A 144,179-nucleotide genomic window follows, 5' to 3' on the forward strand; every position below is an offset into this window, starting at 1 on the left:
ACAAACGTCCTCCAGACAGCCTCCGTCTCACCACAAAACCCTCACTCCGTCCCAATTAATGCTGCAATAGTAACAAGCACAGAAAGGGAGCCCCGAGCACCCCAAACCACAGCTGCCAATCAACCCCCTCCGAGCGCGTGGAGGTCCTTTGTAGGCCCGGAGCCCACTGCAGCTGCCTGCTGCGTGTAAGGGGGAGCACGGCTATGCCGGGGAGGAGAGTGGCTAGAAAAACAAGGGTCACATCTTACCTTCCACCCAGAGCTCCTCCACGTTGGTCTCCAGGTTGGCGGCCCGTAATCCGACGGCGAAAGCGCCAAAGATGAGAAGACCCACTGCCAGGAATTTGCCGCAGTTCCTCTGAATGTAGCAGCTTCCCTGGAACTTTGCTCGCAGCCATAGGGCGCTTTCCGGCCCGAAGCTTTGCCCTGGAGAGGGGGGAGGACACGGACGGCGGGAGGAGGGCACGGACGGCGGGAGGAGGGCGGGAGAAGACACGGACGGCGGGAGGGGGCGGGAGAGGACACGGAGGGCGGGAGGGGGCGGGAGAAGACACGGACGGCGGGAGGAGGGCGGGAGAAGACACGGACGGCGGGAGGGGGCGGGAGAGGACACGGACAGCGGGAGGGGGCGGGAGGGAGGCGGGAAACGTGCACAGGACAGCGAGGGGGGGCGGAAAGGCACACAGAGGGGGTGGGAATGGACAGCGCATCTGAAATCACTTTCAGTGAAAGGGGAGGGAACGGAAAAAACGTAACTCCGCCCAGGGAAAAAATCTCGGGAACGCCCCCGAATCTGGTCCGGCCTTGACGGACAGATCCGGCACTCAATGGCTAGCCTCCATTTATGGAGCTAGCCAATGAGAGCCGGGGGACGTTCCCGAAGTGCTTATTGTCGACATAGGATTTCACCTGCGCCGAAAAGCTGCGCAGAGCGCAGCCTTCGGCAGGCGAAACCCAAAAAGGACATAACCCCATATACAAGACAATATATTGAGACCTGCAGATGGAATTATGATTTAGAAGAAACATAGATTATGGCATCAAGGGGTGACCAAAACAAAGGCAAAGACTGAGAAATAAAGAGGCAGCTGTCATGTAACATCCCGCTTATTGCAAACCAAACCCAGTACTGTAAACCCAAAAATGTAGAGAAACAGGAGATTTAGTGCTTGAGTAAACCTTTATTGCACCCATCAGCAGGGGAATGAAAAAAAGGAAATTTACAAAATATCTGGACAGAGGAGAAAGTAGATACCTACCTCACTTTGCAGATTCCAAACTAGGGCAACCTACAATAAGGCCAGTAACAACCAGGCAGTGCCCAAAAAAGAAACAGAAAGATTGAGAGGAACTGTGTTGAAATCCAACCAACTCCTAAACCACCTTTCCATCTTATCATACTGCACTTTTGAGAGACATCCACACATATTATATAGAAGGTCACCACCCACTGATGTGGTTTATATGAATTTTCTCTTAATATATCAAAAACATAATTTGCCCCTCACTCTAGGCTTCCTTTTCCCACCGTACTTCGGCACCACCCCAGAATCACATGTTCAGGTTTTCTAATGCTCTCCATCCACATTAGATAAGCATGTATCACCCACTGACATGGCTTTTGTCATGATAAATTCGAACCATGATTCCAACCTTTTCCCCTCATAGGGTGCCCCGGCCATTCTTTTAAACTGGAGGGGCACCTTGTATACTCAAACCTGACCCTTCCACTCCTGCACTTTCTTAAAAACATCCAGACCAACTGGGTGCCTCACTGGAGTAAATTCTCCCTTTACTTGGAACAGCCTCTTTATTTGCCCTATTATACACTGTCCTCAGTAAGTAACTTCGATAAGTCACATTCCTATTTATGAGTGCACAACCCATCACATTTAATAGAAGCTATGTGGGTTGTGTCTTGTATTGGCTCACCAAAACGCCCATCTACTCCCCAGCCAAACCTAAATTTATAAACACTGCCTGAAAAAGCTCCTAAATCCTCGATGTGCAATGTGGATTCAAGTATGTTGTGAAGTTATGCGCACTGGGGCACGACAAAGCGATCACTCAAATACTAAGTCAAACAGATAGGGAGAAGCGGCTGGGCAGATCCCAAGCTGTCGACTTTACATATAAGCGCAAATGGAACACGCAAAGGCCTTGTTACCCTGTCTGGCTCATACACCTCAGAAATAATGAACACTAGTAATTAAACATTATAACAAGTAGTTCACCCGCTGGCAACCCACGGGAAGGAGATGTATCATCATGTGAAAGGACATGCACAGTTGGGTGATACCGTTTATGCAACAACCATACTATGTATTAGATAATGATCAACCCTGAGACACGACTGTGTTTCCGCGGTTCGGTGACACACAAAACAACACCAATGCACAGGTACTATCATGCAATGTGTTTTTTCATAAGAAAAATACTTGGCAAAAAAAGAATATTGTGAAGTTCATGGATCTAGTGACATGCCTATGCATAAATGTTGGTGGGGCAATGACGCAAGCAGCGTGGGTAAGATTTCAGTTCAATTTGTTGTGCCATGAACGTTTACAGAATACATCCAGTATTGTGTAGTACTGCGCATTCGACAAGCATTAGCAAAACTAAGTGGTACTGTGTTGTTTGTTAGCCTATTAAATGTTTATGCAAATATTTTTTTTAACCATTTTAAATAAACCACCCGAGTGTTCGTAATGCAGCTGTCTATGAATTTTCAGTAGCAATGTTTTATAGAAATGTTTAATTATAGGTGCCCGGCAGTGTGTTTGCTCAAACTACTGCAGACATATGTGGCCATCTTTTAAAAATATAATAATTCCATTCAAAGATGGCCTCCTGGTTGCACCCATGTACATGCCTGTGTCCAAGAGGACATCCATCTTTGAATGGATAGAAAGCCTATAACAAAAGACAACACACGCAGTGTGCATGCTTCTTGTGGCATACTGTAAATAACTGCAAGGGCACAGTAATAGGTAATAGGGCCTGGAGAACAGCTAGAACCTTAAATGATAAAACATTATTTTTTTATTGTAAAAAAATAAAAGGACAATGCTAGGCAATGAAGGCTACTGTTCTTTGAATAGAAGTGCGCTATGTGCTGAAACAGGATGGAATGGGATGTTGTCACTCACAGGAAAGGGTACCAGTGTCTTAAGTGTGCTGCCCCATTGCCCCATGTTAAATGCCGTGGTGGCTGGAAGCAAATTATGAATGGCACATAAAGGAACCAATGGATGAGGAGAGTTGGTTGGAAGCTTCTAACAGCAAGTAACTGGTCAGTGACCCACATAGAATTTTAACTTTATTCTTTACTTTTGATATTCTCGACGTTGCGATTTTTGTAATATTATGTTCTTCTCCATTACTAATGATGGATTGCACAACATACAAAGGGAAGACCTTGAATCAGATTCATGTTTGAGTGTACATTCTCCACTTAGATTCATGAAAAGGTTGTGATATCGCCCACTCACAATAAGTTGCAAGCCCACTAGACGACAACATGTGTGTAATTTATAGCTGGAACAATGTGTCAGTTTGGTAATAAACTGGTGGGATTCACTTGAGGTACATACTGCGAAGCCCACTAAAGGTCAGGATGTGGGTAGTTTATAGCCATGACCCACGTGACTCATAATAACATCTGGTGACAATCATGTGAAGCTATACAGCGATTGGGTCTAGAGAAGCATGGCTTAACTTGAACTGTTAATAACAAAATGTAAAGGGTATATTCCACAGTTGAGAAAATGTCTCCAGGTTGGGTTTTGTACATGTATGTTTAAGAGGATTTTCCTGTAAAAATGCTAAAATCACATAGTGGAATTATGTCAGTGTATTTGGGAGACATGAATTAACACTAGTAGAAATTGTTAATTTATGAGGAATATGAATTTGATTACAATATTAACTTGAGTGAATATCTTATGTATTCTCAGGATGAACTACAATGACCAGAAAAGCTTGCAACAACTATAATGAAGAAAATACAATTTAAATTGGTAATAATGCCATAAATACAGTCGAAATGCGTGACTTTGTTTTGCTGCTGTTACAAGAGAGACTTTTGCAATTGAATTCCCAGAGTGCTGCTATGCCTTGTTAAAAAGATAAGGATTTTTAGCCATTGATTCAGTTTGGCTGCCAAAAACGTGCACGCATTGCATTGGCTTCAATGGCAACGCGTGCACGTTTGGCGATTCCCTTGCGGGAGCGAGCTTTGGCATATGGTTCCTGCTCGCGCCCGCAAGGGAATCTGGTGCAGGACCCCTCCTCTCTTCCCCGAGAACCGTTTCTTCACGTCACAGTTTTCAGTAAGTGAGGAGCAAGATAGAAAGAGAGGGAATAAAAGGAAGAGAGGGGTGGGGGCAGCTGCCAGCACAGAAAAAAAGGGGACATTGTCCGAGAGACGCCAACCTGCAGCTCCCATTATGAGACAAGATCTTATTAATTGTTATTGTTATTGTTATTGTTAACTGGGTTTTATATCGCGCCAAATCACCGTCAGGTCTCAAGGCGCTACTAACCGATACAACAACAGAAGAAATTTAGCAGGGAATTGTTGGCCTACCTCATAGGGGTCCAAAAGCATCTCTGAAGAGAAGCGTCTTCAAAGATTTCCTGAAAAGAAGGAGGTTGGTTTCTTTGCGAAGGACCTCGGGTAGCCTATTCCACATTTGAGGAGCTTGAATTGAGAAGGATCTCCCTCCTTTGGTTGCAAATTTAAAGAGTGGACATGTCAACAGTTGGGAGTTGGAAGATCTTAAGGCTCGCTTGGGATTGTAAACTTCGAGCCTCTCTTTTATATAGGCAGGTGCCTGTCCGTAGATTGCCTTGTGGTTGATACATAGGCTTTTAAATTCCACCCTTTGCTTTATTGGAAGCCAATGTAGCCTGTGCAATAATGGGGAGGCATGGGACTGTCTCGATGCTCTAAATATTAGTCGTGCTGCATCATTCAAAGTGACCTGCAGGCGGTTGATTAAATTCTTTGGCAGACCTAAGTATACTGCATTCCCATAATCAATCCTGGAAACTATTGTTGCCGAGACAATGGTGCGGAGCATATTTGCAGAAAGTAGAGGGACCAACTTTCGCAACTGCCTAATCAGGTTAGTACAAGTTTCAACAACAGAGGATACTTGACTGACCATTGAGAGCTCCTGGTCCATCTTGATACCGAGGCTCTTTACACTGGGACATGGTTTTGGGGTCGGTCCAAGTTCTTGAGGCCAGAACAGGTCATTCCAAGGTGAGGTGGCTGTTGATACTACCAGGACCTCCGTTTTATCGGGATTGATTTTTAGTAGATTCCTCGTCATCCAGCCCACCGTGAACCGAAGTATATTCTGGGCCGTGGACTGAGCCGATGTTGTGTTATCGATACTCAGCAATAGCTGAGTATCATCGGCATAATTAAACACCTTACAGCCCATGTTCACCAGAGAATCTATCAGTGGCTGCAAATAGAGATTAAACAAGAGTGGCGAGAGTGCGGACCCTTGCGGGACTCCGCACTATAGAACACCCACCTCAGAGACACAATCTGCTAGTTGGATCCTCTGAGTCCTCTCTAGCAAAAAAGATCTTAACCATTTGAGGGCCTGATCTTTTATCCCAGCCACAACCAGTCTGTCCATCAGCACGGCATGGCTGACAGTATCAAACGCCGCTGAAAGATCTAAAAGTATCAGGGCGCTAGGTTTTTTACTGTCAGCCATGCATCTAAGTTCATCCAGCACCGAGAGCATTACTAACTCGGTGCTATGATGGGCACGAAACCCCGCTTGCCGCTCCTGGAGTAGATGATATGACACCAGGAAAGGTGACAATGACTTTAATACATGCTGTTCTAGGATCTTGGACTAAAAAGGCAGCTGGGATATTGGCCTATAGTTTTTCAAACAGGTCGGGTCAGCCCCTGGTTTTTTTATCAGAGGTCTGACACTTGCTTCTTTAAAGCTAGTTGGTAATATGCCTGTATCTAGAGAGTTATTTAAAAGGTCTAAAATCTGGTCCTCCAGAACGGGAAGCGCCATCCGAAAGATTCCAGGAGGGCAAGGATCTGCGGGGGAACCAGATTTGGTTGAAATGGCGATCTGTCTAAGAGTTGTGGAGTCTATACTGGGGAATTTAGAGATAGTGAAGGTCGGAGGAGTTTGGGGGACCGGTGAAATAATAGGCATATTAGGGATATCCTTCTTAATATCTGCCAGAATGTTTGCTACCTTATCAAGAAAATAGTTTTGGAAAGTATCACAATCAATCACTGTATCTGCCTTTTCCTCCTTCTTACTTAATTCTTTTAAGATTTTGAAAGTTTCTTTTTGGACGTTTACTGCGTTTTTTATACAGATTTTGTAATAGTCCTTTTTAGCTGATATGATCAGTTTTTTATACAACTTCAACGATGTTCTATAGAGATCGCAGTCTGTATCATCTTTAGATTTCCTCCAGCATCTCTCAAGGTGGCGGAGCTTTCTTTTATGATCCCTCAGGCTCTGGGTAAACCAGGGAGCTCCTTTTTCTGCGCTCTTTGTTTTCTGGGTCTTTTCTGGGGCTATCTGGTCGATGGATTGTCTAAGACTCATCACTATGGTGGTAATTTTGGTCTAAATCTAGGGTATCATGTGGGCTTGTTGACTGTTTTATGTATTTGGGAAGGACATCAGTGAGAGTTGCTGAATCGACTTTTTTCCACTGACGCACTTTTTTAGTTTTTAATGGGGGTTTGACCTGAGGACTGTCCAGAGGGACATCACACAGGAGTAGATGGTGGTCGGACCAGATACATGGTACAATACTCGTGAGGGCCACCTCCGGAATAGAGGTCCAGATTAAATCAAGGGTATGGCCCTTTATATGGGTTGGGGCTTCCACTAATTGTTCAAAGCCTAATGTGGTCATGGAGGTCTGTAGCTGACGTGTCGGTAGATCTTTATCTGCTCTATCCCAATGAACGTTAAAATCACCTGTCACTAGGATTTTCTTGTATCGGGTGCATATGTCCGATACTATGGGGAAGAAAAGGTCATTAAATACCAACGTACTTCGTGGTGGGCAATAAACGGTGAGAACGATAAAACAGAAGTTATTCAATGTGATTTTTACTCCAAGTAAATCTACATTGTTTATGGTTTCAGCTAGAACCTTGGCTACTGTTAGCTGTTTTTTAAAAATAATTGCTACACCTTCACCTCAAGCGTTATCCGGACGATTATGCCAGATCATATCATATCCACTTGGGAGAGCAGCTATGATGTCTGGGGAGGAATTTTCACCCAACCATGTTTCGGTAAGGGTCAGTATGTCGATAGTCTCATCCTGTAAAAGAGTAAATATTTCCAGGTGATGTTTCTGGAGTGACCTGGTGTTTAAGGTGGCAAACTTTAAAGGAGGTGGTTGGCAATTATTTCTCCGACTAGGAGGACGTAGGATGTTACATTCCTTTAAGGTGGACAACGTTATAGAGTTTATAATGTGCCCATCTGAATCCAGTGAGAGAAGGTTGTTTGCAGAATAAGACAAACGCCTGCCAGAGTACCTAATCCCTGAGCCCGATCGAGCGCGGACGGGCGCAGACGGGCAGGACTCTGGCACGACTCCGGCGCAGGTCCGGCACGTCCGCAGTACGCGTCCGCTGCGCGGAGTCATGGCCGTTCTTTTTATAGCGCTGCTAGAGCGCGAGATCCGCCTGGCCCACACCCAATATGGCCGCCAAGCTCGAGATCCCAGCCCTCGGCGTCAATGCTCGGCCAAGGGCGGTCTAGAGGTAGGGGAGGGGGGAGGGAGCACGAAGCGCTGTGAGCGCTAAGGGGGTCTCTAAACTCTAGTGCTTCGTAATCAAGCGCAGTCAGACACACAAAATAAAATTGCAGGGGAAATAGTAAGAACGCTTCTTAATCAGGCGCAATTACAAACACGATTAAAATTGCAAGAAATGTTTCTAAAGTGCCAAAGTAAAGGAAGAGACCTCCCGGCTTCCGCCTCAGGAGGGAAAGTTGCTTCTGCTAGTTGCTCTGCTAGTAATCCAACGCATTGCATTGGCTTCAATGGCAACGCATGCACGTTTGGCGAGCTTTGGCATATGGTTCCTGCTCGCGCCCGCAAGGGAATCTGGTGCAGGACCCCTCCTCTCTTCCCCGTGAACCGTTTCTTCAAGTCACAGTTTTCAGTAAGTGAGGAGCAAGATAGAAAGAGAGGGAATAAAAGGAAGAGAGGGGTGGGGGCAGCTGCCAGCACAGAAAAAAAGGGGACATTGTCCGAGAGACGCCAACCTGCAGCTCCCATTATGAGACAAGATCTTATTAATATTTACCTGTAGGGAACTGCTAAATGAAGACTCCGAGCTTTCTGCCCCAAAACCTAAAAAGAAATGAAAAACAAACCTGACAACAAATGCTGTGCGAATTAAACCAGACATTGGTGTAGACAAAGGCATCTTTATCCTGGCCCTTCTTCAAACAACAAAATATTTCAAGCTGAGATTTTTTGAGTCATGGGAAAAGCATTTTTTCATTTTCCAGTACCACAAGGAGGGGGGTATTCAGGCATCAGAGGGATAGGATATTTCAGGTCACTCAGTGGTTAGCAGGCTTGCATCTGTCTGGCGTCCAGGCCCCCGGCTTCAGCCTCAAGACAGGAGTAGGGAGTCAAAGCACTAAAGCCTTCTGGATGCGGCCATCTGAATGTGCAAGAGCATGACCGCAGACTCAAAGAAGCCTGTATTAGATGCCTCCATGGTTAACGGCAGCACTGCGAGTGCATATTTTCCTCTTTTGAAGGCTCTTTTTGATACATTATGTCCAGTTGTGGAGGTTTTTGTCTTCTCAATTTATGTCCCCTTCTGGAAGCCACATCTTAAATACCCTGTCCATTTTTAGAGCACAGAATGGCATATTGCGTCCACTATTGGGTTTTTGGTGGCCTCACATTTTGTTCTTTGCCCAGCTCTGGAGGCCTTATTCAGTGCATTTTCTCTGGTTCTGGATGCTTTATCAGCTCTACTGTATCCAGGTCTCCAGGCATCATGTAGCATATTTCCTCATTTGCTAATAGCCTTGTATGGAGTGTTTTCTAAAATATTAAATAATGGGTTGTGTCCAGTTCTAGAAGCTTCAGCTTGCTAGTTGCATCAAGTTGAGAGGTTACGTCTGGAGAGCAGTTTCCGTCTTAAAGGCTACATTGAAATATTATGTCCAGTTGTAGGTGTAAAGGCCTCGTCTGGTGTTTGTGACCAGTTTGGGATGCATCATCTGGAACATTGTGCCCAGTTCTGGGAATTCTATCTGGTTTACCATCTCCCAATCTGGAAGCCACATCTAGTATGTTGTGTCCACTTTGGTTATTGTGCCCAGTAGTGGAGGTCTCATCTCGTTTGCTGTGCTCATTTCTGAATAGCTTTTCAGGAGTGTTGTATCCAGTTCCAGAAGCCTGGTCTATTGAACTGCGTCAATTTTGAAAGGTTACTTCTGTAGTACTGTGCCCCACTCTGGAGGTTAATTTGAAGTATTGAAACCAGATGTTGTGAAGACACTATTTGATGTATCCTATATGCTTACGTTCTGGAGGTTTCATCGGGTATATTTGGTTCAGTTCTGAAATTCTTATCTGAGGCCTTGTGTCTAGTTTAAGAGACCTCCACTGTGTACAGTTCTGGAGGGGTTAAGCAGTATGTGATCTGGGAAGTCCTAAAAACCATTTCTGGAGCTTCCTTTGGTGTCTCGTGCTCAGTTGTGGATTACATGTCTGCACTATCAGACCCAGTTTGAAGGCTTCATCTGGGGCATTAGTTCTGGTGTTTGATACTTTTTGATTTATTGTTGTGTGCCACCTGCTACACACTTCTGGTCATGGTCTGTGACACATACTGTCAGATGTTTTGTCCATAAGGCGTTTACTTGTATATTATGTGAGCTGTTCATGTGAATCGAGCACACATTAGCTGTTTTCCTTAAACGCTATATTTTATTTTATACAACCATTTTTGTGTATGAAATGCATAGTTGAATCACTACAGACCATATAACACAAGGACCAAAAATATAAGCAAAAGCTATCAATAAGTGTGTAATTGATTTGGCTTGAGGAAGAGCCTTTCCCTTTTATTTAAAAATACATTTTTATTAATTTTTGAAGAGCAAATAAAGCAATAAATACCAAAAGCAAAGGGACACGATAAAATACTTATCCAGCAAATAATTGTGGGGATGTAATGTTCTATGATGTACTGCTTCTTTAAGTGCACAGGTTTCTCCACGAGCATGTCCTGTATTCTAATGCCTGGAACTCCCGGACGGCAGTTGCTGCCGGGAGAGCTGTTGACTGGATCTCAATAAAGGACTGTGCCTTTGCTACCACATCGCACCTCCTTCTTTTCACTGGCGACGATGGTCCAGCACTCCACCTCTCCCAAAAGTTGCTTGTAGCTTAATTCGGAAAACAAGGCAACCGCGAAGATTAAAGCCCGCTTCCAGGAAGAAAGACGGAAAGCGGAAAGACTGAAAGACGGAAAGCTAAACGACACCGATTTAGCAAGACATCGGGACGTGAGTTTGTTGACTTTTGTGTGTGCCTTCACCTTCAAAAAGGGTGTTAATTAAGCGCATTATAGCCAATTAAAACGCTCAGCGCGAGCGCTGCCCCTAAACGCTCAGCGCGAGTGCTGCTTCTGAACACTTAGCGCGAGCGCCGCTTCCAAACATCAAGCGCGAGTCTATTACACGTCAGCATTCTTGCGCTACCATGGCAACCCAAAGCGCATTGTGACGCGTATCAACCTTGCCGGCCTGAAATACCTTCTGTGATGTACAAAGTAAAGCAAAGCAGATTGCAGCCTGCATTGTGATGTCACTTTAACAAAGGAAACATTGAGCAACAAGCATTTTCACAGAAGATTAACCACTAAATACCTAAAACTACACAAAGTTATTAATTGATTTAGGGGAGAAAACAATTCTTGTGTTCTTAACAAAAGAAACATTGCGCAACAAGCATTTTCACAAAAAAAAAAAAAAAAAAACATTGAAAACTAAATCCCTTAAGCTACACGAAGTTATTGTTTGGTTTTGCGGCAGCAGCTCCCCACGCAAATGGAAAAGGTAGCCTCGCCACCTCCTTTTTTGCAGTCTCCAGGTCCTCCTCTCATGCCCTGGAAACAATGGAAAGCTACATTTGAAGCATATATTGAAGCCATCAATGGTGATACTTTCACATCAAAAAAGAAGAAAGCGCTATTAGTCTATAATTTAGGACCTGAAGGAAGGTCCATTCTGGAAACATTACCACTCGAAGAAGTGAGAATATCCATTTCAAGTGATGATGGCGATGTGCAAATATTAGACGAATATGCTTCTTTCGTCAAAACACTAGACAAAAGATTTAGTCCTAAACGGAACACTGTATTGGAGCGTCACAAGTTTTTGCAACGTGCACAATTACCCGGAGAGTCCATAGATGATTTCGTTGCAGCCTTGAGGATCCTAGCAGTCAACTGCAACTACAGAGAATTTAGAGATGAAATCATTAGGGATCAGCTCATTGAACGCACTCATGATAGGAAAGTGTGTGAGAAACTCTTATCGTCTGGAGACCCTGATTTAGAAACTGCTTTGACTCTGGCCAAATCTGTTGAACATTCCCAACTTTGTTTAAAAGAAATGAGTACTCCTGCATCAACACATTCAACTTCAACGGAGTCTTCTGACATCAATGCCATCACCACTAAAGCAGCAATCAGAACTTCGGAACGGAGAACACCAAATCCGAATCGTTCTCAAGTTCCTTCGTTTTCCAGTTCCAACAAGCCTAGGAATGATGCGCAAGGATTATCTTGTTATCGATGTGGGAGTAGATCTCATCTAGGAAATTTCAAATTTTGCTTTGCAATTAATCAAACTTGTTTTAAATGTGGCAAGAAGGGCCATTTAGCACGAATGTGTAAGGCAACCGGAATGCAAAAAGGTTCACAAATAGTGAAAAATATTGATGAACGCTTATACGTGGATGATGAGGACGAGCATTATGAGTTATTAATGTTATCTTCCTCTCCCATGAATGCAGATGGTGTTGTTGAGATAGCAACTATGAATGAATCTCAAAGACGAAAATCCCCTGTATGTTCCATTAGTGTAAATGGCGTGCCGATCAAATTTCTAGCGGATTCGGGTTCTCCTTTTTCCATAGTTAATGTTAAAAATTTAGATATGCTAGAAAATGTTCTTCTATCAAAATCCTTTATTAAAATGTTTGCATACGGGGGTAAAAGAGTAGAAGTATTAGGAAAGTTCAGAGGAGAGATAGAGTTTAAAGGAGATTCTACATACTCCATCATTTATGTTGTAAAAGATGGTACCAATCTGTTGGGTTGGCATGAACAGGGTGAGCTTGGCATGATCCTTGATCCCAATCATCAAGATATGGTTTTATCAAGACGTGAAGCCAAACAATATTATGCCTCCTTGCCTGATATAGAACCTGTACATTCCCTAAGTGCTTCTAAAGAAAGTGAATGGGTGCATGAGTTTCCAGAGGTTTTCTGCGACAAATTGGGCAAACTTAAAGGTTTTCAGCACCAGATTATTTTGAAAGAGGGAGTTAAGGCAGTTGCACACAAAGTTCGCAAAGTACCTCTAAGCATGCGAAATGAGTTAAAGGCTGAACTAGAGAGATTATGTCTCCTAGGTGTAATTGAACCTATAGAGGCATCAGAATGGTTATCTCCTATAGTTTTGGCGCGCAAGGCTGATAAATCCCTTAGGATGTGTGTGGATTTGCGCGACTTGAATGCCTGCATTTGGATTGATCGGCAACCATTACCGAATATTAATGAGATGCTATCCACATTGGAGGGTGCCAGCTATTTCACTACACTAGATATTTTTTCGGCGTACCACCAAGTCATATTAAGCAAGGATTCAAGACACCTTACGTCTTTTGTAACTCCAGAGGGTGCTTTCCGCTATTTGAGGATGCCGTTCGGACTGGCGTCGGCTTCCGCAGTTTTTCAACGCCTTATGGGCAATCTTTTCAAAAATACTGCGGGAGTCGTCTTCTTTCAGGATGACATTCTCATTTATGGCAAGTCAGTGGGTGAACATAATAGCAGAGTAAGAACGGCTTTGGGAATTTTAAAGGATTTTGGATTAACATTAAGAAAAGATAAATGCAAATTTCTCATGGATAGTGTGGATTATTTGGGTCATCACATCTCAGCCAAAGGGGTGGAACCCAAAATGAAATTGTTAGATGCCATTCAGAATGCACCAGAACCATCCAACAAGGATCAACTACGTTCTTTTTTAGGACTGATTGAGTATTACGCCAAATTTGTTAGGAATTTTTCCGATAAGACTGTGTCTCTAAGAAATTTATTGAAAAAGAATGTTAAGTATGTTTGGACACAAGAATGTGCAAATGATTTTACCTTACTGAAAAATGCTATTGTACAAGCATGTCCCCTCAAGCTTTTTAATATTAATGATCAGAATATTGTGATTACTGATGCCAGCAATGTGGGACTTGGGGCAGTTCTTTCGCAGAAAAGGATGGATGGTAAGGTAGAAGTAATTGCCTTTGCTTCTAGAACCTTACGTGGAGCTGAAAGCACGTATTCTACCATCGAGAAAGAGGCATTAGCTTTATGGTGGGGCGTACAGCATTTCAGAAATTTTCTTTGGGGTAATCACGTAACACTCAAAACCGACCACAAGCCTCTTGTTGATCTCTTTACTACGAAAGGTGGTGGGACGGCTTCTCCTCGCATTGCTAAATGGCAATACAGGCTTAGTGAATTTGACTACCACCTGGAATATGTTCCTGGAATTAGAAACAATGTAGCAGATTGTTTGTCTAGATTGCCCCTTCCTCACGATAAGTTGGAGCAGTGTGATGAAGATTTGGAGATGGTGTGTGCAGTGAGTTCTGTTTCAGAAGTTGGCATCACGTTGTCGGAAACTGAGTGGAAATTGGCGGTGACTGAGGATAAAAAATTGTCTTGTGTAATGGATTACCTGATAAATGGTTGGCCTAATGACAAGTCTCTCTCTTCAGATTTAGTGCCCTTCAGGAGAATTCGTGATGAATTGTCTTTGATTGATGGTGTTTTACGTAGGGCTGGTTTATTAGTTGTTCCAGAAGCTCTTTGTGGAAAGGTTTTGGAGTTAGCTCACGTTGGTCATTTGGGCATTCGGGCTATGAAAAGGAGGGTGCGTGAAGATTTTTGGTGGCCTGGAGTAGACAAAGCGATTGAGCATTGTGTGCGTGATTGTGGTGCTTGTGTCCTTAGTGACAAGTCACAAGTTACTAGTCCTTCTCCTGTGACTCCTATACAAGTTAAGGAGCTGCCTGGCACAAATTGGCGTTTGATGTTGCGGGTCCATTTTACAATCTAGGAGTAACTCCTAAGTATGCATTAGTTTTAATTGATTACATGTCAAAGTGGCCGGAAGTTAAATTTGTTGAGTGCATAAATTCTACTACTGTTATTGAATTCTTCAAAAATGTGTTCTTGCGGGAGGGTGTACCAGAAGAATTAGTATCTGACAATGGCACTCAATTGGTGTCGAGTGAGATGCAAAATTTCTTAAAATCTCTTGGGATCAAGCACATTCTCACTTCTTTATATCACCCTTCGAGAAATGGATTAGTTGAAAGGTTGAACCGTGTAATTAAGGATCAGTTGCAATTAGCCAACGTCAATAGTTTGAATTGGAAGAAAGTCATTTCTGACATGTTGTGGGCATTGAGGGTTACTCCCCATTCTAGCACAGGTGTTTCCCCTTTTACTTTACTCAGAGGAAGAGTAGCTGGTTCAGAATTAAATAAGGATTGGATGGCGAGGAAAAACATTGACGGTCTCAAACTCGCTGGGGTGGCTGATGTTAGGGCCTGTACCCAAGCCAAATATGCTCAAGGCAGATGTAGATCGTCTCCTGTGTGCTCGGGGATTGGGTTAGGATCAAAAAACCTGTACTTTTGCGTAAAGGATTGGCTCGATTTTCTCCTCCTGTCTTGGTCAAGGAAGTGAAGGATCATGTAGTTGTTCTGGAGAATGGTAAAATATGGAACAAGTCTCGTATTTCCATTGTTCCTAAGCACAAGGTTGAGTTTGTGAAAAGCAAATTTGGTTTGAAATCTAATGTTGTACCCACCTCTGACTCAGGTTTACTGCCTGCTAGTACTGTTCCTCCAGTTCTGCCCGCTCATGACCCCAGTTCTGTCTCAAACGATATGTTGACTAGACGATCTTCCACCAGATGTAGAATTGTTCCTGGAAAGTTTCGTGATTTCGTAACTTATTGAATCAATGCTTTTATTTTTATTTGGGGGAAGGGGTGGGTTATGGGTCAGTAGTTATTATTTGTTGTATGATTAATTTTGTTATTGTTATTAATTGAGGGAAGGGGGATGTGTGGGGATGTAATGTTCTATGATGTACTGCTTCTTTAAGTGCACAGGTTTCTCCACGAGCATGTCCTGTATTCTAATGCCTGGAACTCCCGGACGGCAGTTGCTGCCGGGAGAGCTGTTGACTGGATCTCAATAAAGGACTGTGCCTTTGCTACCACATCGCACCTCCTTCTTTTCAATAATGTAGGGGCAAAATCAGCGGCAGAGATGAACCAACAACATTGGTCGTAAGGAGACAAATCAGCCACAAATAGAATAAATAGCCGTGCATAGGTGGAGGAGAGCACCGTGGAGGAGGAATGAAAAGATAAACTAGGCAGACGAGTCCTGTGAGACAGCCACATCTATCAATCCAACATGAACGGAGTCCTAGATCCGGCCCAGCTTTCTCCTCCGAGGATCATTCCTAATTAGCACCATCTCCAACCTACTGATGCTCAAGAATTCCTGCCACCAGATCCATGGATTTGGAGTTTACTATCAAGTCAGAAATGTGCAGTCTACTCAATGAGATAGAAAATAAATATATGCCAGACAGGTAGTTGGGACTAACTGGTGAATGTCCCAGCATAATCAGCTTCGAATCAGCTACGACCACAAGGTTAGAGATGCCATACAACTTGCCGGAAAAAAATCCTAATACAAATGCACTATAGAACATGATGCAAAGACATGAACTCATTGTCTCCCACAAGCTCAGAGCAGAAACAGCGGTCCCCTGACCGTAGCTTAATGATGAAGAGACAGTGCAGGGTATAGTACCAGTCGTTGATACATTTGAGATGATGTACCTTAGTAAGTGACACATTCAAAGCTAAGTGAGACAACACATTGCTGTGCCGGAGGTCATCAATCGTTACTTATATATTGAGTAGATCGCTCCACTTATTTGCCCTCAGCTGGAACAGATTCTCCAGATGATCCTGAGAAGACCGATATATGAACTTTTAGACCAGCCCAATGTTTCTCTTTATTGGGGCTTTCCTTCTAAGGTCCAAGCCGGTGTTATCAGAGCAACTCAAATCTTCTTCCTTAAGTCCTAACATAAAGTGTCACAGCTGAAGATATCTCTAAAAGATTGTGTAAGGAAGAGAGAACTGTATATTCCCAAATGAAGATAGAACATCTCCATCAAATAGTTAACCTAAATTCTAGAGGCTAACCCTATACCAGGTCTCCCTGAAACCATCATGAATTCAATAAGGAAGATTAGGATTAGAGCCCAAATATGTGAGCTGATTAAACGGGGTGATACAAGAAAATATTTGCTTAAAGAAATCTCTGATGAGGTGACAAACTTTTAGCATCTTAAAACAAGATCGCTTTAACCAAAATGTGGCCGCGATACTCACACCGGGCACTATTGATTTGCCAAGTGAAAGGAACTCCATACACATACGCCCCTGTGGCCTCTCACCCCCAACCCAAAACCAACTGAAGTGGTGAAAAAATGGCGCCAAATAATAAAACCTCAGAACTGGAAGTGAGACCCCACCATCTTCATTAGGCAGTTGTATAAACTGAATCTTACAGCGAGGCTTCTAGTAACACCAAATAAACTTCTGCCATAATACCTCTAATGTAGTGGAAAAGGCCACTGGTAGGAAAAGTGGGATACAACAAAACGGTAAAGATACCAAGGGAGGATAATCATCTTAATAAGATTGCATCAACCCGTTAGGCCCAAATGAAAACGATTCCTTTTAGAAACAAGTATTGGCATAGCCAAAAGGTCTAGCCATTGGGACCTTATACATGTTTAGCCTTGCAACAGTTGATGTTATTGCACCAAGGATATTGTGCTGGATAACTAAATACTTATAAGGTCCCAAAGGTGAGACCTATTGGCTATGCCAATGCTTGTTTATGTTTGCTAACAACTATGGCACTTCAAATCTTCATGAATCCTTCCTAAAATGTTTTATCTACCTTAGCTCCTTCCTGTAAAGTATTTGGGTGTTCTATTCAGTGGGGTGCAAGAAAATATGTAGAGTTCCAAAATTTCCCTGCAATTTCAATAGAGGTGATTGAGCCGTGCTACAGCTAAAACGGCTCAACAGAATTACACCACATTTAAAAGAAAGGCCAGAAAGTGTGTCTTCAGTTTTTGAGAAATGAAGGTTCAAAATGTGCAGATATGTGGCTGGATGGGTTTGCTGGACTCATCCAATAGACCTGAGGCATGCAACTTAAAAAAAATTAAGTGAACCTATTGGACGAGAAGGCTTTTTTTCCTGCCAGCCTCTTCTCTTTGGCAGGAGGGAGAGGCTTCTGCAAGTCTTGTGGTCTGATTAGATGGCCACAGCCTAAACAGCAATGTAGAGGCAGCCCTTACGGGAATTGGGGACTTGGTAACTGTATTCACAACACTCATTGGGGTTGGAATAATGTGTATAGTAGAAGAAAAGGAAAAATTGTTCTTTTTCCTAGTGTCCCCTCACTCATCAGGGTTGCCCCACGGTGACATGCTTCATCATGGGGGCCATCCCAGTCCTCTACGGGCTGGGGCGTGCTACGACTTGCGAACTACGTAGGAGAATCAATTCTTCTACGTAGAAAATCAATTCAATGCTACAGCATTGAATTGATTTATTTTCCATGCCGTAGCATTGAATTGATTTATTTTCTATTTTTTCATTATTAGCTCATTTGGGCATTATTAGGAGTGGCGAACACAGGGCTGGTCCCTGTGTAGACGTGAGGAAGAGCTTGGGGGACGCTCGAAACATGTTGACAGATAGGAACTAATAGGTACACCTAAACACATTGTTCTTTAGGCACCCTATTTATTCTACCCCGTTTTTAATTCTATCACCTAGGAGCAAGAATAAATCATTTATAGCTTACTAGGCAGGTATTTTAAATCACTTACACATATCCCACTCCATCACATCACAGTTCTCGCACCACACATAGTCTAATTTAAGTGCTCCTACATAGTTCGCAAGTCGTAGCACGCCACAGCCCGTAGAGGACTGGGATGGCCCCCATGATGAAGCATGTCACCGTGGGGCAACCCTGGTGAGTGGGGGGACACTAAGAAAAAGAACAATTTTCCTTTTCTTCTACTATTCACATTATTCCAACCCCGATGAGTGCTGTGAATATGATTATAATAACATAGCTAGGCTCTTGATCTCTGGTTCAGAGGTTTTCATGACTTGTACAAACTGTGGAGGGTGAGCCTAAGCATTTTCCCTCTATCTCCCTTTGTTTTCTCTTGACTTGGTAACTGTGTCATGAAAATAGTAAGAAAAAGATATAAGGAGACAGGGCAGGGGTACTCTGATCCACTGGACCTTGTGAGGGAGTGACAGCATGGCCCATTGGATTCCCACAGCATAAAAGTTTGTTTAAAAAAGGGGGGTGTTGTCTTCTTGGGGTTGACCTGTCGTAGTTGGCTGGGCAGAGGCCAGGCCCTGTGTCCTACTGCCCACTGCACACAGCCAAAGTCTGTGCATGATGGGGGATTGGCATAGTTATATATGGTAATAAAATCTTACTTAATGGTAAAACAAAAAAGAAGTTTGATGGAAAAAAAACACTTAAAGTTAAGTTATAGTTAGGTATGGTAATTGCATCCTACTTATGTTGAAAAATACTCCCTAGAAATTCACTGAAAAAAACAAAGTTTAAAGTGACATTATAGTTAGATGAAAATGTCAGTTAAAACATAACATTTTAAACTGAAAAAAACACTGAAATTCACCAGTAATTGCTAACACGAATAATTATAACTTGCGCCTGCCCTCTCCCCTGAAATCCCACAACACCTTCTGAAGTGCAATCAGGGTATTTTACAGGGTGTTGCCCACAACAGTGAACCATCTAGAAAATAAACTTTGGTGCAGCCAGACCACTCAAAACATGATTCATCAACCTTTGGTAACCTGCCCAGAGTGATCTTTTTCCCAAAAGAATTTACAATTGTAAAACAGACCTACCGGGGTGGAAAATGCACTTCATTATTATGCTTTGGAACAGGGGTTACGGCAAGATGGCCGCTGACCGGCCGTATGGAGTAGTCGCAATCCTCTCCCCTCCCTAGTCACAATGAAGCTGTAGCATGCTGAGTGTTTCCATCTGGCTGTGGCGTTTAATTAACCAGCCATCAGTGCTTCAGAGCCAACAGGACAAGTTTTCTTAGCGAGTAATCTTTTCTGTGACAAAGGCAAAGGCATTGAAGGCTCACTTTCACCAGAAGTTACGGAACCTAGTGATCGGAATGGCGCCGAGAGGGCCCAAGCCCCAGAAGGAATCCTCGACCCTGCAGGAGCCGCCAAAAGAAGCAGCAGCATCGACTTCTGCACCAGCCCCTAATCTGTGCGGTGCAGAGCAGGCACGAAGGCTGGCCGCTAAGAATGTAGAGGCTTCTGAGCCCACAGGCGGTTATACGACTGGAGAAAAAGAGAATGCCGCTGCTGCCAGGAAAGGCGCAAAGAATCAGCAAAACGGAGGTACTAGAGCCAAAGAAAAGGTACTTCGACAGCCTACCTTGTATGAGTCCTTCCCCGTGGTATCGCCGGATGCCCCGGGGAGCCTCGAAGTGAGCGGTGATGGATACACTGTATCCCTGGATGATACACAGATTCAGCGCGCTCCAGGGCCGGCAGCAGGAAGACAAAGCAAGTCAAGCGATGAGCAGACGGATGACAGGTGGGAGGAGCAGCTTCCACAGGCATCCGAAGAGGATCAAGCACGAGAGATGATGGGTAGCTGTGCGGACAATCAGCACGAGAGGACTGTTCACCCTGAGTCTGAGACAGAGATTGAGACTGACTTGGGATTGCAGGTATCTGAGGTGTCATGCAAATCGGGGCTGGAGGCGCAGACACGAGCAGAAGCTGCTGGTGGCTCTGGCACTTACAGTAGGGGGGCTCCTATTCAGGACACGGATATTGGATCTGAATTAGATATTCCGGGCATCAGTACAGATAGAAATATTAATACTACTGTTGGCATTGGGGGCAAGCCTATTTCTGTAGGGTCACAATGAATTCCACCATTGTCTGCATCTGCAGGGCTGGCTACCACTAAACAGCTTCATAAAGTGGCTCTCCCTGCCCCAGCTTCTGTTTCTCCCAATGACGATTGTTTCTTTTCTTTTAACGATGACACAGGGTTATCGTTATCAAGCAGGGAAAGTTACATGGGGGACTCAGACTCGGAGCTCTCTGCAGTGGAAGGTATTTCAGTTCAGAGGGCATCAGCCACTCAGAGGGCAACGTTTCAGAAAGATAGACCCCGGCCAAAACCAAAGTCGGCAGGGAGTCCATCACGGGCAGAGGTTGTGAAAAAAAACTTGACTGGGACTATTCCACCACATCTCAGCTGTATCAAGATCAAGATGAGGGGGTGCGAATTCACAACAGCATTCTTCTAGCCCACCACAGATTCCTACTATGGATTTGCTCTTTACTACTCTGAAGCAAATGCAGGGGGAGGCCAGGTCGGATAGTCGGAAGGCCAAACAGGCAACTAAAAAAATACAAGGGTCATTAAGGAAATTGAATAAATTATATGTGGACATTGCAGGTAGAGTTAGTCAGGTGGAGGAAAGGAAGGGGAGACTTGAGGATGATGTCAGTAAATGGCAGGCTTTCTAGGAGGCCCAAGAGAAAGTCATGGAGGATGTACAGTGCAAACTCGAAGATTTCGAGAATCGCCAAAGGCGGAATAATATCAGACTGCTGGGAGTGGCGGAAGGGGCAGAAGGGCAGGATGTCCGGGTATTTGTCATTGCCTTGCTGAGGGGGCTTTCCCGGAAATGTCATTATGGAACTGGGAGAGCGAGGTGCAGTGGGCTCACCGGTTCCCGCTGACTCAGAGGAAAGGGCATGTGGCATCCCAGACCGACAGACCCAGAGCTATTCTTGTCCATGTGGGGAACTACCTTCTCAGACAGGAGGTTATGGACAAGGCAAAACCCGAGGCCAGGCGCTCATTTGAGGGTACGACATTCTTTTCCCATCCAGGCTTTTGTCACACTACTGTGGAGAGGAGATGGCAGTTAAGACAACTGCTTTCTGCCTTTCAGAAACTAGGCTGCGAGGCTTTCTTGTTGTTTCCAGCCCGTCTTAAAGTGCTGGTGAATGGTCAAGTCAGAATGTTCTTCTCTGAAATAAAGGCCCAAGCATATCTGACAGAACTAAAAGAAAAGAAGGACCAAAGGGACACCAGTGCTGCATTGCGATGATGTATATAACTAAGTTGGTTGTCATAGTGACGCAGCACTAGATTTAGTATTGAAAATATTAGGGAGAGCACAGCAACAGCACAAGTACACTAGGGTAGGTTGCAGAGGGAGGGGGGTTCACTACTCCCTATGGGCTTATAGCTGTCACGCATAGGTCATGACTGACCTATTTGCCTGTAAGGGGGGCGGGAGGGTCCTGAAAGAGGGGGTTTGGGGGGTCTAGGGTGGGTCTGGGCACAGGGCACAGCACAGTATGGCACTTGATGGGTTATAAGGATTGGACATATTGGAATACACAAAAAAATGATTGAGGAGTTCGATACTGGAGGATTAGAAGATAAGAATAAAAGTTCTTCTACTGTTTTGTTGGATAACTGGACAGGCACCAGATGTGTTTTAATGTCTACACGAATAGTTACAGTTAATGTGTGTGGCTTGAACAATCATCTTAAGAGACAACGAGTAGCAGCAGTGTTGAGAGCAATGCAAGCAGATTTTGTATGTTTGCAGGAGACACTTATTGAGGGGACCAAGGGGTTTTTGCTAGAACAGCTGGGGTTTCATTTGCTTGCTCACTCAAAACAGGGGGCTAAAACTAGAGGGGTGGCTATATTGTCTAGATTAAAAGATGTGGTGGTTAGGAAAAAGCTTGAGGTCCAGTGGGGTAGATGGGCTTTAGTAGAATGCATGATTAATGGCGACTGGATCACTTTGGGGTCAATATATGGATCAACAGAGGATGATCCGGAGATATTTGCCTTTTTAGATTTAGAGCTAGCTACATGGGCTCCACATGTGATACTCTATGGGGACTTCAATATTAACGGGGTAGGAGGATTGGGTTTGGATCCTACTGAGAGATATCAGGGTAGGAAGAAGAAAGTGTGTCGTGCAATTCTAAGCCTAGCAAGGAATAATCCATTAGTAGATGTATGGACAAAGTTAAAGCCCACCGACTCTGGTACTACTTACTACTCTGCCCCCACAAGGTTTGTGTCAGATTAGATTACTTCTTTGTTTTGGTTTGTTGTCAAATTCTCAGATTGAAAAATTGCCACGGATTATTTCGGACAACAATCCTTTAGTTTTTTCCCTAGACACTACAAGGAAAGTCACGCAAGAACGGCTTTGGACCTTTGAGCGGGGATTATTAAAGGATGATAATTACGTTCAACATATGAAAGATTGGATTACGGGTTACTGGGAAATCAATTGGGGTAGCACTGCTCCAGGAATTTCTTGGGATGCTTTTAAGGCAGGTATTCGGGGTGAGACGCTAAGCTTTAGTTTGTTTAGACAAAGGCAGGAGCGGTTAAGGGTTACAGAATTGACTAGGACTCTTGTAGACGCTGAGGAGGATTTGGCTTTGCTCACGGTAGTAGGTGCACCTCTGGACCAGGCACTTAATAAAGTCACAAGGGCAAAAGCAGAGGTCAAGGAGAATATATCCTGTAAGGTGGCTGCCACATATTTAGCAAAAAAAAGAGTAGTGCTACGAATTTAGCGAACATGTGGGTCATACTCTGGCAGTCAGTGCAAGGCAAAAAGCAGCTCTAGGTGAATTTAAAGCGATTACAGATGGTTCTGGGGGATTGCTCACGGACTCGGATTGAATCCGCAAGGTTTTCAGACAGTTTTACGCAACATTATACGATAAGGATCAACAAAAAGATCCCTTGGAAATCCAATCATATCTGAGTGATATCTCTGCCTCTTATCTTTCGCAGGAGAACAGAGAAGCCCTAGGCGCGCCCCTTGAGGCGGAAGAGATTATTGCCGCATTGGTGAGCCTACCGTCCGGTAAGGCAGCAGGGCCCGTTCAGATCCCGATTGACTTTTACAAAACCTTTCAGGATGTAATCTCCTTGGACCTGATTGCTACGATGCAACAGGCTCAGCTAGGCATATCTGGTCCAAGTACTTGGGCAGGAGCAGATATTGTAATCATTTTAAAAAAAGGGAAGCCATCTATAGAACCAGGGTCTTACAGGCCAATAACGCTGATGAATGCTGATGCAAAATTTTTTCCAAGGCTTTGGCAGTTAGGCTATCAAGAGTTATAGACACACTGATTAGCACAACTCAACACGTATTTGTCCCAGGAAGAGGCAAAATGCAGCATATTCATAGAGTCATTACCTTAATTGATGCCATGGAGGTTCCAGGAGACCCAATGGCAGTTCCGTTATTGGATGCTGAAAAAGCATTTGATCGGGTCTCCTGGGACTATCTCTAGTTAACTCTAAGATGGTCCGGCTTTGGAGACAGCTTCATCAAAGCTATTCAGGCATTATATGTAGCTCCTACAGCTCGAGTTTGTGTGAACGCTGGATATGCGATGCCCCTACAGATTAAATGGGTCACGACACAGGGCTGCCCATGTTCACCACTCCTCTTTGCGCTGTATATAGACCCTTTACTCCACAAATTAGAGGCAAATGTTAGTATTCCCCCTGTACAGACACAAGGTGGTGAGTGTAAAATTCTGGTGTATGCTGATGATGTGGCAATTATCACCCCAGCACCCACAGAAGCCATAAGGGAGGTTGAGCCGGAAGCCTCAGGTTTTGGCCGAGTTTCTGGATACACTCTGAACAGACCCAAGACGCAGATAATTAAGAACGAGAAAGCAGTATGTTCGGATTCTCGGGTAGTGAAGTCCGGAGTTTATTTGGGGGTTAATATCTCTGCGGATCTGGATAAAGTGGTAGATAGGAACATGGAACCTGTAATCAATAAAGCAAAAAAAGATTTGGACAGACTCCATAATCTTCACCTTTCTATAGTAGGGCGTGCTAATATTATTGAAATAATCCTCTTGCCAAAGTTTCTTTATCTCTTATTCAAATAAGACATGTACGACATGTAGGGATCAAACTGTTTCAGGAGCTTGAGGATATGGCACACAGATATTTTGCACAGAAGTCTAGGAGTAGTTGGCTGTCTGCAAAGAATAATGAGCATGGTTTTAAAGCCTGTTACATAATTCAGTACTCACTCATGAGAATATATTACTTTTGTTAATGTTCATGATCCTCCTTTTGATTATCTTTAAGGGTTGGGTTCTTTTTTTGCTTCTTATGGAAGGCCTTGTGCTAGCTTTAGGCTTCTTTTAAAGGAGTTTTAGGCTTTCTTAGCATTTCAGTCCTGGCAACACAGAAGCAGCTAACAAGCAGCAGAAACAGAGAATGAAAATAGATAGGTTGTATCTGGGCCCCAGATGGTGATCCGAGTAAAATAGGCAATTGGAGCTTGGGGGCACAGTGCATTGGGACACTTGCAAAAGGTACATTGAGTGAGGCACAGTGAAGGGGCTTCTATGTAATGTGGCAATGATAGCAGGAGACAGGTAAGTAATGCATCTGGGTAATTCACAGCAGTAGCAGTTCACTTTGATGCCTGCGCCTAAACACCCTTTTCACACTATTCACCCGGCAAAGTTGGTTTCAGGGATAGATGATTACTGGTCCCATGTCATAAGTTACACACATTTTAGTCAATCAATCAATCAGAACATTTGCAAAGCGTTCAACTTACCTGTGAGGGTCTCAAGGCACTGAGAGGAAGGGGAAATGCTACTACTGCTCGAATAGCGAGGTTTTGAGGAGTCTTCTGAAGGTCAGCAGGTCCTGGGTTTGCCGTAGAGGGATGGGGAATGTGTTCCAGGTCTTGGCGGAGATCTGCCGCTGGAGGTTGCCCTTCGGATGCGGGGGACTGTGGCGAGTACGAGGTCGGCGGAGCAGAGCGGTGGTTAGGGGTGTAGAAGCTGAGTCGTCTGTTGAGGTACGCTGGTCCGGTGTTGTGGAGTGCCTTGTGTGCATAGGTGAGGAGCTTGAAGATGATCCTCTTGTTGACGGGAGCCAGTGCAGGTTTCTTAGGTGGGGTGTGATGTGGCTGCGACGAGGGATGTCGAGGATCAGGCGTGAAGAGGCGTTCTGGATGCATTAAAGACATTTCAGGAGTTTGGTCGAGGCTCCTGCGTAGAGGGCGTTTCTGTAGTCCAACCTGCTGCTGACAAGGGCCTGAGTGACCGTTCTTGTTACGGTGGGGATCCACCTGTAGATCTTTCGGAGCATGCGGAGGGTGTTGAAGCAAGACGAGACAGCGTTGACCTGCTTAGTCATGGAGAGGGTAGAGTTGAGTAAGGAACCCTAGGTTGCGTGCGTGTTCGGTGGGTGTTGGAGCTGTTCCCAGTGCGGTTGGCCACCAGGAGTCGTCCCAGGCCAAGCGGGTGGGTCCGAGGATGAGGACTTCGGTCTTGTCCGAGTTTAGCCTTAGTCGGCTGTTCTCCATCCACTCGGCGATAGCTTTCATTCCTTCGTCTAGGTTGGTTTTGGCGATGTGGGGTCCTTGGTGAGGGAGAGGCTCAGCTGGGTGTTGTCCACGTAGGAGATGATGTTGAGGTCATAAAGTCGGGCGAGTGGTGCCATGTAGATGTTGAACAGTGTTGGGCTGAGGAATGGACCCTGGGGTACACCGCAGATGATCTCGGTGGCTTTGGAGCGGAAAGGGGGGAGGCAGACGCTCTGGGTTCTGCCGGAGAGGAAGGAGGTGGTCCAGTCTAGGGCCTTCTCTTGGATCCCAGTGTCGTGGAGGCGTGTGCTTAGGGTGTGGTGGCAGACCGTGTTGAAGGCGGCTGACAGGTCCAGGAGGATGAGGGCCGTGATGTCATCCGTGGCGGCGATGAGGGCAGTTTCGGTACTGTGGTTGTATCGGAACCCAGACTGGGACAGGTCCAGGATGCTGTTTTCCTCGAGGTAGAGACTCAGTTGTCTGTTGATGGTCTTCTCGATGACCTTCGCTGGGAAAGGGAGCTGGGAGATCGGCCGGAAGTTCTTTAGATCCTTGGGGTCGGCCTTGGGGTTTTTGAGTAAGGTGTTGATTTTGGCGTGCTTCCAGCTCTCTGGGAAGGTTGCTGTCCCGAAGGAGATGTTGATGGCTTTCCGGAGATGGGGTGCGAAGATGGCACTGGCTTTGTTGAAGATGTGGTGTGGGCATGGATCAGACGGAGATCCGGAGTGGATGGTGTTCATGATTTGTATGGTGTCGTCGTCTATGTTGGTCCAGAAGAACAGGGAGTCGGTGCGGATAGTGACCATGGGGGCGGGGGTCTCAGTGGTTGTCGGGGTGGTCATGGCATTGAAGCTGTCATGGATGTCTGCGATCTTGCAATGGAAGAAGGTGGCGAGGGCGTTGTACAGGTCTTGCGAGGGTGGGATGTCGTTGGTGTTGGAGCTGAGGCTGGAGAGTTCCTTCACAATGTAGAGAGTCACTTCCACAATGTATCATGGGTATGGTAGTTTCAATCCTTAACATGCTAAGCAGTGTTTTAAGTGGGCAAGATCCTGTCTCTAATGAACCCTTATTTCAGTCCTTGATAGTGGTGCCTCATCAAAAGAAATCTGGAAGAACAATAAATAAATCTGAGTAACAGGCTCGGAGGCTATCCCTGACTATGGTCATTGCGGATGGGTAATGGGAAAGGAATGAGTAGTACCAGTAGGAGGAGGTGGATGACATGTATGAGAATAAGGACTGGTAGGTGGACCACTAGGAGGGTGAGGAGAACCAGAGCCATGTGGACAGGAAGAAAAAACAAGCCCAGAGAGACATATTCTACAAGGGCAAGGTTACTAATACCTGGGGGGTAGGCAGGAACAAATAGATGAAGAGGAATAAGAGAAGGAAAAATGGGACTAGGGGTACTGGGACCAGATCTGGACCTAGTGGACAAGGGCACAAAGAATAGGAAAGCCCTAGACCCTAATGATGAAGAGGGCCAGAGCACCCCAACCAGGACCAAAGCGATGACGTTGGCCAGGGCCAGGAGTAGCAGGCCCAGGTAGAAAGACCAAAGAGGGTCAATACTAGATGATCAATGGTCAGAAGGAACTGTTTGAGGAGGGCCAGGACCACATGGATCAGATAAAGGAGGATCAAGGGGTCAGAAATAAATGGACCAGGACTGGAAAGATCACAACCATAAAGGATCAGAGCTAGCAAGATCTGGAGACCCTAGATTGGAATGACCAGGAGGGATATAAAAGACCAGGAAGTCTAGGCTCTGTGGGACCAGGATTGGAAGGCCCATGAAGGTAAGTCTCAGGAGGGATACCGACTGCATGAACCAGGGTAACATGGGAACTTGGAGGACCAGTACCTGAGGGATGAGGAATACCAGACCCAGGAGTAAAATTACTATGAGAAACATGATTAAATGCTCAAAACATGGCTTTAACCTCACTAGTGAGGTTATAGCTCCATATGTTTAAGGGTATATACTTGACTCACCTAGCACTGAGAAGACTCCAGGTAATTACATGCTTTATAAATCCGCACCGGATGAGATAAGCTGGAGGGGACCAGAGTCAGATGGACAAGAACAATGTGGAACAGGCAAATTATTATTATTATATTTGGTTCAGTTCTGAAATTCTTATCTGAGGCCTTGTGTCTAGTTTAAGAGACCTCCACTGTGTACAGTTCTGGAGGGGTTAAGCAGTATGTGATCTGGGAAGTCCTAAAAACCATTTCTGGAGCTTCCTTTGGTGTCTCGTGCTCAGTTGTGGATTACATGTCTGCACTATCAGACCCAGTTTGAAGGCTTCATCTGGGGCATTAGTTCTGGTGTTTGATACTTTTTGATTTATTGTTGTGTGCCACCTGCTACACACTTCTGGTCATGGTCTGTGACACATACTGTCAGATGTTTTGTCCATAAGGCGTTTACTTGTATATTATGTGAGCTGTTCATGTGAATCGTGCACACATTAGCTGTTTTCCTTAAACGCTATATTTTATTTTATACAACCATTTTTGTGTATGAAATGCATAGTTGAATCACTACAGACCATATAACACAAGGACCAAAAATATAAGCAAAAGCTATCAATAAGTGTGTAATTGATTTGGCTTGAGGAAGAGCCTTTCCCTTTTATTTAAAAATACATTTTTATTAATTTTTGAAGAGCAAATAAAGCAATAAATACCAAAAGCAAAGGGACACGATAAAATACTTATCCAGCAAATAATGTAAGGGCAAAATCAGCGGCAGAGATGAACCAACAACATTGGTCGTAAGGAGACAAATCAGCCACAAATAGAATAAATAGCCGTGCATAGGTGGAGGAGAGCACCGTGGAGGAGGAATGAAAAGAGAAACTAGGCAGACGAGTCCTGTGAGACAGCCGCATCTATCAATCCAACATGAACGGAGTCCTAGATCCGGCCCAGCTTTCTCCTCCGAGGATCATTCCTAATTAGCACCATCTCCAACCTACTGATGCTCAAGAATTCCTGCCACCAGATCCATGGATTTGGAGTTTACTATCAAGTCAGAAATGTGCAGTCTACTCAATGAGATAGAAAATAAATATATGCCAGACAGGTAGTTGGGACTAACTGGTGAATGTCCCAGCATAATCAGCTTCGAATCAGCTACGACCACAAGGTTAGAGATGCCATACAACTTGCCGGAAAAAAATCCTAATACAAATGCACTATAGAACATGATGCAAAGACATGAACTCATTGTCTCCCACAAGCTCAGAGCAGAAACAGCGGTCCCCTGACCGTAGCTTAATGATGAAGAGACAGTGCAGGGTATAGTACCAGTCGTTGATACATTTGAGATGATGTACCTTAGTAAGTGACACATTCAAAGCTAAGTGAGACAACACATTGCTGTGCCGGAGGTCATCAATCGTTACTTATATATTGAGTAGATCGCTCCACTTATTTGCCCTCAGCTGGAACAGATTCTCCAGATGATCCTGAGAAGACCGATATATGAACTTTTAGACCAGCCCAATGTTTCTCTTTATTGGGGCTTTCCTTCTAAGGTCCAAGCCGGTGTTATCAGAGCAACTCAAATCTTCTTCCTTAAGTCCTAACATAAAGTGTCACAGCTGAAGATATCTCTAAAAGATTGTGTAAGGAAGAGAGAACTGTATATTCCCAAATGAAGATAGAACATCTCCATCAAATAGTTAACCTAAATTCTAGAGGCTAACCCTATACCAGGTCTCCCTGAAACCATCATGAATTCAATAAGGAAGATTAGGATTAGAGCCCAAATATGTGAGCTGATTAAACGGGGTGATACAAGAAAATATTTGCTTAAAGAAATCTCTGATGAGGTGACAAACTTTTAGCATCTTAAAACAAGATCGCTTTAACCAAAATGTGGCCGCGATACTCACACCGGGCACTATTGATTTGCCAAGTGAAAGGAACTCCATAAAAATACGCCCCTGTGGCCTCTCACCCCCAACCCAAAACCAACTGAAGTGGTGAAAAAATGGCGCCAAATAATAAAACCTCAGAACTGGAAGTGAGACCCCACCATCTTCATTAGGCAGTTGTATAAACTGAATCTTACAGCGAGGCTTCTAGTAACACCAAATAAACTTCTGCCATAATACATCTAATGTAGTGGAAAAGGCCACTGGTAGGAAAAGTGGGATACAACAAAACGGTAAAGATACCAAGGAAGGATAATCATCTTAATAAGATTGCATCAACCCGTTAGGCCCAAATGAAAACGATTCCTTTTAGAAACAAGTATTGGCATAGCCAAAAGGTCTAGCCAGTGGGACCTTATACATGTTTAGCCTTGCAACAGTTGATGTTGTTGCACCAAGGATATTGTGCTGGATAACTAAATACTTATAAGGTCCCAAAGGTGAGACCTATTGGCTATGCCAATGCTTGTTTATGTTTGCTAACAACTATGGCACTTCAAATCTTCATGAATCCTTCCTAAAATGTTTTATCTACCTTAGCTCCTTCCTGTAAAGTATTTGGGTGTTCTATTCAGTGGGGTGCAAGAAAATATGTAGAGTTCCAAAATTTCCCTGCAATTTCAATAGAGGTGATTGAGCCGTGCTACAGCTAAAACGGCTCAACAGAATTACACCACATTTAAAAGAAAGGCCAGAAAGTGTGTCTTCAGTTTTTGAGAAATGAAGGTTCAAAATGTGCAGATATGTGGCTGGATGGGTTTGCTGGACTCATCCAGTAGACCTGTGGCATGCAACTTAAAAAAAATTAAGTGAACCTATTGGACGAGAAGGCTTTTTTTCCTGCCAGCCTCTTCTCTTTGGCAGGAGGGAGAGGCTTCTGCAAGTCTTGTGGTCTGATTAGATGGCCACAGCCTAAACAGCAATGTAGAGGCAGCCCTTACGGGAATTGGGGACTTGGTAACTGTATTCACAACACTCATTGGGGTTGGAATAATGTGTATAGTAGAAGAAAAGGAAAAATTGTTCTTTTTCTTAGTGTCCCCTCACTCATCAGGGTTGCCCCACGGTGACATGCTTCATCATGGGGGCCATCCCAGTCCTCTACGGGCTGGGGCGTGCTACGACTTGCGAACTACGTAGGAGAATCAATTCTTCTACGTAGAAAATCAATTCAATACTACAGTTTTGAATTGATTTATTATCTATGCCGTAGCATTGAATTGATTTATTTTCTATTTTTTCATTATTAGCTCATTTGGGCATTATTAGGAGTGGCGAACACAGGGCTGGTCCCTGTGTAGACGTGAGGAAGAGCTTGGGGGACGCTCGAAACATGTTGACAGATAGGAACTAATAGGTACACCTAAACACATTGTTCTTTAGGCACCCTATTTATTCTACCCCGTTTTTAATTCTATCACCTAGGAGCAAGAATAAATCATTTATAGCTTACTAGGCAGGTATTTTAAATCACTTACACATATCCCACTCCATCACATCACAGTTCTCGCACCACACATAGTCTAATTTAAGTGCTCCTACATAGTTCGCAAGTCGTAGCACGCCACAGCCCGTAGAGGACTGGGATGGCCCCCATGATGAAGCATGTCACCGTGGGGCCACCCTGGTGAGTGGGGGGACACTAAGAAAAAGAACAATTTTCCTTTTCTTCTACTATTCACATTATTCCAACCCCAATGAGTGTTGTGAATATGATTATAATAACATAGCTAGGCTCTTGATCTCTGGTTCAGAGGTTTTCATGACTTGTACAAACTGTGGAGGGTGAGCCTAAGCATTTTCCCTCTATCTCCCTTTGTTTTCTCTTGACTTGGTAACTGTGTCATGAAAATAGTAAGAAAAAGATATAAGGAGACATGGCAGGGGTACTCTGATCCACTGGACCTTGTGAGGGAGTGACAGCATGGCCCATTGGATTCCCACAGCATAAAAGTTTGTTTAAAAAAAGGGGGGTGTTGTCTTCTTGGGGTTGACCTGTCGTAGTTGGGTGGGCAGAGGCCAGGCCCTGTGTCCTACTGCCCAAAGCACACAGCCAAAGTCTGTGCATGATGGGGGATTGGCATAGTTATATATGGTAATAAAATCTTACTTAATGGTAAAACAAAAAAGAAGTTTGATGGAAAAAAAACACTTAAAGTTAAGTTATAGTTAGGTATGGTAATTGCATCCTACTTATGTTGAAAAATACTCCCTAGAAATTCACTGAAAAAAACAAAGTTTAAAGTGACATTATAGTTAGATGAAAATGTCAGTTAAAACATAACATTTTAAACTGAAAAAAACACTGAAATTCACCAGTAATTGCTAACACGAATAATTATAACTTGCGCCTGCCCTGTCCCTTAAATCCCACAACACCTTCTGAAGTGCAATCAGGGGATTTTACAGGGTGTTGCCCACAACAGTGAACCATCTAGAAAATAAACTTTGGTGCAGCCAGACCACTCAAAACATGATTCATCAACCTTTGGAAACCTGCCCAGAGTGATCTTTTTCCCAAAAGAATTTACAATTGTAAAACAGACCTACCGGGGTGGAAAATGCACTTCATTATTATGCTTTGGAACAGGGGTTACGGCAAGATGGCCGCTGACGGGCCGTATGGAGTAGTCGCAATCCTCTCCCCTCCCTAGTCACAATGAAGCTGTAGCATGCTGAGTGTTTCCATCTGGCTGTGGCGTTTAATTAACCAGCCATCAGTGCTTCAGAGCCAACAGGACAAGTTTTCTTAGCGAGTAATCTTTTCTGTGACAAAGGCAAAGGCATTGAAGGCTCACTTTCACCAGAAGTTACGGAACCTAGTGATCGGAATGGCGCCGAGAGGGCCCAAGCCCCAGAAGGAATCCTCGACCCTGCAGGAGCTGCCAAAAGAAGCAGCAGCATCGACTTCTGCACCAGCCCCTAATCTGTGCGGTGCAGCGCAGGCACAAAGGCTGGCCGCTAAGAATGTAGAGGCTTCGGAGCCCACAGGCGGTTATACGACTGGAGAAAAAGAGAATGCTGCTGCTGCCAGGAAAGGCGCAAAGAATCAGCAAAACGGAGGTACTAGAGCCAAAGAAAAGGTACTTCGACAGCCTACCTTGTATGAGTCCTTCCCCGTGGTATCGCCGGATGCCCCGGGGAGCCTCGAAGTGAGCGGTGATGGATACACTGTATCCCTGGATGATACGCAGATTCAGCGTGCTCCAGGGCCGGCAGCAGGAAGACAAAGCAAGTCAAGCGATGAGCAGACGGATGACAGGTGGGAGGAGCAGCTTCCACAGGCATCCGAAGAGGATCAAGCACGAGAGATGATGGGTAGCTGTGCGGACAATCAGCACGAGAGGACTGTTCACCCTGAGTCTGAGACATAGATTGAGACTGACTTGGGATTGCAGGTATCTGAGGTGTCATGCAAATCGGGGCTGGAGGCGCAGACACGAGCAGAAGCTGCTGGTGGCTCTGGCACTTACAGTAGGGGGGCTCCTATTCAGGACACGGATATTGGATCTGAATTAGATATTCCGGGCATCAGTACAGATAGAAATATTAAAACTATTGTTGGCATTGGGGGCAAGCCTATTTCTGTAGGGTCACAATGAATTCCACCATTGTCTGCATCTGCAGGGCTGGCTACCACTAAACAGCTTCATAAAGTGGCTCTCCCTGCCCCAGCTTCTGTTTCTCCCAATGACGATTGTTTCTTTTCTCTTAACGATGACACAGGGTTATCGTTATCAAGCAGGGAAAGTTACATGGGGGACTCAGACTCGGAGCTCTCTGCAGTGGAAGGTATTTCAGTTCAGAGGGCATCAGCCACTCAGAGGGCAACGTTTCAGAAAGATAGACCCCGGCCAAAACCAAAGTCGGCAGGGAGTCCATCACGGGCAGAGGTTGTGAAAAAAACTTGACTGGGACTATTCCACCACATCTCAGCTGTATCAAGATCAAGATGAGGGGGTGCGAATTCACAACAGCATTCTTCTAGCCCACCACAGATTCCTACTATGGATTTGCTCTTTACTACTCTGAAGCAAATGCAGGGGGAGGCCAGGTCGGATAGTCGGAAGGCCAAACAGGCAACTAAAAAAATACAAGGGTCATTAAGGAAAATGAATAAATTATATGTGGACATTGCAGGTAGAGTTAGTCAGGTGGAGGAAAGGAAGGGGAGACTTGAGGATGATGTCAGTAAATGGCAGGCTTTCTAGGAGGCCCAAGAGAAAGTCATGGAGTATGTACAGTGGAAACTCGAAGATTTCGAGAATCGCCAAAGGCGGAATAATATCAGACTGCTGGGAGTGGCGGAAGGGGCAGAAGGGCAGGATGTCCTGGTATTTGTCATTGCCTTGCTGAGGGGGCTTTCCCGGAAATGTCATTGTGGAACTGGGAGAGCGAGGTGCAGTGGGCTCACCGGTTCCCGCTGACTCAGAGGAAAGGGCATGTGGCATCCCAGACCGACAGACCCAGAGCTATTCTTGTCCATGTGGGGAACTACCTTCTAAGACAGGAGGTTATGGACAAGGCAAAACCCGAGGCCAGGCGCTCATTTGAGGGTACGACATTCTTTTCCCATCCAGGCTTTTGTCACACTACTGTGAAGAGGAGATGGCGGTTAAGACAACTGCTTTCTGCCTTTCAGAAACTAGGCTGCGAGGCTTTCTTGTTGTTTCCAGCCCGTCTTAAAGTGCTGGTGAATGGTCAAGTCAGAATGTTCTTCTCTGAAATAAAGGCCCAAGCATATCTGACAGAACTAAAAGAAAAGAAGGACCAAAGGGGCACCAGTGCTGCATTGCGATGATGTATATAACTAAGTTGGTTGTCATAGTGACGCAGCACTAGATTTAGTATTGAAAATATTAGGGAGAGCACAGCAACAGCACAAGTACACTAGGGTAGGTTGCAGAGGGAGGGGGGTTCACTACTCCCAAAGGGCTTATAGCTCTCACGCATAGGTCATGACTGACCTATTTGCCTGTAAGGGGGGCAGGAGGGTCCTGAAAGAGGGGGTTTGGGGGTCTGGGGTGGGTCTGGGCACAGGGCACAGCACAGTATGGCACTTGATGGGTTATAAGGATTGGACATGTTGGAATACACAAAAAAAATGATTGAGGAGTTCGATACTGGAGGATTAGAAGATAAGAATAAAAGTTCTTCTACTGTTTTGTAGGATAACTGGACAGGCACCAGATGTGTTTTAATGTCTACACAAATAGTTACAGTTAATGTGTGTGGCTTGAACAATCATCTTAAGAGACAACGAGTAGCAGCAGTGTTGAGAGCAATGCGAGCAGATTTTGTATGTTTGCAGGAGACACTTATTGAGGGGACCAAGGGGTTTTTGCTAGAACAGCTGGGGTTTCATTTGCTTGCTCACTCAAAACAGGGGGCTAAAACTAGAGGGGTGGCTATATTGTCTAGATTAAAAGATGTGGTGGTTAGGAAAAAGCTTGAGGTCCAGTGGGGTAGATGGGCTTTAGTAGAATGCATGATTAATGGCGACTGGATCACTTTGGGGTCAATATATGGACCAACAGAGGATGATCCGGAGATATTTGCCTTTTTAGATTTAGAGCTAGCTACATGGGCTCCACATGTGATACTCTATGGGGACTTCAATATTAACGGGGTAGGAGGATTGGGTTTGGATCCTACTGAGAGATATCAGGGTCGGAAGAATAAAGTGTGTCGTGCAATTTTAAGCCTAGCAAGGAATAATGCATTAGTAGATGTATGGACAAAGTTAAAGCCCACCGACTCTGGTACTACTTACTACTCTGCCCCCACAAGGTTTGTGACAGATTAGATTACTTCTTTGTTTCGGTTTGTTGTCAAATTCTCAGATTGAAAAATTGCCACGGATTATTTCGGACAACAATCCTTTAGTTTTTTCCCTAGACACTACAAGGAAAGTCACGCAAGAACGGCTTTGGACCTTTGAGCGGGGATTATTAAAGGATGATAATTACGTTCAACATATGAAAGATTGGATTACGGTTTACTGGGAAATCAATTGGGGTAGCACTGCTCCAGGAATTTCTTGGGATGCTTTTAAGGCAGGTATTCGGGGTGAGACGCTAAGCTTTAGTTTGTTTAGACAAAGGCAGGAGCGGTTAAGGGTTACAGAATTGACTAGGACTCTTGTAGACGCTGAGGAGGATTTGGCTTTGCTCACGGTAGTAGGTGCACCTCTGGACCAGGCACTTAATAAAATCACAAGGGCAAAAGCAGAGGTCGAGGAGAATATATCCTGTAAGGTGGCTGCCACATATTTAGCAAAAAAAAGAGTAGTGCTACGAATTTAGCGAACATGTGGGTCATACTCTGGCAGTTCGTGCAAGGCAAAAAGCAGCTCTAGGTGAATTTAAAGCGATTACAGATGGTTCTGGGGGATTGCTCACGGACTCGGATTGAATCCGCAAGGTTTTCAGACAGTTTTACGCAACATTATACGATGAGGATCAACAAAAACATCCCTTGGAAATCCAATCATATCTGAGTGATATCTCTGCCTCTTATCTTTCGCAGGAGAACAGAGAACCCTAGGCGCGCCCCTTGAGGCGGAAGAGATTATTGCCGCATTGGTGAGCCTACCGTCCGGTAAGGCAGCAGGGCCCGTTCAGATCCCGATTGACTTTTACAAAACCTTTCAGGATGTAATCTCCTTGGACCTGATTGCTACGATGCAACAGGCTCAGCTAGGGATATCTAGTCCAAGTACTTGGGCAGGAGCAGATATTGTAATCATTTTAAAAAAAGGGAAGCCATCTATAGAACCAGGGTTTTACAGGCCAATAACGCTGATGAATGCTGATGCAAATTTTTTTCCAAGGCTTTGGCAGTTAGGCTATCAAGAGTTATAGACACACTGATTAGCACAACTCAACACGTATTTGTCCCAGGAAGAGGCAAAATGCAGCATATTCATAGAGTCATTACCTTATTTGATGCCATGGAGGTTCCAGGAGACCCGATGGCAGTTCCGTTATTGGATGCTGAAAAAGCATTTGATCGGGTCTCCTGGGACTATCTCTAGTTAACTCTAAGATGGTCCGGCTTTGGAGACAGCTTCATCAAAGCTATTCAGGCATTATATGTAGCTCCTACAGCTCGAGTTTGTGTGAACGCTGGATATGCGATGCCCCTACAGATTAAATGGGTCACGACACAGGGCTGCCCATGTTCACCACTCCTCTTTGCGCTGTATATAGACCCTTTACTCCGCAAATTAGAGGCAAATGTTAGTATTCCCCCTGTACAGACACAAGGTGGTGAGTGTAAAATTCTGGTGTATGCTGATGATGTGGCAATTATCACCCCAGCACCCACAGAAGCCATAAGGGAGGTTGAGCCGGAGGCCTCAGGTTTTGGCCGAGTTTCTGGATACACTCTGAACAGACCCAAGACGCAGATAATTAAGAACGAGAAAGCAGTATGTTCGGATTCTCGGGTAGTGGAGTCCGGAGTTTATTTGGGGGTTAATATCTCTGCGGATCTGGATAAAGTGGTAGATAGGAACATGGAACCTGTAATCAATAAAGCAAAAAAAGATTTGGACAGACTCCATAATCTTCACCTTTCTATAGTAGGGCGTGCTAATATTATTGAAATAATCCTCTTGCCAAAGTTTCTTCATCTCTTATTCAAATAAGACATGTACGACATGTAGGGATCAAACTGTTTCAGGAGCTTGAGGATATGGCACACAGATATTTTGCACAGAAGTCTAGGAGTAGTTGGCTGTCTGCAAAGAATAATGAGCATGGTTTTAAAGCCTGTTACATAATTCAGTACTCACTCATGAGAATATATTACTTTTGTTAATGTTCATGAGCCTCCTTTTGATTATCTTTAAGGGTTGGGTTCTTTTTCTGCTTCTTATGGAAGGCCTTGTGCTAGCTTTAGGCTTCTTTTAAAGGAGTTTTAGGCTTTCTTAGCATTTCAGTCCTGGCAACACAGAAGCAGCTAACAAGCAGCAGAAACAGAGAATGAAAATAGATAGGTTGTATCTGGGCCCCAGATGGTGATCCGAGTAAAATAGGCAATTGGAGCTTGGGGGCACAGTGCATTGGGACACTTGCAAAAGGTACATTGAGTGAGGCACAGTGAAGGGGCTTCTGTGTAATGGGGCAATGATAGCAGGAAACAGGTAAGTAATGCATCTGGGTAATTCACAGCAGTAGCAGTTCACTTTGATGCCTGCGCCTAAACACCCTTTTCACACTATTCACCCGGCAAAGTTGGTTTCAGGGATAGATGATTACTGGTCCCATGTCATAAGTTACACATATTTTAGTCAATCAAATATATCAGAACATTTGCAAAGCGTTCAACTTAACCGTGAGGGTCTCAAGGCACTGAGAGGAAGGGGAATTGCTACTACTGCTCGAATAGCGAGGTTTTGAGGAGTCTTCTGAAGGTCACCAGGTCCTTGGTTTGCCGTAGAGGGATGGGGAATGTGTTCCAGGTCTTGGCGGTGATCTGCCACTGGAGTTTGCCCTTCGGATGCGGGGGACTGTGGCGAGTGCAAGGTCAGCGGAGCAGAGCGGTGGTTGGGGGTGTAGAAGCTGAGTCGTCTGTTGAGGTACGCTGGTCCGGTGTTGTGGAGTGCCTTGTGTGCATAGGTGAGGAGCTTGAAGGTGATCCTCTTGTTGACGGGAGCCAGTGCAGGTTTCTTAGGTGGGGTGTGATGTGGCTGCGACGAGGGATGTCGAGGATCAGGCGTGAAGAGGCGTTCTGGATGCATTAAAGACGTTTCAGGAGTTTGGTTGAGGCTCCTGCGTAGAGGGCGTTTCTGTAGTCCAACCTGCTGATGACAAGGGCCTGAGTGACCGTTCTTGTTACGGTGGGGATCCACCTGTAGATCTTTCGGAGCATGCGGAGGGTGTTGAAGCAAGACGAGACAGCGTTGACCTGCTTAGTCATGGAGAGGGTAGAGTTGAGTAAGGAACCCTAGGTTGCGTGCGTGTTCGGTGGGTGTTGGAGCTGTTCCCAGTGCGGTTGGCCACCAGGAGTCGTCCCAGGCCAAGCGGGTGGGTCCGAGGATGAGGACTTCGGTCTTGTCCGAGTTTAGCCTTAGTCGGCTGTTCTCCATCCACTCGGCGATGGCTTTCATTCCTTCGTGGAGGTTGGTTTTGGCGATGTGGGGTCCTTGGTGAGGGAGAGGCTCAGCTGGGTGTTGTCCGCGTAGGAGATGATGTTGAGGTCATAAAGTCGGGCGAGTGGTGCCATGTAGATGTTGAACAGTGTTGGGCTGAGGAATGGACCCTGGGGTACACCGCAGATGATCTCGGTGGCTTTGGAGCGGAAAGGGGGGAGGCAGACGCTCTGGGTTCTGCCGGAGAGGAAGTAGGTTGTCCAGTCTAGGGCCTTCTCTTGGATCCCAGTGTCGTGGAGGCGTGTGCTTAGGGTGTGGTGGCAGACCGTGTTGAAGGCGGCTGACAGGTCCAGGAGGATGAGGGCCGTGATGTCATCCGTGGCGGCGATGAGGGCAGTTTCGGTACTGTGGTTGTATCGGAACCCGGACTGGGACGGGTCCAGGATGCTGTTTTCCTCGAGGTAGAGACTCAGTTGTCTGTTGATGGTCTTCTCGATGACCTTCGCTGTGAAAGGGAGCTGGGAGATCGCCCGGAAGTTCTTTAGATCCTTGGGGTTGGCCTTTGGGTTTTTCAGCAAGGTGTTGATTTTGGTGTGCTTCCAGCTCTCTGGGAAGGTTGCTGTCCCGAAGGAGATGTTGATGGCTTTCCGGAGATGGGGTGCGAAGATGGCACTGGCTTTGTTGAAGATGTGGTGTGGGCATGGATCAGACGGCGATCCGGAGTGGATGGTGTTCATGATTTGTATGGTGTCGTCGTCTATGTTGGTCCAGAAGAACAGGGAGTCGGTGCGGATAGTGACCATGGGGGCGGGGGTCTCAGTGGTTGTCGGGGTGGTCATGGCATTGAAGCTGTCATGGATGTCTGCGATCTTGCAATGGAAGAAGGTGGCGAGGGCATTGTACAGGTCTTGCGAGGGTGGGATGTCGTTGGTGTTGGAGCTGGGGCTGGAGAGTTCCTTCACAATGTAGAGAGTCACTTCCACAATGTATCATGGGTATGGTAGTTTCAATCCTTAACATGCTAAGCAGTGTTTTAAGTGGGCAAGATCCTGTCTCTAATGAACCCTTATTTCAGTCCTTGATAGTGGTGCCTCATCAAAAGAAATCTGGAAGAACAATAAATAAATCTGAGTAACATGCTCGGAGGCTATCCCTGACTATGGTCATTGCGGATGGGTAATGGGAAAGGAATGAGTAGTACCAGTAGGAGGAGGTGGATGACATGTATGAGAATAAGGACTGGTAGGTGGACCACTAGGAGGGTGAGGAGAACCAGAGCCATGTGGACAGGACAAGAAAAAACAAGCCCAGAGAGACATATTCTACAAGGGCAAGGTTACTAATACCTGGGGGGTAGGCAGGAACAAATAGATGAAGAGGAACAAGAGAAGGAAAAACGGGACTAGGGGTACTGGGACCAGATCTGGACCTAGTGGACAAGGGCACAAAGAATAGGAAAGCCCTAGACCCTAATGATGAAGAGGGCCAGAGCACCCCAACCAGGACCAAAGCGATGACGTTGGCCAGGGCCAGGAGTAGCAGGCCCAGGTAGAAAGACCAAAGAGGGTCAGTACTAGATGGTCAATGGTCAGAAGGAACTGTTTGAGGAGGGCCAGGACCACATAGATCAGATAAAGGAGGATCAAGGGGTCAGAAATAAATGGACCAGGACTGGAAAGATCACAACCATAAAGGATCAGAGCTAGCAAGATATGGAGACCCTAGATTGGAATGACCAGGAGGGATATAAAAGACCAGGAAGTCTAGGCTCTGTGGGACCAGGATTGGAAGGCCCATGAAGGTAAGTCTCAGGAGGGATACCGACTGCATGAACCAGGGTAACATGGGAACTTGGAGGACCAGTACCTGAGGGATGAGGAATACCAGACCCAGGAGTAAAATTACTATGAGAAACATGATTAAATGCTCAAAACATGGCTTTACCCTCACTAGTGAGGTTATAGCTCCATATGTTTAAGGGTATATACTTGACTCACCTAGCACTGGGAAGACTCCAGGTAATTACATGCTTTATAAATCCGCACCGGGTGAGATAAGATGGAGGGGACCAGAGTCAGATGGACAAGAACAAGGTGGAACAGGCAAATCAGGAGGACTAGTAGGACTAGAATGGGGCAGGAAGAGGTGGGGACTAGGAGGACTATGGAAACCATAGCCAAAGGGATCACATCACCAGAAGACTTGATACTTGAGAACCAGACAAAGTAGTACCAGACCTAAGACTACGACTACAGGTACCTGAAGAACCCAGAGCAGAATGATTAGGAGCAGACAAACCAGGAGACTAGATAAACCAGGGGAGCCTGAGGACTGATGAAATGTGAATTTGGGAGGGGGGATCAATGATCCAGGCTCAAGAGCTAGTGAATCAGTAGACCCATGACCCAAAGGACTAGGTGCACAAGAACAGAGGACTGATAGTAATATAGACCAGGAACTACAGGGTAGGAAGTTAAAAGGCTAGCATGAACCAGAGGTCAAGGAACATCAGAACTAGGAAAAACTAGGGTGATGTGTGGTGGTCCCAGCACAAGTCATTGCAGAACTATGAAGGCAAGGAACAATATTAGTGCAAAGGTAGATAATATTGTGAAGCTAAACCTTGACCCACTGATTAACCGTACCAGAAAAGAACTAACCCGACTGGATAATTTGTATCTCACAATTGGTGGAAGGTGCAATGTCATTAAAATGCTCTTCCTGCCCAGATTTCTGTATTTCTTTCGTACCATATGTCTGGAGTTCACCCTCCAACAGTTTAAAATCATTGAGACTATGTTTTCCAGATTTATTTGGGGTTTTAAGAAACCGCGACGTGCATTTAAATGGATTATGTTGCCTAAGGAAAGAGGTGGACTAGGTATGACTAACTTCAAACTATATTACTGGGCAACAGTAATTAGATATAGTAAGATCCTGATATCTAAAGAAAATAGCAATCACCCTATTCCAACTCCGCAAGAATTGATTCTGGGATCTGGGTGCGAGGGATGTCTTTGGCGACATGTTAATGATAATTATTTCAAGAAAGTGAAACTTAAGAGCATCACTAGCATTTATAAAGTCTGGAGCAATATAAGAAAACTGCTAGGACTGAGCTGGTATTCATGCTACACACCAGTTAACCATAATAATGATTTACCATCAATTTTTCAGGATAGCTGTATGACTAGATGGAAAGAGGCAGGGATTAATCAATTAGGCTGTTTTTTTGCACCTAGTGGCCTAAAAAGCTTCTCAGAGCTGCAGTCAGAATATGATATCACCCATAGGGATTTTTTTAAATATTTGCAGATTAGGGATTATTTGTTAAAAAAAGTAGGGGGAAGAGAAAAATTTCAAATCAGTACCACAATAGAAACCATATGTAGGCCAAACACCCCGAAAATCCGGGAAATGTATGCAATATTGAGTGAAAACTTCCCAGATGACATGGTCAAACAGCTAGCTGATTGGCAGACCAGACTAACAATTCTCCCCTCAATTCCCGAACGCGCGTATGAACTATCGCAAACATGTCTTATGTCTATAAAATTGCAGTCACAATTCTATAAAACTTTTTTTCCCTCTACTATACACCTCATAAGATTGCAAAATGGACATCAGGAAAGGGAACATTATGCCCGCGCTGTTCACTATACGCAGCCGATATAACTCACATGTTCGCTTCCTGTAACACACTATCTAATTTGATAAATTAAATATCTGACTTTTTATCAGGGATTTTTCATGTGAGAATGACTATTGCAACCGAAGAAATCATGTTAGGAGTGGCCAATAACCAACGGCCTATACATATGCAAGGCCTGATTTTCATAGCTATGGCGGTTCTCCGACTCTGCATAGCCTCTTCTTGGCTTGACCAAAACCCTCCGGCTTTTATACAATGGAGGACAAGATTATTAGCGATATGTAGTTTGGAGGTGGCAATATATAAAACCAAGGGCAGTATTTGGGGACCACTACTTCAGTGGATACAAAACCACACCTAGGGTAGCTTAACTTGAGCTACATACCCCCACATGCATCATTGTGACATTTTGCACTTCTTAATTTGCGAAAAATAAGGAATCGCAAATTAAGAAGTGCAAAATGCTATGCATCATTATTTTCGGTATTCATTGTGATTCGGTAAAAATCGCAATTTGTACCGAATCCCAAATAAATACCGAATTCTTAAGGTAATTTTCGCAATTCCCATTGATTCCTATGGGCCAAAAGGCCCATAGGAGTCAATGCAAATTGCGAGTGGCACTTAGAAAATTTCATGGGTGCAGGGGGGGGGTCCAAAGGACCCCCCCATGCACCCCTGAAATGTATTTTTCGCATCATGTTTCACACACACATGTCCTATGGACATGTGTGTGTGAAACATGAATGTTGAAAAAAAAACATTTTCAGCTTTTTAAACACTTTTTCCAAATTTACCGAGTGGTTCAACCACTCGGTAAATTTGGCACCCTAATTGCGAATTTACAGTTTTAAATTTAATGATGCATTGCTTTTAAGAAATCGCACATCTGCGACTTCTTAAAAGCACGCGCGAACTCGCAAACATGTTACGAATTCTAAAATTGCTTCATGCATCCCAAAAAGCACTTTTGTATTCGCAAACGGCCGATTTTAAGGAATCGCACCGTTTGCGACTACAAAAATGCTTGATGCATGTGGGGGTTAATGTATTATCTTTATGTATTTGTGATTGGTTATTGTGGCGGTGTTGGTTTTTTTCGTTTTCTTTTTTGGTTGCTGTATGTTTTCTCTCTTTCTTGTCTTTATTTTTACTTGCTTTTTGTATCGTATGATTTAATACCTTGGTCTTGGGGGGTGGAGGGGGGATATAACTGTGAAAAAAAAACTGTGAATAAAAATATTTAAAACAAAAAAAAAAGGCAAGGAACAGGAGGACTAGGCCCAGGAGGATTAGGACAAGATTGATGAAGAATATGAAGGGCAGGAGGGCAATGGTGAGTAGTAGAAGACCAGGATAAGTAGAAAAGGGACTAGGATGAACAGGGGGACCAGTACCAAGGGCACACAAGAGACCAGAACTAGGAAAACGAGGTGAACTAAATGGATCATGATCCAGAAGACCAGAAACTTGGCTAAAAGGGCCATGAAAATTAGGACTTAGGGGACCAGGGCTTCAGTTACTAAGTGGGGTAGATCAATCATTACAGGTGGCTGGACCAGGGTGAAGGGGAGCAGATTTAAGAAGGCCATCCAGAATCTGGAAATCCAAAGAGAGTTATCAGTGGTAGCCGGGAGGACCAAGACCACAATGATCAGGCTCAGGAGGATCTGAACAAGGAAAACCTATATTAAGAATGCCAGGATCAAAGACTGCAGTACCAGTATGACTAGGATGACAGTGAAAAGATTCAGAAGGACCTGGACAACTCAAAACAGGAGGACAAATATTAACTGGGCCAGGACATGAGAGCACCAGGTCTAGGAGGTTCAGGATGAGGATAACCAGGACCAGGGCCAAGAAGACCAGAAAAGGACAAAGCCAGATGGGACAGGACTGGGGGTATCAAGAAGGGCCAGGAAGGCCAAAAGGCAAAGTTTATGATAGCAAGCACAATAGGACAAGAAAGACCAGGACGATCAGGACCAAGGTGACCAAGGCTAAGTTGTCTGGTGAACAAGGTCCATGAGAACTAGGCCCAGTAGAGACAAAACAATAATGAAAAGGACCAAGAGGATCAATGTCTATGAGCACATAATCTCGAAAAGGACAAAAACTATGAAAAACAAGAATAGCATGACCATGGGCAGGAGTGCCAGTGAGGTGATACCAAGGACAAAGGCAACCATAGCCAGAAGTAAAAATTCTAAGATGACTAATAAACAAAGGGATAGGGTAGGGCAAGAAAATCAGAGGAGAACAATCAGGACCTCATAGACAGGACCAGGAGGACCAGGGTGAGGAGAAAAAGGAGGATTAGGATTAGAGGTATCAGGACTGGAAATGACCATACCCCGGAGGTCCAAGCCACAGGGCTAAGAACTAAATGGCTGGGAAGATGATGAGCTTGATGGCTCGCCTAGGACAACCAGACCAAGGAGGTGTCAGAAGCAGTACCTGAATTATCTTGATTCCGTGGGAGCGAATGACCAATGCTTCACTGCTGCTATTTTCCAAATTCCCAATCACCCCTACACCCGGATTTCTCCAAGCCTAGGAATGGAGGGGAAAGGGGATGTGGATAACGAACAACAAAGAGAGACTTCCACACTGGTGTCTTCTTAACTACCTCTTGAAATTGGAGATGCGAAGGAACACCTGATACTAAGTGGAAATTGCTTCTCTCTTGAGAGTATTCTACAATTCAGTCTTGCTAGTAGGATTGTAGGCCTCTAGTTGTCGTTAGTGTCTTTAGACGGTTGCATCAAGTAGAGGTGGTAAATAACAGTATAACCATATGCATATAATTTATACTCCCATTTACTTGTAGTATCTGGTAGATTTCTCGACTTGAAGAATGACTGGAAGGACTCACACTGTTTACTGTACCAAAGGAACAGCTATAGTCTCAAGAAAGTCTCTCGCCTTATTTTCCTATAGAACTGCCTGATATAATTTGCAGGAATGAAAGGACAAGTTGGCTGAGGCTATTCAGGACTAAGCTGAACTTCTTAAGGAAACGAATAACTGCCACACGGTATATATTGTTCTAGAATAGCTCAGGGTGAACAACGCTGTTATGAAGTCATTATGAAGTATTGGAAACTTCTTACCGCTTAAGCCTTGATTCGAAGCGGAAGAATTACTTGCCCAAAGGAATTGTCTGCATATGAATTCTGCCTCAGAAATTCCCCCTCCGACTCCACTGGACACACGAAAATGAGGAGCTGCGGCGGGAATGGAACTGTGAGTATATGACTGGAATATACGGGCTTCACTTCAACGAATTCTGAAGATTGTGACAGGAGCCCACAACGGAACGTCTTACTGCCGGTAAACGACAGTTGAAGTGCGCCACATAGAACGCGCAGGGAAAGCAAATGGCGGACTGCGCGGCAAAGACTAGAACTCTAACCTAACACTCTGGTGGCGCAATCAGGAAGCGTTGACCAACCCTTCCCCGGACTGCGAACATGAACCTGCTTCTGAATGGAACCCCAAATTGGAAACGGCGGCAAAGTGTTTCTTTGGACCTTGAAAGTGGGAACAGAAAGGAGCCTAGTGATAGATCCTGGCATGATCCTGACAGTACCCCCCACCAAAGCCCCCTCCTTAGGTTTCAGTGGATGGATCTTATGAAATTCTGCGACTAATCTTGGAGCATGAACATTGTTACTGGGTTCCCAAGACCTCTCCTCCGGACCATAACCTTTCCAGTCCACTAAATAGAAGATTTTCCCTCTTCTCAATTTAGAGTCCAAAATCCTCTTGACCTCAAATTCTTCAAAGTTCTGCACTTGAATTGGAGCTGGTGGTTGGACACGTCTGAAATTTGGGGGGTTTCTTTTAATCAACGAGACATGAAAGGTTGGGTGGATCTTTAATGACTTAGGGAGCTCTACTCTTACACTCACTGGATTCACCATCCGAACCACTGCATAAGGACCCACAAATCTCGGTTGGAACTTCCGATTCCCCCTCAACCGCATGTGTCGAGTGGAAATCCAAACCTTTTCCCCAGGCTCAAAAATGGGACTGACTCTTCGCTTCTTATCAGCTTGCACCTTGTAAGCCCCCTTAGCCTTACTGAGATTAGAAGAAGCTGTCTGATAGGATCTTTGTAAATTTCTAATCACTTCCTCTGCTGCTGGGACCTCTACTTCTACCCGACCAACTAACATATTGGGATGTCGACCTGAATTCAAAAAGAATGGGGAGAACCCAGTAGCCGAATGAACTGAATTGTTATAAGCAAACTCAGCAGTGCTTAACAAAGAAGGCCATTCCCCTTCCTGATCCATCAAATACATTCGAAGATATTGTTCTAAATCTTGATTCACTCTTTCTGTCTGCCCATCCGTCTCCGGATGATAACTGGTGGACAGACGGGAGTCAACCCCTAGACCATTTAGGAAGGACTTCCAAAATCGGGAAACAAATTGTGAACCACGATCTGAAATCACCACCTTGGGAATTCCATGTAATTTGACAATGTTTTCAATAAATAGTGTGGCCAATTGAGAAGCTGTGCGTAGGGTCTTCAAGGGAATGAAATGACTCATTTTAGAGAACTGGTCCACTACCACCCAAATCACTGAATACCCCTGACTAGTGGGCAGATCGACAATGAAATCCATGGAGATGGTGTGCCAGGGGGATGGGGCAACAGGTAAAGGCATTAGGAGACCCTGCGGGGATTGTCTCAAACTCTTGCCCTTAACACATGGTTCACAAGTGGCGATGTACTGCCTCACCTGAGTGTCCATGCCCGGCCAAAGGAAGATTCTCCTGATCAATTCCAAAGTCTTCTTGGCCCCTTTATGGCCAGCCAACTGATGATCATGGAACTGCTGAATGATTTTGTTTTGTAGATTTTCGCTGGGGACGAACATCTTCCCTTGCAAGAATGGTTTCCCATCCTTAACATTTCGATCTGGACCTTCCAATTCCCAATTGGAAAATTCAGTCTTCGTGGATTCTTCTCTAATCTGATTCTCCAAGTCATCCTCGACTGCAATGGCCACAATCTTTTCTTCTGGAATGATGAATCCTTCCACCTTAGTATCTTTTTCTTCTCCCATACTCAACCGTGAAAGGGCATCAGCTTTTCCATTAGCTGAACCTGGCTTATAGGTCAAAACAAAATCATAGTCTGCAAAAAAGAGTGACCACCGCAGTTGCCTAGGGGTGAGATTTCGAGCAGATTTTAAGAATTGTAAGTTCCGATGATCCGTGAAGACTGTAATAACATGTCTCGCACCAAGCAAGTAATGTCTCCAAACCTTTAAAGCCTCTTTTACTGCCAAAAGTTCCTTATCCGCAATTGAATAATTAATCTCTGCTGGAGATAGTTTACGGGAATGATAAGCCACTGGATGGAGTTGACCTGTGTCTTTCTGACGTTGAGACAAAATTCCTCCAATGGCCAAATTGGACGCATCCGCTTCGATGAAAAATGGTTCTTTCAAATTAGGATGTTGCAGAACAGGAGCGGTGACAAATGCTTCCTTTAACAATTGAAAAGCCTCCTCTGCCTCTAGTTCCCAAATGAATCGGGCATTCTTCTTAAGTAGACGAGTAATTGGGCTCACCTTTTCGGAAACATTTTGAATGAAACGCCGATAAAAATTGGCGAATCCCAAAAAGCTCTGTATCTCCTTCCCAGACCTTGGCGCAGGCCAAGACTTGATTGCCTGAAGCTTAGAATTATCCATGGATACACCTTCTGGAGATAAAATGAAACCCAAAAACTCCACACTAGAAGAATGAAAAACACACTTTTCCAGCTTGACAAACAGATGATTCTCCAACAATCGTTTCAAAATGGCACGCACATGGCCAACATGTTCCTCCAAACTGTTTGAGTAAATTAGGATATCGTCGATGTAAACCACAGCAAATCGGTCCAGGTACTCACGAAGCACGTCGTTAACGAAATGCTGAAATGCTGCCGGAGCGTTGCAAAGCCCAAAGGGCATCACTTGATATTCGAACAACCCTAGTCTTGTTCGGAATGCTGTCTTCCACTCCTCACCCTCAGCCATGCGTACTAAATGGTAAGCCCCACGTAAATCCAATTTGGTGTACACACAAGCATCCTTGACCTGATCGAGGAGTTCAGAAATGAGGGGTAGTGGGTAACGATTCTTTTTTGTGACTAAATTCAAAGCCCGATAATCGATGCAAGTTCTTAAAGTTCCATCCTTCTTAGGAATAAAAAACAGAGGTGATGATACGGGGGATTGAGAAGGTCGAATGAAGCCGTTGGCTAAATTTTGTTCAATGTAGTCCTTAGGATGGACGTTCTCTGGTTCCGATAAAGCATAAATTCGACTGCACGGTAAAGAGGCTCCCGGCTCCAATTCGATCCTGCAATCGTATTCTCGATGAGGTGGCAATTTTCGAGCTTCTTTCTCATTGAAAACTTCCTTCAGATTTTGATATTCCTCTGGAATTACGGGAACTTCCAAGGCACAAATCATCTGAATTTGGTTGGCCAAATTTAATGACATGGTAGAACTTGTGGTCTCAGGAATTGATTGAAAACAGTGTTCACAGCAAAAATCTGAGTTCATCTCCACAGTGCGTCTAGACCAATCAATCTGTGGATTGTGCTCAGTGAGCCAGGGCAAACCAAGTATGAGCTGGAACTGGGGGGCATCAATGAGATTAAATCGGATGTAACTTCGATGTTCTCCCGGACCCAATACCGTTATCAATTCTGTATCATAGGCTATAGGCCCAGAAGACAAATTTGTGCCGTCCACAGCTCGAACGGGTTCTGGTCTTAACTTCTTTTCAAATTGAATTCCTAAAGATTTGGCAAATTGGATGTCACAAAAGTTCCCAGTTGCTCCCGAATCCACCATCACCGAAACTTCTTCCACATGAGATTTTCCAAAAAATATCTTACTAGACAAAATCAAATGCGGGGCTGCAGACTGCAAAGTATTCGCCACAAACTGTGACTTTGGAGTTGTCTCATCACTCGCTCCCACCAGTGCAACTCCGTCTACTGGTGGAGCCGGTCTTTTACCCACGAACTGGTCTTGGATCTCTTTGAACATTCCTTGACAAAATGGCCCGACTGGCCACAATACATGCACAGCTTGCCTTGACGCCTCTTTTCTCTCTCCTCCTTGGTAAGAGGACCTCGGATCGCACCCACCTGCATGGGTTCTTCAGAGAAGTGACTTTGACTCTCTTGGCTCTTGACCAACTCCGACCTGGCTCGATCATATCGTGGCGGAAGAGTACGAACATCTCTCCGCCGCTCATTTCGTCTTTCCGCCTACCGCTGGTCAATCTGCAAAACCAGATCTATAAGTTCAGATACATCGGTTGGTCTCTTGGGAATCTGAGCCAGTCCATCCTTCAATTCGTCCTTCAAACCTCTGTAAAAAATTGCCGCCCTTTTTGATTCTGGCCAACTAGTTTCTACGATCAATTTGTTAAATTGTGCCAAATACGCCACCAGATCTCGATTTCCTTGCTTTAACTCCAGCAATTCATTGTCGGTAGTTTGTGAAATGGTTCTTCATCAAAGATACGCAAAAATTCAGCCTTGAAATCTTCAAATTTGTACAACACCGGGTCATTACAGGCCACCAAAGGCAATGACCACGCCGCTGCATCGCCACTCAGGTAGGACAGCACAAACGCCACTTTAGACTGGTCCTCCTTAAATAAAATGGGCTTGCACAGGAAATGCAAAGAGCACTGTGTAAGAAAAATCTGTGCCTTATGGGGATCTCCCTGAAATCTCTCGGGGGGGGGGGGCAATGGAATGGTAGGGGACATAGCATGCACAACCTGCGTAGGTAACTCTGAAGAAGAAGAGGAGGAGGGCGCAAAAGCAGATGACTTAATACTCCCAAAATTAGGACGTGGACTTTCAGATAGCTCATCTATTCTCTGACGTAAATAACTAGCCTCCTGATTAGATTTCCTCACCTCCTCCCTGGTTTCACTCAGCTGCTTCTGAAACCCCTCTAATACCGAAGCCAAGGCCTTGACATCTAGCCCTTCAGCCATCTCGCCCGGACGGAAGGTAATTAGGGCACTTCAATCTGTCAGAAGCAGTACCTGAATTATCTTGATTCCGTGGGAGCGAATGACCAATGCTTCACTGCTGCTATTTTCCAAATTCCCAATCACCCCTACACCCGGATTTCTCCAAGCTAGGAATGGAGGGGAAAGGGGAAGTGGATAACGAACAACAAAGAGAGACTTCCACACTGGTGTCTTCTTAACTACCTCTTGAAATTGGAGATGCGAAGGAACACCTGATACTAAGTGGAAATTGCTTCTCTCTTGAGAGTATTCTACAATTCAGTCTTGCTAGTAGGATTGTAGGCCTCTAGTTGTCGTTAGTGTCTTTAGAAGGTTGCATCAAGTAGAGGTGTAAATAACAGTATAACCATATGCATATAATTTATACTCCCATTTACTTGTAGTATCTGGTCTGATTTCTCGACTTGAAGAATGACTGGAAGGACTCACACTGTTTACTGTACCAAAGGAACAGCTATAGTCTCAAGAAAGTCTCTCGCCTTATTTTCCTATAGAACTGCCTGATATAATTTGCAGGAATGAAAGGACAAGTTGGCTGAGGCTATTCAGGACTAAGCTGAACTTCTTAAGGAAACGAATAACTGCCACATGGTATATATTGTTCTAGAATAGCTCAGGGTGAACAACGCTGTTATGAAGTCTTTATGAAGTATTGGAAACTTCTTACCGCTTAAGCCTTGAGTCGAAGCGGAAGAATTACTTGCCCAAAGGAATTGTCTGCATATGAATTCTGCCTCAGAAATTCCCCCTCCGACTCCACTGGACACACAAAAATGAGGAGCTGCGGCGGGAATGGAACTGTGAGTATATGACTGGAATATACGGGCTTCACTTCAACGAATTCTGAAGATTGTGACAGGAGCCCACAACGGAACGTCTTACTGCCGGTAAACGACAGTTGAAGTGCGCCACATAGAACGCGCAGGGAAAGGAAATGGCGGACTGCGCGGCAAAGACTAGAACGCTAACCTAACACTCTGGTGGCGCAATCAGGAAGCGTTGACCAACCCTTCCCCGGACTGCGAACATGAACCTGCTTCTGAATGGAACCCCAAATTGGAAATGGCGGCAAAGTGTTTCTTTGGACCTTGAAAGTGGGAACAGAAAGGAGCCTAGTGATAGATCCTGGCATGATCCTGACAGGAGGACCATGATAAGTTGGCATAGAAGCACAATGACTAAGGGAAGGGGGATCAATACCAGTTCCTTTAAGACTAGAACGATCAGGAACATTAGGAACTAGGGGATCAGAATATGCATGGAAGATTTAGAGTGAGGACCAAGGATGCTAGGAGCACCAGAGCAAGGAGGATTAGAAGGATCAGCAACAAGAGGACTGGGAAATGGCGTAGGAGTGCTAGGGGGACCATGAGCAAAGGATCATGGCCCAGAGAATGACATGGAGCAGAAACCCCAGGGCCTGCTGGGTAGCTGGACCAGGGAGAGGAAGGTCAGGACAACCAGAACAGCCAGAGCTCTGAGGGACCCAGGCAAGAAAACCAGGACCGAGAAGGCCCAGACCCTGGGGGCAGTGCCAGAGGACCATGAGGAAGAGGCACAGAGCCAGGAGAATCAGGAGGATCCAAACTGACAAGACAATAGCTAAGAGGGCAAATCCTAAGGGCTTGGACACATGAGGCAGGGAGGACTGAGGAGACAAGAAAGACCAGGAAATGTTGCACTAGGACTGGGAATAGCAAGGTGAGAAGGAGCAAAATTACCAGGTCAAGGGGACAAGGGTCAAGAGAAAGGGGGTCTAGAAGGGCCAGAATATACACAAAGCCTAGAACCAAGTGGCCTTTGCATACAAAGAGCCAAACAAGGAAGAGAGAATCCAAAGGAGCAAGCCTAGTAGGCAGATAACACGGTAGAGAACACAGACTATGAGGACATAGGAATAGACAGACCAGCATTAGGCAAATCAGAGTGAGAGTGAGGAAGACTAGGAGAACAGGACCTGTAGAATCAGACGGAGATAGCCAGGAAAGCAAAGCTAGTAGAAAAATGGCTAAGAGGGACAGGACAAGGAGAACCAATGGGGCCACCACCAAGGGTAAAGGAAGCCCAGAAGAAGCCCAGGACATGGTATACCAGGAAAAGAAAATGAGGATCAGGAAAAATAAAAGGACCAAGACAAGGAGGGTCAAGATGGCCAATCGCGGTGGCTATGAACAGGATGACCTGAACAAGAAGGATCAGGGCTAAGTAGACAAGTTAGTGCAGAATCAGGATGACGAGTAGCAGTAGAACCAGGGCCTAGAGTATGACAAGTAGTAGGACCAGAAGAACTAGCCATAGCAGGAGCAGGTAGACTATGTTGATTAAAACAGGGACCAAACCAGGTCCAAAATCATGGACTAGAAGGCTGCATGAGTGAATAATACATTTCTAAAGCACACTTTTTACCAGAGGCATCTTGGCTCATATCAAAATAAGCAGGCAAAGATCAGGATATGCAGGAACAGGGCTAAGATGAGAGCCAGTAGTAGCAGGATCAGGAGTCCCAGAACACGCTCATTTAAGGAAGGGTCAGGAGCAGGGCCAGGAAGATGAGGTTCAGGAAAGACTAGAATCAGGTGTGTCAGATTCAGGAATCCTGTAAAAGAGTGAACACAACTAGTTGGATCTTGGTTAGGATGAGAATCAGGTGGACCAAAACAACCCAGAAAAGGAGGACTTGGACAGGACCAGGAGGAGAAAGATCAACACCAGAAGCACAAGAGGACCTGGAGGAGAATAAAAATGTCAGAGGGCAGGAGGATACCTATGTGATTCTATGCCTCATGTATTAGGGTATTCTTTTTGTAAATAGTTCTTATTCATGTTTCTTTTGCTGTTAACTGCCAGAAACCACTACCGGTTTTAGCCCACATATATGACTGATAAGGTTTTGCTAAAAAATCAGAGCATGCACAGCAAATAAAAAGCCAGGAGTGCTACATTCTGACATCTGAGAAATAGCAGGTGTTTTCTGATGTTGGCACAGTGATAGCTTAAGCCCCAGATGAGTTGTTGTGAAACCATAAGGGCTAGATGAAGGGTGCTGAAGATAGATATTATTTTATTTATTTATTTGAAAAGTTTTATAAAGCGCGAACAAGACCAAGAACGGGTATTAGAGCGCTGTACAAAGAGGAAATTAACATTGACGTGAAGAAACAGTAAAATACAAAAAGGCAACATAAGAAGAACGACACAATACAATTCAAATCAAAAGTGAAAAATGATTGTTAAGTACATATTTCAAAACATAAAGAGAAAATGAATGTCAGGCATACATTTCAATACACAGAGTAAGAATGATCATCAAGCACTAGAGGGAAGTAAAAATCACATGACATAGAAGCTATTGCTGCTGCAGTTCTTCCAAAAGTAGCCATCTGAGCTGTTTCTTGAATGAAGCAGTTGAGGGGTTGGCTCTATTTTCCGTCGGTAGGGCATTCGAGATCCTTGGAGCCAGCCCTGAGAAGGTGCGGTTGTAAGTTCTTTTTTTGTTGAATTAAGGTGCTTTCAGGAGAAAAGTATTGGAGCTTCTTAAGTTTCGACTGGAACCAGAGAGCTTGAGTTTCTTTGCCAGGTGAACGGGGATGTTGAGGTGTATAGCTTTATGTGTCAGTCAAGCTATCTTGAAACAGATACTTGCTTCAATGGGAAGCCAGTTAAGTTGAATTAGGTCAGGTGTACTACGATCATGCTTTCCGGAGCATGTGATTAGTCTGGCAGAGGCGTTCAGAGTAGCTCTTAGTGGAGCTAACCTGGAATTAGGAAGCCCTGCTAGGGTCACCAAGCCATATTCTACTCGCAAGATAACAAGTGATTGGACTGCTGACTGGATGTCCTCAGGAGCTAGGAAAGGTTTGAGTTTTCTAAGAGTATTGAGCTGATGATTGGTACTCTTAGTGAAGGCACTGATGTTTCCTTGCATGTTTAGAAAACTGTCCAGGGTGACACCTAAAGAGCAAGCAGAGTCCACCACAAGCGGGGTGCAGTTGAGTGCAGTGATATTTTTGATCCAGTTTTGCATTGGGGTCTCTCGGTTGCGAGGGGTAATCAGGAGAAATTCTGTTTTGAGGGAATTTAGAAACAGATGGTTATGTGGTAGCCATTTTTGAGTTTTTTGGAGCGCTCCAATAAGAGTTTTAATGTCATCTGGAGAGGAGATCTTAAAATACAGTTGAGTATCATCCACGTACATATGGTACTGAATGTTTGACCCGTTCAGAATAGCAGTTAGCGGTTCCATGAAGAGATTGAAGAGCGTGGGCAAAAGTGCAGAACCTTGAGGTACCCCAATAGTGACCGTGGTGCTGGCTGCCAAAGAGTGGTTGACTTTGAGCCCATCACTGCACACTCCGCTTGTGGCCGCGATACCGGCCTTCGTTGTCCAGCTTGTTTTGTGGCCGGGGGCCGCCAACGTCACTAAACATGCCAGGAGGTGCTTAAGATCTGCTCAGGGCTCCCACAGCACGGGAGCCCATCACTGCACTCGCCACTTGCTGCCGCCATACCGGACCTCGTTGTCCAGCCTGCGTTAAGGTCGGGCCGCCAACGCCACTAGAAATGCACCAAGAGGTGCTTAAAAGCTGCTCAGGACTCCGGCAGTGTGGGAGCCCATCAGTGCACATGCCTCTTGCTGCCGACATACCGGACTTCATTGTCCAGCCTGCTTAGTGGCCGGGGGCCGCCAACACCACTAGAATTGCACCAGAGGGTACTTAAAAGCTGCTTTCAGCTCCCGCAGCGCGGGACATGTGCGGGCATGCCCGGGCCAAGCCTGGGCCAAGCCCAGGCCCGTCTGGGTCTGTCCGTGGCCGAATAAGGGCGGGCCGGGCCCACTCTCTTGATTGGCCTACGTGACTGCTGGGCACTGGACACTCTATAGAACACACAACCTTAACTAAGTGGTGATTGCTGGTCTCCAGAAACAAAGGTACTTTGGCTGAGTGGGATCTGAACTATCAAGATGGGCAAAAGGAAACCAACTGAGATAGGGTTGGGAACTGCACACAAAAGGAAAGTCAACAAGAATGCTGCGAAAGGGAGTCCTGTTGGTTAAAAGGGGGGTCTTAGGCAAATTGATAATTTATTATCTGACTGTGAGGTATTGCTTGATCCAGTAGGAGTCAGTAAGTCATCAACAGCTGCATCCACAGTCACACTAGTCAATCATGCAGACATTACTTATCATGTTGTATCTAAGCGTATTCCGCCTATGTTTTCGAAGGCCCTAATGTTACAAAATGAAACGCACTGGCTGTTACATCTGTACATCCCCTTAACAAAATCCCCTGTACAAATACCACCATGTCGCTCTTAAAGGATTTCCCATGTGAAAATAGGTTCATGGTGCTCAAGGCTCAGGTTCACTCCATCCCAGATAACTCCCCTAATAATACCACCAGCCGTATAATAAATGAAGCCAGGCTGACGGACCTACTGATTTAAAGCCCAGCCCCGAGAGCAAGCCTGGAACCTCTATACACTACTCCAGAGTTACCTTTAATCCAAGGTAGGTCTCCGAGCGCAGCAATAGACGTTGGCCTAAGCATGGTCCCTCCACCCTTGAGCTTCAGTTAAAGGTCTTGTCTTAGACAGTCAGAGATTTAAAAGATAGTCAGTAGTCTTTCTGACTCCTTGTCTATGGCTTTGTCTGAGATACATAAAATGAAAAAACAAATGAGCCTTTCTAACCTAGTAGTGGACCTGGGTAGAGCAGATGGTGTGAACCAGGTCACCATAATACCCAAGGGGACAATAGAGGGGTCCACTGGTCTTGGCCGGGGGGGGGGGTGGGAGGCGCTAGACCTTGCCCTAATACATGTTGTTTAAAGAAGGTAAGGAGAATCACGCATACGAGTAATGTTGAGAACAGGGGAATTGGCTTGGGAACCTGACCCAACTTTAATATACCAATTGCCTCTTGGGGATGAACACCCAAACCTGTAACGACTATGGGTAGAATAGCAAAAAAGTCAAAACCAAAGGAGGTATATCTGACAGGTGGCCCCAAAAGTTCAGCCAACCATGGAAAAGAAGAGGAATCCTCTCTAATTAATAAGTCCACTCATTGGATCAGGCATGTTAGAGGGTGCCGGTCTATCATTAGAGATGACATTAAAGGGGCACATATATGTTTGAGTAAGGGTGTTTCCACAGACACTATAGTGCTTTCATTCTTGGTAGTGTGAGTGCTGATATGTTTCTGCTGCCACCTTGATTTTACTGTTTTAGCATTTTCTGACCCTCTGGGCTTATTGAATTGTATTTTTAACTTTGTAGAAAATTAAATAAAAATGGGGATTTTTTTTATTTTTGCTCATTTGCACTAGAATTCTTGCACAGACCTATTTGCTGCTTTCTATCGAAACTAGAGCGCTAACGCGGTGTCAGGAATTGTGCCCGCTTGAAGATTAGCGCTCTAGTCTTTTCGGGAGGCTTCCTAGTGCCCGGCTCCCCCCACATTATTTACAGTTGTGCATTTAAACCGGGTGGATGGGACCACGCGGATTGTAGCGTGAGTGCTGATATGTTTCTGCTCCACCTTGATTTTACTGTTTTAGCATTTTCTGACCCTCTGGACTTATTGAATTGTATTTTCAACTTTGTAGAAAATTAAATAAAAACGGGGACATTCTTTTAATTTTGCTCATTTGCACTAGAATTCTTGCACAAACCTATTTGCTGCTTTCTACCGAAACTAGAGCGCTAACGTGGTGTCAGGAATTGTTTTCCGACCCGCTTGAAGATTAGCGCTCTAGTCTTTTCGGGAGGCTTCCTAGTGCCCTGCTCCCCCCACAATACTTTCGGTTGTGTAGTTAAACCAGGATGCAACGAATGCGCAGCGGACGCGCGCAACGGGCACGCCGGCAGCGCGCCGAAGGCATGCCAAAGGTAAGCCCGTCTGCGCCCGTCCGCGCCAAGACCGCGACAGGCGCAGGGCACCCGGGTTTGGATGCGCCGATTACTACTTATTCCCCAAATACACTCAGGGGGTTAAACCTTAACCCTAAGTGTAACTGTTACATTCCTATGGATAATTTATGGGGCCCCATTTCGTGCCGCACCTGTGCATGGACTATGCCATGGTCGATCTTAGATATACAAGAGTTGTCCCCCACTGTTCAAAACAGTCTAAAAGGAGGGCTTATAAACGCCAGCTCTATGTGCAGGCATAACCAGGACATCAAAGACCTGATCCTAAATCACCATCTTGACTTTCTTTTTGTCACAGAGACATGGCTTAAGGACTGGAGCACCACCGATATATCGATGGCCTTACCTCCCGAATATGTTATATTCATAGTAGATAGGGCAAATGATAGAGGAGGAGGGGTGGCTTTAATTCTGAGAAATTCCCTCAACTGCCATACGTTTAACCTTGACCTTATGAAAGGTGTTGAAAGCATGGGTCCATGCCTCATCTTCCTTTTCAGGAGGCTTAATATATCGCCCCCCGGGTAGCCCCTTGGGATTTCTGGAATCATTAAGTGAATCTTCAAGTCATTACACCCTTCGCTATCCCCATTTTACCCTCCTAGGCGATTTTAATTTACATTTGGAATCTAAAACCGAACCTCAGGTAAAAAGCTTTCACCGCACTCTGGAAATTTTCGGACTTTCTGAAAAAATAGATGGCAAAACTCACCTAGCTGGCCATACACTGGACGGGATTTGTTCCAACTTTCCTGCACTATCTACTGACACCCCAATACCCCAACTTTGGACTGATCATTGCTTCATCCCTTTTAGCATAAAGCTATATCATCCTACGAAAAAGGTAGTAAAACGCTGTACATCCCCCAACACCTTAACAAACTGGACTGGGATAGCTAAGAACAGCAGTCTTAGGCAATCAGTCCAGTTAGGGCTTCCTACCCTGTCCGGAGAGGTCGAGCAAGACTCAAAAATCTTCCATTCCTGGATACAGACTGCCACGCGAGAATTAGTTCCTCCGAAGCGTCCCTTTAAGATGAATAACAAACTTAGGAAGTTAAGTGCCCCATGGTATACACCGGCCTTGGTGGAAGCCCACCTCCAGTGCAGGAAATGTGAACGGAAATGGAGGAGGGATTATGACCCCCTAGCAAAAGATCTTTATATCAAAAAAAGGCGGGAATATCTCGCGTGTATAAAAACAGCAAAGAGAAGCCACTATACTAAAATGATATCAGAGGCCCAACATAGTAAAAAACTGTCTTCTCTATAGTGAAAACTTTCACCCACCCGAAAGCCCTGCAGCCAGAAATTCCCCCTTCCCAAGACCTTTGTGACCAGATCGCAGATTATTTCGAAGAAAAAATAAAATTGATTCAGTAAGACTTTCCCCAGGCAGAGCTGATAACCGGGACGGAAATGAAAGGCCCCAAAATTAAGGAACCTAGTGTCTTTATCACTTTCACTCCTGTCACCTTAGCTCAATCTAGAGATGCCATAATGTCTTGTAAATCAGGGTCACCTCTGGACTCATGCCCTCCGTTTATTCTCCACTAAGTAGTGGATATAGTTAATCCCATTATTAACAGCATAGTTAATGGCTCTCTTAGTAAAGGAACCGTGCCAAGAGACTGGAAAAAAGCCACAGTGAAACCTCTAATGAAAAAATTAAATAAAGACCCCTCAGAGCTTTCTAACTTGCGTTCTATTTCCCTTTTGCCAGTTCTTGGGAAAATAACGGAATCAATGGTCCACAAAGAACTCTCGAATTTCATGGAAAGACATGACCTTCTGCATCAACAACAATCAGGTTTCCGTAGTAAACATTCTACAGAAACTGCCCTAATGGAAGTAGCTGACATCATTAAATCTATCGAAGATGAAGGAAAAAACACCGTCTTGCTTTTGCTCGATCTGTCGGCGGCGTTCGACACCATATCTCATGACATCCTCTTAAATAGACTGAGAGGGAATGGTGTAACGGACATAGTTCTTGACTGGATTGTTTCCTTCCTTACAGATAGAACACAGAAGGTATCTTTAGGACCTTTTCTTTCAAAAGATAAACAAATAAATGCAGGGGTCCCCCAGGGATCGATTTTGAGCCCTCTTCTTTTTAATATTTATATGGCTCCCCTTATCACTCTCATTGAATCGTTTGGCATATGCATTACTTCATATGCCGACGATACGCAACTCATTCTATCCCTGGATAAAACCACCACCAGAGCAGAGGCAAACCTTTAAAATTGCTTAACGGAGGTCTTTCGGTGGATGACAATCAACCACCTTAAATGTAATTCAAATAAAACTGAAATTCTGCCTATGGGGAAAAATAATAGTTTCTGCCCCAGTAAATGGTGGCCCGAAGGCACCATTTCACCTCCTCACATGGTTGAGTCAGCTAGAAACCTTGGTATTCTCTTTGACTCCTCCCTCCCTTTTGATCATCATGTGAGAAACCTAGAAGGCAGCTGTTTCAATATGATAAAATCCCTGAAGAAGTTTTTTGACTTTCTTCCTATTGAAGCGAGAAAGTCTGTGGCAGCGTCACTCCTACTTTCCCGCCAAGATTACTGCAATGGCCTAATGGCCGGAATAAAGAAACAAACATTAAAGAAGCTGCAAAGTGTCCAACATGCGGCAGCACGGTTAGTTTTAAAACTTCCTAGAAGATCTTCTGCATCGGTAGCCCTTAGAACTTTGCATTGGCTCCCGATGCATAAAATAATTCTTTTTAAGATCTTAGTAACTGCCTACAGAGCCTTAAACGATATTGGACCTAAGTATCAGCCGAAAAGACTATGTCGCTACAATCCAACTAGAGTTTTGAGATCGGCGGGGCTCAATCTTGCTAAAATTCCCAAATTTCATCTTAAAATGAAAGGAGGCAAATCATTTGGCGTCATTGCCCCTAAAGCCTGGAACGCCATGCCAAATGATCTCAGAATGCAACACACCGAAGCTGCCTTCAGAAAGAAACTTAAAACCTGGATATATAACCTGACAGACTCATATGTGTTTGCTGCAATCTAGCGCTCCTCTGGATATTCCATGGAAGCTACTTTTCTAGCGCCAGGATGCTCCTTCCGGAGCGACAGTTTGCGCTCTATAAATACCTGTTTACATTACATTACATTACATTACATTCTACCACCGGACTTGGCTGAAAATCTGGTGGCATTCTATCTTCGGACCCATCAGCTAACTAACTCCAACATCCGTATCAAATATTCATATCCTGAGGTCGCTCCATCCACATCTTCACTCCCTGTAACCCCTTCTGTTGCTAGATCATCCCCCCTTCAGGAAATTGATTGACTATCGTACTCCTGTTCATCTGTTATTGTTATTGTTAGGTTGGTTTTATAAGGTCCTACAGCTACCCAACAAGTGTTTCCCAGCACCGGCCTGAAGGAACAGAGAGGAGCAGAAAAAGTGAAGATTGTATATTAAACAACCAAGTTTTTAAACGTTTACGAAAGATTACATATATTGTTTCAATGCGGAGCGCTATGTGGAGAGAGTTCCACAGGGATGGACCCAAGTAAGCAAACGAGCAACCACCCGTTCTCGTAAGTTTGACTCTGGAAAACGAGAATTTGCCCTGGGTAGTGGAGCGTAACAAACGGGAGAGAAGAAAATGTATTCCTTGGCCCAGATTAGGGACATTGACTCCCCAGTAGGAAATATAGACCCAGACATTGCACATCTATCAATTCCGCCTGCTCATTCATCTTGTGGACACCCAGTGAAGTGCCAGACACCAGGAAAGCCCACTAGCGGGACAGTTACTCAACCAGCTCCCCTACCTGCTCTGCGCCAAACACTTCTTATGTCACTGAATATTGCAGGGCTTAGGTCTAAAGTAGCTTTCGAACCCTGGAATAATTACGTAGAACAGTACGACATTTGTTTGTTTCAATAAACTTGGTCCGTTGCCCCTACCTTTCACACAGGTTATCTTAATTTGTATGTACCTGCTGTAGTACGAAATAAGGGGCGTCCCTCTGGGGGCTTAACTACATGAATTCGCTAAGATATGTGTTATTCTGTTTGGGAGCTTCCATTGGGTAATCCTGATATCCTTGCCATTTCGACTGACGTGTAGCCCTACTAACATTATTGACATCTATAATGTATATGCTAGAGGGGAAAAAGGAGGGAGGAAATCAAAAACAGTTGAGGCTCTGGATGAACTTCTGTGCACTAGGTCAGGTGAGCCCACGGTTATTATAGCAGGTGATTTCAACACCACCTTTGAACCGATGGACAGAGAGGATGGTGACTTTGCAGAGGACGAGGATGTAGCATGGGGCATTCCTATAGTAGAGTTGGATCCAATAAAACATTGGACTGACGCAGGCACTCAATTAAAGGCGGTGTGCCTACAAAGCTGCCTCAGGGCAGCAAACGGCAGAACTTTATCTGATAGGAAAGGGGTGGATACATTTGAGAACAGATCCCGTACTAGTCGATTTGATTACATTCTCAATGATCTGTTTCTGTGGCACACCCTAATTGATATTATTGTTATCAAACGGGTTGAGAGTGATCACAATCTGCTTTCTGCAACCCTTACTCCTCTGCTATCAGAGGCGCTAGTTCACCAGGTCAGTTTGGTGACCGCTAGAGACTTTACGGTTAGTAATGATATGAGAAGAGTCAAATGGACCCAAAAAATCTGTGACCCGGAGACATTGTTCTCTATTGGCAGAGATGTAGACAAGGCAATTACTACCTTAGAAGGCCTTTCTGACAAGGGCCCACCAATGCCTCGCTGTTTGACAAAGTACGGACCTGCTTCCAGAAACCCTGTGAAAACAGAGGGTTTCTCAAACAAAAGAGAGAAACCTGGTACAATAAAGAATGTAGTAGAGCCCGTAAGTTCTTAGGGGTGGTTATCAGAAGTCGTAACAGGGATTGCATAAGGGAAGCAAGGAACGCTTATAGAACTGCACAGAGTAAAGCAAAACGTGAATGGGATCAGCAAAGGTGGCAAGAATTGAGGCTAGCATGATTAAGAAGTCATCTCCAACACTTCTGGGCCCTTGTATAATGGGGCAATAGGGAAAAAACCCCGTCAACAGAAAATCATGTAGCCCCAGACCTTTGGGTAAAGCACTTTGCTCAGCAGTATTCAGAGGAAGAAGCAGGGATCTGTGCAGACGATGATCCTAGCATTCAAACCCTCAGATGTTATGGTTGCTCTTAACGCAATCAAGGGCGGAAGAGCACTGGGTATTGACAGCATTCCTGCATATGTTTCTATACACGTTAGAGCAAGATGGTGTAGGTATATAACCTTATTAGCAAACAGCCTGGCCCAAGGTGCCCCCATACCAGAATTGTGGAAGGGGACCGAAATTATCCCCATCTACAAAAAGGGGGACAGATCAAAGCCAGCAAATTATCGGCCCATTATTCTCATTGACTCTATTCAAAAAGTGGTGGCACACCTTGTACTGGGAAAGATACAGGAATGGGCCGATGACAATAGCATTATAACCCCTGAGCAAGCTGGTTTCCGGGTCCATATCAGCACAGTAGACCAAGTTTTTAGATTTATTTTGATATATTGGAGGACGGTGGTGCTCGGCAAAGGCAGTATATATGCAGTCTTTGTCGATTTAAAATCGGCTTTTGACTTAGTGTCGCGAAATAAACTGTGGGAGGTCTTGCAGGATCTAGGTATGCTAGCTAACCTGCTATCCTTTTTAGTGCGCATCCACGAGAGCAACTTTGCTCACATTCGTTGGGGTCCTCAGGGCAATACCACGGATCGATAAGGGGGTGCAGTAGAGGTGCGTTTTGGCCCCTATACTGTTTTCCCTTTTTATTAACGAGTCCGCGAAATTACTAACCGCAACAGCAACTGATGCCCCATCCCTTGCTGGCTCCAAAATTCCCATACAAATGTTTGCGGACAATACTCTTATCATCGCTAAGACCCTTAGCGGACTACAACATGCGTTGACCTTGTTTGAAGAGTTATGAACAATAAGAGAGCGTAAGATCAACGCAGACAAAACAAAGCTTATGATCTTTAATAAACACTGATCATTCAAGGGGAAAATCACCATGGAGGACACTATATTAGAAGAAGTTGATGCATTTACGTATCTAGGTGTCATCATGGAGAAAAGGATGAATTGGAATCGTCATATTGAAAAAATGGCATTGAAACATAGACAGTTAGCAGGTGCTCTTACCAGGTAGCCTGTCCCTGACTAAACCAGTTAGCCCAGTAATGCAGATATATAATACCAAGGTAGTCCGCTCAGTTCTTTATGGATCTGAACTCTGGGATACGGAAATCTAGCACAGCTGACAATAGCTGAAAATAAGTTTTTTCGTGCTTTATCCAGTCTCCCCATGAGTAACAGATACTCAGCGATATGGGTAGGCAACCGCTTGCAGATATAGCAAGGCTTTGTCTCTTATTATATTGGCGCCGAATCTGGGTCACACCTGAGTTAATCACCTATGCAAACGGGCTCAGGGATATTTTTGCGGCTGATTGTAACCATAAAATCAGGTGGCTGAGAGACATCAAGGGGGCACTAACTTCCATGGGTTTGATCATTCTTTGGGAGAACCCGAGCAATCTACTGTCTGTACCTAAGGCCATACTGAAAAAGACATATTGGTATCTAAATACCAGTAGAACCAGCGATAGTACAACACTGACCAGGAGATCCGTATCAATAAAACCATGTCCTCATTTAAAACCATACTGGGACAGCATTAACAAACCCCTCGACCGGAAGCTTTATTTTCAATTCAGAGTTGGTTGTCTACCGTTAAAATCCTTTACATCTAATTGGCGAGACTCGGGAGATGACAATTGTCCACATTGTGGTGAACACAAAGAAACCTATCCATTTTCTTTTTGTATGCCCTGCCTATGCTTTACCATGTAAGATCTGGCTAGCGCCCCTATGTAAGAATTTGGAGACTAGGAACTGCTGTGAATCTATAAGAATTTTGAGGTCTGAGCCTTCCCTTCGTTATGCTGTTCCTTTGGCGAAAATCTTAAAATGGGCTTGGTGCATCACATTAAAATAATATGCATCAACAATGAATAACCTTTTAGCATAACATCACCTCCCTGTGTTAGTATTATTCTGAAATCGCATCAACCTAAATTCTAAAAGGATACGGAATTACTTACATTTGTACTTGTATTGTTTTTACATCTTTTTGAATAGTTCATAATCTTTTAGCACAACAATTCATGAATTAGTCATTTAAGTCTGATTTTATTTTATTGTATCAATATTTATATTAGCTACTGATTAATTGCTTAACTTTGTGCTGTATGGGTCGGTATGGGGTCTGTATACCATGCTACTAAAGTATACTTGTATGCTAAGCAATCTTATGAAAGATGTAGCTGCAAGACTCTTTTTTATGATAGAATGTAGAATGATTGTTTTATTCTGCTTTTATGACAATATGTCAAAATAAAGCTTTTTGAAGTGAAGTTGATTCTTTGTGTTCGGTTGTGCAGGAAGGAGACAGGGCCAGATAACCCCATCCTATATTGCAGAAGGTTAATCAAGTTATCATGTTTGATAGTGTCAAAGGCAGAGAACAAGTCCAGAAGAATTAGAAAACAAGGCGTATCCTGGTCCAGAGCTCTCAAGGCATCATCAACAATGTGAGATAGCGCTGTTTCTGTACTATGACCTGATCTAAAGCCTGACTGATGTTGGTCTAGTAGCGGAAATTTCTCAATGTGGTCGCAGAGTTGTGTGTGAACGCATTTCTCAAGCAACTTTGCTAAAGACTTGATGCTGGTGATCAACCGGTAGGTATTGGGGTCTTTTAGGTCTGCATTGGGCTTCTTGGGGATGGGTGTGACTTGCCCCATTTTAAGGCAGTCAGGAATCCTCCCTTGTAAGAGAGATTGTTGGATGACCAGAGAGGCAGAATGGCCGGGTTAAGGTCTTTGAGCAACAGAGCGGGAAGTGGATCACTGAAATGGTTGGATGGTTTAAGAGATGCCAAGGAATGTGATAACTCCTCCAAGTCCGGGAGTAGGACGGTATTCCAGCAGAAATCATTTTTAGATGTGTACTCTGTGGGGTAAATCGGAGCACACACTGCTGCAGGAACTGTCAAACCCGGGGAGCTCATCGACAACAGGTTAGCAGCGGCTGATCCAGTGGCATGGCATCAAAAGATACTCCACTACCATATACTCACCTGGGCCCATAAACACACATACACTTGGTTGAGTAAACCGCTGGAGTCAAAGTTTATACATTTCTTCCACAGTTTCAAGATTAGTTAATTATTCCTCCAACTAACCTTTCCCTGATCAAAAAGTTATTTTCTCTGGTCGATGAACCATTAGTTGAACTAGTTGATAGTGAAATGACATACATTAACTTATTCTTTACTTAATGTAAATAACCACAGACTTGGGAAAGTTTTAAATCTTTATCTAAATTTCAAAACGCATGTGAACCATCTCAAATACACAGTGCAGTCACCGTCATCCGTAGGAGAGCAAATTCATTTAAATCACCAAACATATACTTTGGACTCATGCAGTGATCAGTGCTCAGAAAAGGAGAGGACAGAGAGAAAAGAACATCTGCAAATAGCACAAAATTATAGTTACATAGAATGGTGTGAAGACCAACCTCCTGGTCAAAAGGCTGGTAAGGGTCCCCCGGGATAGATCAGGCAACAAAGACTTCAAGACAGAAATCAGGACAGGCTAGATGACCTCTCTAGAATACCGACGACTTAGTCGCACCCCTCTCTGACACTCTCTTCCCCCCTGAGATTCTTGCGCGATCTTCTGTCTAATCCTAATTAATCTATGATAGAAGGCTCTGCATTCGATTCTTTATCCGCATTTCAAAGCATCTCTCCCAGCATCAGCATCTCCCGCTCACAGCATATGGACTCCCAAATCTCTGCAGCATTCAGCAAATCTCCATCTTTTGACTTCCTAACTATAAACTATCTCAATTATATCTTTCGTTCTGCTTGTACCACCCATTAATGTTACAATATCGTAAAAATACTAAATCTGATTGGTCAGGCAAGAGGGGAAGATCATCACACCATGCTTATATGTCATTTAATTCAGTAACCCCATTGTTTGCAAACCCATCCCCTTAATTTGTATTCACAACTTTTATTTCCCACCCGCATTCATGTTTCATTTGTAACATTTGTTTAAACTCTAACATGCAGATCCATTCAGTTGAACTTTTCGCCATCCGTTCTCAGGTTCGGACATTCTGCAACCTTGTCGGCTTTTCATCCTCTGTTTCATCATTTCAGATTAGCTTTCAGTGCCCATTCGTGAATATCACATGGCTCAGCCCACTCCAGCCATAAATGAGAGGCCCAAATACGCACTAATGATAAAGTCAGTAAGATGTTACTTTAAAAAATGAATGGTTTCACTGTATACCACCCATCTGTACTCTATCCCAGTTTATTCATTAGACTTATACCCGCAATAGCATTAGTAAAAATCACTCGATTTAGTTTCAAGTAAGCAGATGCTAAACACGCGAGCCTTCAAGACTCATATCAGTACTTTCTGCTCATGCGCAAGAATTTCCCTCAAAGTGACAGCTCGTCATACTACATAGATGCAGTTGATGCAAGCGCATAAAAGATTTCCCTGTTTAAAGCAGTTTAGTCCTTCGTTCACACTATTACCGTTAATAAACACATACGCAGTGTTCACTAACCCACGTGTTGGTGTGGTGTGCATAGTTTTACACAAAACAGTTTTTAATACTTATTAGTAAGTTAAAGGAGCGGATTGCTTCCGAGGAAGTCTCTTTTCTATGAGTCCTTGCTCCATCAATCCCCTCTCTGATGGCATTTTGAGCCATCACAAAATTACCCATCCCAATCAGATGTCAACTTTAGCACATCTCAGTTTCTTTCCCTGCTTTTTCATTCCTAATTCCTTCTTTGTTTTCTAAATCTTTCATCTTTTTGTATATCCTTCCTTTCATTCCCTACAGCTGAATTTACTCATACTTTCATTTCTATCCTTTTCATTCACTTCATATCTCCTTCTTTTCCCTTTGTTTTCTGCAACATTTGCACCAAATCTTTGTTGTTAGAACTATTATCGCTATACCAACTACTGGAATAGTTATTTGACCTAAAATACTTTTCCCTAAATCAGAAAACCAAGTCCCTATTGAAGACATATTGTTTGTCAGCCTTTCCCATGCACCGTCAACCTCCAGTAGTTTAAAATCTTCTTGAAATTTTGTAATATTCTTTATATACACTCTGATTTCCTTACTTTTGTCAGGAACCTTCAACATTCTACAGACTCCACCCTCTTTTGCCAATATAATATCAAGAGCAAGTCGATTTTATAAAAACATAGACCTAATTGCAACCATTTCTGTGTTTTTCATAAAGAACCCCCCAGCAGTAGCAGTCGAGACTGAGAGACGATCAACTCCTGTTGACAATTTACAATTCTATGTGAATTCAAAATGACTCCCACTGAAGGTATCAATGCACCAAATATGTAACCTACTATTTCTGAAAAAATAGCTCTCTTTCTTCTTGTTAGTTCATTAGTGTTTTCATTGGTTCCAGTGATTCTTTTTACATGATATATTTTCAGAAATACTATCCCAAAGTAGCAGCTTCTATACCACCGTGCAGGCATCTTATAATAAGCATTATTCCCACACACGTAGTAAACCCCAATAAATATTCCATCACTTCCCCCTGTTAGTTCCCAACCTCCCAAAATTATGATGTTTTGTTCACATTCACTGGAACCAATAAATACGTTATTATAAACTGTCTTCAACCTAAGGAGGTAGGTTTTTCCTTTCTTTTCAAAGTCCAGGGACATCGCAGCATGAGCGTTGCCAGTTGCATACATTCCCTCTTTCCCATTACATGGAGGTACATGGGTTTTCTGTTCAGCAGCTTTCTTTTGGAAATCCTGTCTCCTTTCCTCAGATAAATTCAAAAACACTTTCTCTTCTTTACGTAATATACATGTTAAATTATCCTTGTGTGCCTTGACTAAATCTATTGATTTCACTGTTAAGAAAAAATCACCCATAAACTGTGCATCTTGACTACTAAGTACTGGATTCATATTCCTTCGAATAGGAAGTTCTGAAAATACTACATCTAAGTTTGAATAATAATACTGAAGTGTTCCTGTTGCATAGAACAGACTTGCTAAAACACTCCATGATATGCCACATCTTAAAGGTAAGTGGCGATATGTAACTTCTTCTGATACTGAAGGTTATATTTTCATACAAACATAGTAATCACTCATCTCCATTGTATCTACATATTGAAATAACAATTTTGTGAAGACATTTCAAGACGTATCATTATCTGACACTGTGTGCTAAAAGTCTATCTCATCTGCTGCTTCTAATTCTAATCTGCCTCCATTTATTTTAGATATCTTTCCATTAGTAACTGTATCATTCTTTCTATTTATTATCATTAAATATGGAACCGCCACTCTTCGAAATATCAATACTGTAATCACTAACAAAATACTACATATGCAAGCTCTACAGCATCTTTGGGTGCAACTTCATTTCGGTCGCTCAGAGACTCTATTTTTCGCCATCTTAATCTGAGAAGATAATTTCTCTGCTTTCTTTCTTCACTTGGAAATTCAGACTCTTGCTTTAAGGTGGTCTCGGTTCTTTTTTCATTAATCTGTGTTATGTTATGTTCTGTTAAAAATGCTCTTTTATAGCGCACGGCTACTCCTGGGAGTGTCCCGGCGCTTTGGCAAAGAGCCCTAGGAAGAAGAGAAACATAACACGGCAGAATGGAAAAAAGCAGGAGAGCAGTTGCTGAGCAAAAAGCCAGGTTTTAAGTCCTTTTCTAAAGGAAAGCAGGTCCTCAGCTTTCCTAAGCAGGACAGGCAAATCATTCCAACCTTTAGGCGCTAGAAAACAAAAGGAACGTCCTCCGATTCTAGCGAGGCGAATGGAGGGAATCAAAGCTTTAGACAAAGAAGCGGAACGTAGAGTCCTGCGGGGCACATAAAAAACCAGGCGCTTCTGAAGATATTTGGGGCCTATCTGATGAAGGGCCTTGAAGGCAAAAGTAAGCACCTTAAAAGTGATCCTTTTGGCGACAGGGAGCCAATGCAATTTTTTTAGCAACTCTGTGGCTCCAGCTCTACGCTGGAGACCAAAGATGGCTCTGGCCGCAGAATTTTGCACAATCTGCAGTCGAGCCAAAAGATATTTTGGCATGCCAAGATAGAGGACATTCGCATAGTCCAAACGCGAACCTATCAAGGCCTGTACAATGATCTTTCTATGCTTCAGCGACAGCAGCGGAAGAAATTTCCGCAGCATCTTCAAAAGGCCGAAGCATTTACCAGTCAGCCCGATGATCTGAGGACCAAAGGCGAGGCCATCATCTATCACAAAGCCCAGGTTTTTAGCTTTGGGAGAGGCGGCATCAGGTGGAAACATATCTAAAGGCCACCAGGCCTTCCAATCAGGATCAGGAGGGCATCCGAAAAAAAGCAATTCCGATTTATCGGAATTGCATTTTAGGCTATGTCGCTGAAACCAAGCAAAAACAGCTCCCAAGCAGTCTCTAATCCGAGGACCGTCGAAATCCTTGCCATTATCAAATGTAAAGAGCAACTGGGTGTCATCAGCAAAGGTTATGATCTGGGCACCGAAAGATTCCGCAACCGTGGCCAGAGGGGCCATATAGATATTAAATAGTGTAGGGCTTAAGATGGAACCCTGCGGCACCCCCACCTCCAGCGGCGGCATTTCAGCGGAACAAAGAGGTGCCCAGACCACTTGCCGGCGGCCGGTCAGAAATGACATGAACCAATTCAGCACCGTCCCTCGAAAACCGATCTCCTGGAGTCTTAAAAGGAGACCTTCATGAGGGACGGTGTCAAAAGCCGCCGACAAATCCAGCAAAACCAAAATGGCCTTCCCTCCAGTATCCAAAACCTCCCTGATGGCATCGGTGACCTCGAGAAGAGCAGTCTCTGTACTAAGATTTGTACGAAAGCCCGATTGAGTGTCATGAAGAATGTTATTACTCTCAATGAAGTTGGAAATGGAGCCATGCACGTGCTTCTCGGTCACCTTAGCCAGAGCAGGGAGGAGAGAGATGGGCCTGTAGTTAGCATGGATAAGAGGGTCAAGGTTAGCCTTGAACAGTGGAAGAATCAATGCATGCTTCCACGCTCGAGGGACGACACCCGTGCTCAGCGAAGCATTAAGCAGAGGATTAAGCAACGCATTTAAAGCCGGCGCTACTTTCCCCAAACATTTCGCCGGGCAAGGGTCAAGCGGAGAGCCGGGCTTGAGCCGAGACAGAAGGTCAAGAGAGACCGCGGGAGACATCACTGGAAATTCCGAAAGGAGTGGGCCTTCCGCAGTTGTAGATGTGGACAAGCTAGATGTAAAGCCAGGCACTGGCATAGGACATAAATGACGAAAGGAGTCGTGAATAGCTTTGATTTTGTTCACGAAAAAGTCCGCTAACTGGCTAATCCAGACTTCAGTGTGCACATGGGAGGGAGCACCGGGGGGGGGGGGGGGAGTAAACTCCTTAACTATCCTGAATATCTCTTTGCCGGTGCTCTCTGAGTCATATATTCTACACTCAAGGTAGACTTTTTTCCCCGCTAGGATGTGCCTGTGATATAGCTTAATGGCTGCCCTATAACTAGTCTTAAGATCAGGGTCATACAGGCGTCTCCAGGCCCTTTCGGCTTTCTTACATTCCTGCCGCATCGCACCCAAGGATGAGGTAAACCAAGGGGCTGAAGCCCGCTTATTGGCAAACTTAGCCGACTTCCCTGGGGCTAACTCCTCAAAACTAGCAGTCATCCACTTATGCACCGACTCAAGGTTTTCCTCCAGACTGCCAGAAAATAAGCAGGGATGACGACAAAGCGCATCAGACATCATTTCGGCAGAAATCTGGTGAAAAGGCCGGGTAATTCCTCTCTGGTCGTTCAGTGCTCTCGGAGCAGTCACAGAGATGAGAGGTATGGTAAACTTTATTAAAAAATGATCAGACCACAAAACGGGTAGTGGCATGGATGCACTAATCGTTTTCGTGGAAAAAACTTGGTCAATGGTGTGGCCCTTGTTATGAGTTCGCCCCATAATATATGGAGCCAGCCCTAAAGGCGAGGTAATGTCTCGCAACTTAAAAACATCAGGGTCGGTGTTATTATCCATATGGATGTTCAGATCACCCAATAAAATGCAGTGATCTGATTTAAGACAAAGCACAGAAAGCATCGCCTGCAATTCGTCAAAGAAGGGGCCCAAATGTCCAGGTGCTCTGTAAAGTAAAATCCCGACGACCGTTTGATGAGGTGACAACGTAAGAGTGAAACCAAGGGCCTCACAATTAGGGATATTATCAATCGGGAAAGTAGTACTGTCATGTATTCCTATAGGTTCTGAATTGATCCCCCTATTCCTGACCCTATTCTGGTTAAACTAACTATCAAGTTAACTAACAGTCAGCCCATGAGGCAAGACAAGCCCCCATGATGCAGATACCGTTATCTGACGCAGTCACACTACGGCACAGGAACGTGTTATCTGATTAGGTCATAACGCTTGAGATCTAATTAGACAAGCGACATTCCTCCAGCCCCTGATAAGGCATACGACGTTCTCATAACAAATCAAACCTATGACAACCTGGAAAATCCGTGCGGCCATTGTTTTGATTTCACAGAGAACTTCAGTAAAAGAATGTGCTAACGAGCAAGTCGTATGACATCTTTATTGACGTATCTATGTCCATCCTTACGTCAATCTCGGCACCTTTAAGGTATAAATATTGCCGATCTTGCCCTATGCAAACACACGCGTGGTGACGAGACGGAGCAGCCATACTTGCCGAAGCCGAGAGCAGAGCAGACCCCGCTGGCAGCAGCCCCGCCTTCCTGACGCGCTGAGAGACGCGCTGCTATCTCCTGCCGAGAGACCCAGCACCGGTGCTTTCGGGCAGCCCTCGCAGGCGGCCTGGAATATCGAGAACAGAGAAAGAGATACCATTCCTCATTCATCCTAAATTCCAGGTACAGAACTGAATAACCCCTCACAGAGAATTCTTTAGTTATTCACTTGGCAAAAACAAACTTAACTTAAACTGTAACTTTCTATTCCCGCCCACGCATTAGACTTAGGTCAGGTACACGGGGTAGGCGTATTTAGAAACACCAGTTGAGTACGTTTAGTCAAATGTATATGTGTATGTAAATATATTTTAATCATTTTAAACATCATATGGCTCAGAAACCATATCAATGTTTTTACAGTATTATTTTATACTATTGCTTTTAATGTATGCACTTTACTTAACTATAAGTATTGCAATATTATCGATCCATTTCTCTTGTACGAGAAAAGAGACTGATCAATAAATAACACCTTTTTATTGAACACGCCCGTCTCTTCCTTTTCTCTACATTCTGATGAGACTAAGAATGCACGTACTGACTGAGTAAAATAATTGCCTTGTGCTCACACGACTCTGGAGATACACTCTTGATTAGGGGAGAGCAAAGTTGTCATGTTCTATGGTTGTCAGAAACTAAATCCCTTCTTGTCTAATCAGGGGAGTTAATTCTTTCCTGAACATTCGAGAAAGTTTCTAGCGAACTCTGAGCTACGCTGGCAAACCCAAAACTTAAGTCTAGTATCGACAGTAGTAGACCTAGTTAACGTCTGGCCTAGGCCTTTACTGCTGTAGGTATTATTCCAATGCGCAGAGCCTATTGGGAAGATAGGAACTACACTACAGTACAGGAGAAGAACTTATTAACAACCAAAGTGACCCCTCCTCCTCTACCTATCACTCTGTCCTTCCTGAATATGATATGGTCGGGAGGGATAGCGTTAGCTAGATCGGGACCTGAGCCTTCTCCAAGCCATGTCTCAGTAAGAAACAGACAAGGTGGATTAGACTCCGTCAGTAGGTTCCAAATATCGAGGGAGTGTCTGCCAAGAGATCTCGTGTTAAGGAGAAGGCACTCATTTAGAGCAGGTGAGACGGGCGGCCGGTTAATGCCGTTGCTCGAAAGACGCCAGCCACAACCCACGCAACCTCTCTTAAGAACACGCCCTCCCGGAAATATATGATGACAAAACGAGGGGTCCCTACGCAGAGCCAGGAGCTCCGAAGAAGAGTAGGAAAGCATTCCAACATAGAGGCAACACATACCTGGGAAATACTAAAATGAGCCAGAGCCCGCCCCCATACGCCTCCGAAGCGCAGACGGGCAGGACTCTGGCACGACTCAGGGGCTCTAGCTAGATGTAGATGTAGCATCTACTTCTTCTGATTCCTCATTCAAATCTAAATGCTCAAATTCTTCTAGAATTATATAGGTCTACTCAGGGGCCTTCTACTTGTTGTTCAAAATTTTCAGTCTAGGGCTTCTTCGTACGTTTCTCTCAAGTGACTGTTTAGACTGAGTTTGCCTAGTAACCTCATTCACTTGCTCTGGTCTTTCATTTGTTTTTCTTAGATAGTATCTTAGTCTTTTCACTGCACCTGGCTAGTAATAACCTTTTCTGACCCTTTTGACATGAACTGCATTTTCACCTTCCTTGTCTCTTTCTAGAGTTCTTTTATTTTCAGTATGTCTAGGCACAATCTGTTCTTGTTCTGAACCACTCTCTACCTGTTCCTGTCCAGGTCTTATTATTGCTACTTCATCCACCTGAACTTGCTCTTCTACCTCTATCTGGTCCTGTTTGGGCTCTTATTTCAAATTGATCTTCTTCTTCCTGAACTTATTATTCTTCTCCTAACTGGTCCTGCTCAGGTCTTACTAAAATTTGCTCCTCTGCTGCCTGAACGTGTTCTTCTTTTCCTGTCTGTCCCTGCCCAGATCCTTGCTCCGCTTAAGTATCTTCTTTCCCTGTCTGGTCCTGCTCAGGGTCTCGAGTAGCTTTGTTTACTTCTTTCTGACCATGTTCTTCTACAACTATCTGATCCTCACTACTTTCCTGTCTCTCTAATTTGGTTTTTCTTCCTGTCGGAATAACAACTTCAGGTATGTCAACCCCTGGTATCCAACCCTCTGGACTTGTGTTCAATTGTTCCTTGTCTATCACCTCAGAATCTATCACTCTAGATTCCTCGACATCACAACCTTCAGCTGTTTCAACTGGTTCACTCAATTGTTGTTCTTCAGTAGGGCCTGGAACTCGTGTGGTATGACTCGCATGTATCCAATTGGGTACATCTGCACACCTCACTGCTGTGGTAGTGACCAGTATGACTTGACGTGGTTTATCCCACCTGGGTGCAAGGCACAACTTTCTGGCGTGTTTTTCACTACCACCCGGTCTCTGGGATTCAAATCATGTGCATGTGTTGACTGCCTGTCGGAGTACCATCAACACAAGAGGCATGCATCTGGCCATTTCAGTGATGTGGATGCACACACCCTCTCTAACCTTGACTTGATTGTGCCATTTAGTTGCTCAACTATTCCAGAAGCTTCTGGACGATATGCACAGTGCAGTTTCTGTACAATTCTGAATGCTTCACAGATTAATCAAATTATTTCATTTTTAAAATGAGGTCCTCTATCTGATTCCAAAGTGACTGGGAAACCAAAACGAGGCATCAATTCTCTCAACAATAATTTAGCAACTGTGAGGCTGTCATTTCTCCTAGTGGGATATGCCTCCACCCATCGTGAAAACAAACACATTATGACAAGAACGTACTTCATTCTGTTGCTTGGAGGCAACTCTATGAAATCAAGCTGCAGCTCCATGAATGGTCCTTCTGCTTTTCCATTTTTTCCCCAACTGACCACTGTCGTCCTGCCTGGATTTAACTGCTAGAACACTAAGGGAACTCAGGTTCGGTTCTCCTTCGAGCAGCACAGCCAACATTGCTTGAATGAATCCAATCAATCAAATCCTTTTTGGGAAATTTCAACTTATTCTTTTTTCATTTTTTCAATTAACTCTTCATCCCTTTCGTTCAATTTCTTCAATTCATTTTATCCATTTGAATCCAACGTGAAGATGTTTCATGCAAACACAGGAGACAAGAGGGTTTCCACATGTCACGTCTTTTATTTAAAAAGCACCCGATGCATTTCGGGGTTAACCCTTCTTCGGGGGTGTCTATAATGAAAATAAAACAATCCTTGTATGAGACCATCATCACAATTATTTACTCATTGAATGCACAATTCGATACAAATTAGTACCATTTATAATAACACAGAGTATTTACCATAAAAGAGTTTAGCCAGGCTGCAATTATTACCATTTGTCTCGAAACGTTAATTATGCATGAAAAATCATGATCCCCTCCACGAGACGCACACATCAATATACAATGCCGTATGGTTTGCCTGTTTCATTTAAAGATCCTCTGGAATCCCTTTAGCAACTCATACTTCTCATACCCCTACCGATTTAACTGCTGCCAAATCAAGCATCTTTGGCAGAGGCTCTCTGCGACTACCCTGAACTTCGGATTGTACCAATTCTGTCTGAACAGTTTAATCATGGCGTCTCTACCTACATGTGTGTCTCCATGCTACATTCTTGCCATTTGAGAAAGTAAACAGTCTGGCATGAGTGGCCTGCCATCAGTGTATACCCATACATCATCATCTGCCCTACTTTCACAACCAGTTTTTACCCTGATTTCCTTTGTCTCAACTTCATCCTCAACTGTTTCACCTCATCCCATGTTTCTAAAGCTGAGAAAAACCTAAGTTGGCAGCTGTTTTCACTTGTTTCAACCTTTTGGCTAAGAGCCATGTTGTTTCTTGCACAATATTTAGCAATTTTGTCAGCATATCTGTTACCTTCCACCACGTAGTCATTTCCTGACTGGTGAGCAGCACACTTGACCACTGCTATTTCCTTTGGCAATTGTATTGCTTCCAACAATTATTTTGTATTTTTGCCGTTACGTATAGGAGATCCTGAAGAAGTCAGAAATCCCCTCTGCATCCAGAGCTGGCCAAAATCATGCACAATCCCTAAACCGTATTGACTGTCCGTGAATATGGTTATCCTTCAATGTTTCCCAAATTTGCACGCCTTTGTTAAAACCACCAATTCAGCTACATGTGCAGATTTGACACCTGGTAAACAGGATGCTTCAATGACCCCCAAAATATTACAGATAGCATAAGCTGTACTGAGTCCTCCTTTCTCTGTTCTCAAGCAGGAACCATCTACAAATAGTTCATGATCTGATTCTTTTAAGGGAGTTTCCTTTATGTCTGGGCTGGGATTAGTACACAACTCAGTTACATCCAGACAATTATGATCCACTTCATCTTTCACTTCTTCACAAAATGGGTCTGGCAATAATGTGACAGGGTTCATTGTTGTACACCTGATTACAGTGTCACATTTTCTGCTCCCAGAATCACTCTTTCATACTTGGTCATCCGACTAGGGGTAAGGTGCTGTGTTCCAGTTCTTGTTAAAAGAACATCTACTGAATGAGGAACGTAGACCTTGACTGAATGTCCCATCACAATCGATTCACTTTGTTCCAGACTCATACAAGTAACAGCTACTGCTTTTAAGCAGCCAGGTAATGCTGAAGCCACAGGATCCAAAGTAGCAGAAGAAATATGCCACTGGACATCGGCTTAATCCATGCCTTGAGTCAAAACAGAAAGTGCACAACCTTCTCTCTCACAACAGAACAGTGCAAATTATTTTGTGTAATCAGGCAAGCCCAAAGCAGGGACCTCACACAGACAATTTCGCAATTTCACAAATGCTTTCACGCACTCATCATACCAAACAATCGGATCTTTTGCTCTTTTACAGGTTAACTGAATTAATGGTTTTGCCAGCAGGGAAAACCCAACTATCCACTGCCTACAGTACCCAACTACTCCAAGAAACATTCTCACTTCCTTTTGCGTCTGAGGAAGTTGCATTTGCTTTATTATTTTTATTCTTTCTGGCGTCACTTTTCTAACTCCTCTTTCTATTTTATGCCATAAGTATCTAACTTCTTGTCGAAAGAAAAAACCTTGTGTCCTCCTTCAGCCAAATGGTTCAGTAGTGCAATTGTGTCAGTGACAAAATCTTCTCATGATTTTAATGCCACCAATAGGTCATCAATGTACTGCACTAAGACTGAATCTCTGGGGATGACATATGTTTCTAGACATTTTTTCAGGATTTGATTAAAGATTGAGGGGCTCTCTGAATACCCTTGAGGAACTCGGCACCATGCCAGGACACGAACTTCGAACTTAAATGCAAACAAATCCTGACTATCTGGGTGCAAAGGAATAGAGAAAAAGGCTTGGCACAGATCAATTACTGGAAACCAGTCTGCATTCCAGGGTATCTGACAAATAATCACTGCCGGAATTGGCACTACTGGGCAGCAAGGCACTACAATTTTATTGATCTTTCTCAAATCCTGCACTATCCTGTATTTTCTGCTAGGCTTTTTAAGTCCTAATATTGGCGAAATACAAGGACTACTCATTATTTCTTTCAAAATGCCTTGGTTAATCATTCGATCAATTTCTGGAGCAACACCTGCTTTCACTTCTTGACTCATTTTATATGGTCGGGTGTTTGGATAAACTGCTCCTTCTTTCACTGTCACTTTCACTGAATCTACCTTTGACTGTAACCCAATATCTTTTCCTGTAAAATACCACACTTCTGGATTCACTCTTGTTCTCAACTCTTCTGGTAATTAATTTTCAGTCATCAAGGAATACATCTCATCTACTTCAGTGCCTTGCTTAGCAAGCATCCTTTTATATACAACGTCTTCATCAGCGGTTTGGAAAGCAACACCATCCGGTGTGCAGTAGATCGTGCAATTCATTTTGCACAGTAGGTCTCTTTCTAACAAATTTACTGGACTGGAATCACAAACTACGAACCGATGCATGTCTTTAGAATTTCCAATATGTACTTCCATTGGTTTCATGATTGGGGTTCTAATCTGCGGATTTGACACTCCCACGACTTGGATTGAATCTTCAGAGAGGGGTAGGATTGGGATGTCTGCTGTTCTCACAGAAGACCGGGTAGCACCAGTGTCCAATAGAAAAGTGATGCCACTACCTTCCCTTACAGTCAATAAATGGGCCTGACAGACCTACTGGCAAGGATGCACCAAGCACTCACTTCTCTTTCTCCCCCCTCAGGCACCATAATTGCACATAATCCATCTCTTCATCATCATTCTGTAAAAAATATTGTATAACCACAGAATTTTTCTTACCACTTTCTCCATGAAATCCGGTGCTTGCACTGTATTTCTGAGGGTTCACAAAGTTTGGCATAGGAGCTGGTGGCACCTGATATTGTGGAGTAACTACCTGCTGTGGCTGATTCATAACCACTTCATTCTGTATCTGTGGATTTAAATTTTGATTTGGCCCATTAATATTCTGAACGCTCTTACACTCCAATGTCCAAGATTTCCGCATGCATGACAAGGAAACTTCTTCTCCACTTCCCCTCTATTCACGCAACTTCTTACTCTACCACCATTTGCCACTTGATCATTCTGATTCTGCTCTTTCACCTGATTATCAGTCTAGGTATTCAACTTATTCTCGTGCTGTTCTGCCAATTACACTTGCGCCCACATAATTTTCTCCTTTAATTTTCTACACCTTGCCTCAATATTGTCCCTGAAATACTTGGCATATTTCAATATGTCATCGATCGGTTTACTCTGTCAGCAAAACATGTGCTGTTGACTCATCTGACTAATATCCGGTTTCAGACCATGCACAAACCGATACACAAAAATGTCCCATATCCTTATCACCAATTTTCTCAAAACCACTATACTGCTTAAACACTTATGTATGCACATACTCATTTGGCTCCTGAGTTGTTCTATCTATCTTTACCCAATCTGTTTCTTTAGGAGGGATTTCCCCTTTCAGAAAAGTAATTACTTGGTGATATTTCTTCATCATCTCCTCTGAGGGTGCTCCTGTTTTTGAGTCTTTAGCATACTCCTCATTTGGCCAATCAACAGTAATCTTACACTCTGTCCATAGGTCAGCTGGTACCACAATATCAAACAAACCATCCAGATCCTTCAACAAAACCTTCAAAACTTTCACAAACCTTTCAACCTATTTCTACCACTCAACTGGTATATCTCTTAACCTAGGGAAATCGTTTATACATGACAAAATATCCTGTCTGCTCTATGGAAAATTAACATAACCACCACCAGGAACTTCTTTCATGAGACACCATTTTTTTTCTTTTTCTGAATCTTTTAGCACGTATGCCACTGATGTTCCATTTGCTTGTGCTTCCTCCTTTTTCCTTGTCTACCTAGTCTTCCACTTATCAATGTCTCCCCACTTCTGCAAAATGTTCATTAACTCTTTTATCTGCCGTCTTTTACCAGACACATTTATATTCTCCAAATCCTTGTCAGTAAACTCCACTCAATATGGTTTCTGTAATAATTTTGATTTCCCTATATCTACTCAATCTCTCATGAAACAGCCTTGCATTTCTAGTTATACTCCTACATATAAACAACAACTCTTCATCATTGTAAATATTCACCCTTTCTACTACCACATTTCCAGGTATCATCTCTTCCAATTCCACTTTCAATCTGTAAATGTCTAAAATTTTTGGTGTTGAGTTTTGTTTTTCTATTCCCTATGCCCACCTTTCTAAATCTTCCGGAGTGACTGCTGTCGTACTTCTAGTTCCTAACGGTGCCATTGACCCCTTTTCTTTCAAACTTCCAGATGTGGCTCTTTTTGGTGTTTCAATTACAGGTTCTCTTATTGGAAGGTCCGTTAATGAAATGACTGAATCACACTCACTGGCCTGATCATCAGATATTATTAATTCTTTTCTGGGATTACTCGAAGGAATTGTTACTTCTTGAGGTTTTCGGCAACTCATTTTATCTCCATGTAAAGGGATAACAGGACCTCTAGTCACTGGTACTGTCAATGCTTCAGTATTTAAAATCAATTAACTTATTTTCTGTACTATTTCCTCAGTAGTTTTACTTAAGACTTCTCTTTCTATATCTTGTGGCACCCTAATAACTGATGTATCATTTAAAATTTGAGGTATTAAGGGTGTTCCCATTACCGGTGCACTTGGGGTAACTCTACTGGGTCCTTCTTGATACGGTGGAGGGTTTTTAGTTAAGATATCGTCCAACAATTCATCATCTGAAACACCATATCCTGTCACATTCATGTGTTTTGTTTCCTCCTCACACTTGCTCCCTGACTGTTCCTCATCCATTAACACTGGGTATAAACCTTCCGATACCATAGCTCTTCTCCATTGCTTCATCTGACCTTCTCGGGATTCATGCAAATATCTGGGGAAAATCCTTTATATCTTCCACTTCTGCATTTGTCTCGTTCAAATGACTCAGTCTCCCACTCCAAAGCCTTATACTGGGTTAACCTAGGTCTTGGTTCCAAATCATTCATTCTCATTCTCAAATTCTGGAGAATTCTCCCATTAAACGTACCGTTTTCTGTGAAAGCTAGAACTCCATCACCTTTTGTATATTCTATCCAATTCTCGAACCACACACAAGTATGATATCCTCTTTCCATCATCATAAAGGAAGCAGGCATTTTTGGCGGCTGAATAGGAATTCCCTCTCTAGTCAACACAGGCTTATCTTTCTTAAAGAAATTCTTAATTTTCTTTATTAACACAATTTTTCTCTTTTCTCCATACATTCTAGGTGCACGATATACAAAAGAATACTCCGCAAACCCTTGAAGTCTTCTGTCAGCGCAATTCACACCCACAGTCAAATCAGAATCTAACATACAATTTCTTCTTAACCAATGCTAACAAAGTTTCTATCTAATGACCAATTAGAACTCAGACTTGAACTGTTTATTTAGCCAATACTAACGCGGCTTCTATCTAACAATCAACCAGACTCAGGCTCACGCTCGTGTTCTGACCAATGCCAGCGCGGCAGTTTGTGACGTCAATTTTGCTCCTTACAACTGACCCCTCCTTTACAATCTGCTTCTGTCTCACACCTGCTGTTTCAACCAATCCCAGCGCGGCTCCCTGTGACGTCAGCACAACTCCGTCGACTGATCCTCCCTTCACAAGGTAACACGAACACGTATTTCTTTACTTTTCTTAAAAATATAATCTGTTAGTAACAACATTAAAATATTCGCTACTCTGCCTGTTTCACTGAAACAAAGGATAGATTTTTTACTTGTTCAGGAGTCTCAGAATTGCTCTTCTTCTACCCGAGTAAAACCTCTGTTTACCCTTCATTCAAGCTTGAGGGAACCTGTTCCTCCTTCAGGGTTACCCTTACTAGGAGATATAAGAACAAAGTTTCACCAACAAACCCTCTACTGTCACTCACACTCGACGTTTACACAAAATAGTCCCTAGTTTAATACTGCCAACCCTGTGTAGCTTCTCAGTATTATTCCAACAGACGAGTAACCTCACTGCAGTGTGGCTTCTGTCACCACCCGCTATTCATTCCCCAGGATTTTTCTGGACACCATAAAACAGGATGCTAACTCTTTTTGTTAAACATAAATCACTAATCAATAATAAAAAAACAATATTTCCTTTAACTATCCTGATCCTCCGATGCTTCCCTGACTGCAACAAAGAATCTGCAGTCCCGTGACACCCGCGGCTTCGCCCTAAGGGATTTAGGGACACCTGTGGGGGCCCGTGGTGGCGGAATAGCGCTTTGGCCGAGACAGGGCTGTCAGGGGGTGAGGCCTAGCCATCTGGTATGCCGCGCTGACGATAGCCGGAAGCCAGCAGCTGAGGTGCCGTGATTCTGAGAGGGAGTGGAGAAGGATGCCCCCGAGATCGGCTGATAGGTAGAGGCGGCAGGCGAGGAATCAGCTGCCGCTCCGTGGTGCAGCCTGAGGCAAGGACTGGCTGAGCAGCTTGGCGGCTGGATCGGGCCGTGAAGGTGAGGTGCAGCACTGGGGAGTGGGGGTCACAGTGCCGGTGGTCTCCTGGCCCTTGTGGGCGCTCGCGCCCCATGTGACTCCTTTGGGGATTCCCTAGGCTGTGGTGGGGGCCCGGGGTATGTGCAGCCTGCGGGCCTGGAGTGGTGGGGCCTGCCATCCTGGACCCATCACCCCTTGGCCTGCACTACAGTGGGAATTGGCATTGTTGTCGAGCCACGAAAGTGGTAGTTGACTCAGCGGTGGAAGGCTGAGGTGATTATTGGAGGGTCCCTGAGCCGACATCGGGCCCCAGCAGAGGCAGGCCTTCTCCTTCCCTGAAGCACCCCCAGGCCATAAGAGGCAGTGCTATTGGAGGTCATTCGGGCTGTGTGGGTGTCATTTGGGACTCTGTGACTGGAGGTGACTGTTGTGTGCCGGGGGTGTGTGCTGTCCAGAGGCGCACACGCTGGACAGGCCACAGGCTCGAGGAGGCAATTGGGGGCCCCCCATCTTGGATCCAGGGCGCGGTCGGTCAGGCTGTGTAGGTGCCGCTGGGGGGCCTTTACTGGGTCTGGTGTAGGGTGGACCCCTAGATTGCATGAAGCTGGACAAGGGTGGTGGTGGCCCCGCCAAGCAAGGCCCCATTGACAAATTTACCGGTGTGGGACCAGCTGTGGGGACGCCCGGAGGACAGCAGGGGGCGACCCCAACCTTCCGTGCTCTGCCCTACTCTCTCTTGAAAATAAGCTATGCTCTCTTATCACCTCAATCTCCCAGCTTGTAGCTTCCATTTCACTTCTAAGCTCTAAGATTTCAACTTTCCCCTTCACCTCAACTCCTTTGGAAAACTCTCACCCTCCCACGAGATGCACCTCGCCCCCTCACCCCATCATAGCCAAGCATATCCTGTCGTCTGCAAATATCGCTCACTCACACAAGCCCTTGAACGCCACCCCTCTTCAACCAGCATCTCCGAGTAACCCAACTACCTACTCTATTCCAACCATCTCTTCTGTCAGAACCAAGCTTCCACCTAAACCCTTCCGTGCACCCTCATATAGGTATAATATCCATGTCACCCTTCTTAGCCCCAGTGCCCCCGTCACCAAAATAGTCTCGACAGAACTGCGCTGCCTACTCCACAACTGCAGATCTGCAATAAAACACAAACTCGAAATCTCTGATACCATCACCCTTCACAATATTGACCTGTTATTCCTAACAGAGACCTGGTTCAACGATACCTCTCACTCTATGTTTGATCTCCTTCTACCCACAGACTACTCTATTTTCAGGAATGACAGACCTATCAAAGTTGGGGGAGGTGTTGCAGTCCTCTTTAGAAACTCCCTTCAACTCAAGGCTTTTCCCATCAGCGCCTTCCGCACTTTTGAATGTCTTTCTCTTGAGCTTCAAATACACCACCGCTCACCCCTCAGATTCCATGTCATATACCGCCCACCTGGCAGCGGCCCTTCGTTTATGGAGGAACTCACGGACTTCATCAGCGACCAATACGCACGAAGTGACAATCAGACCTTCGTGGGTGACTTCAATCTCCACTGGGGCTCCCTGCATGACTCTTCTGCGAACTTGCTGGCCACCTTCCTCTCTACAAACGATCTTATCCAACACTGCACAGAATCAACACACTCTAAGGGCTCAATCCTGGACTTTGTTATTTCTAAAGCAGGCATGCTTTCTATCGCTACCCCTATTCACGTAGACTGGTCTGACCACCTCCTCATCCCATTCTCTATTCACCTAGCTCACTCTATAACTCTTGGCCAACCTAAGAGGGCTACCTCCTGGTTCCGTGACGCTAAAAATATTGACACTGTTTCCCTCTGTGAATCAGCTTTGCTGTCACTTCCAAGGCTAGACCCGAACCTAGATGTTGACGATCTCACCTCACAATGCCTCTCAGTCCTTGCAGTCGAAATCAATAGCGTTGCTCCTCTCCAAAGCAAAAAGAAAAGGCCCATTCCCTCAGCACCCTGGTTCAACAAATCCCTATATGAAGAGAGGAAGCACCTAAGACTCCTGGTGAAACAATGGAGGCGAGCACCCTCCACCGATAATTTGGCTACGCTTCGTTCAGCAAGATCCAAATACCACAAGCACATCTTCCTGGGGAAAGCATCACACTTCAGAACCCTCCTTGACTCAGCCAAAAATAGACCCAAAAAACTATTTGATCTCATCAAGAATACCAACTTCGCTCCCCCAACCTCCAAATTGGAGGAATCTACAAAGAAAGCTGCGGATTTCGCTGTATTTTTTGACGAAAAAGTGAAATCACTTGTGGCTCAGGTCGCTCATCCTACCCCTCCAGAGGAGCGCAAATCACTAGGCATTTGGCAGAACTACGACCCCATCTCTGAAGATGTCCTCCTCAAGTGCATCCTTGAAACTAAGCCCTCCAACCACTCGCTCGACCCCATCCCTAGTGCCATTGCCATTGACTTCTATACCCATTCTCTTCCCTATTGGACATCTCTGGTCAACCTCTCACTCTGTAAAGGCTCCCTTCCTGTTCCCTTCAAAACTGGGCAGGTCACCCCTCTGCTTAAAAAACCCACTGCGGATGCGAATGACCTCAACAACTTCCGCCCTATCACTAACCTACCCTTTCTTGCGAAGATCACAGAAAGATGTGTTGCGAAGCAACTCGCTCGTCATATCAAGGACAATGATCTTCTTGACAATTTTCAGTCCGGCTTCATCCAAAACTGCAGCACTGAAACTGCCCTGCTGCAAGTGATCGATGACGCGCTCCGAATACTAGACTCGGGGGGGTCTTGTCTTCTAATTCTCCTCGACCTTTTGGCAGCCTTTGACACTGTCAATCACAACACCCTCCTCAACACTCTTCAACAGAGAATGGGCATGGAGGGCACTGTGCTGAAATGGTTTGCTTCTTTCCTCTCTGATAGATCCCAAATGATCAAAATAGCGGACAGTCTTTCATCTCCCTCGGCGGTGGACCAAGGTGTTCCCCAAGGCTTTATTCTTGCACCCACATTGTTCAATCTCTACTTGGAACCTCTGGGAAATCTCCTAAGTAAATCTGGGGTCAACTATCATCTCTACGCAGACGACACTCAAATCTACCTCAAGGTTGCCTCCACTCACGATCTCTCCATCCTTAGCTCTACCCTCGAATCCCTCCAAAACTGAATTCCTCCTCCTCTCCTCCTCACTTTCTCCTCCCCCAGTTCAATCATGGATGGACCAGATGAATCTGCTGAACAATAAACCCATCTTTGTGGACAGCGCAAAATCCCTTGGTGTCATACTCGACTCAAAACTCAATCTACTTTCCCATATTAATTCAATTGCAAAGTCTGCCCGATACCAACTGCGCCTTCTTTGGGGGATTCGTCGCTTCTTCCCGCAGCATGACCTTAAAACCCTGGTCCAATCGCTGGTCCTCTCCAGACTGGACTACTGCAATTCTCTTCTGACTGGCCTCCCCAAATCCCACCTGTCCCCCCTAAAGTCTGTTCTCCATTCAGCAGCTCGTTTCATTTTTGGGGCCAAAAGAAGCGACCACATCACTCCCATGCTATCCACCCTCCGCTGGCTTCCTATCGAGGCTAGAGCTATCTACAAGACTGCCTGCATCACCCACAAAGCCTTGCACTCCTCCTCCCCGCGCTACCTGGCGAATAAGCTGAAACTCTCTGGAGGCTCTAGACCATCACGAAATGCGGAAAATCTACTGCTTGAACCTCCCACTTTCAAGAAGGAAAGATCGATGGCCCAATTCTTTTCCGGCGGCGCAGTGAGAATCTGGAACTCACTTCCGCCTCAGCTCCGGACCACCACCTCCTCCCAGGCCTTCAAATCTGACCTCAAAGTTCTCCTCCTTCAAAGACACTTCCAAACGTAATCCTTGCCCTCTCTATTATCTGAAGAATACCCCTCCATTTAGTTAATCTACTAACTTGACTATGGAAGTGTCTTCCCAGTGTGTTCATGTGGTCTGAGAGTTCGCCATTTATTGCAGTATTATCCTTCTACCCATGTTTTGTACTTGTGTGTAACATGCACCCGTCACTTTCTCTTGTAACACACTGTTTTCTACCTCTTACATTTGGTTGTTTTCGATACCTGCACAAGTGCCACCAGTGCCTACGTAACGTTTGTTCTTGTGCTTGAGTGTCCTCCTTATATTGCAGTATTATACCTTTATGTTTATCTTGTACGCTTTTGTAACCGGCACACGTCACTTTTTCCTCCTGTAATGCACCGTTTGTTACCTCTTGTATTTTTTGGGTCACGATTGTCACTTTTGTAATGCACCGTTTGCTACCTCGTGTATTTTGTTGGCTCACGATTGTCACTTTTGTAATGCACCGTTTGCTACCTCTTGTATTTTGTTGGCACACGATTGTCATTTACCTCTTGTATTTTGCTGGCTCACAATTGTCAATTTTGCTTCGTTTAATGTAACGCTTGCTTTTGTATTTTGTTCACATGGAATTTTCTCATGTATCAGTTCTGTTTCTATTGTAAAGCGCTCTGACACCTTCGGGTAAAGTCTGCGCTATATAAAAATGCATAAATAAAATAAAATAAATAATAACGCGGCACTCATGGCACCCATCACCCAATCCAGAGACATGCTTGATGCAAAAATTGGAGCGGTTGGCTCAGATATTATGCTGCTGAGGCAAGATTTGCGTAACGCGGTATCATGCATCACGGAAGCTGAAACCCGTATCTCTGGAGTGGAGGACAATGTCTCCTCAATAAAGAAAAAAGTGGCTGACATGGAGAACGTTCAGAAGGGGCTTGCGCTGCGAGGGCAGGATGCAGAGTGACGGGCTCGATGCAATAACCTCCGCTATTTTGGGATTCCAGAGTGCTGCGAGGGGGACACCATGGGACGCTTCCTTACGCAGTGGCTGGAAAGCGGGCTCACCCCATAGGCGTTGTCCCATTGCTTTGTTATGGAGCGGGCCCACAGAGCGCTCACGCAGAAGCCTCCACCGGGGGCTCGCCCTCGGCCAGTTATAACACAACTTTTGAACTACCATGATCGCGACTTCATATTGAAGCAGGCCCGGGTCGAGAAGCCCTTGCTCTACGACAATGCACGCATCCTTATCTTCCCTGACTATATGCGGCTGGTGCAGCAACAGTGACAATCGTTCATGGCAGCGAAGGCCCGCCTGAGAGACCTCAAGCTTCCCTATGCTCTCCTGTTTCCTGCCCGCCTGCGGGTTGTGTACCGCTCCCACACGCACTACTTTAATACCCCGGAAGAGGTCTTCAAATGGACTGATGAGATGGCGCGGGTGAGAGTGCACACGCCGCATGGAAGGGAATCCGACTCTTCATCGAGTGAGATGAGCGGGAGAGGTCCCCGGGGCCAGCTGAAGGGTAATAGACGGTCTCGCTCTCGACATCGCTTCCAGTCCTGCGGCACTTCCTCTCGGGGAGGTTCCACCTCTGGTCCGCAGATATTGGCAGACTGATATATGGGTCCGCGTGGAGCTGCAGGGTACTAGACTGCTGATTGTTCATCGGAGAGACTCTGACATGGGCTGGTTCTCTGCCAGGCCGTTGCTGGCCGGGGACAGGCCAGGGGGACATGGTCTGTAAGTTGGGGATACATTGGTTGGGACACCTCCCATTTCCCCGTTAGGAATCGGGGTCTGGTCCCGCCGAGACAGATGCTTCAGTGTTTTTGAGGTATAGGGTGGGGGGTTTGTTGGGCGGTGGTTGTTTTTGTTCGCAGATCGCACATTCGCTGATGGTCCGCTGCTCTCCACATATGTACCGTACTGTCCCCATGCCAGCTATAGTGGTAGATACCCGCCCAGATGGCCAGCACACCTAGTAAGGGGCAGGTGACACCAGGTACCCTCTACATCATTAGCTGGAATGTTCGCGGTGCCCTGGACAAATTAAATGTGGGCCATACTTCAACAAGCCAAATGGATCGGCCCGACATACTTATGCTGCAGGAAACACACCTCATGGGTACGAAGGCCCTCTGCTTTCAGCAGTATGGGTATCAGCAGGTCTTTCACTCCTGCTTTACGAGGGGTTCAAAGGTGATAGCGATACTGATACACAGCAGGGTCCCCTATACACATGATAAACAGTGGACAGACACACAGGGGCGATATTTGTTTCTTCAAGGCAAGATTGGGGAGGACCCCCTAGTGTTGGGCAGTGTCTATGCTCTCCCTTGCAATGGAATCTGGTGGAGCGGCTTATGACCCTATGGGCGGATATGTCAGACATGGTTTCTGTGGTTGGTGGGGACTGGAACGATGTCATGGAGATGGCCAGGGATCGGTGGCGGGCTGGAGGTGGTCCAGAGAGTGGTTGTACCACGAGATTGCACTCCTTAGTGACAGGATTTGATTGGGTTGATGTATGGTGGCACCTTCACGCCGATAGCCAGGAATTCACCTAAATATCTGCGGTCCATGATTCCTCCTCCAAAATTGACTATCTCTTTGCTCCCAGGGTGTTGGTGGGCAGGGTGGTGTCGGCGGAGACTCTGCCCCGGGCCTGTCAAATCATTCCCCGGTGGCCCTCACGCTCCGGATAGGTCGAGGGCAACAACCGTTCAGGTGGCACCTCTCTGTGTGGCATCTGCAGAACGATGAATGCAAAGAAAACGAGTGAAGCTATTAATCACTACCTGACGGCTAATGTGGGATCTGTCTCTAGCACTGAGACAGTGTGGGAGGCATTGAAACCCACACTGGGGGGGTTAGATATTTCCTGATGCACGACAGCACGTAGGGAGCGTAGGGAGGAGCTGTGGCGAGTGGAAGCAGGAATGGAAACACTTGAACGTAGGTGCCGGGAGGCAGAGGTAGGTCAGTTCAAGAGGTAATTACTGATGGCTCAACAGAAGTATGCGGCCCTACTGATGGACGAGGCCTGCCAAGCTTGGCTGGTGACACGTAGCAAGGTGTATCAATGGGGAGACAAATCCAGCAAGATGCTGCATCAACTCTGTCAGGGAACCTTCCATTCCCAGGCCCTACCGGGGATCTTGGGCCCAGTGGGAGAACCGATTACGGACCCATTGGCCATTGCGGAAAGCTTTTCCACCTATTACGCAGACCTATACGCTCCCAAAGAATGCCTATCGGCCGCTGTCATAGATAACTTCATCCCCAACCTACCACCCAAGACCGTTTCAGACGAGGTGAGGGGACAGTTGGAGCTACCCCTGACAGACAAGGAATTGGGCACGGCCCTGGGGGAACTCAGCCCCGGGAAGGCGCCGGGACCCAACGGGTTCCCCAATGAATTCTTTAGACATTACTTTGTGCGGTTGGCCCCTCACCTTCGAACGGTGGTGGAGGAGGCTCGGGACTGGGGCTCACTTCCTCCAGACTGGAGGCATGCGGAGGTGGTGGTGTTCCATAAACTGGTCGGGCCCCGGAGCAGCATGCTTCAAATCGTCCAATTTCCCGCTTAAATGTAGAGGCAAAGGTTCTGGCCAAGGCCTTGGCCAATAATCTTTAGCTGCCCATCCCCACTCTAGTACACCCTGACCAGGTTGGGTTCATGCCCCAGAGGGCGACCAGGCACAACATCAGGTGAGCGAACGTGGCGGGGGCGGCCATCCGGCTGTTGGGGGAACCAGTGGCGCTCTTATTGGCTGATATGGACAGGGCGTTTGACTCTCTAAATTGGGTGTACCTATTTGCCTTGTTGCGAAGGCTCAACTTTGGACCGCACTTTCTCTCCTATTGAACGCTCTTATATACAGATTTGACGGCGTCGGTGCGGGTGGCTGGGGCGATCTCATCCACTTTCTCTATCAGAGGGAGCACACAACAGGGCTGCCCACTGTCCCATATTTACTTGCGCTAGCTATGGGGCCCTTGGCTACATGGGTGTGCATTGATGCGCAGGCTTGGGGATTTGAGTGGGCGCCGGGTCTGTCCGACAGGATCGCATTATATGCGGGCAATGTCCTCATCTTTCTTACAGCTGTAGACAGGACGAGGCCGCGGCTACTGCGCATTATGCAAATTTTTGGGGAGACTTCGGGACTATATATGAATCCCCGTAAGTCAACATTATGGATTCTGGGAGATCAGACTGGAAAGGGCGCGTGGACTTCCTCGGTTCAGCTGGCGGTTGGGGGACTGAAATATCTGTGTTTGTTCTTATCGGATGAACCTGCAGTCTCATGGGAGCATAACTTGGTTCCGGTGTGGGAACAGATCCATGAAGATTTCAAGTCCTGGTCCCGTATGCCTCTGTCACTCTATGGCAGATCGGCAATAATCAAGATGGTGGCGCTTCCCCGGCTCCTTTATCAGCTACAGAATCACTTATATCAGATCCCGCCCGATCGTTCCGACCGGTGAATGCAGCGCTTGGGCAGTTTTTGTAGGAGGGGGAAAGGTACGTGTAGCTCTGCGCACATGCCTCTTGTCCACCTACTGCGGGGGGCTAGCGTTCTCTGATGTTCTCTCTTACTACCAAAAATCACATCTGCTGGTTCTTAACGAGTGGTGGTACAGTGATAGGGGAGATCCGGTGTATGCAGTTGATCAACAACTCATGGGGCGCCACTCATTGCATACAATTCTATATACAGCACTTTTGCGGGGTTCATTGCCGTCGGTTACACGGGTGTGTTCCTGATCTGTAGACAAGCATTGCGATGAATGGGGTGGTGGAACACTCTGACTCGGGAAACTCTCCTCTGGGATAATGGGCGCCTACCTCAGCTGGCGGCTTAGCAGGGGTTCCAGGGATGGGACAACATAGGAATCTCAGTCCTTGGCAATGTTTGGAGGGCTCAAACACTTAAATCATTTCAAGACTTTCAGAAAGAATTCCTTATGCCACTGTCCCAGTTTTATTGTTATCTTCAATTTTGTCATGCCCTGTCCCCTAGTTTAGAGGGTTTGGAGTCGCTACCAGAATTTAGGACGCTGGAGGACTTGAAGGACCGGAAAATGTCCAGGATCTATCAAGCCCTGGTTATTCATTGCTCCTCCACACTACAGAAGCTTTGGGGGGACTGGGAAGAGGATGTGGGTACACTGGAGGAGGATTTGACCGAGGCCCTGGCAGCCCCGCTGGGGGCAGTCATAGCGACGCAGCTCCGCCTTGTCCAGTTCAAGTTCCTATACAGGGTCTACTTTACTCGAGTGCGCCTGCGGAGGGCAGGGCTGATCGATTCTTCTATATGTCTTCGCTGCAGTCGAGAGGAGGGTACATTCATTCACACAGTCTGCCGCTGTCTCTCTCTTGACCGGTTTTGGAGGGGGTGTTTGCCTGTCTATCGGAGGTCCTGGGGTGGGAGCTACCCCGTACACCGCAGCTGGCCTTGCTTAATGTAATGGAGGGAATAGGAGGCAATATTTACAAGCAACACCTTATGCGATTGGGTTTTACTCTGGCAAAGAGGGACATTGCCGTACCGTCGGTGGCCACATGGAAGAATGGGCTAGACTTCTGCATGGGGCTGGAACAACCTATCTTTGTCACTAGGGGGTGCCCACGAAAACACTATAAGATTTGGAAACAGTGGGAGGACTATCGGGGACTGTTGTTGGACCCGCCATCAGCAACAGAGGTCTATCCTTTGGGATAACACATTTGGACTGTGGGGGCACAATGCGGGGGGGGGTCCGGAGGGGTTCACCCTTCCTGCTATGTTTACATGTTGTAGACAGGACTATGTAGAATTTGTGTGATCAGGTGGGAGGGTTGGGAGTGGGAGGGAGTTTGGGTATTCTTTTCATTGTTGCGTGTATACGCCTGGATTCCATTGAAAAAGTCATCATATCTGTATGGTATGATTGTGCAGTTACCTTTGGGGTGCAGACCTCTGAAATACATGTGCAACTTGACAAATAAAATTTGTTGAAAAAAAAAATCTATATTTATCACCAAACGAGTCAATAATAACCATATCTCTGCTACCAGAAAACTGATCCAGCTGCGTACCAACAAAAGATACTCCCCTACCACATACTCACCTGGGCCCATAAACACACACACTTGGTTGAGTAAACCGCTGGAGTCAAAGTTTCTAAATTTCTTCACAGTTTCAAGATTAGTTAAAAATTACTTCTAACTAACCTTTCACTGATCAAAAAGTTCTTTCCTCTGGTCGATGGACCATTAGTTGAACTAGTTGATGATAAAATGACATACGTTAACTTATTCTTTACTTAATGTAAATAACCACAGACTTGGGAACATTTTAAATCTTTATATAAATTTCAAAACGCATGTGAACCATCTCAAATACACAGTGCAGTCACTGTCATCCGTAGGAGAGAAAATTCATCAAACATATACTTTGGACTCATGCAATGATCATTGCTCAGAAGAGGAGAGGACAGAGAGAAAAGAACATCTGCAAATAGCACGAAATTATAGTTACCAAGAATGGTGTGAAGACCAACCACCTGGCTAAAGGGCTGGTAAGGGTCCCCCGGGATAGATCAGGCAACAAAGACTTCAGGACAGGAATCAGGACAGGATAGATGACCTCTCTAGAATACCGATGACTGCGTGCACCCCTCTCTGACACTCTCTTCCTCCTCAAGATTCTTCTGCGATCTTCTGTCTAATACTAATTCATTTAAGCTAGAGGGCGTGGATGCAGGCCAAACTATGGCTTTGATCCTGCTGGACCTCAGCGCGGCGTTCGACACTGTAGCACATAACATCTTGCTACAGTGTCTGACCAGAGGTGGCATCTCTGGCACCGCGCTGAGATGGATCCAAGACTTTCTCCATGGGAGAAGTTTCCGAGTCAGGCAGGGGGACTGCTATTCAAAGGGGGTGCCTCTGGGCCAAGGCGTGCCGCAGGGCTCGTCTCTGAGCCCAACCCTCTTTAATATGTATGTCGCGCCTGTTGCCTCGATTGTGGAGAGCCATGGCCTCCAACTGGTCTCGTACGCCGACGACACGCAGCTGGTGATCTCCCTATCGCATGCGCCCTGTCTTGCTGCCGATGGCTTCCGTTCGTGCATGAAAGATCTAGCCGAATGGATGGCCATCAATTGTTTGAAGCTGAATGGCAGCAAGACAGAGGTGCTGGTGGTGGGGAGAGCCCAGTCTGCCTGGTCGTCGGCGTGGTGGCCTTCCTGCCTTGGACCTACCCCAACCCCCTGCCAAGAGGCACGCAATCTGGGGGTGTGGTTTGACACGGGTCTCACTTTTGGCCCCCAGATTAATCGGGTGGTGGGAGTCTGCTTCGGGATTCTGAAGAAGCTGAAAAAAGTCTTGGACTTACTCCCGATTGAAGCCCGTCAAACCCTGGTCCATGCCCTGGTGACAGCTAGGTCGGATTACGGGAACCTGCTGTACCTGGGCGCTCCAGAAAAAAGCATGGCTCGTCTGCAAGTGCTGCAGAATGCGGCAGCGCGTCTGATTCTCAGACTGCCTAAAAGGGCGCATTCTAAGGCGGCCCTTCAGCAGCTACACTGGCTCCCTGTGAGGAGAAGAGTGGAGTACAAAGCCCTCTGCACATGTCACCGTATCCTGAATGGTAGGGCTCCCGACCCTCTGACAAAATTGATCGAAGTGTACAGACCAACACGTACGCTTAGATCCACAGGGGGCGGCCTACTGAAGATTCCAAGAATTAAGAAGGCCCGCATGGGAGGCAGGTCTTTCAGATGCCTAGCGGCTACTAACTGGAATAAACTGCCAGCGGACCTGCGCCTGGAACCAGAGGAGGCCAGCTTCCGAGCGAAATTAAAAACATTTCTCTACACTAGGTAACGGCCCGCGCAGATTTTGTGCCCCTGCTTTTTGCCGCTCCCACTGTTAGCGCGTGGACACGCCGGTGTGCGTAATCGCTGCGCTCTACAAATATCCCAATAAATAAATAAAATAAATAAGCTCCTCATTAGATTCTTCATCAGCATCTCACAGCATCTTTCCCAGCATCAGCATCTCCCGCTCACAGCATCTGGACGCCTGAATCTCTGCAGCATTCAGCAAATCCCCATCGTTCTGCATGTACCACCCATTAATGTTTCAATATCTTAAAAATACTAAATCTGATTGGTCAGGCAAGAGGGGAAGATCATCACAACATGCTTATATGTCATTTAATTTAGTACGCCCATTGTTTCCACACCCATTCTCTTAATTTGTATTCACAACTTTTATTTCCCACCCGCATTCATGTTTAATTTGCAACATTTGTTCATTTCAGTTGAACTTTTCACCATCCTTTCCCAGGCTTGTGCATTCTCCGACCTTGTCCTCTTTCGAACTTCTGTTTCATCATTCTTGATTATCTTTCAGTGCCCATGCGTGAATATCACATGGCTCAGGCCACTCCAGCCATACATGAGAGGCCCACTAGTGATTAAAACAGAAAGACATATGTTACTTTAAAAAATAAATGGTTTTCACTGTATACCGCCCATCTCTACTCTATCCCAGTTTATTCATTATACTTAAACCCTGCATTAGCATTAGTAAAAATCACTCGATTTATTTTCAAGTAAGCAGCTGCCAAACATGCGAGCCTTCAAGACTTAATATTAGTACTTTCTGCTCATGCACAAGAGTGAATTTCCCTCCAAGCGACAGCTCGTCATAATTCGTAGATGCAGTTGACGCATGGGCAATAAAGATTTCCCCATTTAAAACAGTTTAGTTCTTTGTTCATACTATTACTGTTAATAAACACATGAGGAAGCTTTAGTAACCCACGTGTTGGTGTGGTAAGCATTAGTTTTACACGAAACAGTTTTTAATACTTGTTAGTAAGTTAAAGGAGCGGATTGCTTCCGGGCAAGTCTCTTTTCTACGAGTCCTTGCTCCATCAGCGGCACATTACAGCTCCCGCTCAATACTACTGGACTTTTCAGAAAAGTGCACTGAGAAGTCCTCCTCACTGGGACCAGTGGTTTTGATTGCTGGAGTATGATTAGCCTGTTTTTTTTTAGCACTGTCAAGCTGATCTCTGAAATAATCTGATTTAGCAATGCAAATGAGTTTGTTATAAGAGCTTCTCATCTTCCTTAACTGTTTGAGACTAGAGGTGGAGGGGGCTTTTTTCCAACGTCTCTCAGAGAGCCTTAAATCCTGTCGTTCATCATTAAGGGCACCATTGAACCAAGGTTTGGAATGTTTGCAAGGAATCCTTTTGAGCTGCTTCGGGGCCGCAGTGTTGAGAATGTTTGTCATGGCATTGAAGTAGTCATCCGTCAACTCTTCCAAACTATTCATGTTAGTGGGAGGTTCTAGAAGATTCCTGCTCAAGTAGGTGAGGTTAGGGATGTTGATGTCTCTCAGGTTATGAGTCAATTGCTTGTTTTGAGTGGTTGACCTTGTCTGAGCAACACCTTTTCCTGAATGTGAAAGGAGATTTGGTCATGAGCCGACCAATCATATGGTACTATGTCATCCAGTTGAATGATGTGGTGATCTCTAGCTATGACAAGGTCAAGTGTAGCGCCCTTGGAGTGGGTGGGACAGTTGCAGGCCTGTATATAGTTGAGGTCGGAGAGGAACGTCTTAAAAGAGCAATTTAGTGGATCATTAGTGTCATTCCAGTGAAGGTTGAAGTCACCTAGGAAGAAATGGTTAGGGTGGAGGGCTGAGCTGGCAGAGATGGGTTCCATCAGCTTCTCTACAAAGCATAATTTATACCCGGGGGCATGATAGATCGAGTGAAGCACACAGACAATCTTGCCCTTGTTCCAAATTTTAGTGACTAGGATCTCACAGGAGGACATCATATCCTTATTAGTCTGTTTCAGAACGAGGCTAGAACAATGGATGCAGGCAATGCCCCCGCAGATTTAATAGATCTATCCCATCTGATCATCTCATAGCCAGGAGGAATTAAGATGTCAAGTATAGGGGAGAAGAAATCATTAAGCCACGTTTCCGTAAGAATCAAGAGATCTAATTCTTGTGTTATGATGAGTTTGGAGATATCCGCTGCATGTTTCACTGCTGATCTGCAATTGAGAAGCATCGATTTGATATTAGAGTTTGTAGTTGTTTCCACTTGGTGCAACGTGGCGTTTTGAAGTAAGTTATCCTTATTCAAGGATCTAAAGTTAACGCTAGGTTCCCTATCCGGATCAGATGTGATAATGGGTATGATGCTATTAGAGACCTCAAAGCCATCATATGAAAGTAAGACTGCAAGCGAGTCTTCTTCAGACATCTGAGGCTGTAATCTAAGGGGTCTAGCATGGAGGTTGGGAAGAGGGCAGGAGGGCCAGCGTGGGTTCCTAGGGTAAGTATCAGAGGACCTTCCCATTCTACCACTTAAAATGGTTGCTAAGGGCTTATGGGCTTAGGGAGATCAGACTCCTTGGCGAGGATAGGGTTTGCACAACATCTTATTCTTCAATGAGCAGTGTAGGAGGGTCTGGAGGTTATCCTTTACAGTAAGGAGGTCCAACTTCAGTTCAGCTAGTTTTTCCTCAATCCTGAGCAGGCTGTCACCGTCATGTACCCGCTCAGCGTAAGATGAATGGAGAGGCCCTTTCTCCTCCCAGTGCTTGCAGAGCGTGAAGGACCCCTGTTTGGGCTTTTTGATGGGCTCCAAATGTGGGGTGGAATTGGCATGGATGGTGTTAGGGATCTGAGCATGAAATTGGGGAGAACACATTTGAGTGTGTAAGTGGGGGGCCCAGTAGGCGTATCCTGTGCTATGGAAGTAGCGATATAAGATGCGGAAGTTCGAGGAAGGTTTATAGGAAATGGGGGCCCTGATGTAATGTCCAGTGTAATAGGTAAAGCGGCAGAGGAGGAGGGAGTACGTGAAGAGGTAGAGGAGGCAGGAGGATTAAAGGGTTCAAAGGCTGGGGGTTAAAGCTGTCTGCGACGAAGGAGAAGCAATCTGATTAGAGTTACTGTTACTAGGAGATGCAGTCAGATTAGACTTACTGGAACTAAGAGAGGGGAAGCATGTAGTGTCAGGATTGGTATTGGTAACTTTAAACTCAAACACGTTGCTGGCTGTATCAGAGTGGAACAGCATGCTAGAGCTGGTGGGTGAGCCCCCTGAGTGTGCAGTAGCAGGCGGTTCCGTAGTGGTGGGGCAACAAAAAAAAAAATTTCTGGTAAGGTTGGAGTTGTTGTTCAGGATGTTTGGAGGGGAGATAGGAAGGGAGGACGCTGCAGGTGTTGCCTTGATGGTGAGATTGGGATGACCTAAATTGGCAGGATTAGGGTTATTGAGTGAATTTTCAATCTTATTAAAAATACTGTCAAATCGATTCAAGTATTCGTCAGAGGCTTGAATAAAGATGTTGCCGTTATTGTAGAGAGTGATGGTCAGTTCTGCATTGAGGAACCAAGATGGAGTTATGTTAATACGGAAACTGTGAGGGGTTTTGCATAGAGCTTTGTGACGATGCGTATCAGTAAAAACTCTTCTCCATTGGGTTCTTCTGGTTGTGTAGAAGATATGTGACAGAAGTATTTGGAAGACCAGCAAAGAGGCAATGAGTGTCGAGACCAGTAGAGTGGTATTTGCAACATGCAGTTCTTTTTTTTTTTTTTTTTTATGTTTTATAGAGCGCCTGGTGACCCGAAGGCATCCCCGCGCTATCGAGATGTGAGATCCTAGAGAGGGAGACCGGGGGAACTATATGGGAAAAAGGAAGGTTTTAAGTTTTTTACGGAAGAGGGGGAGACAGGGTTCAAGACGCAGATTGCGAGGAAGAGCGTTCCATTTTAAGGAGGCATTGACCGAGAAGCGGCGGCCACCGGTGCGCGACTTCTTGAATTTAGGAACTATGGCCAGATGTTCGCTGTCAGAGCGAAGGTTTCTGGGTCTTTGTAGGGGATGACCATGTCTTTAAGAGCGGCAGGGCCAGCCCCGTTAATGAGTTTATGCGTGGTGCACAGGGCCTTGAACTCTACACGCTGGCGCACAGGAAGCCAGTGCAGAGCTTTGAGGGCCGGTTTGGACGAGGCTCTGGGCGGGAGGTTCAAAATGAGCCTCGCCGCAGCGTTTTGTGCACGTTGGAGTTTGGCCAGGGTGAAGTCAGGGGCTCCGAGGTACGCGGCGTTCCCATAGTCAAGCCGGGCTAATATAAGCCCTTGAACCAATAGTTTCCTGGATAGGGGAGGAAGGAGCGGGAGGATCTTACGGATTGACCGCATGAGGCCAAAGCATGTTCCAGCGGTCTTGGCTGCCTGGGTCCTCATGGAGAGGTCCTGCTCCAGCCAGAATCCCAATGTTTTAATTTCTTTCTTAGGCGTGGGGATGTTCCCGAAGGCATCCGGCCACACTGATGGAGGGATGGAAGACCATTTATTGCCTAGGAGCATGATTTCGGTTTTTGCCCCGTTCAGTTTCAAGGAGGATTCGCACATCCAGGTGTGGATATCCTGCAAACAGTTCAATAGATTATCTGGGTGTTTGTCAAGGTGCGAAAGAGACACGACAAGTTGCGTGTCGTCAGCATAGTTTACTATTTTTATCCCGTAAGGGGTCACAACATCTTCCAAGGGGGCCATGTAAACATTGAACAGGGTGGGACTAAGCGAAGACCCCTGGGGTACTCCACATGTGAGAGGGAAGGGGTCTGAACGCGAATTGCCGTCCCACACCTGAAATGAACGACCGGCTAGGAAGGAGTCGAGCCATGCATATGCAGTTCCCCCAATTCCTGCCCTGGCCAGGCGATGGAGAAGGACACGGTGATCCACTGTATCAAAGGTGGCACTGAGATCCAGGAGGATCACTGCCACTGATCCTCCTGAATCCAGGATACATCTGGCCTCCTCGATGACGGAGAGGAGGGCAGTGTCCGTGCCCTGGCCCGGCCGGAATCCTGTTTGCGACTGACGCAGAATTTCAAGGAATTGGGAAAGTTGCACGTTAGCTAATTTCTCAGCCATCTTGCTGATACAGGGAAGGAGCGAAATGGGTCTGTAATTGGCCATGTCGTCCGGGTCCAATTGGGGTTTTTTCAACAGGGCCTTGACGACAGCGCTCTTCCAGTTTGGAGGGACTGAGCCTTGGTGAAAAGAGGTGTTAATTAGATCCATGATGGTGGGGTTTATGCTTGGCGACACAGTTTTTAGGAGTCTGACAGGGGCCGGGTCAAGGGGTGAACCGCTTTTCATTTTGGCCATCGTGGCGGTGACCTCAGTGAAGGAGACGGCTCTGAAGGAGGTCAACCGTGAGCTGTTAGTGCAAGTGGCTGTATCAGCCTGATTGAGCGGGCTGATTGAGGGGAGGGAATCCAAAATCCGCGAGATTTTGGAATTGAAGTAAGTAGCTAGGTCCTTACTTCTATCCGGGGGAGGGGGAAGAACAGCCGATGTTGTAGGGATGTTAAGTAGTTCCTTGACTATCAGGTAGGATTCTTTAGCAGAATTGGTCGCATTTTTTATTCTATTATCATAGAATGTGGCCTTAGCTAGTTTTATAGCTGATTTGTATCGTTTTACCGAGCTATTGTAGGTATCCTTATTACTATGGAGCCAGTTTTTCCTCCACTGTCTCTCAGCCTTTTTACACTCTTTGCGGAGGTCTCGGAGTTCCGGGGTGTACCATAGGGCATGGCCCTTTATCCTATTGTTGATCACACGATTTTTTAGAGGAATAATACTGTCAAGGGAAGAGGATATCCAATGTCTGAATTGGGTGTCAGCCTCGGACGGGTCCCCCGCAAGGCTAGGGGTGGAGGAGTCCAGTGCTTTGGCCCAATCCTCCGATGAGAGTCTGGCCCACGATCTATCTCTGGTTAAGATAGGGGGTTTGTGGAGTTTCTTGTATGCCCCAGGGAGGTGGAATGAGACCAGAAAGTGGTCTGTCCAAGGCAGAGGTAGAGAATTAATGTATTGGAGGGAGGGGATGTTGGAGAACACCGGGTCGAGTAGGTGCCCTTTTATATGTGTTGGGCCGGTATTGGCAAGAAGGAGACCATGAGCCGCCAGATCACGGATTAGGTCAGCTGCTCCTATATCCAGGGGATCGTTGAAATGGATATTTAGGTCTCCTGTTATTAGGAAGTTCGATGTTAGATGGGCCAAGGAAGAAACAGTGTCCAAAAGAGTCGCTGCAAAGGGGGCAGAGTGACCGGGAGGCCGGTAGACCAAAAGGCCTGACAGGGAGCTGGTCGGAGTTAGCTGGATCGTAAAGAGGCAGCTCTCTGATTCCCGATTAGCAATCTCATTGATTCGACAAACGAGGTGGTCCCTGTGGAGGATAGCTAATCCACCTCCTCTACCTGAGGGGCGTGGTTGAGACAGGATAAGGAAGCCCGGGGGCAGAGCCAGTACTATGTCCGAGTTTGAAGGCTCAGTGATCCACGTTTCTGTCAGGAAAAGTATGTCCAGGTTGAGATCGACAATGAGATGATTAATAAGCAGGGCATGCTTGGGGAGCGATCTGCAGTTAAGTGTCGCAATTTTGAGGACAGGGGGTGGAACCGGGGGTTTTGGTAGAAGTAACTTGCCCGGTTTGCAGTTGTTACAGCTAGAATAGGAAACATTAGGGTCCTGCATGCCATGACATGTGTTATTTTTACTGGGCCTTAGGCTAAGGAGCTCTCTACGTGAGTAGCTTACCTTTGTGCCGACAGGGACGGGCATAGCGTCTGGCCCTGGGCCCGGTCGGGCGCGGACGGGCGCAGACGGGCTTGCCTTAGGCGCGCCTTCGGCGCGCAAAGGGCGCTCCCGCTGCGCTCGTCCGCTGCGCTGGTAAGGCCGGCACATTTGTAGTCTCTGGGGTGGGCGTGGCCTCGGAGTGGGCGTGGCTATCGCCTTTGGGCGTTTCCTGCTTCAGCGCGGGGTCGCTGTGACAGGGGCTCGGAGAGGGAGGTAAGAGCGCGTTCAGGTCGGCGCTTTTAAGCAAGTGTGCCCGGTGGTTTTAAAAGTATAAACACAGAGGAAATAGTGCAATTTTAAAAAACAGAACAAACACAGTCCTCCGGCTTCCGCCTCAGAGGATGACAACAATCAATTGCAGTCCGCTTTCGATCAGCGTATAAGTAGTCTCTGGGGTGGGCGTGGCCTCGGAGTGGGCGTGGCTATCGCCTTTGGGCGTTTCCTGCTTCAGCGCGGGGTCGCTGTGACAGGGGCTCGGAGAGGGAGGTAAGAGCGTGTTCAGGTCGGAGCTTTTAAGCAAGTGTGCCCGGTGGTTTTAAAAGTATAAACACAGAGGAAATAGTGCAATTTTAAAAAACAGAACAAACACAGTCCTCCGGCTTCCGCCTCAGAGGATGACAACAATCAATTGCAGTCCGCTTTCGATCAGCGTATAAGTAGTCTCTGGGGTGGGCGTGGCCTCGGAGTGGGCGTGGCTATCGCCTTTGGGCGTTTCCTGCTTCAGCGCGGGGTCGCTGTGACAGGGGCTCGGAGAGGGAGGTAAGAGCGCGTTCAGGTCGGTGCTTTTAAGCAAGTGTGCCCGGTGGTTTTAAAAGTATAAACACAGAGGAAATAGTGCAATTTTAAAAAACAGAACAAACACAGTCCTCCGGCTTCCGCCTCAGAGGATGACAACAATCAATTGCAGTCCGCTTTCGATCAGCGTATAAGTAGTCTCTGGGGTGGGCGTGGCCTCGGAGTGGGCGTGGCTATCGCCTTTGGGCGTTTCCTGCTTCAGCGCGGGGTCGCTGTGACAGGGGCTCGGAGAGGGAGGTAAGAGCGCGTTCAGGTCGGCGCTTTTAAGCAAGTGTGCCCGGTGGTTTTAAAAGTATAAACACAGAGGAAATAGTGCAATTTTAAAAAACAGAACAAACACAGTCCTCCGGCTTCCGCCTCAGAGGATGACAACAATCAATTGCAGTCCGCTTTCGATCAGCGTATAAGTAGTCTCTGGGGTGGGCGCGGCCTCGGAGTGGGCGTGGCTATCGCCTTTGGGCGTTTCCTGCTTCAGCGCGGGGTCGCTGTGACAGGGGCTCGGAGAGGGAGGTAAGAGCGCGTTCAGGTTGGCGCTTTTAAGCAAGTGTGCCCGGTGGTTTTAAAAGTATAAACACAGAGGAAATAGTGCAATTTTAAAAAACAGAACAAACACAGTCCTCCGGCTTCCGCCTCAGAGGATGACAACAATCAAATTGAGTTGGCATTCCATTTGCATGTATATACGGTAGACATGTAACAAGTGTGCAATAGTAAGATGCCATGTGTAGTGAAAGTCTACCTATATGGATCAGTTGGATGCGTTTTGCATGAAGTGATAGAGTAGACACAGCTTCCCTAGACAGTGGAAGTGCATTGAGTGCATCCCTGTGACTAGAGGGTGAAGACCAATGCATTGAAGTGAGGGAGCGTGGATAAAAAAAGACTACAGCAGAAATTTTGTGAGGTACATGTTAAAAAAGGGCTTCTGATTGGTTCTTCCAGAGTGATGACGTAAGGTAGATATTTGGAGTGTGGATTGGGTCAGATGTTTCTCTTTATAAAAGTGGTAAAGTTTCCAAGCAGGGCTTCCATTTTGTCTGTGCCAGATAGTTGCTCAAGAAAGCTAAGGATAGCCAGGTGCTGAGATTTTGCACTTCATTGTGCCATTGTTTTTAATACTCCTACTTTGAGCAAGCACTATTGGTACTGCTGTGAGAGCCATCACCTAGCACAATAGCTGTGTGTGAGCCACGGCCAGAAAATTACATTTGAGAAGAACTCAAAATCAGGTCTGAAAATTCAATGGTGGATCCACATCCCTACGTTCAAAATGAGTATAAAAGAGAAATGGTTAAATGACCGATCCATAGGTCACAGGTATAGAAATAACAAAATGTCTTGGTTTATTCATGGTCTTATTTCTTACAAAATTTGTAATAAAGTCAATGGCTAAAATATTTCTGTGAGTTTCTTTTCTTCTGTGCCTTTGAGGCCTTATCAGTAAAGTTGTCCACATAGCAAGTGGACAAATTTAGATTTGGCAGCCATATGTCCCTCAAGATGGTGAAAGTATTGTCTCCTGCTATCCTGACAGTGTCAAAAATACTGAGCTTATAAAGCACCTGGTTACACTAGCCAGTGTGTCACCGCGCTGTACCGCTGAGGAATCCGTCCTGGCCTGTTCCTGTGAGGTGCCCACTCCTGGGCACCCCAAGGTGAAGCCAGGCATCCTAGCGGTAGGGCCGGTGTGGAGATTAAGCAAGCTATTGCCCAGAGTTGCAGAGTGGGACCCATGATTAGAGTAGGCACCGAGGCGAGAGAATTATCGGGTCCGAGGACATTGAGCCCAAGACCCTACCGCGACGGGAATTGAACCCTGGTCCGGGCCAGACCTCTGCATCAGAGTCTGCCGCTCTAACCAGTGAGCCACACTTCTCCACAGAAAATCTGTGTCCAAATTCTAAATTAGGCCCATAGGTCTTCTTTGTTCCGTCATGAGATTGAAATTAAGTCTATCTATTATAGTGTTGTTGAATTCACGAGGGGCCCTATGCAATTGCATCTATTTTGATAAAATGTCCCTAAATATAAGATGGCACGATGTCACCAGGTAAAGCATTTGTGAATATAGGCACTTCTCTAGGCAACAGATTGGTCAGTTATATTATCCGACCATTGGTAACACTTAATGACACTGAACCCAAAGTACCTTAGTGAATACTATTTTTTTTATTATGTTACATTTTCAAACATAGAAAATACAAAGGCATCAGTAAGTACATTATGATATGAGGTGGCTGGCGGATCTATGGGATCAATCTAATCACCGTCTATCAGTCTGTCACTGGGTGTTGCGCAATCTGAGAGGTTCCCTCAAGTCATACAGTTTCCTCGATTACTTGACGAGGCCCCTCCCCCATCCATATTACCATGCCACAGACTATGCCACATTCTGAACAATGAGTCCCCACACAAGCTTCAACTGACTTACACAGATGCTCCCCATCACCGATCTTTTCACCATCACACCCCGACCCCTAGACCAACATTCAGACATGGCTGCGCGCCTTGACAAGATGTCTAGTGAGTTGCTCCTTCTCACTTCTGAGCTACACAACCTGAAATCTCTCTCTAATAAGTTTTTCCCAATGATCTGTTCTCTCGTCACATCTTTGAAGTGGCCTGGATCGTCCACCAGGGACTGGGACCACACGGATTAGCCGCTAGCCCCCGCCTTTTCAAAATCCTTACCCCTACTTAATGCCTCCGGCCAGCCCCCATAGGTTCTGGGACACTCCTGGCGTCCACTGATTGCCTGGACAGTCATAATCCTAATTCTTCTGATTCCAAATCTAACATGGTCCAGCCGAGTCAAATACATTCCATCCTTTCCAACCCAAACAGAGAACCTCCTCGCAATCTTAGAGGCAGCAACTCAGACAACCTCACCCATGTGAACATTTCCCAGACTCCTTCCCCCCTGACCCACTACGACTTAAATGTGTACTACTTAATTGTAGATCAGCCAGTAAACACGCCTCTGATACCTTCAACCTCATCCAACACAATGAGTTAGACATTATCATCCTCACCGAAACCTGGTTAAATCCCGCTTCCACCCCTATGTTTGACCTCCTAGTTCCTCCCACTCATGACATAATTAGGCTAGACAGAGCTCTGAAGATGGGTGGTAGCCTAACCTGTATCCACAAGAACACACTTTTGATTTCTCTCGTGGAGTCCTCTGCGCCTTCCTCCACTGAATACCTGTGTCTCAGTATCTCTAGTATGAAGCTACCGGTTTGCAAACTGCATACCTTTTATCACCGTCCGGGTGACAATCTCCCCTTCATTGAGCATCTAATGGAAATCATCACTAGTAATGTCGACTCAGTGGTGGCCCAAATCTTCCTTGGTGATTTCAACCTTCACTGGTCCAACCCCAATGACTCCGCTGTATCCTGCTTCAAAGCATTCTTAATGGATCAAGATCTGGCTCAGCACTGCGACCAACCAACTCACACTGAAGGAGAAACTCTAGACCTCATCATCTCTAAAGAGCACACCATCACCCTAGATTCCATTACCCCCTGTGACTGGTTCGACCATCACAGCATCCTCTTTTACATTAACAGGGAGGTATTGATGAGGAAGGTTCAACCTTTGAAATCGAAGATATGGAAAAGGGACCTCAGATCAATTGATTCTGATGAACTAGCTGACCAATGTAAGTCTGCCCTTTCCTCCCAAGCTGATCTGGCTGAGGTGCAATCACTCATGGACGCCTACAATTCGACAATTTCTAACATCATGGATAACATTGCTCCACTCAAACACAAAAATGCCTCAACTAAAATGTCCAAACCATGGTATAATGACAACTTAAACACAGAACAATGCAACCTCAGGGCAGCTGAACGGTCCTGGCGATCCAATCCTTCCTCGGACCAACTAAAACTCCTTAGAGAAGTCAGGAGCCTCTACAATAAACAAATCAGGAGTGCCAAGGCTAACTACTTCAAACACCAACTGGATCAAGTGGCAAACCGCCCCAAGAAGCTGTTCGAATTGGTCAAACAGCAATCAGTCGTTGGTCCAAACCACTCTGAAAAATCTAGTCTCATCTCTGCAGACCTCATCTCTACGAAGGCTCTATTGCCTCCCTCAGGTGCTGCCTCCCCCCTTGACCCCTTGGATAAGGACAAACTGACCACCATGAACACTAAGAACAAGGCGTCGTGGGGTACCTTTACCCCTTTTAGTGAAAATGACATCCACAAGATTCTTCAGAATATCAACCCCTCCAACCACTTCAGCGACCCGTTTCCCCCGGCTATCTTCAAGGAAATCAAGAATGCACTCATCCCCACCTGGGCAAGGATAGTAAATGCTTCTCTCTCACAAGGCACGATCCCCAGTTGCCTAAAAGCAGCTCAGGTTTCCCCAATTTAAAAAAAAACCTACCACTGACAAATCTGATCTCAATAATTTCCACCCCATTTCCAACATCTCCACCCTAGCGAAACTTCTGGAAAAATGTGTTCAATCTCAACTTTGCGATCACGTAGAGAACTATCAACTTCTAGACCAACATCAATCTGGTTTCAGGAAGGTACACAGCACTGAAACGGCTCTCACCCACGTTAAGGATGACATTTTTAAAATGCTTGACAAAAACAAATCCTGCCTCCTGATTCTTCTTAACTTATCCTCCACTTTCGATACGGTTAATCATGACAACCTTCTATCCATCCTGCAAAATAGAATGGGTTTTGCTGATCAAATGTTACAATGGTTCTCATCTTTACTTCAGCACAGATCACAAAGAGTCAAGGCAAACCACTCCCTCTCCCAGCCCTCTCCTGTACTCATAGGGGTCCCTCAAGGGTCCGCCCTCTCACCCATTCTATTCAACCTTTTCCTGGAACCTCTTGCTAACTCATTAAACTCTATGAACATTCTCTTCCACATGTATTCAGACGACACGCAACTCTATTTAAAAATCTCATCCTTGGATAACATCATCTCCCTCAACACTACTCTAACGTCTACTCAAAACTGGTTAACTGAGAACCATCTCCTGCTTAACACTTCCAATACAGAATTCCTACTCATCTCCCCCCCGAACAACATCCCCAAAATAGACCTATGGCTGAGTCACCTCACTGCTTTCAATTGCACTCCTCTCATCATTGACTCTGCAAAATCCCTCAGAGTCACCATGAACAAGCACCTGAATATGAAACATTATATCAGTAATGTATGTAAGGGAGCAAACCATTTGTTGAGGTCACTCAGAAATATCAAACGGTTCCTTCCACTGAAGGATTTCAAGCAACTAGTCCAAGCGCTTGTCTTTCAGAGGCTTGACTACGGCTGCGCTACTCTCAGTGGCCTTTCCAAATATGCCCTGGCTCCTCTAAGGTCAACTCTGAACACAGTGGCTAGACGGTCACAGGCACCAAAAGATATGATCATATATCCCCAGTCCTAAAATCTCTTAATTGGTTACCCTACGAAGCTCGAATTCAGTTAAAGATTGCTGTTCTGGCTCACAAAGCCCTTCACCACAATACTCCCAGTTACCTTGTGCAAAAACTTGAACTATCCTGTGGTTCTACAGCCTCAAGAAGTGCCACTAACTTTCTCCTGAAACCACTTATCCTGAACAAAAAAAGAACTTGTCACCAAGCTTTCTCCGGCACTGCACCAAGGATTTGGAAATCTTTTCCACCAGAAGTACGCAGAATATCTTCCACGAAGGCTTTCAAATTGGAAGCTAAACGATTCCTTATGAACAAATTCTTACCCTAAGAGGGATACTTTCACCTGCTAGGATGTTGATACTGCATTTATGTTATTCCTCCCATTCATATTGTAAAGCGCTCAGTTATCCCTCTCGATCTTCTTTGCGCTATATAAAACTTTATAAACAAATAAATAAATGTCTCTAATCTTTATGTATACAGCTATTTAACAGATTACATACATCTAGTAAACCGTTCCCATTTTCACTCCTCCCCACAGATCTCCAGAGCATCCTAAAATTGCTGGTCACATAGATATCTCAAAGCACATAGGCAAGGGTTATTATCTTAATACATGCAGGGCCTGTTGTGAGTTGTCCGCATTAATTCCCGACCGCTGAGTCACAGGAGTTTCGTACAGATATCTAGCAAGGTGTGCAAGTCTTCAATCATCTTGCTCACGTAAATATGCTAACAGGGCCTCCCAGATATCTCTGGGGCGAGAGGCAGCTGGCAGTAAATCTGCATATATCGTGAACTGATCTTTAGCCTATATTAAATCAGTGAGCCAGTCTTTAAACTTGGGGGCGCATCCCCTACCCCATCTGCAGGCCACGCTACGCTTCGTCAGCAACAAACCCACAGTAATAAATTTTTGGGGATATCGGACGTGTACCCCAGCAGAGCAGACAGGAGGGACCACAAAAGTTGGACCCCAGTCATTTTGGATAGTGCCTCCATCACATCATGCCAGTACACCTGTACTTTGCTGCATGCCCACGCCAAGTGCAGGAAGTCTGCACCTTTCTGCCAACAACTCATGCATCTATCGTCATTTCTCGGCTTATATTTACATAGCAATGCAAGCGTATAATAGATTCTATGCAAGAACTTAAAATGTATCATTTTGCCTGCCCCCACTGTCAGCACACTGTGTTGCTGCATACTTCACTATTTTCGGTCACTGACTGTGCAGCACCATGACTTGGTACCAGCAGCCCATACTGAATAGCTCATTTATCTGCAGCCCCCCGCCCCCACACCCACACTCCCATTTCATATCTGCAAGCAACCTGTACATTTTACGGTGGGGGCAGTGCATACGCTGCCGTTGTGAACAGGACCGCCTCTTGCAGATGAGCATCTTGAAATTGTCCAATCAAAAGCCTTTGTTTCACTTGGACCCGCAGCTCTTTGATGAGCTTACAGTGCTTGTTTGCTTTCACGCCCCGTTAAGTATGTTGGGGTGTTTGGTGGTGTCTTGTTTCCAGAAACAATGGCGGCTTCTGCCACACCTAGGGGGTTACTTGGTCATGTCTTGTACCCAGAAATAGTGCCGGCCCCAGTAACACCAGGCGATGGGGGCTGTTTTGATCCCTCTGCCAAGTTCGTTTTTTTACAGTGGGTGATTTGCATGTAAAATTAACCGCAACAGATTTGGCTGGGTCTTACTTCAGGAGCGGTTATCTGCGAGCCGTATCTGAATGCAAAATATTACATTACTTCAACGAAAATAAGCAAGCATTGTGAGTTGCAGGCTTAACCTCGCCCAATCCCTGTGCCCCCATGCACCAGGCTCACTAGCGAGGCGGGCCTCAGTAGCAGAGGTCTATTTTGTTATAAGGTTACCAACATGTGGTGTTGATGACACGAAGTTTTGCTGTCAGTCCAGAAACTGATAATTTTGTTTCATATTTTTTTCCTGACAGAGCCTTTTCCTTGTGAGGACCAATTCGCTCTTGAGAGATACACACTTGTAACAGCACATCTCAAATATTTCAGGGCTTCATCACCCAGGAGAATCTTTCTGTTTTAATGCAAACCTTGCAGCACATCAGCACTTGATGTTGTTGCACCAAGGATATTGTGCTGGATAACTAAACACTTATAAAGACCCAATGGCGAGACCTATTGGCTATGCCAATGCTTGTTCTACTTTACGTGGGACTACTTCAATATGCATGAGGAAAAGAAACGCCATCTTTTTAGTATATATGGCAACCTTATCAGCATTCTATGTTGAGGTGTACCTAACAACTAGACTATACCACAACCTCACACGGCACTCTTTCTATGTTCTTGGGAACTAGAGGTGCGCTCATTAAAGTACATACAGTGACCTTCTCTACAGCCTATATTGGGGTATATCTAGAATCTAAACTATGTCATATATACCCAATATGTACCTCTCGTTCGTTTATTTGTTAATTTAACAGTCACCTATAATCATAAAACGCCCACTATCTCTACAGTAGTACTTTTATATAAGTTCCATGAAGTATACATTACCTATTTTCAATATGGACAAGGCATCTCTCACCCTAATGTACATGTTGAAATACAAAAACCATTTCAAAATAATAATAGGCTAATTCAGATAATTATATGTTCCTATTCCTCTTTTGTTTTTATCACATTTTGACACAAAAATGTTTCTCCCAAATGCTTTACCTTGTGGTGGTGCTACTCCCTATTTCTATTTTCTGTTCTCTCTAGGATGAACTACCTAACATCCATTTCTGTTTGCTGTTCTTCAGATAATGCTTCTGTCTTCTTGGCCCTAATCACTTATCTGTATTCGTTAACTCGTATATATGTAATTCCCTATCAGTTTCTCTCAAATATCCCTTTTCACAGGGACACATGAGTAGATACAGTATGAAACCAGGGGATCAATTTAATTTCATTTCTCCTTCGGCCCACAGACAAAAACATAGCGCCTGATTATGATCTTGGGGGACAGGGTACTCTGTCACAAATGTGATTTATATCCCGTCCATCAATTTACAATTCCATTATATCAGTTTGGTCTGAACTGTTCCCATGAGGCACAGGGTCAAAACTGATTTGCAAATGGCTGGGTCTAAACTGGGGTGGCATGGTGAGCCAAAGAATGATGGATTTAACCTAGATCTCTTGACTGGGGGTGAATGTATGATGTATTCAGCATTTCGCCCATCATTTGTTTGCGTAACACTTTTCACCATAAGTGGGATGGGTATGGCCAGACATGGGTCCCTTGCTCACTGTGCCACTGGATTCAACCTAGCCTGGTGATGAAGGGTAATACCCAGAAACTGGTCCCAGGATTGAAGTACCGAAAATAACTACAACCCAATAGAGCTATACTTACGAATAGCCCTAATACCCAATACTAATAATCAGTCAGTTGGCAGTGTAGAAGGTTCAATCGTTTATTAAACAAACAAACTCTGCCAGAGGAGCCTCTCGCGACCTAACCCTTCGAGGTCCGCCGAGAAGACTGCTGGCACATTATCAACAGATCACATATATACTGTAACATTTCGAAACCGTTATCTAAGAAGGAAAATACAAGTTGGTACAGGTTGGTGCAAAGGAAAGACCATATATGGAACACAAAGCGGTCTCAGTTTAGTTCAGCTCGTTATCGCAAGGTCGTGGAGGGTGACTCCCTTCTGCCAGAGTTAGGAGTGTCTGCACAGCACCTCCGGGAATGTGCTTATCCATTTTACCCCGTCCTACAACCTTGACAGGCCTAACGTGCAGAAGCAACAGTTAGCTACATATGTCAACAACTCTATTGGAGTCTTAGGGGGAATAGAGGAATAGGCCGCCCCCACTCAAACAATGCCACAGGCCATATTTTGATTTAGCTACATATGTCAGCCTATTTCTCGAGGGAAAGACTTTTCTATTTGCAATGGTAGGTTTCCACTACTGACGCAAGCAGACTAGGCCACAAAATGGCGCTGGTCGAGTTACTCTATATTGTTCGTACTAAAACAAATAATCGAAATAAGGCATACATTAATCCCTCACCTCGTACATGTGTGAGGTTACTAATACTTAATTACCTTCACTAAAGTAATAGATGCATCACGCTAATATCTAATTGAATCACAACGTTTACTAGGCCTAATCCAGATTTTAGTTCCTCAAACCCTCCTTTTAGCGTGATGTAGCTAAATAAAAAATGCTAATCCTGAAAGACGTCATCATCAATGGCCAGCAGCTCACGGATCTCCTGCTGGAGCATCTGAGATTTAGAAGGTTCGGGAGAAGGGACAATCATAGCGGTCAATTTGGTAGCACAATAAGAGCAACAGGCTAGACCACATTGCATGCAAAGGCAGCAAGTAAAGAGGATACCAGCTGCTCCGGCAACTATCATCAATAACTTCCAACCCCAGGTAGACAGAAGCCCCCACAACCAGCTGGACAGTGACCAGGACCCATTGTCAGTGTGCATTTCGGCAGCAATACGGTGCAACTTCTGGATAGCTAAGTGGACCTTAGGGGCGGAGTCTGGAATGTAAACACAACAGGAGCTGCCGATCACCCGGCATGCTCCTCCTCGATCGGCCAAGATGACGTCAAGAACCATCTGAATCTGAAGAGAAACGAGCCTCGTCGCCTGAAGCTCTTCAGTTATATTGGTCATAATCTCAGTAGTGATATTTATGACATTCTCTACTATTCTGGACAATCGCCTTATATCCCTACTATTGAATATCGGTCCCCAGAATAGGACCAAACCCTTAGTGAAATCTGTTAATTGTTGCAGTGAGGTGTCAGTCTGGTCAACTTCAGTCATCCCGAGCTGTCTTCGCTGCCTATGGGAAATCCCCTTCGGGCTGTTGATGTGTTTTATGGTAATCTGACGGTGCTGTATATACAGGAGGGTATAGAAAGGACAGATAACATTGACCTGCCCACCCTCGCGGCAACCAGGTATAGGCATTTTCTCCACATACAAAATACACATTCGGGGGCGTTAGCAATGGCGGGCTACTGAAAATCTTCATTCTATACGTATAGTTGCAGATGCTATCCCCAAACTGCACATGCCGGATCCCCTGCACGCAAAAGAGTGAGGAAGTGTTCAAGATAGGGATGGGCAAGACACGTTCACTAGTAAAATTTCTGCTGATAAACTGCTGAAAATACTGAGAATGGTTAAAATTAGAAAAATCATAAAGTTCATCCTTCAACCAAGTACTGTTCTCACTTTCTGTATATAGGTTCATACATGCCTCTGGAACCAGTGATTCCTCCCCCCCATTTCCTGCCAGATCAAACCCTTGATGCGTTTCAATATAAGCTAAAATCATATATTAATCCTTCTCTGAGTATTGCTTTGGGTTTTCCACATAATGGTTATACATAGGTGAAAACAGTTGGAACCATGCCTCGCAACTACCTAAATATGATAAGGGCAGAGAGAGGAACAAATCATGTTTATGCATAACTGATGGCAAAAGTCCACAAACCCAACAATCAGTTAGGTTGGTGGTACTATGGGTTTGATGGAGCATTTCTACAAATACATTTTTAGTGTAAGTCTGACGATGTCTTTCCTTATGTGGGGCTAAGGTAAACATAAAATGTTCTGGTGGGGCAACGGTAGTGGGTATCATCGCCTGCATCGGGTGCTTATACTCTAAATATACGAATATACTCATAAAAATGGCTAATATAATGGCTATTACTAACACAAATGCTTTTTTCACACGCATGGTCCAATTAGAAAACATTCGCTCATAAAATGGCAAGTACCGTGGTGCAAAAGGACGTTCTTCTTCAGGTACAACACGCCCAAAAGGGTACACCCCTAACTAAAAGTCCAAAGCTAAACTTGGGCAAAGCAGTCCATTCTGCCAGAGGGTTCTTCTCCCTGTGTCCGTCTAGAGTCTCACAGGCAGACTCCTATCGTTCATCTCAAGAAAACAAAACACCGTCCTTGTAGAAATCCGATGTACAACCTGGCCTTTTACATGTGATAGTCTTTCTTTCTGAACAGAGCACAATACCAAAGTTCCAGCTCTCAACGAGTTCAGTCCAGTGTCTCGCTCAGTACCTCAGCCGTAAATCTAGCAAACCCTGCTTATTCAAGTCTTTCCTTATCTCCTAACGGTGAGGTCTGAGGTTCTGTGATGTTTTCTTGGTCGCAGGTTGTATCGCACATAACCCGGAGCTTCCTGATCAGAAAATAGCACAGGGGAAGGTACGTTTCCTTCATCAGAGCCCCTGCTTACTGGAGTATCAGTGACAGGATAAGGGGCAATTGGTGATTCAACTGGGGCCGTTTCGCCCAATCCCGTCACTCCTTCTTCTTGCCTTGGCTCTATTTTGCAGGCGTCGGAAAAAGGAACAAATGCAGTGGCTCTTTCACTTTCCTGGGTCAAGATTCCATCCGGGTGCTGCTGATCATAAGGAAGCGGAAGTGGCAACCGTTTAAGGTGGGAGGCGTGGATCCAGTGCTTCTTCCCGTCCACCTTAACACTGTCCGTGTGGCGAGGAGGATTTGGAATGGCTTTGACCACCTCGGAGCCAAACTGGTGTCTTGTTCGTACTTCTTAACTAGCACCCACTGGCCAGGCTCCAATCAATGTCCGGGGCCCTCTGGCAGGGGCTGCAGTACAGATGCTACCTGCTGATGAATAGAACAAAGGTCTTTATTCAGGGTATACAGATAATCAATCATCATAGGATATTCAACATCAGTAAAGGACCGTGGTCTAGGCACTCCCCATATATTAGCAGGCCGCCCAAAGATCACCTCATAAGGAGAGAGACCAGAACGGGAGTGAGGGGTAACTCGTAAAGATAGAAGGGCCAGTGGTAAGGTGTCAGGCCATTTTAAACCAGTACTCTCTTGGATCTTAGCCATTTTTAACTTCAATATCCCATTATACTTTTCCACTAGTCCTGCTGATTGTGGGTGTCGAGCTGCGTGAAATTTCTGTCGTATCTGTAGTCCATTACAAATATGTTTGACAAGAGCCCCATGGAAGTGCCCCCTGTTGTCAGACGAAATCAAACGGGGCACTCCATAATTTGGGATAAACTCCTTGATAAGAGCTTTTGCTGTAGCCAATGCGGTGTTATCTTCAGTTGGATAAGCCTCTACCCATTTGCTAAAAGCACACACCACTACCAAAACATACTTTAAGTTGTTGACGCGCTCCATATGGATATAGTCTATTTGAAGCACTTCATACGGCAAAGTCGGAGGTGCAAAATTCCTACGCAACACTCTTTCCCCTTTTCCTGGATTATGTTGTCAACAAATCATAAAGTATTGAACCAAATGGACAGCCGTCCTTTGAATGTTGGGATTATTCCATACCGGGTCCAACAGGGCACAGATATCTTTTGCTCCAATGTGAGCGGGACCGTGGGCCATAGTTACAGCTGCTTGTACCAAAGCATTGGGCAGCAACCATCTTTGTTTTTCTGTTAAATCAACCAAACAGTTATTTTCATCCAACCTTCCCACTTCCTGCTCCCACCGTGTCAATTTAGCTGGAGTAGCTTCCTTCTGTATTTCTATCACACTTTCCATAGTATTATTGAACAAATCAGATTCTTCCACCCATCTTGCTGAGATTGTTACATACATAGTTGATAACATTGACTGAGCCGTCTGCTTAGCAGTCTGATCAGCAAAGGCATTCCCCTCGCCCACTTCATCCACCACCGCCTTATGGGCGCTGCATTTGATTATGGCTAGTTTCTTGGGCAAGGTGAGGGCAGCAAGTAATTGCAATACCAAAGGACATTCTGTATTTTCTGACCATGGGAGGTGAGGAAACCCCGTTCCCGCCACAGCCGCCCAAAGCTATGGGTCACGCCAAAGGCGTACTGGCTGTCCGTATATATATTAACCTCGAGTCCCTCACTTAATTCGCAGGCTCGCAACAATGCTACTAATTCCGCGGCCTGAGCTGATCGTTAGGGAACTCGAGAAGTCTCAACTACCGTTTTCAGCGTGGTGATTACATATGCAGCTGTTGTTGTGCCATCTGCTAACTTGAAACAAGACCCGTCTACATATAATTCCCCTTGGGGGTCAGATAGAGGAATGTCAGTAAGGTCAATCTTCCCCTTCGTTTCTTCTTCAGTCCGAAATATGCAATCATGTATATCATTTGTCGTTTCATTTGAAGGGAGAGGTAGCAACGTGGCAGGATTTAACGTGGCACATCGCATGATTGTAATATGTGGAGCAAACAATGTCAATTCATAGCCGGTAAGGCGTGCACTTGTCAGATGCTGCGTTTTTGTTTTATTCAGCAATGCATCTACTGCATGCGGTACCATCACTTAGATTAGAATTTAGAACGAGCCCCTCCGACTACCGGATGGCCACCGCTACAGCTGCAGTGGCCGTCAGACAGCTAGGAAGCGCTCTGGCAACATTATCCAATGTGGACGAGAAATAAGCGCAAGGTTCTTGTTTACCGCCAAATCCTTGCGTTAACACTGAAAGCGAACAACCATCGACCTCATGCATGTAAAGTACAAAAGGTTTACGGTAGTCAGGAGTACCCAGGATGGGTGCAGAACAAAGAGCAGATTTCAAAGAATCAAAAGAATGCTGACATTCGTCAGTCCAGGGAAGAGGTTTATGCACATCTTTAGTGGTTAAATATAACAAAGGTTTAGCAAGAAGGGAAAAATTAGGTATCCATTGGCGACAGTAAGAAGTGATGCCAAGAAAAGCACGAACTTCACGCTGGGTGCACGGGACAGACATGTTAGAGATAGTAGTAATTCGCTCAGGAGTCAAACGCCTACCCTCCTTCGACAGTAGATGACCTAGGTAGGTCACTTCCTGTCGACAATATTGAAATTTGAACAGGGACACCTTATTACCTTTCGCCGCCAGATGGTGCAATAACTTAACAGTGGCATCCTTACAACCCTGCTCGGTGTTGGACGCTACCAACAAGTCGTCCACGTACTGCAGTAGTACGTTACCCTCAGGTAGAACTAAATCATCCAGAAGGGCCTTAAGGGCCTGACTGTAGATGCTCGGGCTTTCAGTATAGCCTAGGCGTGCACGACAGAATCTAAAGCTTCGGCCAGATAACGAGAAGCCGAAGATCTGCCTGGTATCTGGATGAATCGGGATGCTGAAGAAAGCATTCTTCAGATCAACGACCGAAAAATATTTAGCAGTTGGTGCAATCATTATGAGGATATTGGTGATATCAGTCACTACAGGGTACTGAGGTACCACTATCTTATTAACCTCCCGCAGGTCTATTACAAAGCGATATGCATCAATATTCCCAGGAGATTTAGAATCAGAAGATTTCTTCAAAATCGGGAGAATAGGACTGTTACAAACATTGGCAGGATTTTCCTCCACTACTCCTTTATCAATTAAGTCTTGTATGATCGACAGCAAAGCTCGCTCGCCAGCCGGCGAGATCTTATATTGTGGTATACGTGGCAATTTCACACCAGGTTTCAACGTAATGTGGACGGGAGGGATGTCTAGCTTGCCGACATCCGCATCCCCAGTTGCCCACAACGAGTTAGGGATAGCATCGAACTAAGGGGGGAGAGGTTAATTTTTAGTGAAGCACTGTTTCATATTCTCTGTGTAGGGCTGTATCGTTAAGTAAACACCATCAGGGGAACAATATATTTTCGCATTCAATTTCTTCAACATATCCAGACCTAATAAATTCTCACCACAATGGGAAGTCAACAAAAAGGGGGAATCAATTGTAGCGGGCCAATAGTGAATGGGAGGGTTTAGAGATGGGGCTTACCACCGGAACTCCTGAAAATCCCACGGATACATTATTTTGCCCGCCCCTGGAACCAATGATCGAGCAACAGAACTATTCATTGCTCCTGTGTCAATTAGAAAATTCTCGGAAGTCCCCATCAATTCCCCTTTCAGATAGGGTCCTTGCTGATTGACTGGGATCGACACTTGGCCCCTACTCTGTCCCTGGCTGTCCTATGGATTAGTGAATCCGTCCTGATCACCAAATGTATAATCCTCATTAAAGTATTGCCTACCTTGAGGGTTATCAAAGTGGTTTCGTTCAGACCTGCCCTGGGCAACTTCCTTTCTAAGCATATCGCTCCAGTCCGGACCACTCCGACCACGTCCTCGTCCTCGAACAGCTACGTTCTGGGCAAGCAGTAACGGACACTGGGATTTCCAATGTCCTTCCTGTTTAAAATAAGCACACTGATTTAGCCCTAACGACTGGGCCGGGCCTGCGCTTCTTCCTGTCCCCAGCCCTCTGGACACGGGCCCTCGTACTCCTCTCCCTCCTCCTTGTCCTCGAATGACTTGCTGTAACAATACCTGAGTTTTAAGGTCCTTAGCCTTTTTCTCTACTTTATCCTTATTCTCATTTTCCCTGTGCTCATAATATTGGGCCATGCTTAGTATTACAGAGGGGGTAGAGGTCGTCCAGGTACTCTCTGCGGCTTGCAGCCGAGCAGAGACTTCAGGTATCACGTTAGTCACAAAACGATTTACAAACAACTGGACCCCGCCTTCCGTGGCCAGGTCCTGTCCACTAAAATCAATGAAAGTACCTTCGAAGCGAGTGAAAAAATCAGAAACACTTTCATCATTTTTTTGTTTACAAGCAGTCAATTTATCCCAGTTGACTTTGCGTGGGGGAATTAACGTGTGCATATAGGCAATCATTTTAGCGGGGAGGGTAGTAATCTCATCCCTGGGCTTGTCTCCAGGCTTGCGGTCCCGATCCCAGTCTTTCAACTGAGTCCACGTTCACCCTAACTCTGCATGGTCGGAGTCATGAACCTGTCGCCATATATCTACCGAGACCAACAGCCCGAAGAACAATTCAACATCAGCTAAAGTCATTACGGCCGACGCTGCGGCTTCAGTTAACTCCTTATAGTAAGCGGTGGGATTTTTACGGGGGTCAGGCAACTGTGATTTTAGTGCAAGCACTTCACTTCGCTTCCAAGGCGTATATACCCACTGTTCCTAAAACCGCGCATCCACTCGGGCCCTTGTAACTTGATCAGTGTTATCACGTATTTCAGGTATCTCGGGATGGAAAATGGGATGCACTTCCCTCATGGGATGCTGAAAATTCCAATTGGGACATTTCACGAACATTCTACCTCGGTATCTCACTAACGTTTCTACATTCTTGTATACCTCTACCGGACTTAGATCGAACTTATGAGCTTGGTCCAAGATATCATACAGTACTTGAGGGGCTGTTCCGTCTTGGAAACATTGTTCCCATGCGTCGATAAGGTATCGAGACATTTGGTGCAAAACATGTTATTGCATGACAGGTTCGAAGTCCCTTATGGTACTCCACAAATCGGCTACTGTGTAGACATCCTTCCGCATCCACTTCACTGCTTGTTCTGCTACAGCCTCCTTCTCACTATAGCCCAATGAGGCTCTCGTAAATAATCGTCTAGCATTTATTCCGCCCAAATCCCCCAAGGGGGTATGATCCCTATCCTCAGGGGTCATACTAGCTGATTGAGACGTCCATATGGGACTGGGTGTTGCTAAAACGACCCGGGAAATACCCGAGGGCTGCTGTGCATTGGGAATAAGGGTAGCCGTGTCTCTCAATGAGGTAGTCGTGGCACGAGTTGCACCCAAAGGGGTGAGAGACACGTCTGTCCCAGGAGTGGGGGCTAAAGGTGCTGTAGCCGCGTGTAGGGGTACAGCGGGATATATGCGTTGCGGCGCATATGGTGGGGGAGGTCTCACATCCAATAACTCTTCAATTTCATCTTCCGCCTCATTTCGAGTCACATAACTCTTGTCCACCTGTAATCTAAACTGTCTGTCTAAGCATTCAATATTTTGTTCAGTCTGATTCTTATCATGAGCAATGGCTTTCTGGATTATGGTCTGTCCTTGCTTTATTTTTACTAATTTCTCTGCTCTGATACGTCTCCTCTTAGCTTCTTTCTGCCATTTGTTGAGGGTATCAAACATGGCCTGTCTGCTGCGTTTAGCAAACAGACGGTCCTGCAGATACTGGATCTTTTTCTCATCAAAGGAGCCTGTCAGCGGCCACTGTATTTCTACATTATCTTTAGTGTACTTATGCCATAGGGTATTGAATAGGATCCCAGCAATTCCATGCTTGCAATACATATAATGGCTGGGGATCCCCTCCGGAGGTGCCGGCTGACTTTCGTCCAATCTCGTACCCCCCGGCACATACAGCTAATGCATAACTTACTAAAACACAGTCTAGGTGCAGTTTAGCTGGAAAGGAAAAGGTTATTCACAACACTCTCATACACATGGCCATGTCTTACAATCAGTCTCAGTCATACACAAATAGTGAACTAACAATACTCTGTACATCAACATAGATGACAAAACAACATATTCCAAACAAAAGGTGGAGCCCGTCGACTCCCACCTATGGAGAACCCTCGTAATTTTCCAAATTCAAAAATAGATCAAAACCAAACAGTCTTGTCCTTAGACTGCCTAGAGATAGCCACACAGGTTTTAAACCCCAGATCGACCTACAGACCATCCGGCAGCCTTCATGGTTCACCTCCCGAACTATTCTGGCTGAGCCCGCTTTTTCAAGCGCCGCTCCAGATCTGTCCGAGTGCTACCCAATCTCAACTACCGCCGTTTCTGAGAGCAATCCGGCCAGGTGTACACTTCTTCCATAAGTTACACCGAGGCGTCTGGTCACAGTCTCTATTGTTCTCCCAAATCCAAAACGGGGGCGTCTGCCCGTGCAGTTTCAATACTGTCCCGTCAGACCCCCCTTCTGAGTTCTCCGTGGCATAAAACCACCAAATACCAAATTCAAATCCAACGGATATCCAACACGAGACAAAACAAATCACTCACCTGGTGCACTCAGGTCTGATTGCAAGCTTCTCCACTGCCAACTCCTGCAGACTCAACGTGGTCTATTCACGGGTCACACCCGTAGGACTCCGGCGTGGGGTCACTAGCAGCTTAGGCTCTCTCGAACGGGAGAGCGGAGCAACCCTCAAATTTTTTTTCTTCGGTCGGTCCTTCCCCCCCCGGTCGAAATACCCTTCCCAATGTCCCATTTTGTTCTGATTACAGAGGGACGACCCCAACGCGGAGTCCCGGCGGAGTCGCCAACTGAAGTACCGAAAATAACTATAACCCAATAGAGCTATACTTACGAATAGCCCTAATATCCAATACTAATAATTAACCCTGGGCGAAGAACTACGCTCCGTTCGCGGAGCTTGCGGAGTTTCGGCAACTCCGCGTTCCGCGGAGAACGCGTAGCTGTCGATTACTCCACGATCCGGTGCGTAGCGTAGTTCTTGCGCGCTGAATAACATTATCGCGTGCGCGGCAATGGCTTACCTTGGTTCTGCGTTCGCTTTTTCCCGGTCGCGTGTGCCACCATGTAGGTTCGCGCGATATTTAGCGCGATCACGCACTTTTGTAGTGCGAACGAGAAGATGAGTTCCCGAACATGTCTTGCACAACCCGAACACGTTACTTGTGACCCGGAACAGGAAATAAGGGAACGCAAGCGGGCGGGACAAACCTCTTGGGTAACTTAGCGTGCTAGCCATCCCGAGCATGCAGGCAGCGCCCCGAACATGCGCACCGCGCTCCCGAAGACGAAAAACGGCGCGCGAACGGGTCTAGCAAGCAACTACGCATGTCCGCGGAGCTACGCGTAGGTCGCGGAGTGCAAGTGCGTCTTCGCGTAGCTCCGCGGAGTGCGGCTCCGTGAACTACGCCCAGGGTTACTAATAATCAGTCAGTTGGCAGTGTAGAAGGTTCAATCGTTTATTAAACAAACAAACTCTGCCAGAGGAGCCTCTCTCGACCTAACCCTTCGAGGTCCACCGAGAAGACTGCTGGCACATTATCAACAGATCACATATATACTGTAACATTTCGAAACCGTTACCTAAGAAGGAAAAATACAAGTTGGTACAGGTTGGTGCAAAGGAAAGACCATATATAGAACACAAAGCGGTCTCAGTTTAGTTCAGCTCGTTATAGCAAGGTCGAGGAGGGTGACTCCCTTCTGCCAGAGTTAGGAGTGTCTGCACAGCACCTCCTAGAATGTGCTTATCCATTTTACCCCCACCTACAACCTTGACAGGCCTAACGTGCAGAAGCAACAGTTAGCTACATATGTCAGCCTATTTCTCGAGGGAAAGACTTTTCTAAATGCAATGGTAGGTTTCCACTACTGACGCAAGCATACTAGGCCACAAAATGGCGCTGGTCGAGTTACTTTATATTGTTCGTACTAAAACAAATAATCAAAATAAGGCATACATTAATCCCTCACCTCGTACATGTGTGAGGTTACTAATACTTAATTACCTACACTAAAGTAATAGATGCATCACGCTAATATATAATTGAATCACTACGTTTACTAGGCCTAATCCAGATTTTAGTTCCTCAGGATGCTTGTTTCCAGTCCAAGGAGGACCTGGCTTGGCAGTTCGGTCTGGACTGTTCCCAAGAGGCACAGGGTCAAGACTGATTTGCATATGGCTGGGTCTAATCTGGAGTGGCATGGTGAGCAAAAAAACAATGGATTTAATCCAGATCTCTTGACAGGGGTTGAATGTGTGATTTATTCAGCATTCCGTCCATTATTTGTTTGCTTAACACTTGTAATACGGCAGAAGGGATAGCCGTCATGTTTGTGATGGGGTATCCAATCCATCAAGATCATAATCAAGCCCATAGACAAATTACCTATTTCAAATTCCACATACAATGGAAATTATAGCATGCAAGTCAACATATCACTTCCCACATGTCCCTGGCACTGAGAGGTGGGAACACTGCAATATTGTTTACAATATTCCCTCCCCAAAAAGTTTCTAACACTACAAAGAGCACTCAATCAATTGGCAAAAGTATCTAAGGGCCTGAAAAAGATTTAATCAACCAATCATGAGTGCAAGGTCAAAAACACCTATAACACTACTGTACAGCACCTCAAAACCAGAGATAAAGCCATTTCTATGCCATTCCATAGCTATTGATTTATTTGGGCCTGTTGGAAATGAGCAAAAGTATGTTATTGTTTCACCTGATCTTTTTTCTAAATGGTCGGTTGTAGAAGTTGTAAATGTAATCAATACTTCTGTGATTTTGGCGTTCTTAGATAAAACATTTGTTTCTGTAGGATTACCGAAGACCATTTTAAGTGATAATGGTGTTCAATTTTTTCCCAATGCTGCCAAGGATTATTTTGCAAAGGTTGGTGTTTTCCATAAAACAACTTCATTATACAATCCTAGTGGAAATGGCGCTGTGGAAAGGTTTAATTGTGTAATTAAAGGTGTTATTCATTTTGCATGTAATGCAAGACTTGATTGGGAGACCCAATTATTCAAAGCTGTGTGGACATACAGAGTGACTAAGAATAAGTGTACTGGTCTCTCACCTTTTGTGATGATGAGAGGACGGAAACCTAGGTCTAAGTACAACCCTGTCTGGCTTTATAACTCTACATTATGCCATTGGTCTCCTTCCTTGGTTGCAACAGATTGATGGAACATCATGCTAAGGTTAAAGCATATTGTGATGAAAAACGAGGAGCCAAGCCTGCCATTGTTGACATTGGTGATTGGGTTCGTATAAAGAAACCTGGTAAGGTTAGAAAAGGCGAAAGTCATTTTTTTGAGCCAGATAAAGTGGTGGAAGTGTTCAATAATGCTCTAAGGGTCAGGAGTGGAAAAGTGTGGAACATGCATAGTGTTGCTTTAACGTCCAAATTATTTGGAAGTGATGTTGCACAGTCCAACACTCCTGGTGATTTTCATTGTTTGGATGATGACCTTGCTTGTGGTAGTCAATGTGTGGATGGAGTTAATGTGGAAGCTCCTTGTGGTAGTCAATGTGTGGATGGAGTTAACGAGGAATCTCCTTGTGGTAGTCATTGTGTGGATGTGGTTAACGTGAATGGTCCTTGCGAAGAAGTGGTGGAGAGTTCTGAGAATGCGGAAGGTGTAACTTCTCACTATGGTAGTGAAGTGAGTCAGTCCGAAGTTACTTCTAGCTTAGCCATACCTGAGGACATGACTCCTTTTCGGAATCGTGAAGAATGTATTTCAGAAAGAACCAGAAGACATCCTAAATGATTAGCAGATTATGTACTGGAAGGAGTCAAAGCTTGAAAACCATACTAACCATGTAACTGAATATAAGTTTGTTATAGTTCTTTCTTTATCTCTTTCTTTCCTTAGTTAATTATATTTTAGCGTATGCATTGTTATTTTTATTATAAGAATGGGGATGTGTTGTGTTGTTACTTGAAGTAGTGCTTAGCAACTTGGGGGAGTTCTATGTTAGAACTGTTATGTAGAACTGGGAATGTACTGGTCACTGTACTGGTCACTTGATAAAGCCTGTGCAGAGAAGCTGGATGTACAACTACGAGCTCCAGACAATAAACTGGTACATACACTAATTGCCTACTTGCATTTGTACTCAACACTTTCCTTATTCCAGTGATGCCTATTTTGACTGTGTCCATAGTGTTCAGTGCATGCTTTCAGTGTAATTGGAAGACATTATGGCACATATATAATATGGCCGTAATTTGCATGCTACCTTTAAATCATCTTTCCCAAGATAAACCAACTTTAAAAAGATGCCAGCACCGTTACTGCAATAATTATGTGGCAGGAGGATACTCTGTCTGGTCGATACTCAAGAGGAGGGGTCAACCCTACACAGTGAAGTCTTCCTGAGCAGACCATATTTGGTGACTTTTCATCAGCACCTGATATTTGCTGAAGAGGCTCTTTATGGCAACTGTGACAGCAATACCTGTTTTGGCAGTGTGAATATTCTCTGCGAGCTGTGACATTTGTGCATGATTCACACTTGTATGGCACCACCCGGTATCAGCTCAACAGAAAGAGGTATGGTTCAGAATGCAAGAGATAAAATCTCCGACACCAAATCAACAGGGAAAACGCACAGGTCTATGTAGAGAGATATAACCGTTGTACTCCTCTAATCCTATTTCCTCCCAAGAGCAGTTTATTGTAAGGCAGTAAGTACCTTCAGCATCTTGGGATTCAGATACAAGTACAGTATCGAGGTACATACATTACCAGACTTACCTATACTTGATTAATGCATGTGAATACACTTGTGTTGCAATCCCTTCACCCCTAGCAATCAATATTCATTATTATGAAAAGCAAAAGGTACCCATTCATTTCCTACGAATCTAACTAATTTCTCCCGATCTTTGCACACTTTATCATTAACTTCTTCATAAGGTTCTTAAATTCCAACTTTCTTCTACTAACAGAATTTAGAGAAATTCCCTAGCCTTACCTTGGTAGGAAGAATTAGTTTTTTTTTTTTAATTAAGTGACAGCCTGTTTCGTATTTAGGACGTTTGTTTCCAGTTGTGGGTGTTGCAAAAGTAGCTTTAGTAAATGGCTTCATTTGAATCTGCATGCATTAAGTCTACTAACTTCTATGAAGCTTTTCAAACTAGAATAATGCAGTCTTTTGTTATTAAATTTGGTCCTTGTGTTCTCGGCTCTCAGCATCACCAGAGAATCAGCTGGTAATGGCCTCATTTTGTCATAAGAACTAAAGACTATTTGGGAGTTGTGATGAATGGAACGATTGTATAGGGATAAAGTTTAAATGAAAGGTATTCATTTATAAGCATAATTGTGCTGAAAACATTACTACTTTATGACAGTTGAAATCTGTGCGTTCCTCAGGCAATTTTTACAAATCGCCCTTCATCCCTCATAATTTACCACCAACTGCTGCAAAAGCGGCCCACTCACATAAAAGCCTTTCTGTGGTCCCTCAGACGTAAACCACCAGACGCTCTCTTGTGATTTAAAGTGCACTTCGTCCGGGTTAAGGCATCATTACAGTTTTCTGTACAGTAAGTGCCAATATCTAGAATGGTGCACTAACTTCCAAAATCCTGGCTCCGCTGTTTGTTTATAGTGACCGCACTTTAGTGCATAATTTATAAAATAATAGGTGCCAGCACCACCAATTGCTCCTGACATCCTGCCAACTACTAACCATCTCTCTCGCCTGCAAGTGCGACAGTTCAGATTATTGTAGGTTCCCAAAGCTAAAGGAATGGCTAGGGAGGCAGGTATTATTTGTTTTTAATTTCAATTGTATTCATACACAACCGTTGTTCTGCTCATCTCTAAAGTAGATGAGCAGCAACTGTCATAGGTGCGGTGTTGACAATTAAGTGCAGGTGCCGAGCACCAGAAACCACCAGATCAAATTTAGCACTGCCCCACTCCTCTCCAGTCACAGTAGGCAGCCAAACCCTTATTCAGTATAAGCTTGTTTGCACATGTTGGAGGATGCATTGACAAATTAAAACGGATGTATTTGGGAAATTACTTGGAACTTAACAATTCAGTAGTGATGACTAAGAACCACTAACCCCATGTTCAGCATGAAGTAGACTGCCGGTCGGACTCCTGCTGTGCTGAATCAAATCTATGTGGCCATGGCTTTCCGGTGGAGGCCCAAGAGGGATCCAAGTCAGTTTTTCTTGATTTCAACTCCTTTCCCTTTCGCTAACATTATAACAGTCTTCTATTTTTCAGTCTTCGTTTTCACTTGTCTTGTCAACCCTTTCTCACCTAACATCTCAGTTTTATATGACCTACATCTCCTCCTTACCCTTCTTTTATCTTGCCGCTTCCCCCATTCTCTCCACCCAAGTGCTCTTGTCTTCTCTTCACACTATAGGCTCTCTATCTACAGTAATAATGACACTGGGATTCTCATATAGATTTTCCCTTCCCAGTCCTTGGAATCCCTGGTCTACTGAACGTTTTTGTCTGCTAAGAAGTGTAAAGGGAAGTTCTCTATTTTCATACTTATGACAATTTTCCAAAGACCAAATATCTCTCAATCCAAAGGACCACTGACTACGAAGTAAAGTTTAAAGGTTTATTAAAAAGCCAAGAATAACTGAACATACAAGCACCTCAGCAAGAGGTTCAAGAAATAAACTGGCACTAATGCAAACATAATCCTACGCAGAAGTCTCAGGCGACTCAAAATGAAAAGCAGAGTAAGTTCAAGAAGCATTAGACATACAATAATAGTTCCCACTTGAAGTCTTGACTGCGTCTGCTCCAAAGGGAAAGAAAAGATTAGTCTGTCTCTACACTAACTCTAAGGTGACAACCCTACATAACATACCTCCCAGGCAAGAGGAAAAGGTGTCAGCTGTGAAGGCTCCCTAGGAAGCAGAGTAGCCAAAGCTACCAAGCTCATTCTAAGATGCTCCTTACTTTCTCTTGCCTAGTTCCCGCTAAACCCCCTGTCTAACTACATCTCCAGCTGGACTGCCTTAGACTGACTCTCCTCCCTCGGGGCACTTTCCCTAATACAAAAACCCAAAACAGTAGACCCGCCCAAAAACACACCCCTTCAGGCAGGTGCGGCCTCTCGCATTTTTCCAGTACAGGTCCATCTTCTTCCAAAACCGTTGCTGTGTCCTTGGGTCCCAGGCACCTTCTCATCCAAATGTTGCAGTTGTGCATACCAGTAGACTCCCTTCGTTCTCACTCCTACCAACCTAACTCCTAAAACAATGGATTATTCTACCTAACAAGCTACGTGGCCTTGCACCTGCAAAAGAAATGCATGAGAAACAATCTTACACATGCTCTAAGTTACATTTCGAAATCAACTGTGAATAGGAGCCTTTTCCCAAGGAAACCATTTCTCAAACCTGTAACGTTAGCCAAACTTAGAAGAAAAAAAAATACACTTAGGCCTCTGCTAGTGATTTCATGTCTCAGGCCTTTCCACTTTTAAATGCATTTCTAATACTACAACATAAGCATTACATTTAAACCATTCTAAAGCATTATTTCATTACATTTATAAACATTATACCTTCTCATGTTAGCATCACATGTTTCTTTAATAGGCAACCTACACGTGCAGCTTTAATATGACACGTTCAAATCGAATGCAACATTTTAAGCACAAGGCAATAATTTCTACGTTACTTAAGGCATATTCTCGATTATGGCACTACATTAGTCTTTACATGGTATGAGCACACTTCTACACTTTGCAGTACACTCGATTAGTTCTACATGTCTAAGAATCACACGTTAATAAAGTCCTCTAAATATGCGGGTACTGACTACGGGTAGTTATAGTGCACCCCTACAATTTTCAAAATAACATGGCTCTCTATCAGTCCCCCCCCTTGATGACATGTGTCATCACAAACTTGGGCAAAGAACCGACTTAAACAGAACTTGATGCCACTCTTCCTCTCCTGAGCGTTTCCATGTTTTTCAGATTCTGGTATTGACAGTCCATTCGTCTCTCTTGCACTCTCAACGATCTCTTCAATCTGCTAGACTTGTACCACTTGTAAGCTCTTATCAAACCCCACAATCCAATCACACAAGCCACAGCTCTGATAAGGGGTTTCGACACATAGCCAAGGAACCCTTTTCCAAGGTCCGCAAGCCAACTCCCCACTTTGCCAAAACCCTTACCAACTTTTTCCCACACAGTTTCTACAGTCAAATCCTCAATTTCATAATGGATTGCAGTGATGTTACTTATATATTTCTCCAGATCTTTGCTGTTATCTGGTATATAAGTACAGCACTCTTGAACCATCAAAAGTTACAGACTCCTCCCTCTTTTGCCAGAAGGATGTCCAAAGCAAGACGATTTTGCAAAACCATTGTCCTTATCGATAACATCTCTCCTTCAACCAACACCAGCGATTTAGTTGTATTCATTGACAATTCATCCACAACAGTCGCCAACCTTCTAATCTTCACATCATTCAAAATCCCTCCCAATGTTGGTATCACTGCTCCAAAAATTTCTCCAACCACAGCTGCTGCACTTTCACCTCGCTTCACTTTCACATGCTCTAAGAGCTCCAAATCTTCTGTATGATACATTTTGGGGAAAATGATCACTAAATAACATGTACCATACCATTTCTCAGGCAATCGCCCAAATGCATTCCTCCCACAAACAAAATACACCGTTGGAATTATCTGCACTACTCTTTTCAAAAAGTCCTTTGCCTAATACTCCAATGTAAGGGTATGCTCACATGTGGTCTGCCCCACATTGACATTCTCATAATAGGTCTGTGGTCTACTTATACACAACTTCCCCTTCTGCACTTCATCTAGAGCTATCGGACCATAACTTCCCTTCGACTTGTGTAACTTCTCTTCATCTGTCCAGTCTACTCTACCCTGTCCTGAATCTCGCAACTGCTTTTGTTTCCTGTATCTATCTTCTACTTGATCTATGAATTTCTTCTCCACATCTGACAGCAAGCACGTCAGATTAAGGCGATGAGCATAAGCTGTATCCAACTCTTGATTCGGAATGAAATACATTCTAAGTCTATCCTCTTATTTGTAGTGATCATACTTATTCAAATGCTTATAAGCTGGCACTTCAGGAAGAACTGCATCATAATTCAGAAAGAAATACTCAAAATGATTTTGTCCATAGAAAATGCTAAGCAGCAAACTACATGAAATACCATATGACAATGGAAGATGATGATATCTGAAACCCTCATCTACTGAAGCAGGCAACTGCATACACACATAACAATCTTTTGCATCCAATGCATCAATATACTCATACAACAACTTTGCATACGCATTAAGCTTAAAGTCACCTCTAGACCGATCTGCATGTAACCTACGACTCTCCTCTAGCAGTAAAGATTTTGTGTTTCCTATTTTGACCTCTTCTTTGCTAGGAGTCATAGGTGTAGGTGTTCCCTCAATCTCCACTGCCTGCTCATGTGGTGCTAAATATGAAACTACAACTACTAGAATTATGAAGAGTATCACTCCTCCTACAAGTGTGCCTACTATGCATCTATGTGGAGAAGTGTGGCTCAATGGTTAGAGCGGCAGACCCTGATGCAGAGGTCTAGCCCGGGACCAGGGTTCAATTCCCCGCCTCGGCGGGTCTTGGGCTCAAAATTCCACGGACCTGATAATTCTTGCCTCGGTGCCTATTCCAATCATGGAGTCCCACTCTGCAACTCTGGGCAATAGCTTGCTTAATCTCCACAACGGCCCCCATAACGCTAAGGATGCCTGGCTTCACCCTGGGGGTGCCCAGGAGTGGACACCTCACAGGGAAAGCCAGGATGGGTTCCACAGCGGTATTCGTACAAGCGCCTTGAGACCCTTGCGGGTGAGTAGTGCGCTATACAAGTATCAATTTACATTTATCTAGCCCTACGGTTTGGGTTTCCAGCCTCCATGGTCTCAAAAGTATTTTCAGCTTCTTGGTTCAGCAATAAACGCTCAAAAGTCTCTTTTCTCCTTCTTCAGATGCTTGTGAACCCACTCGAACCACACCTCGGAAAGCTGGAAATCCCCTTTTTGTTTCAGTTCCTTATTTACAGCAAGCAAAAGACAACCTTAACCCTTCTCCGACCTCTGTGGAAATTCAGCTTATTTACAACAAAGTCTCTTTAATCCAAAATAAGATTTGCTCCAACAGCTTCTAGAACCTGCTGCAAAATTTCAAGACGAAGAACAATATATTCATAAGATGGTATTTCAGTTTCAAAGGTAGGGAATATCAGTCTATTCAAGATCAAGTTGCGAATTCTGCTCAGAATTGGAGGATTCGGAACTGTGATGGTCAGCACTCCTTCAATTTCAAGTTCTGGTACTAACAACACCACATCCAACTTCACGTTAGGGCTGATACTAACCACTGTCACTGCCCTCAACCTCCGTGATCTCAGCACTCCTGGCTTCAGTCATAACGTATGACCACTCTGGAGTTGTGTACTTCCGACAAGGCACTCTCTTTCGTCTTGATCTCCTCAGACCTCCACGAGATTGCTCTTCTTCACCTTCGTCCGACTCAGACTCTTCAGACACCGGAGCAAGATCCCTCTCAGAGACCAGTCTCAGCTTCAGTCGCCTCTGTCTCTCTGGCCACTGTTCTTCTGCTCCGCTTGTTCTCCTGCTTTCTCTTTGCTCACGCTGCTCACAACTCGGCTGAGTCTGACTCTGGACCACTTTCACAGCAACTTTCCTTCGGAGGCAGATTCAGTGTCGCTGTTGTCGTGACCCTCCTCAGCTCGATCCGGTGAGCAACCAGCTTCTTCAGACACCCTCACAGCTTGTCTTGTCCCCTCCTGTGGTCCTGCCACTTCAGCTGGATTTTCGTTTGGGAGAGGAGCTGTTTCTTCCAAGGGCGCTGAAATATGACAGGTGTGAGATGCATGCACCCAATTGAGCAATCCTCTACACTTTACTGCAGTGTTCGACACCAAGATAATCTGGTAAGGGCCTCTCCAGCGAACATCCAAGCAGCTCTTTCTCACGTGCTTCCGAACCAGCACCCAGTCCCCTGTCTTAGGTCATGAAAGAGTTCACTTGAAGCCAGAACCACAGCAGCCTGCACCTGACGGGACACAGAACGGATGACATCAGCTAGTCCCTTGTAATAATCAAGGATCAGATCATCGGTGATGTTTATCAAGGCTTCTCCTGTCTAGGGTACTGCGCATACTCATCAACACCAAAGGCAAAGCATCAGGCCATTTCAGAGACATGGATGAACACACTTTCACCATTCGAGCTTTCAAAGTCCCATTGATTTGCTTCACTATCCCAGAAGCCTCTGGACGATAACTACAATGGAGTCTCTGATCGAACTGCAATGCTGTGCAAAGCATCTTCATGATTTTGCTATGGAAGTGTGTTCCTCTGTCCGATTCCAAAGAGGTCGGAATCCCAAACCTAGGAATGAGTTCTCTCGACAACAGCTTTGCTACAGTGAGTGTGTCGCACCTACGTGTAGGGTAAGCCTCTAACCACCTTGAGAACACACACACCACAATCAAGATGTACCTCAGCCCATTACACCTAGGCATCTCAATGAAATCCAACTGCATCCTGTTGAAGGGTCCCCCGGACCTCCCAATGTGACTCATCGTAACTATAGTTTTTTTTCCAGCATTCATCTGTTGCCATGTAACACATCTGTGACACACAGTCTCTGCTACTGCACGAAATTGCGGATTGTACCATGTTTGTATGAACAATCGCACCATAGCATCTCTTCCCAGATGTACTGCACTATGAATCTGTCTTGCCATTGGGCTCAACAACTCACCTGGCAACACTGCTCTTCCATCACTTGAGACCCAAATATCGACATGCCCTTTCACACAGCCTGCATTGATCCACACATTCTTCTCCTGGTCTGAAACCTGTTCCTGCAGACACTTGAGCTCATCCCAAGTATCTGCCATAGCCAACGTCATTTTGAACTCGGTTCTTTCTTGGCTCCCATCTACATGACTTTCAGTGAATGAACAACCTTGTTCAGCACAGAAATGTGCAACTTCGTCCGCATAGCGATTCCCAAGTGACACGAAATCTGTCCCCTTTCCATGAGCCGTGCAGTTAACAACTGCAATTGCCTTGGGGCGCTGTAAGGCCTCTAGGAGCAACCTCACAAACTCCCCGTTTCGGATGGGTGATCCAGACGATGTCATGTAACCTCTCTGGGACCACAGCTGTCCGAAGTCATGAACCCCACCAACCCCATACTGGCTGTCGGTGTAAATGGTAATTCGAATTTGGTCTGCTGCCAAGCAGGCACGAGTTAAAGCAATGATCTCAGCCACCCGAGCGGAGTATACTCCTTTCAGGCATGCAGCTTCAACTATTCCTGTAATAGTACATACAGCAAATGCTGCTCTCAACTGACCAACACTGTCTCTTAAGCACGAACCATCAACAAATAAAATCTCATCAGGGTCAAGCAATGGTTCATCAACAATGTCAGGTCTGGGTTTGGTGCAAAGCTCAGTCACATCAAGACAATCATGGTCTGCACAATCTTCATCAAGTGTGTTCGGCAACGGCATCAATGTGGCAGGATTCAAAACAGAACACCTCCTGAGGGTCACATTCTCCTCAGCAAGTATAACCTGCTCGTAGCGTGTGAGCCTATTATTGGTCAGGTGCGGTGTCTTGGTCCAGGTCATCAACAATTCAAAAGAATGTAGAACGTGAACAATTAGTGGGTGACCCATGACAATACTCTCACACCTTTCAATGCTGACACCCGTTTCAGCAACGAACTTGAGACATCCGGGCAACGTTGAAGCTACTGGATCTAAAGTAGCTGAAAAGTAGGCAACTGGTCTACAGACACCTCCTTGCTCTTGGAATAAAACTGACAATGCACAACCTTCTCACTCACAACAGAATAGTGAAAAAGGTTTGTTGTAATCAGGCCTCCGCAGTGCAGGAGCATGACAAATGTCCTCTCGCAACTCTAAGAACGCCTTCATACAGTCATTGTCCCATGGTACCGGATCACTTATATCCTTGTGCGTCAGTCTCTGCAAAGGCTTCACTTTTAATGAGAAGTTGGCAATCCACTGACGACAGTAGCCAACAATCCCTAAGAACGTCCTAACTTCTCTGTGATTAGAAGGCACCATCATACCCATAATTGCCTCTATCCTGTCTGGTGGCACCTTCCTCTTGCCTTTTTCTATCCGGTGACCCAAATACTGCACCACATTCAAGCGGTACTGTAACTTATTTGGCGACACCTTGTGTCCATTATCTGCCAAATGGTTCAGTACGGCGATTGTATCAATCCTGCATGCATCTTCAGTCTCTGACTCCACAAGGAGATCATCTATGTACTGGACGAGAACAGAGTTCTGCGGCAGTACAAGCCTCTCAAGATTCTTCAAGTTCTGATTAAAGATCAATGGACTCTCTGTATACTCCTGTGGGATACGACACCATGTTAAAACACGATTTTCCAGTTTAAACACGAAAAGAAATTGGCTCTCCTCATGCAATAGAATCGAGAAGAAAGCCTGACACAGGTCAATCACAGTGAACCACTCCGCTTGACATGGAATCTGAAACAGTATTACAGATAGATTTGGTACCACTGGACAACAGGGAACAACTATGTTGTTAACCCGGCGCAAATCCTGCACAATTCTGAATTTCCCTCTCAGTTTCTGCAATCCCATAATAGGCGAGTTACATGGACTGCCCATTATCTCCTTCAGAATTGCCTGCTTAATCATGGACTCAATCACTGGCTTTATTCCTGCAATTGTCTCTGGCGTCAAATTGTACTGAGGTGTTCTGGGTAACTCAACATTCTGCTTGACCTGAATCTTAACTGGCTCAACTCCTTTGATCAAGCCTATGTCCTCACCAGTAAAGTCCCACACTTCCCGCGAGGCTGAATCTCTCAAATCAAGTGGAATCTCTTCCACGGTCACAACAGGGTACATTTCAATGCACACATTTTGATTTGTGACCTTAAAAGCAGCATCATCGTCATTGGTTTGCAATTCCACCCCTTTAGGGGTGCAATAAATAGTACAATTGAGTTTACACAGGAGAAGTGTGGCTCAGGGGTTAGAGGCGGCAGACCCGGAAGCTGAGATCGGTCCTGGACCAGGGTTCAATTCCCCGCCTCGGCGGGTCTTGGGCTAAAAATTCCACGGGCTCGATAATTCTCACCCCGGTGCCTCCTCGACTCACGGGTTCACACTCTGCGACTCTGGGCAATAGCTTGCTTAATCTCCACAACGGCCCCTCGCGGCGGGATGCCTGACTTTCACCTTGTGGATACCCTGCTATCTCACAGGGGAATATCAGGAAGGGTTCCCTAAGCAAGCGCCGGGAAACTCACTGCGGGTAGCTGTGCGCTATATAAGCTCAACTACATTTACATTTACATTTACATCCCTCCCTAGTAAACAAACAGGGCTCGAATCACACACCACGAACTGATGTCTATCTCGAAACGTTCCTATCTTCACAGGAAGCCGTTCAGTCAAAGGGCTGATTATTTTCCTATTTCCAACACCTACAACTTGGATACATTGTCCCGAGAGGGGTAGGTTGGGGACTACTGCAGATCTCAAAGTAGAACATGTAGCACTAGTATCAACCAGAAAGGTGGTAGGGTGACCATCGACATCAGCTTCCACAAATGGTCCCCTCTGGTCTACCTCCAAGACTGCCCCAAGAGTGCAGTCTTCCTCCCCACCGTCAAGCCAACGGGTCTAGGTAACAATCATTGCTGTCATCAAGAAGAGGCATCTGCTGGTAGGTCTGAGTCCCTGTCGGGATCCTCAGAGGCAGGGGAACCTGAACTTGCGGAGCAGCAGTCCCCCCTTTATCGACTTTGGCTTTACTACTGTTTTTGTCACCTCAGGTACTTATACCTGCACTACCTCTTCCTCCTGCTGCATCTGATTTGCAGGATTCAAGGGACATTTGCGTCTCCAGTGTCCAATCTCATGACACTGATGACCCTCAGTAGTCTTTTTCAGAGTTGCCAAATCCACTCTGGGCTTGAAATCTTCTGGGTTTCCCTTTCCCTTATTCTGACCAATCTGTTTCCTTCCCAGTGCACCTCCTCCTGACTGTACTTGACCTCCCTTGTCGTCCGCTTGCATCTGAACCAGCATCAGTTTGTCCTTGAGTTTCTTATGCTTCGAATCTACCTTATCACTGCAATATCTAGCATACCTCAATATCTCATGCAGCGGCTTGTTCTGCCAACAAATCAAATGATGCTGGATCATATGGCAAATCTCAGGTCTCAACCCTAGAACAAACTTCGACACAAACTGTCCCATATCCTTAGGATCCATTACACCCAACCCACTGTACTGCTTAAAGACTTGCAACAACCTTTCATAGAACTCATGCACTGTCTCTTTTGGTTCCTGAACTGTCCGATCTATTTTCACCCAGTCAATATCCTGTTGTGGTACCTTAGATTTCAACCATGTGATCACTTGCTCGTACTTCTTCATGACAATCGGCGACGGTCCATTGGTGACAACATCCCTGTCCAGTTCAGAAGTGGGCCATTCAACAGAAACCTTGTAGGCTACCCACAAGTCACTTGGAACCACAATGTCAAACAATGTATTCAAATCGATCCACAACACCTTGGAGATCTTGACAAACCTCTCAAACTGTTTGTACCATTCAACTGGACTTTCTCTCCATTTTGGGAAGTCATTTGTGAATGCCGCCAAATCTGATCCACTCCAAGGCACATGTACATACCCTCCGCTAGCTATCACTCGTCAAGGGTAGTTCCCAATTCCTTGTACTCCCCCTCCCGGAGGAGGTGGCTTTGCTGCATTTCTCTTAACACCCTTTTTCTTGGACCATCTTTCTTCCCACTTATCAAGCCTATTCCATGCTTGTATCCCTATAATCAGCTCTCTGATATGGGTCTTCAGTCCAATTGGCCTCTTTTCATCCAAGTCTTGATCAGTATACTGTAACCGGTGACCACCCTGCAACATTTTCGTTTTAGACGAATCCACTTCATACCTTCTTGCCAATTCAGTTAGTTTTTCATGTGCCGACCTTGCTTTGTGGGTCACAACTTTTGCCACAAACAACAACTTGTCTGGCTCTAGAGTTCCACCCTCTCTAAAGGCAAATTTCCCTTAACCATCTCATCGCCTTCTGCTTTTAACCGCATCACATCCAGCCTTTTTACCCTTATTGCTGACTTCAGGGTACCTCGACTAGATGCACCACTTGACTCCCTGCAGTCACTGTCCTGTTCTCTGCACCTACTCACTTCAGTTGTGTCCCTTAAAGACACTCTATTCTCGGCACTCACATGATCCCAGTCCTCCCTTTACCTGTCACTCTGAGTCCCTTCAGCAGACTCCCATGTCCTCAAATCTGACCTTAGTTCTCCCAAAGATTTTGGTCATGGTCCTCTCAGATCCATCGGTCCTCTTGACGAATCTGCTGTAACCGGCAACGGCGTGCTCGACTCTACAGGCCTCGGTAATGGAACCAACCCATTCACTACACTGTTCCCTCCAAAGCCAACACTCCTTTCCATTCCTGTCTGTGATGGGCTTCCATTCCTCACCTGCTCCGGATTGTACACTGACACTATGGGACCAATGGTAACAGCACCCTAAGAGCATCCGGTGACCTCTGAGAATTTACACTTTCTGCATTCTGCATTTCTCACATTGAGAGTTTTCCCACTACTCCAGAACTCGGTGGAGTACTCAGTGCAGCTTGTGGTTCCCTAGCTCCCTCTGTAGGGGCTGCTCAATCCCCCTCTGACTCCGGATGTGGTCTCTCAGATAACAGCCTTTCTATCAAGCTATCGTCAGTATCACTGTCTTCATCGTCGGCCTTCTTTTTCTGCGTGTCCCCTGACTTGACCAACAATGGATACAATTTATCCCCCTCGATCGTCTGTACTCTCCAGCTCTTTTCCAATGCATCCCATCTCGCATCTTGAAATGCCCTAACTGATCTCTTCACTCATTCCTGTCTCCTGTCCCTGTTTCTTTTGTGTGCCGCCCTAATCCACGCATGTAATGCCGCAAACTGTGTTGGTCTAGGCAAAGGTCGCAAAGAAGCCATAATCGATTTCAACTGGTATAATACTCTACCGAAAACTGGCAACTGTCTGTCCACGAAACGACTGGACAATCACCTCAACTGATCGGTTACAACCACTCAGCAACCCACGACCAGCGTCAGTTACTCACGCACTCACACACTCGTTTCCCCTATGCGGGCAATCAATGGTACCTCACGATTCCCTTAACAATGGTCGACTATTACGGTGGATGTCTGCAACACCCTAACTGCTTAAGCTACTCCTTTAGCCTAAGACTTTCCTGGGCTGCGCGCGCTCACAGCCTGATCTCTTTTCACACAACAGGCATTTCAACTCCGCAAGACATCACAACACAAACACCGCAATCTAACATAATTTAACCCTGTTCATACTCACTTTCCCACGAACTGCTACTTTTGCCGCACCATCACTCTCCGTCAGTTTCCATGAAACGCCGTCTTCCGCCGGTAATCCACTGGACGGTCATCACCTGAATTCTATGGGCCTTGGGGAAACTCTCATCCTAATCTAGAACTCCCTTACTTCCAGAGACAAACCGTCCTCTGGCTACCAACTGATGACGCTGGGATTCTCTTATAGATTTTCCCTTATCAATCCTTGGAATCCCTGGCCGACTGAACCTTTTTGTCAGTTAAGAAGTGGAAAGAGAAGTTCTCTATTTTCATACTTATGACAATTTTCCAAAGAGCAAATATCTCTCAATCCAAAGGACCACTGACTACAAAGTAAAGTTGAAAGGTTTATTACAAAGCCAAGAATAACTCAAGATACAAGCACCTCAGCAAGAGGTTCAAGAAATGAACTGGCACTAATGCAAACATAATCCTACACAGAAGTCTCAGGCGACTTAAAATGAAAAGCAGAGTAAATTCAAGAAGCATTAGGCATACAATAATAGTTCCCACTTGAAGTCTTGACTGCATCTGCTCCAAAGGGAAAGAAAAGATTAGTCTGTCCCTCCACTAACTCTAAGGTGACATCCCTACATAACATACCTCCCAGGCAAGAGAAAAAGGTGTCAGCTGTGAAGGCTCCCTAGGAAGCACATTCACTTTGTCCAGGTAAGTAGCCAAAGCTATCGAGCTCGTTCTAAGATGCTCCTTACTTTGTCCTGCCTAGTTCCCACTAAAACCCCTTATCTAACTACATCTCCAGCTTGTCTGCCATAGACTGACTCTCCTCCCTTGGGGCACTTTCCCTATTACAAAAACCCAAAACAGTAGACACGCCCAAAAATACACCCCTTCAGGCAGGTGCGGCCTCTCGTATTTTTCCAGTACAGGTCCATCTTCTTCCAAAACCGTTGCTCTGTCCTTGGGTCCCAGGCACCTTCTCCGTCAAATGTTGCAGTTGTGCATACCAGTAGACTCCCTTCGTTCTCACTCCTACCAACCTAACTCCTAAAACAATGGATTATTCTACCTAACAAGCTACGTGTCCTTGCACCTGCAAAAGAAATGCATGAGAAACAATCTTACACACGCTCTAAGTTACATTTCGAATTCAACTGTGTATAGGAGCCTTTTACCAAGGAAACCATTTCTCAAGCCTGTAGCGTTAGCCAAACGTAGAAGAAAATAAATACAGTTAGGCCCCTGCTAGCGATTTGATGTGTCAGGCCTTTACACTTTAAAAAGCATTTCTAATAATAAAACAAAAGCATTGCATTTAAACCATTAAAAAGCATTATTTCATTACATTTCTAATCATTATTCCTACTCATGTTAGCATCACGCATTTCTTTAATAGGCAACCTACATGTGCAGCTTTAATATGGCACGTTCAAATCTAATGCAACATTTTAAGCATGTGGCAATAATTACTACGTTACTTAAGGCATATTCTCGAATATGGTACTACCTTAGACTTCAAATGATATGAGCACACTTCTACACTTTGCAGTACACTCGATTAGTTCTACATGTCTAAGAATCACACGTTAATACAGTACTCTAAATATGCGGGTGCTGACTACGGGTGGTTATAGTGCACCCCTACAATATTCAAAATAACATGGCGCGCTATCAGTAACTGCAGTAATTATGCTGGCATCAACCTGGAATCAACAAGTAGGTTTTATATGAATAAGAGCCCACACACCACACCTGGCAGTAGGCAAGTACCAAGAAACCAACTAGCTGACATTTGCAACAACAACTAAACTACAACATGAATGACAAATAATCTAGAATTTAAATGACATTAAAATACAAAAAGAAACTTTTTAAAACATTTTTTGTTTATTGGCATTTAAAAAAACGAAGCATCAACAGGGTAGTCAAACACAGGAAGGAGTAGGAAGAGGGGTAGGTAGGGCAGAGGAAGTACAGTTTACATCAGCTTATAATTCTCACAATATGGGGAAAGACGAGGCATGTATCTTATCAGAGGGACTTTCTAAGCCAATCAGGCATGTGATCTGATATGAGATACACCATCTCAGGCTGGGGGCCGTCCCCACATCTGTCTGAGCCCATTCCGTGTCTGAAGTGGTATAGTATTCTCTATTCCTCAGGTAGGGCGTTAGTGGTTCCCAAATGTCCTTCGGGTGTGAACACGGTGACATGAGCTCCCACAGTACAGAGAAAGCTGTTCCTGGCAGTATGCAGAATCCTGCAGCCAGTCCGCAATTCTTGATTCAGCTCGCCTGCCCTAATGGATGGACGCCTGCCTTTTAGCCAGTAGTATCGCAGTGAGACGCCGGACTTTGGGGAAGTGCATCTTTGACATATACCAGGAGTCAGTCTGAGATGGCGAGTAACCAGTGATCTGGGTGAGGGCGCCATAGGCATCGGTCCAATGGCTAGCTACATGCGAGCAAGGTGCAAGAATGTGGCCTGTGTGGCAGCACACCTCAGGCATCATTGTTTAGGCCCATATAATGCAATTGTATTGGGGTCCAGTATAGTCTATTCAGAAATTTAAAGTGAATGAGCCGAGTCTGTAGTTAGGTGACAGGGCCGCAGTCTGATCACAGCAATATAGCCACTGAGCTTCTGAGATGGGGGGATTGAGGTCTAGATCCCATGCCAAGCAAGTCATAATATCTTGGTTGCCGGTCAAAGCACGGGTAGGTGCAGCTGGCAGTTACGTCGTGATCCAGATAGCGGTCATCCGATATTATATCGTGGACTTCATACTCCGGACGTACCCATCCTTTAAGCTTCCCGCTCACCGGCATACTCCGCCCAGTGGGATTCTTCGCTCCATACTGACTTGTTTCGCCTCTCCTCGCTGCACAGCCGGTTTGAGACTTTCACCGGACCTGCGCGCCAGTATCCTACCCCAGAAATCCGACAGCCGTGAAGAGTCATATCTTTCATACGGTGTGACGAAACACGTGTCGGCTAGTTGTATTTTCATATGTACTGATCAAGATTGAACTATAAATTAAAAGGATTTAAACATCGCTAGATCTCGACCTCATTTACTTGAACTTTGCCTAACTTATTTGGTTGTGACATAGGAACTATAATATTTTATACATGTGCACAGGACTTGTACTCAATTGTTTGGTAGGGGACATGTCCCTTGCCTATTCAGGGTCTGTTTTCTGTTTGGGTTTGTTCCCCTGACCTGTTTTGCACCGTTGTATCTTAGCATATACAAATCTAACTTACAATCATACCTGCTAGAGCGCCATTTCTTCCTGTCCTTTACCCTAACCCTATCATTTCTACCCAATCATTTTAGCTTTGCCTATCCTCCCCACCATGGTACGGGGTATCTGGGACAAGGCTGGGACCTGTTCCTGAAGCACAGCCATAGGAATTCCAAATTTTGCCTGCAAGAGTTTGTCCATGTCTCAGGTAAGCTAAATACCCTGAGAGCAAAGTGGGCTATCAGCTGACTGCAGGGGGTCAATCAATCAATCAATCAATCAATGCATTTATAGAGCGCGCTACTCACCCGTGAGGGTCTCAAGGCGCTGAAGGGAGGGGGGGGAGTCGCTACTGCTCGAAAAGCCAGGTCTTGAGGTGTTTTCTGAAGGTGAGATGGTCCTGGGTCAGTCGTTGGTGCGCGGGGAGGCAGTTCCATGTTTTGGCTGCCAGATAGGAGAAGGATCTTCTTCCGGTGGTGGTTCTGCGGATTCGTGGGACGGTGGCGAGGGCGAGGCTGGCGGAGCGAAGCTGGCGGGTGGGGATGTAGAACGAGAGGCGGTTGTTGAGGTATTCGGGGCCCATGTTGTGTAGCGCTTTGTGTGCGTGGGTGAGGAGCCTGAACGTGATCCTCTTGCAGATGGGGAGCCAGTGTAGGTTTCTCAGGTGGGTGGATATGTGGCTGTGGCGAGGGATGTCGAGGATGAGTCGTGCGGAGGCGTTCTGTATGCGTTGGAGTAGAGTCTGAAGTTTGACTGTGGTTCCTGCATATAGGGTGTTTCCGTAGTCCAGACGGCTGGTGACAAGGGCCTGGGTGACGGTTTTCCTGGTTTCGGTGGGGATCCGTCGGTAGATCTTTCGGAGCATGCGCAGGGTGTTGAAGCAAGATGATGAGACGCATTGACTTGCATGGTCATCGTGAGGGAGGAGTCCAGGATGAATCCCAGGTTGCGTGCGTGGTCCATGGGTGTTGGCGCAGAGCCCATCGCCGTGGGCCACCAGGAGTCGTCCCAGGTGGATGGGGTTTGTCCGAGGATGAGGACCTCAGTTTTGTCAGAGTTCAGCTTTAGGCGACTGAGCTTCATTCATTCTGCGACATCTTTCATTTCTTCCTGGAGGTTCGTTTTTGCGGTGTCTGGGTCTTTGGTGAGGGAGAGTATCAGTTGGGTGTCGTCGGCGTAGGAGATGATGTTGATGTTATGTTTGGTGCGATGGCGGCGAGTGGGCTCAAGTAGATATATTGAAGAGGGTCGGGCTGAGTGAGGAGCCTTGGGGTACTCCGCAGATGATCTCGGTGGCTGCTGAGTGGAAGGGAGGGAGACGGACTCTCTGGGTTCTGTCGAACGAGGTGATCCAGTCCAGGGCCTTTCCTTGGATCCCAGTGTTGAGGAGGCGGGTTGTTAAGGCACGGTGGCTTATGGTGTCAAAGGCTGCCGAGAGGTCTAGGAGGATGAGGGCGGTTGTTTCTCCGTTGTCCATCAGGGTCCTGATGTCGTCGGTGGCTGCGATGAGGGCGGTCTCGGTGCTGTGGTTGGCTCGAAATCCGGACTGGGACGGGGGTGGGGGTATCTGACTTGAATGATTGTGTCCTGGAAGTGAGAGGGAATAGGGTGGAATTAGCCCAGTTTATATTGATACCACAGTATCCGCCAAACCTTACCTCTTTGCGTATTATGAGAGACAGATTTGTTTGGGATTCCTTTCCATATAACGTAAAGTCATCCGCATACATTGGCACCAACATCCTTCGGGCGGTAAAGTTCAGCCCCCTTTGGGCGTGATGGTGTTGCAGCCTGGCAGCTAGCGGCTCCAACGCTATAGCAAATAAGACAGGAGATATACAACATTCCTGCCCAGTCCCACAGGTAACTGAGAATGGGGCAGACTGGTGCAGTTAAGGCATAGGCGTACTGTCGAGAAAGTGTATAGTAGGTGGATCAATTAAAAGAGAATCTAGTGCTAAGCCCGAGTCACAGAAGGACAGCCATTTGCGGAGTACACTCAATCTGGGAGTCAAATGCCTTTGTGGCATCAACCAAGATAGCAAACATGGCCAGTTGAGGATCTAAAGCATGCATGATTGAGAATATAGTGCAGAGGTTATGAGCTGTGGAGCGGTTTAGCACAAATCTTGACTTTTCTGGGCGGACAATATCCCACTGTAGGGTAAGTAGTCGATTGGCTAGAAGTTTATCAAATATTTTATTATTGATGTTTAACAGTGACAGTGGGCAGTCTGAGTCACATCGATTGCCAGGTTTATCAGGTTTTAGTGTTGTTACAATGACCGCTTCCAGGAGGGACGTGGAAGCACACCAGCCATCAGGAAGTCCTCATACAAAGCCAGGAGGTGAGGGACTAAAATCACAGCATATTCCTTTTACAAAGATATGGTGAGACTATCCAGTCACAGAGCTTTGTCCCCAGGGAGGCTCTGTGATCTCCTTCACCGAGAATAGGGGCATCTAGGTACAAACGGTGGGCTTGGATTGAGCTATAACAGGTGTATCATGTCGAGGTAGGTGGAAAGATTGTACACATCTGGTATTGTAGGGTCGCTGTACAGCTGGGAATTAAAAGATGTCACAGTATGCAGCAGGTCTTAGGTTTTCGTGTGGCTGACCTGCTGGTCATCAAGCTCCAACACATAGGTGGCAGCCCAGGGTTTCCGAAGCAAAGCCACCACTGGCTTTCCAGGGTGATCGCCCTCGCCATTATTCTGTGCAGTCGCTTTTCAGTGAAGGTAGCGGGCTTCCCTCTGGGCCTCCTCATCGCATGGCGAGAGTTTTTCTCTAATAGCAGCTAGGGCCTGTACATTGTGCATCTGTGAGAAAGTCATCCTTTTTGCCATGATCACTCTCATCTGTTGATTGATACTGATGGTTACTGACTTTGATTGTGCCCTGGACTATGCTAGCCAGAACAGCATGTCCTCTGTTTAAAAGGTATATGTATTTGGCTGTAATTATTAGTGGTATGACAACTTACCTGTTAGCCCCATACACTTAAGTGAGCGCTGCTGTGCAGCTTCCTGTTATTTTAAAAAAAGGCAGGCAGCCTTGCAGGCTGCTTTTAAAGTAAAATTATATGGAAATTTTGCTTTGGAAATAAAGGTACTTTCAAAGTCTTCAACTACCTTATTGTTACATATAAGTCACCCCTAAGGTCTCCCCTTCGTGCCCCATGGGTAGGATGCCTTGTAGCTATAAGCAGAGATATCATAACATTAGTTTTATATGCCCTGTTGAGAAATTAAGGCCATTTTTGTTTTTCCCCATTGTAGTACATTAGCTTCATAGGGTCACATGGGAAGGCTTTTTTAAACTTTAATGAAGGCTAACTATTGACAGGCATTTAGCACCATTTTTAAGAGTCAGAAATTATCGTAAATGCAAACAAGCTTTTAGGCGTTTGCAAGAATTAAGTGACAAGGCAAGCTGTCGATGTGTAAGGCCGCCGTACGTTCAAGAAACCCTATGCACTTTGACTAACCTCATGAAACGAGTCTTCATTTTAGATTTATGAACCGCTAACCATAATTTCCATGGTTAAATCATGAGAGAAAGCTCCTTTTTCTAAAAGCTCGCTCATTACATTCCAGAGGAAGATCAAAATGTTTGATATAGTGAAAGTTACTTCTGCACTAGACGCATACATAAAGATGTGGTGGAAATGTAGAGTGATACACCATCTCTGGGACACAGTCATCAAACACCCACATGAGATAACA

This window comes from Lissotriton helveticus, chromosome 7 (assembly GCF_964261635.1).
Source record: "Lissotriton helveticus chromosome 7, aLisHel1.1, whole genome shotgun sequence".
NCBI classification, from domain to species: Eukaryota; Metazoa; Chordata; class Amphibia; order Caudata; family Salamandridae; genus Lissotriton; species Lissotriton helveticus.